The 141414-nt window shown below is 52.1% G+C and overlaps 1 protein-coding gene and 7 non-coding genes across 9 annotated transcripts; 7 read left to right on the top strand and 1 right to left on the bottom strand.

Moving 5' to 3' along the window:
- Nucleotides 1-15188: 15188 nt before the first annotated feature.
- On the bottom strand, nucleotides 15189-15273 carry TRNAR-UCU (transfer RNA arginine (anticodon UCU)). The gene is given in 2 exon segments: nucleotides 15189-15224; nucleotides 15237-15273. It is a non-coding gene; the product is annotated as a tRNA-Arg (tRNA).
- A 10527-nt stretch (nucleotides 15274-25800) lies between these two features.
- TRNAL-UAG (transfer RNA leucine (anticodon UAG)) lies at nucleotides 25801-25882 on the top strand. Its single transcript has one exon. It is a non-coding gene; the product is annotated as a tRNA-Leu (tRNA).
- A 2428-nt stretch (nucleotides 25883-28310) lies between these two features.
- TRNAL-UAG (transfer RNA leucine (anticodon UAG)) lies at nucleotides 28311-28392 on the top strand. Its single transcript has one exon. It is a non-coding gene; the product is annotated as a tRNA-Leu (tRNA).
- A 2382-nt stretch (nucleotides 28393-30774) lies between these two features.
- On the top strand, nucleotides 30775-30856 carry TRNAL-UAG (transfer RNA leucine (anticodon UAG)). The gene has a single exon. It is a non-coding gene; the product is annotated as a tRNA-Leu (tRNA).
- Nucleotides 30857-36134: 5278 nt separating this feature from the next.
- Nucleotides 36135-36216, top strand: TRNAL-UAG (transfer RNA leucine (anticodon UAG)). The gene has a single exon. It is a non-coding gene; the product is annotated as a tRNA-Leu (tRNA).
- A 46-nt stretch (nucleotides 36217-36262) lies between these two features.
- Nucleotides 36263-120779, top strand: TMEM107 (transmembrane protein 107). Of its 2 annotated transcripts, none has more exons than XM_073650995.1 (6): nucleotides 36263-36548; nucleotides 37623-37714; nucleotides 95585-95652; nucleotides 111586-111686; nucleotides 112268-112364; nucleotides 119436-120779. In XM_073650995.1, the coding sequence occupies exons 2-6, from the start codon at nucleotides 37628-37630 to the stop codon at nucleotides 119503-119505; spliced, it is 423 nt and encodes a 140-aa protein (XP_073507096.1). In that variant the 5' UTR covers nucleotides 36263-36548; nucleotides 37623-37627; the 3' UTR covers nucleotides 119506-120779. The 2 variants fall into 2 exon arrangements, with proteins under 2 accessions (XP_073507096.1, XP_073507097.1); XM_073650996.1 differs by lacking the exon at nucleotides 112268-112364 and adding an exon at nucleotides 112083-112179.
- Nucleotides 120780-126364: 5585 nt separating this feature from the next.
- On the top strand, nucleotides 126365-126438 carry TRNAT-AGU (transfer RNA threonine (anticodon AGU)). The gene has a single exon. It is a non-coding gene; the product is annotated as a tRNA-Thr (tRNA).
- A 4166-nt stretch (nucleotides 126439-130604) lies between these two features.
- Nucleotides 130605-130739, top strand: LOC141168034 (U8 small nucleolar RNA). Its single transcript, XR_012251790.1, has one exon. It is a non-coding gene; the product is annotated as a U8 small nucleolar RNA (small nucleolar RNA).
- The last annotated feature ends 10675 nt before the right edge of the window (nucleotides 130740-141414 follow it).

Raw genomic sequence — 141414 nt, 5'->3', positions numbered from 1 at the left:
TAGCTGTAGGTTATGTACCGTGTGTAGTATATTACTAGCTGTAGGTTATGTACAGTGTGTAGTATATTACTAGCTGTAGGTTATGTACCGTGTGTAGTATATTACTAGCTGTAGGTTATGTACCGTGTGTAGTATATTACTAGCTGTAGGTTATGTACAGTGTGTAGTATATTACTAGCTGCAGGTTATGTACTGTGTGTAGTATATTACTAGCTGTAGGTTATGTACCGTGTGTAGTATATTACTAGCTGTAGGTTATGTACCGTGTGTAGTATATTACTAGCTGTAGGTTATGTACAGTGTGTAGTATATTACTAGCTGTAGGTTATATACCGTGTGTAGTATATTACTAGCTGTAGGTTATATACAGTGTGTAGTATATTACTAGCTGTAGGTTATATACCGTGTGTAGTATATTACTAGCTGTAGGTTATGTACAGTGTGTAGTATATTACTAGCTGTATGTTATGTACAATGTGTAGTATATTACTATCTGTAGGTTATACACCGTGTGTAGTATATTACTAGCTGTAGGTTATGTACAGTGTGTAGCATATTACTAGCTGTAGGTTATATACCGTGTGTAGTATATTACTAGCTGTAGGTTATATACCGTGTGTAGTATATTACTAGCTGTAGGTTATGTACCGTGTGTAGTATATTACTAGCTGTAGGTTATGTACCGTGTGTAGTATATTACTAGCTGTAGGTTATATACCGTGTGTAGTATATTACTAGCTGTAGGTTATGTACAGTGTGTAGTATATTACTAGCTGTATGTTATGTACAATGTGTAGTATATTACTATCTGTAGGTTATACACCGTGTGTAGTATATTACTAGCTGTAGGTTATGTACAGTGTGTAGCATATTACTAGCTGTAGGTTATATACCGTGTGTAGTATATTACCAGCTGTAGGTTATGTACAGTGTGTAGTATATTACTAGCTGTAGGTTATGTACCGTGTGTAGTATATTACTAGCTGTAGGTTATGTAAAGTGTGTAGTATATTACTAGCTGTAGGTTATGTACAGTGTGTAGTATATTACTAGCTGTAGGTTATATACCGTGTGTAGTATATTACTAGCTGTAGGTTATATACCGTGTGTAGTATATTACTAGCTGTAGGTTATGAACCGTGTGTAGTATATTACTAGCTGTATGTTATGTACAGTGTGTAGTATATTACTAGCTGTAGGTTATATACCGTGTGTAGTATATTACTAGCTGTAGGTTATATACCGTGTGTAGTATATGAATAGCTGTAGGTTATATACCGTGTGTAGTATATTACTAGCTGTAGGTTATGTACCGTGTGTAGTATATTACCAGCTGTAGGTTATGTACCGTGTGTAGTATATTACTAGCTGTAGGTTATGTACATTGTGTAGTATATTACTAGCTGTAGGTTATGTACATTGTGTAGTATATTACTAGCTGTAGGTTATATACCGTGTGTAGTATATTACTAGCTGTAGGTTATATACCGTGTGTAGTATATTACTAGCTGTAGGTTATATACCGTGTGTAGTATATTACTAGCTGTAGGTTATGTACCGTGTGTAGTATATTACCAGCTGTAGGTTATGTACCGTGTGTAGTATATTACTAGCTGCAGGTTATGTACATTGTGTAGTATATTACTAGCTGTAGGTTATGTACCGTGTTTAGTATATTACCAGCTGTAGGTTATATACCGTGTGTAGTATATTACAAGCTGTAGGTTATACACAGTGTGCAGTATATTACTAGCTGTAGGTTATACACAGTGTGTAGTATATTACTAGCTGTAGGTTATGTACAGTGTGTAGTATATTACTAGCTGTAGGTTATGTACAGTGTGTAGTATATTACTAGCTGTAGGTTATGTACAGTGTGTAGTATATTACTAGCTGTAGGTTATGTACAGTGTGTAGTATGTTACTAGCTGTAGGTTATGTGCAGTGTGTAGTATATTACTAGCTGTAGGTTATATACCGTGTGTAGTATATTACTAGCTGTAGGTTATGTACAGTGTGTAGTATATTACTAGCTGTAGGTTATATACCGTGTGTAGTATATTACTAGCTGTAGGTTATGTACATTGTGTAGTATATTACTAGCTGTAGGTTATGTACCGTGTGTAGTATATTACCAGCTGTAGGTTATATACCGTGTGTAGTATATTACAAGCTGTAGGTTATACACAGTGTGTAGTATATTACTAGCTGTAGGTTATACACTGTGTGTAGTATATTACTAGCTGTAGGTTATATACCGTGTGTAGTATATTACCAGCTGTAGGTTATGTACCGTGTGTAGTATATTACTAGCTGTAGGTTATGTACATTGTGTAGTATATTACTAGCTGTAGGTTATGTACCGTGTGTAGTATATTACCAGCTGTAGGTTATATACCGTGTGTAGTATACTACAAGCTGTAGGTTATACACAGTGTGTAGTATATTACTAGCTGTAGGTTATACAACGTGTGTAGTATATTACTAGCTGTAGGTTATGTGCAGTGTGTAGTATATTACTAGCTGTAGGTTATGTGCAGTGTGTAGTATATTACTAGCTGTAGGTTATATACCGTGTGTAGTATATTACCAGCTGTAGGTTATGTACCGTGTGTAGTATATTGCAAGCTGTAGGTTATACACAGTGTGTAGTATATTACTAGCTGTAGGTTACACACAGTGTGTAGTATATTACTAGCTGTAGGTTATGTGCAGTGTGTAGTATATTACTAGCTGTAGGTTATGTGCAGTGTGTAGTATATTACTAGCTGTAGGTTATGTACAATGTGTAGTATACTACTAGCTGTAGGTTATATACCGTGTGTAGTATATTACTAGCTGTAGGTTATGTACAGTGTGTAGTATATTACTAGCTGTAGGTTATGTACCGTGTGTAGTATATTACTAGCTGTAGGTTATGTACAGTGTGTAGTATATTACTAGCTGTAGGTTATGTACAGTGTGTAGTATATTACTAGCTGTAGGTTATGTACCGTGTGTAGTATATTACTAGCTGTAGGTTATGTACAGTGTGTAGTATATTACTAGCTGTAGGTTATGTGCAGTGTGTAGTATATTACTAGCTGTAGGTTATGTGCAGTGTGTAGTATATTACTAGCTGTAGGTTATGTACCGTGTGTAGTATATTACCAGCTGTAGGTTATGTACCGTGTGTAGTATATTACTAGCTGCAGGTTATGTACATTGTGTACTATATTACTAGCTGTAGGTTATGTACAGTGTGTAGTATATTACTAGCTGTAGGTTATGTACCGTGTGTAGTATATTACTAGCTGTAGGTTTTGTACAGTGTGTAGTATATTACTAGCTGTAGGTTATGTGCAGTGTGTAGTATATTACTAGCTGTAGATTATGTACAATGTGTAGTATATTACTAGCTGTAGGTTATGTACAGTGTGTAGTATATTACTAGCTGTAGGTTATACACAGTGTGTAGTATATTACTAGCTGTAGGTTATATACCGTGTGTAGTATATTACTAGCTGTAGGTTATGTACAGTGTGTAGTATATTACTAGCTGTAGGTTATATACCGTGTGTAGTATATTACTAGCTGTAGGTTATGTACAGTGTGTAGTATATTACTAGCTGTATGTTATGTACAATGTGTAGTATATTACTAGCTGTAGGTTATGTGCAGTGTGTAGTATATTACTAGCTGTAGGTTATGTACAGTGTGTAGTATATTACTAGCTGTATGTTATGTACAATGTTTAGTATATTACTAGCTGTAGGTTATGTACCGTGTGTAGTATATTACTAGCTGTAGGTTATGTACCGTGTGTAGTATATTACTAGCTGTAGGTTATGTACAATGTGTAGTATATTACTAGCTGTAGGTTATGTACCGTGTGTAGTATATTACTAGCTGTAGGTTATGTACAGTGTGTAGTATATTACTAGCTGTATGTTATGTACAATGTGTAGTATATTACTAGCTGTAGGTTATGTACCGTGTGTAGTATATTACTAGCTGTAGGTTATGTACAGTGTGTAGTATATTACTAGCTGTAGGTTATGTACATTGTGTAGTATATTACTAGCTGTAGGTTATATACCGTGTGTAGTATATTACTAGCTGTAGGTTATGTACAGTGTGTAGTATATTACTAGCTGTAGGTTATGTACCGTGTGTAGTATATTACTAGCTGTAGGTTATGTACAGTGTGTAGTATATTACTAGCTGTAGGTTATGTACCGTGTGTAGTATATTACTAGCTGTAGGTTATGTACAGTGTGTAGTGTATTACTAGCTGTATGTTATGTACAATGTGTATTACTAGCTGTAGGTTATGTACCGTGTGTAGTATATTACTAGCTGTAGGTTATGTACCGTGTGTAGTATATTACTAGCTGTATGTTATGTACAATGTGTAGTATATTACTAGCTGTAGGTTATGTACTGAGTGTAGTATATTACTAGCTGTAGGTTATGTACATTGTGTAGTATATTACTAGCTGTAGGTTATGTACCGTGTGTAGTATATTACTAGCTGTAGGTTATGTACAGTGTGTAGTATATTACTAGCTGTAGGTTATGTACAATGTGTAGTACATTTCTAGCTGTAGGTTATTTACCGTGTGTAGTATATTACTAGCTGTAGGTTATGTACTGTGTGTAGTATATTACTAGCTGTAGGTTATGTGCAGTGTGTAGTATATTACTAGATGTAGGTTATGTACAGTGTGTAGTATATTACTAGCTGTAGGTTATGAACCGTGTGTAGTATATTACTAGCTGTAGGTTATGTACAGTGTGTAGTATATTACTAGCTGTAGGTTATGTACCGTGTGTAGTATATTACTAGCTGTAGGTTATGTACAGTGTGTAGTATATTACTAGCTGTAGGTTATGTACCGTGTGTAGTATATTACTAGCTGTAGGTTATGTACCGTGTGTAGTATATTACTAGCTGTAGGTTATGTACCGTGTGTAGTATATTACTAGCTGTAGGTTATGTACCGTGTGTAGTATATTACTAGCTGTAGGTTATGTAAAGTGTGTAGTATATTACTAGCTGTAGGTTATGTGCAGTGTGTAGTATATTACTAGCTGTAGGTTATGTACCGTGTGTAGTATATTACTAGCTGTAGGTTATGTACAGTGTGTAGTATATTACTAGCTGTAGGTTATGTACCGTGTGTAGTATGTTACTAGCTGTATGTTATGTACCGTGTGTAGTATATTACTAGCTGTAGGTTATGTACCGTGTGTAGTATATTACTAGCTGTAGGTTATGTACAGTGTGTAGTATATTACTAGCTGTAGGTTATATACCGTGTGTAGTATATTACTAGCTGTAGGTTATGTACAGTGTGTAGTATATTACTAGCTGTCGGTTATGTACCGTGTGTAGTATATTACTAGCTGTATGTTATGTACCGTGTGTAGTATATTACTAGCTGTAGGTTTTGTACCGTGTGTAGTATATTACTAGCTGTAGGTTATGTACCGTGTGCAGTATATTACTAGCTGTAGGTTATGTACCGTGTGTAGTATATTACTAGCTGTAGGTTATGTACCGTGTGTAGTATATTACTAGCTGTAGGTTATGTACAGTGTGTAGTATATTACTAGCTGTAGGTTATGTACCGTGTGTAGTATATTACTAGCTGTAGGTTATGTACCGTGTGTAGTATATTACTAGCTGTAGGTTATGTACAATGTGTAGTATATTACTAGCTGTAGGTTATGTACCGTGTGTAGTATATTACTAGCTGTAGGTTATATACCGTGTCTAGTATATTACTAGCTGTAGGTTATGTACAGTGTGTAGTATATTACTAGCTGTATGTTATGTACAATGTGTAGTATATTACTAGCTGTAGGTTATACACCGTGTGTAGTATATTACTAGCTGTAGGTTATGTACCGTGTGTAGTATATTACTAGCTGTAGGTTATACACCGTGTGTAGTATATTACTAGCTGTAGGTTATGTACCGTGTGTAGTATATTGCTAGCTGTAGGTTATGTACCGTGTGTAGTATATTACTAGCTGTAGGTTATATACAGTGTGTAGTATATTACTAGCTGCAGGTTATGTACCGTGTGTAGTATATTACTAGCTGTAGGTTATGTACCGTGTGTAGTATATTACTAGCTGTAGGTTATGTACAGTGTGTAGTATATTACTAGCTGTAGGTTATGTACCGTGTGTAGTATATTACTAGCTGTAGGTTATGTACCGTGTGTAGTATATTACTAGCTGTAGGTTATGTACCGTGTGTAGTATATTACTAGCTGTAGGTTATGTACAGTGTGTAGTATATTACTAGCTGTAGGTTATATACCGTGTGTAGTATATTACTAGCTGTAGGTTATGTACCGTGTGTAGTATATTGCTAGCTGTAGGTTATGTACCGTGTGTAGTATATTACTAGCTGCAGGTTATGTACCGTGTGTAGTATATTACTAGCTGCAGGTTATGTACCGTGTGTAGTATATTACTAGCTGTAGGTTATGTACCGTGTGTAGTATATTTCTAGCTGCAGGTTATGTACCGTGTGTAGTATATTACTAGCTGTAGTTTATGTACAGTGTGTAGTATATTACTAGCTGTAGGTTATACACCGTGTGTAGTATATTACTAGCTGTAGGTTATGTACCGTGTGTAGTATATTACTAGCTGCAGGTTATGTACCGTGTGTAGTATATTACTAGCTGTAGGTTATGTACAGTGTGTAGTATATTACTAGCTGTAGGTTATGTACCGTGTGTAGTATATTACTAGCTGTAGGTTATGTACCGTGTGTAGTATATTACTAGCTGTAGGTTATGTACAGTGTGTAGTATATTACTAGCTGTAGGTTATATACCGTGTGTAGTATATTACTAGCTGTAGGTTATGTACAGTGTGTAGTATATTACTAGCTGTAGGTTATATACCGTGTGTAGTATATTACTAGCTGTAGGTTATGTACAGTGTGTAGTATATTACTAGCTGTATGTTATGTACAATGTGTAGTATATTACTAGCTGTAGGTTATATACCGTGTGTAGTATATTACTAGCTGTAGGTTATGTACAGTGTGTAGTATATTACTAGCTGTATGTTATGTACAGTGTGTAGTATATTACTAGCTGTAGGTTATGTACCGTGTGTAGCATATTACTAGCTGTAGGTTATGTACAGTGTGTAGTATATTACTAGCTGTAGGTTATGTACCGTGTGTATTATATTACTAGCTGTAGGTTATATACCGTGTGTAGTATATTACTAGCTGTAGGTTATGTACAGTGTGTAGTATATTACTAGCTGTAGGTTATATACCGTGTGTAGTATATTACTAGCTGTAGGTTATGTACAGTGTGTAGTATATTACTAGCTGTAGGTTATATACCGTGTGTAGTATATTACTAGCTGTAGGTTATGTACAGTGTGTAGTATATTACTAGCTGTAGGTTATGTGCAGTGTGTAGTATATTACTAGCTGTAGGTTATGTACAATGTGTAGTATATTACTAGCTGTAGGTTATGTACAGTGTGTAGTATATTACTAGCTGCAGGTTATATACAGTGTGTAGTATATTACCAGCTGCAGGTTATGTACAGTGTGTAGTATATTACCAGCTGCAGGTTATGTACAGTGTGTAGTATATTACTAGCTGTAGGTTATATACCGTGTGTAGTATATTACTAGCTGTAGGTTATGTACAGTGTGTAGTATATTACTAGCTGTAGGTTATATACCGTGTGTAGTATATTACTAGCTGTAGGTTATGTACAGTGTGTAGTATATTACTAGCTGCAGGTTATGTACCGTGTGTAGTATATTACTAGCTGTAGGTTATGTACAGTGTGTAGTATATTACTAGCTGTAGGTTATGTACCGTGTGTAGTATATTATTAGCTGTAGGTTATGTACAGTGTGTAGTATATTACTAGCTGTAGGTTTTGTACAGTGTGTAGTATATTACTAGCTGTAGGTTATGTACCGTGTGTAGTATATTACTAGCTGTAGGTTATGTACCGTGTGTAGTATATTACTAGCTGTAGGTTATGTACAGTGTGTAGTATATTACTAGCTGTAGGTTATGTACAGTGTGTAGTATATTACTAGCTGTAGGTTATGTACAATGTGTAGTATATTACTAGCTGTAGGTTATGTACCGTGTGTAGTATATTACTAGCTGTAGGTTATGTACAGTGTGTAGTATATTACTAGCTGTAGGTTATGTACAGTGTGTAGTATATTACTAGCTGTAGGTTATGTACAATGTGTAGTATATTACTAGCTGTAGGTTATGTGCAGTGTGTAGTATATTACTAGCTGTAGGTTATGTACAGTGTGTAGTATATTACTAGCTGTAGGTTATGTACCGTGTGTAGTATATTACTAGCTGTAGGTTATGTACCGTGTGTAGTATATTACTAGCTGTAGGTTATGTACAGTGTGTAGTATATTACTAGCTGAAGGTTATGTGCAGTGTGTAGTATATTACTAGCTGTAGGTTATGTGCAGTGTGTAGCATATTACTAGCTGTAGGTTATATACAGTGTGTAGTATATTACTAGCTGTAGGTTATGTACAATGTGTAGTATATTACTAGCTGTAGGTTATGTGCAGTGTGTAGTATATTACTAGCTGTAGGTTATGTACAGTGTGTAGTATATTACTAGCTGTAGGTTATGTACCGTGTGTAGTATATTACTAGCTGAAGGTTATGTACCGTGTGTAGTATATTACTAGCTGTAGGTTATGTACAGTGTGTAGTATATTACTAGCTGTAGGTTATATACCGTGTGTAGTATATTACTAGCTGTAGGTTATGTACAGTGTGTAGTATATTACTAGCTGTAGGTTATGTACCGTGTGTAGTATATTACTAGCTGTATGTTATGTACCGTGTGTAGTATATTACTAGCTGTAGCTTATGTACCGTGTGTAGTATATTACTAGCTGTAGGTTATGTACAGTGTGTAGTATATTACTAGCTGTAGGTTATATACCGTGTGTAGTATATTACTAGCTGTAGGTTATGTACAGTGTGTAGTATATTACTAGCTGTCGGTTATGTACCGTGTGTAGTATATTACTAGCTGTATGTTATGTACCGTGTGTAGTATATTACTAGCTGTAGGTTATGTACCATGTGTAGTATATTACTAGCTGTAGGTTATGTACCGTGTGCAGTATATTACTAGCTGTAGGTTATGTACCGTGTGTAGTATATTACTAGCTGTAGGTTATGTACCGTGTGTAGTATATTACTAGCTGTAGGTTATGTACAGTGTGTAGTATATTACTAGCTGTAGGTTATGTACCTTGTGTAGTATATTACTAGCTGTAGGTTATGTACCGTGTGTAGTATATTACTAGCTGTAGGTTATGTACAATGTGTAGTATATTACTAGCTGTAGGTTATGTACCGTGTGTAGTATATTACTAGCTGTAGGTTATATACCGTGTCTAGTATATTACTAGCTGTAGGTTATGTACAGTGTGTAGTATATTACTAGCTGTATGTTATTTACAATGTGTAGTATATTACTAGCTGTAGGTTATACACCGTGTGTAGTATATTACTAGCTGTAGGTTATGTACCGTGTGTAGTATATTACTAGCTGTAGGTTATACACCGTGTGTAGTATATTACTAGCTGTAGGTTATGTACCGTGTGTAGTATATTGCTAGCTGTAGGTTATGTACCGTGTGTAGTATATTACTAGCTGTAGGTTATATACAGTGTGTAGTATATTACTAGCTGCAGGTTATGTACCGTGTGTAGTATATTACTAGCTGTAGGTTATGTACCGTGTGTAGTATATTACTAGCTGTAGGTTATGTACAGTGTGTAGTATATTACTAGCTGTAGGTTATGTACCGTGTGTAGTATATTACTAGCTGTAGGTTATGTACCGTGTGTAGTATATTACTAGCTGTAGGTTATGTACCGTGTGTAGTATATTACTAGCTGTAGGTTATGTACAGTGTGTAGTATATTACTAGCTGTAGGTTATATACCGTGTGTAGTATATTACTAGCTGTAGGTTATGTACCGTGTGTAGTATATTGCTAGCTTTAGGTTATGTACCGTGTGTAGTATATTACTAGCTGCAGGTTATGTACCGTGTGTGGTATATTACTAGCTGCAGGTTATGTACCGTGTGTAGTATATTACTAGCTGTAGGTTATGTACCGTGTGTAGTATATTACTAGCTGCAGGTTATGTACCGTGTGTAGTATATTACTAGCTGTAGTTTATGTACAGTGTGTAGTATATTACTAGCTGTAGGTTATACACCGTGTGTAGTATATTACTAGCTGTAGGTTATGTACCGTGTGTAGTATATTACTAGCTGCAGGTTATGTACCGTGTGTAGTATATTACTAGCTGTAGGTTATGTACAGTGTGTAGTATATTACTAGCTGTAGGTTATGTACCGTGTGTAGTATATTACTAGCTGTAGGTTATGTACCGTGTGTAGTATATTACTAGCTGTAGGTTATGTACAGTGTGTAGTATATTACTAGCTGTAGGTTATATACCGTGTGTAGTATATTACTAGCTGTAGGTTATGTACAGTGTGTAGTATATTACTAGCTGTAGGTTATATACCGTGTGTAGTATATTACTAGCTGTAGGTTATGTACAGTGTGTAGTATATTACTAGCTGTATGTTATGTACAATGTGTAGTATATTACTAGCTGTAGGTTATATACCGTGTGTAGTATATTACTAGCTGTAGGTTATGTACAGTGTGTAGTATATTACTAGCTGTATGTTATGTACAGTGTGTAGTATATTACTAGCTGTAGGTTATGTACCGTGTGTAGCATATTACTAGCTGTAGGTTATGTACAGTGTGTAGTATATTACTAGCTGTAGGTTATGTACCGTGTGTATTATATTACTAGCTGTAGGTTATATACCGTGTGTAGTATATTACTAGCTGTAGGTTATGTACAGTGTGTAGTATATTACTAGCTGTAGGTTATATACCGTGTGTAGTATATTACTAGCTGTAGGTTATGTACAGTGTGTAGTATATTACTAGCTGTAGGTTATATACCGTGTGTAGTATATTACTAGCTGTAGGTTATGTACAGTGTGTAGTATATTACTAGCTGTAGGTTATGTGCAGTGTGTAGTATATTACTAGCTGTAGGTTATGTACAATGTGTAGTATATTACTAGCTGTAGGTTATGTACAGTGTGTAGTATATTACTAGCTGTAGGTTATGTACAGTGTGTAGTATATTACCAGCTGCAGGTTATGTACAGTGTGTAGTATATTACTAGCTGTAGGTTATGTACAGTGTGTAGTATATTACCAGCTGCAGGTTATGTACAGTGTGTAGTATATTACTAGCTGTAGGTTATATACCGTGTGTAGTATATTACTAGCTGTAGGTTATGTACAGTGTGTAGTATATTACTAGCTGTAGGTTATATACCGTGTGTAGTATATTACTAGCTGTAGGTTATGTACAATGTGTAGTATACTACTAGCTGTAGGTTATATACCGTGTGTAGTATATTACTAGCTGTAGGTTATGTACCGTGTGTAGTATATTACTAGCTGTAGGTTATGTACCGTGTGTAGTATATTACTAGCTGTAGGTTATGTACAGTGTGTAGTATATTACTAGCTGTAGGTTATGTACAGTGTGTAGTATATTACTAGCTGTAGGTTATGTACAATGTGTAGTATATTACTAGCTGTAGGTTATGTACCGTGTGTAGTATATTACTAGCTGTAGGTTATGTACAGTGTGTAGTATATTACTAGCTGTAGGTTATGTACAGTGTGTAGTATATTACTAGCTGTAGGTTATGTACAATGTGTAGTATATTACTAGCTGTAGGTTATGTGCAGTGTGTAGTATATTACTAGCTGTAGGTTATGTACAGAGTGTAGTATATTACTAGCTGTAGGTTATGTACCGTGTGTAGTATATTACTAGCAGTAGGTTATGTACCGTGTGTAGTATATTACTAGCTGTAGGTTATGTACAGTGTGTAGTATATTACTAGCTGTAGGTTATGTACAATGTGTAGTATATTACTAGCTGTAGGTTATGTGCAGTGTGTAGTATATTACTAGCTGTAGGTTATGTACAGTGTGTAGTATATTACTAGCTGTAGGTTATGTGCAGTGTGTAGTATATTACTAGCTGTAGGTTATGTACAGTGTGTAGTATATTACTAGCTGTAGGTTATGTACAGTGTGTAGTATATTACTAGCTGTAGGTTATGTACAATGTGTAGTATATTACTAGCTGTAGGTTATGTGCAGTGTGTAGTATATTACTAGCTGTAGGTTATGTACAATGTGTAGTATATTACTAGCTGTAGGTTATGTGCAGTGTGTAGTATATTACTAGCTGTAGGTTATGTACAGTGTGTAGTATATTACTAGCTGTAGGTTATGTACCGTGTGTAGTATATTACTAGCTGCAGGTTATGTACCGTGTGTAGTATATTACTAGCTGTAGGTTATGTACAGTGTGTAGTATATTACTAGCTGTAGGTTATGTACCGTGTGTAGTATATTACTAGCTGTAGGTTATGTACCGTGTGTAGTATATTACTAGCTGTAGGTTATGTACAGTGTGTAGTATATTACTAGCTGTAGGTTATATACCGTGTGTAGTATATTACTAGCTGTAGGTTATGTACAGTGTGTAGTATATTACTAGCTGTAGGTTATATACCGTGTGTAGTATATTACTAGCTGTAGGTTATGTACAGTGTGTAGTATATTACTAGCTGTATGTTATGTACAATGTGTAGTATATTACTAGCTGTAGGTTATATACCGTGTGTAGTATATTACTAGCTGTAGGTTATGTACAGTGTGTAGTATATTACTAGCTGTATGTTATGTACAGTGTGTAGTATATTACTAGCTGTAGGTTATGTACCGTGTGTAGCATATTACTAGCTGTAGGTTATGTACAGTGTGTAGTATATTACTAGCTGTAGGTTATGTACCGTGTGTATTATATTACTAGCTGTAGGTTATATACCGTGTGTAGTATATTACTAGCTGTAGGTTATGTACAGTGTGTAGTATATTACTAGCTGTAGGTTATATACCGTGTGTAGTATATTACTAGCTGTAGGTTATGTACAGTGTGTAGTATATTACTAGCTGTAGGTTATATACCGTGTGTAGTATATTACTAGCTGTAGGTTATGTACAGTGTGTAGTATATTACTAGCTGTAGGTTATGTGCAGTGTGTAGTATATTACTAGCTGTAGGTTATGTACAATGTGTAGTATATTACTAGCTGTAGGTTATGTACAGTGTGTAGTATATTACTAGCTGTAGGTTATGTACAGTGTGTAGTATATTACCAGCTGCAGGTTATGTACAGTGTGTAGTATATTACTAGCTGTAGGTTATGTACAGTGTGTAGTATATTACCAGCTGTAGGTTATATACCGTGTGTAGTATATTACTAGCTGTAGGTTATGTACCGTGTGTAGTATATTACTAGCTGTAGGTTATGTACCGTGTGTAGTATATTACTAGCTGTAGGTTATGTACAGTGTGTAGTATATTACTAGCTGTAGGTTATATACCGTGTGTAGTATATTACTAGCTGTAGGTTATGTAAAATGTGTAGTATACTACTAGCTGTAGGTTATATACCGTGTGTAGTATATTACTAGCTGTAGGTTATGTACCGTGTGTAGTATATTACTAGCTGTAGGTTATGTGCAGTGTGTAGTATATTACTAGCTGTAGGTTATGTACAGTGTGTAGTATATTACTAGCTGTAGGTTATGTACAATGTGTAGTATATTACTAGCTGTAGGTTATGTACCGTGTGTAGTATATTACTAGCTGTAGGTTATGTACAGTGTGTAGTATATTACTAGCTGTAGGTTATGTACAGTGTGTAGTATATTACTAGCTGTAGGTTATGTACAATGTGTAGTATATTACTAGCTGTAGGTTATGTGCAGTGTGTAGTATATTACTAGCTGTAGGTTATGTACAGTGTGTAGTATATTACTAGCTGTAGGTTATGTACCGTGTGTAGTATATTACTAGCTGTAGGTTATGTACCGTGTGTAGTATATTACTAGCTGTAGGTTATGTACAGTGTGTAGTATATTACTAGCTGTAGGTTATGTACAATGTGTAGTATATTACTAGCTGTAGGTTATGTACCGTGTGTAGTATATTACTAGCTGTAGGTTATGTACAATGTGTAGTATATTACTAGCTGTAGGTTATATACCGTGTGTAGTATATTACTAGCTGTAGGTTATGTGCAGTGTGTAGTATATTACTAGCTGTAGGTTATGTACAGTGTGTAGTATATTACTAGCTGTAGGTTATGTGCAGTGTGTAGTATATTACTAGCTGTAGGTTATGTACAGTGTGTAGTATATTACTAGCTGTAGGTTATGTACAATGTGTAGTATATTACTAGCTGTAGGTTATGTGCAGTGTGTAGTATATTATTAGCTGTAGGTTATGTACAGTGTGTAGTATATTACTAGCTGTAGGTTATGTACCGTGTGTAGTATATTACTAGCTGTAGGTTATGTACAGTGTGTAGTATATTACTAGCTGTAGGTTATGTACAGTGTGTAGTATATTACTAGCTGTAGGTTATGTACAGTGTGTAGTATATTACTAGCTGTAGGTTATGTACAATGTGTAGTATATTACTAGCTGTAGGTTATGTACCGTGTGTAGTATATTACTAGCTGTAGGTTATGTGCAGTGTGTAGTATATTACTAGCTGTAGGTTATGTACAGTGTGTAGTATATTACTAGCTGTAGGTTATATACCGTGTGTAGTATATTACTAGCTGTAGGTTATGTACAGTGTGTAGTATATTACTAGCTGTAGGTTATATACCGTGTGTAGTATATTATTAGCTGTAGGTTATGTACAGTGTGTAGTATATTACTAGCTGTAGGTTATGTACAATGTGTAGTATATTACTAGCTGTAGGTTATGTACCGTGTGTAGTATATTACTAGCTATAGGTTATGTACCGTGTGTAGTATATTATTAGCTGTAGGTTATACACCGTGTGTAGTATAATATTAGCTGTAGACTATATGAGATGTTACTAGCTGTAGGATACGTACTGTATTATATAGTTTTATTTCTGTAGTTTGTAGCATATTACTTGTTGCATGGATTTCTACTGTGTATATTACTATGTCTACAAAAAGAGTAACAAAAAGCGACTCTGGTGGGACTCGAACCCACAACCTTTGAATGACTGCACCAGCTAGAAGTCCAATGCGCTATCCATTGCGCCACAGAGCCTGTTACATGAGCTTCCACTCAGCCAGATCTTCAAGAACTGAGCTGGACCTGCCCAAGGGTGGAGCATGGGTGGAGTAAGGGTGGAGGAGTTTCCTGCTCTCCTCTCCCTCCTCCTCTTGTCTATCATGTATAGAGTTTCTCAGTGCCCTGAACCCTCCTCCCAGAGTCCTGTTCATGCTCTCTATAGTGAGGCTCCAGCTACTTGTTGCTCAGAACCCAGTGGAAATTGTTAGAGAAGTTCTTCTCTGGAGACCCTGGATGCGTACGGGGAGGGGGACGTGGCCAGAGCACAAACTTGTCCCATAGAGCAGAGCTTCTCCAACTTTTGCTACTAGATCTCCCCAGACCAAGAAGATACGTGGACGTCACCATCCATCTGTAGTAGAAGTCCGCAGTAAAATTAAAAATATCTCTAAATTATCCTTTTTTGTTTCGCAAACATAACATTACAACAAGCACAAAATGAGACGATAATGCCAACTACATAATTCTGCAGCCGTAAAAGAAAAATGTTCAGTATATGATCACTTTTATGAAAACGCCCCCCCCCCCATTACCTATGGGGCGCCTCACAGTTTGAGAACCCCTGTTATAGAGAGTGCAGGGGGTCATCGAGGGGACTATAGTCTTGTCCCTATGTGTCCTAGCGAGAGTGCTGAGGGTATACCGGGAACATGGCTGGAGTATGAGAAAGGAGTAGACCCTTCCATTACTTCCTTCAACTCCCCATGTGACTTACAGGGGTTGTCTAGTCAAAAAGAAAAGTTCCCTGTAACCAGTTGCTGGCTGCAGCGGTCAGGTGACTTTAGCAGTACGTCATAGCAAAATCCAAAACGTGCTACTCAAGTCACCTGACCATTGCTGTCAATCACAGGCCGCAGTGGTTTGCTGCTGGTGTGCAGTGTCAGCTCAGGCCACGGGGCGGCCTTCCCGGAATCCAGGTGGGTGCCGGTAGGGGAGTACCAATTGTCTTGTTACTTTTTACAGATTCAAGCACCTGGGAAACTTTTCTTTTTTCCCAGAAAATCCCTTTAATAAACACTGTTAACTGCTCCACAGTTTACCAAGTTTTTCAAGTCAGCTGCCTCAGTGTCACCTTGGACTCTGCCCTGTCCTTCAAAGCTCACACCCAAACCCTCCACCTCCTGCCGTCTCCAACTCAAAACCATTTCTGAAATCTGCTCTTTTCTCAACAGGTCCACGAGTATATACAGGCCTACACCTGATGGTCACGAGTATATATACTCCTACTCCCAAGGGCCATGAGAATATACAGGTCTATACGTGATGGTCACGAGTATATATAGACCTACTCCTAAGGGCCATGAGAATATACAGGCCTACACCTGATGGTCACGAGTATATATAGTCCTACTCCCAAGGGCCATGAGAATATACAGGCCTACACCTGATGGTCACGAGTATATATAGTCCTACTCCCAAGGGCCATGAGAATATACACGCCTACACCTGATGGTCACGAGTATATATAGTCCTACTCCCAAGGGCCATGAGAATATACAGGCCTACACCTGATGGTCACGAGTATATATAGTCCTACTCCCAAGGGCTATGAGAATATACAGGCCTACACCTGATGGTCACGAGTATATATAGTCCTACTCCCAAGGGCTATGAGAATATACAGGCCTACACCTGATGGTCACGAGTATATATAGTCCTACTCCCCAGGGCCATGAGTATATACAGGCCTACACCTGATGGTCACGAGTATATATAGTCCTACTCCCAAGGGCCACAAGTATATACAGGCCTACACCTGATGGTCACGAGTATATATAGTCCTACTCCCAAGGGCCATGAGAATATACAGGCCTACACCAGATGGTCACGAGTATATATAGTCCTACTCCCAAGGGCCATGAGAATATACAGGCCTACACCTGATGGTCACGAGTATATATAGTCCTACTCCCCAGGGCCACGAGTATATACAGGCCTACACCTGATGGTCACGAGTATATATAGTCCTACTCCCAAGGGCCATGAGAATATGTAGGCCTACACCTGAGGGCCACGAGTATATGCATGTCTACACCCAAGGATGATGAATATAAATAGGCCTACACCTGAGGGTCACTATTATATATAGGCCTACACTGAGGGCGACGAATACATACAGGCCTACACCCAAGGGCAATGAATATAAATAGACCTACACCTGAGGATTACGAGTATAAATAAGCCTACATCCAAAGGCCAACAGTATATATAGGCCTACACCCAAGAACGAAGAGTATAAATATGCCTACACCTGAGGGCCACAAATATAAATAGGCCTACACCTGAGAGCCACGAGTAATATCCAGGCTTACACCCAAGGACGACGAATATAAATAGGTCTACACCTGAGGACCACTAGTATACAGTATAAAGTATTTGATACTCTGCCGATTTTCCCCACCTACAAAGAATGGAGAGGTCTGTATTTTTTATCATAGCTACACTCCTCCAATGAGAGACAGAATCTAAAAAAAATCCGGAAAATCTCATTTTATGGTTTTTACATAAATAATTTGCATTTTATTGCATGAAATAAGTATTTGATACAATAGAAAAACAGAACTTAATATTTGGTACAGAAACCTTTGTTTGCAATTACAGAGGTCAGACGTTTCCTGTAGTTTTGGACCAGGTTCTCACACACTGCAGCAGGGATTTTGGCCCCCTCCTCTATACAGATCTTCTCCAGATCTTTCAGGTTTCGGGGCTGTCTCTGGGCAACATTGAGTTTCAGCTCCCTCCAAAGATTTTCTATTAGGTTCAGGTCTGGAGACTGGCTAGGCCACTCCAGGACCTTGAAATGCTTCTTTCAGAGCCGCTCCTTAGTTGCCCTGGCTGTGTCTTTCGGGTCATTGTCATGCTGGAAGACCCAGCTAGGACCCATCTTCAATGCTCTTACTGAGGGAAGGAGGTTGGTTAAAATCTTAAGATACACTACCCCATCCATCCTCCCTTCAATATGGTGCAGTCGTCCTGTCCCCTTTTGCAAAAAAGCACCCCCATAGTATGAGGTTTCCTCCACCAAGTTTCACGGTTGGGACGGTGTTCTTGGGGTTGTATTCATCCTTCTTCTTCCGCCAGACACGGCGAGTGGAGTTGATAACAAAAAGTTCTATTTTGGTCTCATCTGACCCCATGACCTTCTCACATGCCTCCTCTGGATCATCCAGATGGTCATTGGCGAACTTCAAACAGGCCTGGACATTTGCTGGTGTGAGCAGGGGGACCTGGCGTGCCCTGCAGGATTTTAATCCATGACAGTGTAGTGTTTTACTTACGGTAATGTTTGAGACTGTGGTTCCAGCTCTCTTGAGATCATTGACTAGGTCCTCCTGTGTAGTTCTGGGCTGATTCCTGACCTTTCTCAGAATCATCTTTACCCCACGAGGCGAGATCCTGCATGGAGCCCCAGACCGAGGAAGATTGATGGTCATCTTGTGTTTCTTCCATTTTCTAATAATTGTGCCAACAGTTGTTGCTTTCTCACCAAGCTGCTTGCCTATTGTCCTGTAGCCTATCCCAGCCTTGTGCAGATCTACAATTTTGTCCCTGGTGTTCTTAGACAGCTCTTTGGTCTTAGCCATGGTGGAGAGGTTGGAATGTGATTGAGTGTGTGGACAGTTGTCTTTTATACAGGTAACGAGTTTAAACAGATGCAATTAATACAGGTAATGAGTGCAGAGTAGGATGGCTTCTTCAAGAAACACTAACAGGTCTGTGAGAGCCAGAATTCTTGCTGGTTGGTAGGTGATCAAATACTTATTTCATGCAATAAAATGCAATTTAATTATGTAAAGATCATACAATGTGATTTTCTGTTTTTTTTTTTAGATTTTGTCTCTCACAGGTGAAGTGTACCTATGATAAACAGTACAGTCCTCTCCATTCTTTGTAGGTGGGAAAACTTGCAAAATCGGCAGTGTATCAAATACTTATTTTCCCCACTGTATTAAGGCCTACATCTGAGGGTAATGAGTACATAGAGGCCTTAAAAACTGAGGCACAGAGCTTGGATGTTACAGTAAATAGGAACAGTCTCAATATATTACTAGGAAGTGATGGAGGAGCACCAAGGAGGCATCATTACTGTGTGGGGGCACTGAGGAGGCATCATTACTGTGTGGGGGCACTGAGGAGGCATCATTACTGTGTGGGGGCACTGAGGAGGCATCATTACTGTGTGGGGGCACTGAGGAGGCATCATTACTGTGTGGGGGCACTGAGGAGGCATCATTACTGTGTGGGGACATCGAGGAGGCATCATTACTGTGTGGGGGCACTGAGGAGGCATCATTACTGTGTGGGGGCACTGAGGAGGCATCATTACTGTGTAAGGGCACTGAGGAGGCATCATTACTGTGTGGGGGCACTGAGGAGGCATCATTACTGTGTGGGGGCACTGAGGAGGCATCATTACTGTGTGTGAGCACTGAGGAGGCATCATTACTGTGTGGGGACCACTAAGGGGGATCATTACCCTGTGCGGAGCACTAAGGGGGGATTATTTCCTTGTTGGGAGCAGTATGAGGGGATTATTACTGTGTGGGCAGCACTCAGGGGAGATCATTACTGTGCGGGGGCACTGAGGAGACATCATTACTGTGTGGGGAGCACTAAGGGGGATCATTACCGTGTGGGGAGCAGTAAGGGGGGATTATTACCGTGTTGGGAGCAGTAAGGGGGGATTATACTGTGTGGGCAGCACTAAGGGGGGGGATCATTATCTTGTGGGGAGCAAAAGGGGGATCATTACAGTGTGGGGGCACTGAGGAAGCATCATTACTGTGTGGGGGTGTAGCACCCCGAGGACTCGGCTGCTACAGGGGTATTACACCTCAAACCAGAGGTGTGGTATTCCACTCCCGGGTAAGGATGGAGTGTGGGACTGAGCTCAGTAAGCTGCATGCACTACATTCACCCCATTTCCGGGGGACAGATCAATGGTACTAGGTGAATGTGCAGGTACGACAGTGTCTGTCCCTGGCTGGAGTGGGGAGGGGGGAGGAACATCCCAGTAGTGTAGGGGCAGATAGGGGAGGGGCTCTGGGCATAGAGGTAGGAGCCCATTGGGTGCTAGTCACCTGGGCTCACACATAGAGGGAGTATATATGGTGGGCACCATCTAGGACAGGGAGAGTCAGAGAGTTCAGTGAGTTCAGAGAGAGAGCTGACAGGGAGCTGTAGCTCCGGCTGGGGCCAGCTCCAGGGCCAGGCCTGTAGTGGAGAGGAGGAGGAAGAAAGGCCCGGAGACGCAGGACAAGAGGGAACCCTGAGATCCCAGAAGAGACCAAAAAGGGTGAAGGGTTGGCAGTAAAGGGTACCGGATCCCAAGCTGGTGGAGGCAAACCATCCTTAGCCAGGAACCGGAGGTCATGGACAAGTTTTGGCGCGACCCCTCGCCATATCCACCGGGAAGGCACGCCACATAGGGTCAGGAAAACCGGAGAGAGGTTTTGCCCCATAAGGCCCGAGGAAGCTGGACATAGGTGGGTCCCTGGTGAGGACGGCCTGTAGGAAGGACGAGAAGGGAGCTCAGGACCACGCTCTGGACTTGCCTGGGGGTTGGCCGAGTCCCGCACCTGGTGGACGCAGCACGACTCGGGTGGTCACTCAAGGCCGGAGTGACCGGAGCAACACCTGTGAGTAAAAACCCTGAAACTGCATCCCACGTCTCTGTGCCTCCTTACCGCACCATCACTGCCACCATCATCTCTACACTATCTGCCCTGAGGCCGTACCCCTCCCGTTGGGGGTTATACCATCTACCCTGCACAACTATAACACCGGCCTCAGCGGACTGTCCTGCAGCAGCGGCCCTAAAGCTGCATTCAACGGGTGGCGTAGTCGTCCAACATCTACTGCTACTACTCAGCCACTCAGTTTGACTCCCTGGGCACGGACCGGGTCACCGCCACGAGACTACTACCCCCATCTGATCCGGATCCGGGTAAGCTCCCCCGTGCGCGCGATGCCGCGCGAAGCAGCAGGCCCAGGGGCGCGTCAACTTTGGCGTAGTCGGCAGGATTTCGTGCCCGCAACTACCGGGTACTGCGTGCCTGAAGAAAAGTTCATATTTACCGTAAGAAGAAGTCTCCCGCCAGTTCCGGAGGGTCCCCGCCATCGGACGCCATCTCGGGTCGTTTCCCGCCGGTTGCCCGCCATCTGCAGCCTTTTCCCGCCATCCACGGAGTTTCCCGCCATTGGGAGGCGATTCCCGCCATCTGAGACGATTTCCCGCCCTGGCAGAGCGGACGCCATTATGGGCGTGCCAGAGGGTGGCAAGAGACCACCTCCCATCGTGGGCCTGGTCCCAGAAGAGCGCCAAAAGCGGAGACCGCCCCCACCAGCAGAGACTGCAATGATAGAGATGTCCATCAGAGCGAGGGGTCTGCCCCTGGAACTGACAATCACTAAGTTGCCCCGGGACCACCCTCAGTATGGGCGGATCCAGAACAAAAGAGAGAGGATGGGGGCAGCCTGGAGAAGTCTGGAGAGATCGCACCCGGAGATGGAGGGAGAGTCAGGCAGCACTGACCCTGTGGTCAGGAGCCTGTTGCAGGCCGCCACCCCAGAAGGCCTGGTGGAGATCCTGGCACAGCTTCCCAAAGATCGGGAGCATGCACAGATCGCATTGGAGGGCTTGGCTCGGAAGATGGCCCGAGTGCAGCAAGAAGTGCTGGCCGAATGGAGCAGAGAAATGGCCCTGCAGGCTGGAACCCGCCAGCAAAGAACGCCACCCGGGACGAGGAGCCTGTCTGCCTCTGAGGATAGAGCAGGAGGGACGAAGGCCGGAGACGACGCCGTGGAAGGAGCTGAAGAGACGGAAGCAGGTAAAGGGGACGTCACCACCCCAAGCCTAGTAGCAGTAAGCCTGCCCCAGCTCCCCGTCGCAGAGCCCGAAATCCCACCGACCGTGCCCGTTACTGCACCGCCACCGCTCCAAACTAGGCCTCAAGCGGCAGGAGCTGCGGCCGCGGCCCCTGTGACGTCACGCGCCTCAATCCAGAGCGCGGCCAAGCAGGAAACGCCACCGGCCTGGTCGCAAGGTCGAGTACCCCCGGGCGCCGCAGTTCCAACAGCGCCCTCTACCTCCAATAAGCCATCGGCCTGGTCGCCAGATCGAGTACCCCCGGGCGCCGCAGTCTCCACAGCGCCCTTCACCTTCAGGGTGCCGCCGGCCTGGTCGCAAGGCCTGGTGAATCCGGGCGCCGCTGCCACCACCGCGCCCTCGACCTCCGAAGTGCTACCCTTAGGTGAAGACTTGTTCGCCCAGCATACTTGCCCGGATGGGCAGCCCTTTGTGTGGCCTCCGGAGTACACCACTCCCCGACTCCAGAAGGAATGGCCTCTGTGTGAGCCCGATTCCGGCTCCGGCGCCCGCCAAGATCACCCCACTCCCGTTGGAGGAGGCGCAGTTCGCATGGGACCCCACTGGAGAAAACCTCATCGGGTTCACCCAAGAGACCCGGGCGGCCGCAGCCCAGCGTGCGGAGTGCTGCCGGCAACAACTGGAGGTCTTCGACAGGGAACGGCGAGAGAGGCGGGTCCGCGAGGAGCGGCTGCAAGTCCAGAGTGCGGAGCAGAAGCGCCGGACCCGGCGAAACCCCCGTACAGCCCACGGTCCCCGCGCCATCGGGACCGTAATCAAGTTCCAACTGGAGCACGGTTGGGGCTTTATCAGGGATCACAGAACCCCCGGCGACGTCTTTGTTACCCGCAGGGATGTCGAGTCCCATCTGCCAGAGGGACACCGAGGACGTGACCTTTACCCGGGTGACGAGGTCACCTTCACCCGGCATCAGTGTGCTAAGGGACCATATGCTCTTCATGTGCACCGGTTGACCGAGGAAGAGCTACGGTATGAAGAAGAACAAGAGGACCCGGACGGGTCTGAAGACTACCCGCGAGAAGGAGCAGGAGGACGCCGTTACTGAAGTACGGTAAAGTGGAACTGTAAATAGTTACCCGTTAGGGTACAAGGGCTGCTGCTAATTAAAATATGGTCCCCGTTGGGACTAGTGAACTGTTACCCGTGTGTGTCCCCATCCCTAACCAGGCTGAGGACTGTGAGCAGCCATTCCCCTATTCCCCACTGGCCGAGGACTGAGAGCGGCCATACCCTGTAAATAGTTGCGCTTCCTAAAGCGCCCCCTTCTGGTTTTATAAAGAACTGTTTTTCTTTTCTACCAGTGACTGTTGCACTTTACCCGGTCACAAGTTGCACCGTGGCCGGAGGAACAAGAACATTTTATATGGAAAAGTTTTATATCCAAAAATTTATATCTGCTGATAATGTTTATGATGTTTTACATGTTAGTGTATATTTTAAAAGTTTGTATGTTTTGGTATGTTTTATTCTTTTCCAGCCCGAGGACGTGCTGTGATTTACCAGGGGGGAATGTAGCACCCCGAGGACTCGGCTGCTACAGGGGTATTACACCTCAAACCAGAGGTGTGGTATTCCACTCCCGGGTAAGGATGGAGTGTGGGACTGAGCTCAGTAAGCTGCATGCACTACATTCACCCCATTTCCGGGGGACAGATCAATGGTACTGCCACTAGGTGAATGTGCAGGTACGACAGTGTCTGTCCCTGGCTGGAGTGGGGAGGGGGAAGGAACAACCCAGTAGTGTAGGGGCAGATAGGGGAGGGGCTCTGGGCATAGAGGTAGGAGCCCATTGGGTGCTAGTCACCTGGGCTCACACATAGAGGGAGTATATATGGTGGGCACCATCTAGGACAGGGAGAGTCAGAGAGTTCAGTGAGTTCAGAGAGAGAGCTGACAGGGAGCTGTAGCTCCGGCTGGGCCCAGCTCCAGGGCCAGGCCTGTAGTGGAGAGGAGGAGGAAGAAAGGCCCGGAGACGCAGGACAAGAGGGAACCCTGAGATCCCAGAAGAGACCAAAAAGGGTGAAGGGTTGGCAGTAAAGGGTACCGGATCCCAAGCTGGTGGAGGCAAACCATCCTTAGCCAGGAACCGGAGGTCGTGGACAAGTTTTGGCGCGACCCCTCGCCATATCCACCGGGAAGGCACGCCACATAGGGTCAGGAAAACCGGAGAGAGGTTTTGCCCCATAAGGCCCGAGGAAGCTGGACATAGGTGGGTCCCTGGTGAGGACGGCCTGTAGGAAGGACGAGAAGGGAGCTCAGGACCACGCTCTGGACTTGCCTGGGGGTTGGCCGAGTCCCGCACCTGGTGGACGCAGCACGACTCGGGTGGTCACTCAAGGCCGGAGTGACCGGAGCAACACCTGTGAGTAAAAACCCTGAAACTGCATCCCACGTCTCTGTGCCTCCTTACCGCACCATCACTACCACTATCATCTCTACACTATCTGCCCTGAGGCCGTACCCCTCCCGTTGGGGGTTATACCATCTACCCTGCACAACTATAACACCGGCCTCAGCGGACTGTCCTGCAGCAGCGGCCCTAAAGCTGCATTCAACGGGTGGCGTAGTCGTCCAACATCTACTGCTACTACTCAGCCACTCAGTTTGACTCCCTGGGCACGGACCGGGTCACCGCCACGAGACTACTACCCCCATCTGATCCGGATCCGGGTAAGCTCCCCCGTGCGCGCGATGCCGCGCGAAGCAGCAGGCCCAGGGGCGCGTCAGGGGCACCGAGGAGGCATCATTACTGTGTGGGGAGCACTAAGGGGGGATCATTACTGTGTGGGGAGCAAAAGGGGGATCATTACAGTGTGAGGGCACTGAGGAGGCATCATTACTGCGTGGGGAGCACTAAGGGGGATCATTACTGTGTGGGTTAGCACTAAGGGGAGATCATTACCATGTGGGGAGCACTAAGGGGGGATTATTACCATGTGGGGTCAGTGAGGAGTCATCATTACTGTGTGAGGGCACTGAGGAGGCATCATTACTGTGTGGGGGCACTGAGGAGGCATCATTACTGTGTGGGGGCACTGAGGAGGCATCATTACTGTGTGGGGGCACTGAGGAGGCATCATTACTGTGTGGGGGCACTGAAGAGGCATCATTACTGTGTGGGGGCACTGAGGAGGCATCATTACTGTGTGGGGGCACTGAGGAGGCATCATTACTGTGTGAGGGCACAGAGGAGGCATCATTACTGTGTGAGGGCACTGAGGAGGCATCAGTACTGATTGACTGCAGCGCTCATGTACAGTATAGTTTTTAAGAAGTGGTTGTCCAAGTAGTTGAGACATCACTAGTACTGTGTGTGGACACTAAGGGGTCGCCATTGGGCGCAAAATGGCACTATTACTTTGTTGGGGCAGTAAGGTGGCATGGTTACGGTGTGCGGCAGAGAGGAGGCCACTATTAGAGCGTGTTCACATGGGGAACTTTTCCTGTGGCTCACTACCCTGTACAGATACGGAGTCACAGGTGTATGAGCCGGGGGTCAGTTGGGTATGTCTCTTTGTCAACTGCCCCTTTAACTACCCTCCAGTCTCCTGACACTGCATGATGTCACCCAGAGCCACTGATGATCCCATGGAGCCCTAGTACACAATCAGTAAGGTAGCGTGGCCGAGCGGTCTAAGGCGCTGGATTTAGGCTCCAGTCTCTCTGGAGGCGTGGGTTCGAATCCCACCGCTGCCAACTTTTTTTTTTTTGCACCCCTTCTATTGCGCTCAGCAGCCATACTCCGGACTAAACCTGAGGGTAATGAGTACATAAAGGCCTTAAAAACTGAGGCACAGAGCTTGGATGTTACAGTAAATAGGAACAGTCTCAATATATTACTAGGAAGTGATGGAGGGGCACCAAGGAGGCATCATTACTGTGTGGAGGCACCAAGGAGGCATCATTACTGTGTGGGGGCACTTAGGAGGCATCATTACTGTGTGGGGGCACTGAGGAGGCATCATTACTGTGTGGGGGCACTGAGGAGGCATCATTACTGTGTGGGGAGCACTAAGGGGGATCATTACCGTTTGGTGAGCACTAAGGAGGGATTATTTCCATGTTGGGAGCAGTAAGGGGGGATTATTACTGTGTGGGCAGCACTAAGGGGACATCATTACTGTGTGGGGGCACTGAGGAGGCATCATTACTGTGTGGGGAGCACTGAGGAGGCATCATTACTGTGTGGGGAGCACTGAGGAGGCATCATTACTGTGTGGGGAGCACTGAGGAGGCATCATTACTGTGTGGGGAGCACTGAGGAGGCATCAGTACTGTGTGAGGGCACTGAGGAGGCATCATTACTGTGTGGGGGCACTTAGGAGGCATCATTACTGTGTGGGGGCACTGAGGAGGCATCATTACTGTGTGGGGGCAATTGGGAGGCATCATGACTGTGTGGGGGCACTGAGGAGGCATCATTACTGTGTGGGGGCACTGAGGAGGCATCATTACTGTGTGGGGGCACCGAGGAGGCATCAGTACTGTGTGAGGGCACTGAGGAGGCATCATTACTGTGTGGGGGCACTTAGGAGGCACCATTACTGTGTGGGGGCACTGAGGAGGCATAATTACTGTGTGTGAGCACTGAGGAGGCATCATTACTGTGTGGGGAGCATTAAGGGGGATCATTACCCTGTGCGGAGCACTAAGGGGGGATTATTTCCTTGTTGGGAGCAGTAAGAGGGGATTATTACTGTGTGGGCAGCACTCAGGGGAGATTATTACTGTGCGGGGGCACTGAGGAGACATCATTACTGTGTGGGGAGCACTAAGGGGGATCATTACCGTGTGGGGAGCAGTAAGGGGGGATTATTACCGTGTTGGGAGCAGTAAGGGGGGATTATACTGTGTGGGCAGCACTAAGGGGGGGGATCATTACCTTGTGGGGAGCAAAAGGGGGATCATTACAGTGTGGGGGCACTGAGGAAGCATCATTACTGTGTGGGGGCACCGAGGAGGCATCATTACTGTATGGGGAGCACTAAGGGGGGATCATTACTGTGTGGGGAGCACTAAGGGCGGATCATTACTGTGTGGGGAGCACTAAGGGGGGATCATTACTGTGTGGGGAGCAAAAGGGGGATCATTACAGTGTGAGGGCACTGAGGAGGCATCATTACTGCGTGGGGAGCACTAAGGGGGATCATTACTGTGTGGGTTAGCACTAAGGGGAGATCATTACCATGTGGGGAGCACAAAGAGGGGATTATTACCATGTGGGGTCAGTGAGGAGTCATCATTACTGTGTGAGGGCACTGAAGAGGCATCATTACTGTGTGGGGGCACTGAGGAGGCATCATTACTGTGTGGGGGCACTGAGGAGGCATCATTACTGTGTGAGGGCACAGAGGAGGCATCATTACTGTGTGAGGGCACTGAGGAGGCATCAGTACTGATTGACTGCAGCGCTCATGTACAGTATAGTTTTTAAGAAGTGGTTGTCCATGTAGTTGAGACATCACTAGTACTGTGTGTGGACACTAAGGAGGCATCATTACTGTGTGGGGAGCACTGAGGAGGCATCATTACTGTGTGGGGGCACTGAGGAGGCATCATTACTGTGTGGGGGCACCGAGGAGGCATCATTACTGTGTGAGGGTACGGAGGAGGCATCATTACTGTGTGGGGAACACTGAGGAGGCATCATTACTGTGTGGGGGCACTGAGGAGGCATCATTACTGTGTGGGGGCACCGAGGAGGCATCATTACTGTGTGAGGGTACTGAGGAGGCATCAGTACTGATTGACTGCAGCGCTCATGTACAGTATAGTTTTTAAGAAGTGGTTGTCCAAGTAGTTGAGACATCACTAGTACTGTGTGTGGACACTAAGGGGTCGCCATTGGGCGCAAAATGGCACTATTACTTTGTGGGGGCAGTAAGGTGGCATGGTTACGGTGTGCGGCAGAGAGGAGGCCACTATTAGAGCGTGTTCACATGGGGAACTTTTCCTGTGGCTCACTACCCTGTACAGATACGGAGTCACAGGTGTATGAGCCGGGGGTCAGTTGGGTATGTCTCTTTGTCGACTGCCCCTTTAACTACCCTCCAGTCTCCTGACACTGCATGATGTCACCCAGAGCCACTGATGATCCCATGGAGCCCTAGTACACAATCAGTAAGGTAGCGTGGCCGAGCGGTCTAAGGTGCTGGATTTAGGCTCCAGTCTCTCTGGAGGCGTGGGTTCGAATCCCACCGCTGCCAACTTTTTTTTTTTTGCACCCCTTCTATTGCGCTCAGCAGCCATACTCCGGACTAAACCTGAGGGTAATGAGTACATAAAGGCCTTAAAAACTGAGGCACAGAGCTTGGATGTTACAGTAAATAGGAACAGTCTCAATATATTACTAGGAAGTGATGGAGGAGCACCAAGGAGGCATCATTACTGTGTGGAGGCACCAAGGAGGCATCATTACTGTGTGGAGGCACCAAGGAGGCATCATTACTGTGTGGGGGCACTGAGGAGGCATCATTACTGTGTGGGGGCACTGAGGAGGCATCATTACTGTGTGGGGAGCACTAAGGGGGATCATTACCGTTTGGGGAGCACTAAGGGGGGATTATTTCCATGTTGGGAGCAGTAAGGGGGGATTATTACTGTGTGGGGAGCACTAAGGGGAATCATTACCGTGTGGAGAGCACTATGAGGAGATCATTACTGTGTGGGGGCACTGAGGAGGCATCATTACTGTGTGGGGAGCACTAAGGGGGATCATTACCGTTTGGGGAGCACTAAGGAGGGATTATTTCCATGTTGGGAGCAGTAAGGGGGGATTATTACTGTGTGGGCAGCACTAAGGGGAGATCATTACTGTGTGGGGGCACTGAGGAGGCATCATTACTGTGTGGGGAGCACTGAGGAGGCATCATTACTGTGTGGGGAGCACTGAGGAGGCATCAGTACTGTGTGAGGGCACTGAGGAGGCATCATTACTGTGTGGGGGCACTTAGGAGGCATCATTACTGTGTGGGGGCACTGAGGAGGCATCATTACTGTGTGGGGAGCACTGAGGAGGCATCATTACTGTGTGGGGAGCACTTAGGAGGCATCATTACTGTGTGGGGAGCACTGAGGAGGCATCAGTACTGTGTGAGGGCACTGAGGAGGCATCATTACTGTGTGGGGGCACTTAGGAGGCATCATTACTGTGTGGGGGCACTGAGGAGGCATCATTACTGTGTGGGGGCAATGAGGAGGCATCATGACTGTGTGGGGGCACTGAGGAGGCATCATTACTGTGTGGGGGCACTGAGGAGGCATCATTACTGTGTGGGGGCACCGAGGAGGCATCAGTACTGTGTGAGGGCACTGAGGAGGCATCATTACTGTGTGGGGGCACTGAGGAGGCATCATTACTGTGTGGGGGCACTTAGGAGGCATCATTACTGTGTGGGGGCACTGAGGAGGCATCATTACTGTGTGGGGGCACTGAGGAGGCATCATTACTGTGTGGGGGCACTGAGGAGGCATAATTACTGTGTGTGAGCACTGAGGAGGCATCATTACTGTGTGGGGAGCACTAAGGGGGATCATTACCCTGTGCGGAGCACTAAGGGGGGATTATTTCCTTGTTGGGAGCAGTAAGAGGGGATTATTACTGTGTGGGCAGCACTCAGGGGGGATCATTACTGTGCGGGGGCACTGAGGAGACATCATTACTATGTGGGGAGCACTAAGGGGGATCATTACCGTGTGGGGAGCAGTAAGGGGGGATTATTACCGTGTTGGGAGCAGTAAGGGGGGATTATACTGTGTGGGCAGCACTAAGGGGGGGGATCATTACCTTGTGGGGAGCAAAAGGGGGATCATTACAGTGTGGGGGCACTGAGGAAGCATCATTACTGTGTGGGGGCACCGAGGAGGCATCATTACTGTGTGGGGAGCACTAAGGGGGGATCATTACTGTGTGGGGAGCAAAAGGGGGATCATTACAGTGTGAGGGCACTGAGGAGGCATCATTACTGCGTGGGGAGCACTAAGGGGGATCATTACTGTGTGGGTTAGCACTAAGGGGGGATTATTACCATGTGGGGTCAGTGAGGAGTCATCATTACTGTGTGAGGGCACTGAAGAGGCATCATTACTGTGTGGGGGCACTGAGGAGGCATCATTACTGTGTGGGGGCACTGAGGAGGCATCATTACTGTGTGAGGGCACAGAGGAGGCATCATTACTGTGTGAGGGCACTGAGGAGGCATCAGTACTGATTGACTGCAGCGCTCATGTACAGTATAGTTTTTAAGAAGTGGTTGTCCAAGTAGTTGAGACATCACTAGTACTGTGTGTGGACACTAAGGGGTCGCCATTGGGCGCAAAATGGCACTATTACTTTGTGGGGGCAGTAAGGTGGCATGGTTACGGTGTGCGGCAGAGAGGAGGCCACTATTAGAGCGTGTTCACATGGGGAACTTTTCCTGTGGCTCACTACCCTGTACAGATACGGAGTCACAGGTGTATGAGCCGGGGGTCAGTTGGGTATGTCTCTTTGTCGACTGCCCCTTTAACTACCCTCCAGTCTCCTGACACTGCATGATGTCACCCAGAGCCACTGATGATCCCATGGAGCCCTAGTACACAATCAGTAAGGTAGCGTGGCCGAGCGGTCTAAGGCGCTGGATTTAGGCTCCAGTCTCTCTGGAGGCGTGGGTTCGAATCCCACCGCTGCCAACTTTTTTTTTTTGCACCCCTTCTATTGCGCTCAGCAGCCATACTCCGGACTAAACCTGAGGGTAATGAGTACATAAAGGCCTTAAAAACTGAGGCACAGAGCTTGGATGTTACAGTAAATAGGAACAGTCTCAATATATTACTAGGAAGTGATGGAGGAGCACCAAGGAGGCATCATTACTGTGTGGAGGCACCAAGGAGGCATCATTACTGTGTGGAGGCACCAAGGAGGCATCATTACTGTGTGGGGGCACTTAGGAGGCATCATTACTGTGTGGGGGCACTGAGGAGGCATCATTACTGTGTGGGGGCACTGAGGAGGCATCATTACTGTGTGGGGAGCACTAAGGGGGATCATTACCGTTTGGGGAGCACTAAGGGGGGATTATTTCCATGTTGGGAGCAGTAAGGGGGGATTATTACTGTGTGGGGAGCACTAAGGGGAATCATTACCGTGTGGAGAGCACTATGAGGAGATCATTACTGTGTGGGGGCACTGAGGAGGCATCATTACTGTGTGGGGAGCACTAAGGGGGATCATTACCGTTTGGGGAGCACTAAGGATGGATTATTTCCATGTTGGGAGCAGTAAGGGGGGATTATTACTGTGTGGGCAGCACTAAGGGGAGATCATTACTGTGTGGGGGCACTGAGGAGGCATCATTACTGTGTGGGGAGCACTGAGGAGGCATCATTACTGTGTGGGGAGCACTGAGGAGGCATCAGTACTGTGTGGGGAGCACTGAGGAGGCATCATTACTGTGTGGGGAGCACTGAGGAGGCATCAGTACTGTGTGAGGGCACTGAGGAGGCATCATTACTGTGTGGGGGCACTTAGGAGGCATCATTACTGTGTGGGGGCACTGAGGAGGCATCATTACTGTGTGGGGGCAATGAGGAGGCATCATGACTGTGTGGGGGCACTGAGGAGGCATCATTACTGTGTGGGGGCACTGAGGAGGCATCATTACTGTGTGGGGGCACCGAGGAGGCATCAGTACTGTGTGTGGGCACTGAGGAGGCATCAGTACTGTGTGAGGGCACTGAGGAGGCATCATTACTGTGTGGGGGCACTTAGGAGGCATCATTACTGTGTGGGGGCACTGAGGAGGCATCATTACTGTGTGGGGGCACTTAGGAGGCATCATTACTGTGTGGGGGCACTTACGAGGCATCATTACTGTGTGGGGGCACTGAGGAGGCATCATTACTGTGTGGGGGCACTGAGGAGGCATCATGACTGTGTGGGGGCACTGAGGAGGCATCATTACTGTGTGGGGGCACTGAGGAGGCATCATTACTGTGTGGGGGCACCGAGGAGGCATCAGTACTGTGTGAGGGCACCGAGAGGCATCATTACTGTGTGGGGGCACTGAGTAGGCATCATTACTGTGTGGTGGCACTTAGGAGGCATCATCACTGTGTGGGGGCACTGAGGAGGCATCATTACTGTGTGGGGGCACTGAGGAGGCATCATTACTGTGTAGGGGCACTGAGGAGGCATCATTACTGTGTGGGGGCACCGAGGAGGCATCAGTACTGTGTGAGGGCACTGAGGAGGCATCATTACTGTGTGGGGGCACTGAGGAGGCATCATTACTGTGTGGGGGTACCGAGGAGGCATCATTACTGTGTGCGGGCACCGAGGAGGCATCAGTACTGTGTGAGGGCACTGAGGAGGCATCATTACTGTGTGAGGGCACTGAGGAGGCATCATTACTGTGTGGGGGCACTGAGGAGGCATCATTACTGTGTGGGGGCACTGAGGAGGCATCATTACTGTGTGGGGACATCGAGGAGGCATCATTACTGTGTGGGGACATCGAGGAGGCATCATTACTGTGTGGAGGCACTGAGGAGGCATCATTACTATGTGGGGGCACTGAGGAGGCATCATTACTGTGTGGGGGCACCGAGGAGGCATCAGTACTGTGTGAGGGCACTGAGGAGGCATCATTACTGTGTGGGGGCACTGAGGAGGCATCATTACTGTGTGGGGGCACTGAGGAGGCATCATTACTGTGTGGGGGCACTGAGGAGGCATCATTACTGTGTGGGGACATCGAGGAGGCATCATTACTGTGTGGGGACATCGAGGAGGCATCATTACTGTGTGGAGGCACTGAGGAGGCATCATTACTATGTGGGGGCACTGAGGAGGCATCATTACTGTGTGGGGGCACCGAGGAGGCATCAGTACTGTGTGAGGGCACTGAGGAGGCATCATTACTGTGTGGGGGCACTTAGGAGGCATCATTACTGTGTGGGGGCACTGAGGAGGCATCATTACTGTGTGGGGGCACTGAGGAGGCATCATTAATGTGTGGGGACATCGAGAAGGCATCATTACTGTGTGGGGACATCGAGGAGGCATCATTACTGTGTGGAGGCACTGAGGAGGCATCATTACTGTGTGGGGGCACTAAGGAGGCATCATTACTGTGTGGGGACATCGAGGAGGCATCATTACTGTGTGGGGGCACTGAGGAGGCATCATTACTGTGTGAGGGCACTGAGGAGGCATCATTACTGTGTGGGGACTTCGAGGAGGCATCATTACTGTGTGAGGGCACTGAGGAGGCATCATTACTGTGTGGGGACACCGAGGAGGCATCATTACTGTGTGGGGGCACTGAGGAGGCATCATTACTGTGTGGGGGCACTGAGGAGGCATCATTACTGTGTGGGGGCACTGAGGAGGCATCACTACTGTGTGAGGGCACTGAGGAGGCATCATTACTGTGTGGGGGCACTGAGGAGGCATCAGTACTGTGTGGAGGCACTGAGGAGGCATCATTACTGTGTGGGGGCACTTAGGCATCATTACTGTGTGGGGGCACTGAGGAGGCATCATTACTGTGTGGGGGCACTGAGGAGGCATCATTACTGTGTGGGGACATCGAGGAGGCATCATTACTGTGTGGGGACATCGAGGAGGCATCATTACTGTGTGGAGGCACTGAGGAGGCATAATTACTGTGTGGGGGCACTGAGGAGGCATCATTACTGTGTGGGGACATCGAGGAGGCATCATTACTGTGTGGGGACATCGAGGAGGCATCAGTACTGTGTGGAGGCACTGAGGAGGCATCAGTACTGTGTGGGGGCACTGAGGAGGCATCATTACTGTGTGGGGGCACTGAGGAGGCATCATTACTGTGTGGAGGCACTGAGGAGGCATCATTACTGTGTGGGGGCACTGAGGAGGCATCATTACTGTGTGGGGGCACTGAGGAGGCATCATTACTGTGTGGGGGCACTGAGGAGGCATCATTACTGTGTGGAGGCACTGAGGAGGCATCATTACTGTGTGGGGGCACTGAGGAGGCATCATTACTGTGTGGGGGCACCGAGGAGGCATCAGTACTGTGTGGAGGCACCGAGGAGGCATCATTACTGTGTGGAGGCACTGAGGAGGCATCATTACTGTGTGGAGGCACTGAGGAGGCATCATTACTGTGTGGGAGCACTGAGGAGGCATCATTACTGTGTGGGGGCACTGAGGAGGCATCATTACTGTGTGGGGGCACTGAGGAGGCATCATTACTGTGTGGGGGCACTGAGGAGGCATCATTACTGTGTGGGGGCACTTAGGAGGCATCATTACTGTGTGGGGGCACCGAGGAGGCATCATTACTGTGTGGGGGCACTGAGGAGGCATCAGTACTGTGTGGAGGCACCGAGGAGGCATATTTACTGTGTGGGGGCACCGAGGAGGCATCATTACTGTGTGGGGGCACTGAGGAGGCATCATTACTGTGTGGGGGCACTGAGGAGGCATCAGTACTGTGTGGAGGCACCGAGGAGGCATATTTACTGTGTGGGGGCACCGAGGAGGCATCATTACTGTGTGGGGGCACTGAGGAGGCATCATTACTGTGTGGAGGCACCGAGGAGGCATCATTACTGTGTGGGGGCACTGAGGAGGCATCATTACTGTGTGGGGGCACTGAGGAGGCATCATTACTGTGTGGAGGCACCGAGGAGGCATCATTACTGTGTGGAGGCACCGAGGAGGCATCATTACTGTGTGGGGGCACTGAGGAGGCATCATTACTGTGTGGGGGCACTGAGGAGGCATCATTACTGTGTGGAGGCACCGAGGAGGCATCATTACTGTGTGCGGGCACTGAGGAGGCATCATTACTGTGTGGGGGCACTGAGGAGGCATCATTACTGTGTGGAGGCACCGAGGAGGCATCATTACTGTGTGGAGGCACCGAGAAGACATCATTACTGTGTGGGGGCACTGAGGAGGCATCATTACTGTGTGGAGGCACTGAGGAGGCATCATTACTGTGTGGAGGCACCGAGGAGGCATCATTACTGTGTGGGGGCACTGAGGAGGCATCATTACTGTGTGGGGGCACTGAGGAGGCATCATTACTGTGTGGAGGCACCGAGGAGGCATCATTACTGTGTGGGGGCACTGAGGAGGCATCATTACTGTGTGGGGGCACTGAGGAGGCATCATTACTGTGTGGGGACACTGAGGAGGCATCATTACTGTGTCGGGGCACCGAGGAGGCATCATTACTGTGTGAGTGTACTGAGGAGGCATCATTACTGTGTGGGGGCACCGAGGAGGCATCAGTACTGTGTGAGGGCACTGAGGAGGCATCATTACTGTGTGGGGGCACTGAGGAGGCATCATTACTGTGTGGGGGCACCGAGGAGGCATCAGTACTGTGTGGAGGCACTGAGGAGGCATCATTACTGTGTGGGGGCACTTAGGAGGCATCATTACTGTGTGGGGGCACTGAGGAGGCATCATTACTGTGTGGGGGCACTGAGGAGGCATCATTACTGTGTGAGGGCACTGAGGAGGCATCATTACTGTGTGGGGGCACTGAGGAGGCATCATTACTGTGTGAGGGCACTGAGGAGGCATCAGTACTGATTGACTGCAGCGCTCATGTACAGTATAGTTTTTAAGAAGTGGTTGTCCAAGTAGTTGAGACATCACTAGTACTGTGTGTGGACACTAAGGGGTCGCCATTGGGCGCAAAATGGCACTATTACTTTGTGGAGGCAGTAAGGTGGCATGGTTACGGTGTGTGGCAGAGAGGAGGCCACAATTAGAGCGTGTTCACATGGGGAACTTTTCCTGTGGCTCACTACCCTGTACAGATACGGAGTCACAGGTGTATGAGCCGGGGGTCAGTTGGGAATCTCTTTTTGTGGACTGCCCCTTTAACTACCCTCCAGTCTCCTGACACTGCATGACGTCACCCAGAGGCACTGATGATCCCATGAAGCCCTAGCACACAACCAGTAAGGTAGCGTGGCCGAGCGGTCTAAGGCGCTGGATTTAGGCTCCAGTCTCTCTGGAGGCGTGGGTTCGAATCCCACCGCTGCCAGCCTTTTTTTTTTGTTCCCCTTCTATTGCGCTCAGCAGCCATACTCCGGACTAAACGTATTTCCATATAGTCCTTAATTAGGCGCCGATTTCATCCCCGGCCTCAGACGCTTTGTGTCTTTCTGCTCCTATATATACAGCGGCGGCGGACATTTTGTTGTAGCCTGAGCAGTAACCAATCTCTTTGTCTCCGGCGGCGCCTGAATGACGTCACGTGAGATTCTCTGCAATCCTATTGGTTGTTAGGCGGAAATCACGGTCTCGCGCCCTTACAGGCCCCCGGCAACGGCTGCAGGTTGCTTAGCAACGCGGAAAGATCGGGCCTGAGAGCAGGTAATGGTGGAGGTTATAATGTGTGAATGACGGGGGATAATGTGGGGTGTAATGGGCGGACATGGCTGCAGGGGCAGCAATACTTCACTATAGAGGATTATACATGGTGGGGAAAGCCTATAAAAGCCAAAACAACACTGCTGCAAAACTACAACCCCCAGCATGCCCGGATAGTAGTTGTGCGTCAGGGCATGCTGGGAGTTGTAGTTCTGCGGCTGTTGATCAGAGACCCCCCATCTATAATGTAGAATTCAGGTAAGAGCTGTTGTCACCTGAAGCGGCTGCCGCGACCCCATACTGGTCCTGCTCACACAGCTGCGGCTTTCCCAATGTGTCCCGACCCTCCGTTAGGGCTCAGTCGCCTCTCGGGCGTATATGTCACCGTCAGGATAGACCGGGACTTGTAACCATAATACGTTTGAGAAAAGCCCCTAAAACCGCATTAAAGACCCCGATTTCCAGGTGACAGGCCGATATAATTGTTGTCGATGCTTAAAAAACGGATAAAATATGTGTAAAAAAATACTGGGGGGCTGCAGTGTTCGGAAAGTGTGATTGTCGTGAGCTTTATAGAGGTCTCCAGGTCCGGAAAACCATTGAAATAAAAACTAAACTTTCTTTACTCACCCTCCCCAGGTCCAACGCGGAGTCTCCCGGTGACTATTATTGTCTGCAGCTCTTACGTCACGTGGTCAGCGCTGCAACCAATCACTGATCTTAACAGCACCACCTTCCTTTTGAGCTCATCGTTTGGCTGCAGCGCTGTCCAGATGACGGCAATTGGAGCAGCTGACCGTAACAGACACCAGGAGTAGAGGTGGAGACTCGGAGATGGACCAGGGGAGGGGGAGTGAGGCTCAGTTTTTTTAAACAAACCACAGCCAGGTGAGAGAAGGAAACGGGAAACCCCTGTAATTGGTGGCGTTACAAATGGTTCAGGGCGACCGCGAGCGATCATTATCCCCGATAACAAGTGGCGTGACGCCAGGTCCGGGACATCCTCGGGTCTGTGCACCAGACGCCACCGTTTTGTCTGCGATGGTAAATGATCAGCGTCCTGTCCTCTGGTTGCAGGTGTCATGGCAGTTGTCAGCAGCCTGGTGCCCGCCCGCTTCCTCACACTCACCGCCCACCTGGTCATCGTCATCACCATCTTTTGGTCACGGGTAAGTTCTTCCAACGCCGTGAGACGAGCGGCTTCGACCTTCGATCACCTCTTCATGCTGATTTCACCATTTTCCAGGTCTCCGCTTGCTGTCAGTGAATGGGGAAGAGTAATGGCTTCTGGTCTCATCCTCAGAGATTCGGAGCTTCGCTTCCAGTCACTGGCAGTACGCCGGAGGGAAGAGTAACAGCTTCTGGTCTCATCCTCAGAGATTCGGAGCTTCGCTTCCAGTCACTGGCAGTACGCTGGAGGGAAGAGTAACGGCTTCTGGTCTCATCCTCAGAGATTCGGAGCTTCGCTTCCAGTCACTGGCAGTACGCCGGAGGGAAGAGTAACAGCTTCTGGTCTCGTCCTCAGAGATTCAGAGCTTCGCTTCCAGTCACTGGCAGTACGCTGGAGGGAAGAGTAACGGCTTCTGGTCTCGTCCTCAGAGATTCAGAGCTTCGCTTCCAGTCACTGGCAGTACGCTGGAGGGAAGAGTAACGGCTTCTGGTCTCGTCCTTAGAGATTCGGAGCTTCGCTTCCAGTCACTGGCAGTACACCGGAGGGAAGAGTAACGGCTTCTGGTCTCGTCCTCAGAGATTCGGAGCTTCGCTTCCAGTCACTGGCAGTACGCCGGAGGGAAGAGTAACGGCTTCTGGTCTCGTCCTCAGAGATTCGGAGCTTCGCTTCCAGTCACTGGCAGTACGCCGGAGGGAAGAGTAACGACTTCTGGTCTCGTCCTCATAGATTCGGAGCTTCGCTTCCAGTCACTGGCAGTACGCCGGAGGGAAGAGTAACGGCTTCTGGTCTCGTCCTCAGAGATTCGGAGCTTCGCTTCCAGTCACTGGCAGTACGCCGGAGGGAAGAGTAACGGCTTCTGGTCTCGTCCTCAGAGATTCAGAGCTTCGCTTCCAGTCACTGGCAGTACGCCGGAGGGAAGAGTAACGGCTTCTGGTCTCATCCTCAGAGATTCGGAGCTTCGCTTCCAGTCACTGGCAGTACGCCGGAGGGAAGAGTAACGGCTTCTGGTCTCATCCTCAGAGATTCGGAGCTTCGCTTCCAGTCACTGGCAGTACGCCGGAGGGAAGAGTAACGGCTTCTGGTCTCATCCTCAGAGATTCGGAGCTTCGCTTCCAGTCACTGGCAGTACGCCGGATGGAAGAGTAACGGCTTCTGGTCTCATCCTCAGAGATTCGGAGCTTTGCTTCCAGTCACCGGCAGTACGCCGGGGGGAAGAGTAATGGTTCTGGTCTCGACCTCAGAGATTTGGAGCTTCGCTTCCAGTCACCGGCAGTACGGCGGAGGGAAGAGTTAACGGCTTCTGGTCTCATCCTCAGAGATTCAGAGCTTTTCTTCCAGTCACTGGCAGTACGCCGGAGGGAAGAGTAATGGTTCTGGTCTCGTCCTCAGAGATTCGGAGCTTCGCTTCCAGTCACTGGCAGTACGCCGGAGGGAAGAGTAACGGCTTCTGGTCTCGTCCTCAGAGATTCGGAGCTTCGCTTCCAGTCACTGGCAGTACGCCGGAGGGAAGAGTAACGACTTCTGGTCTCGTCCTCATAGATTCGGAGCTTCGCTTCCAGTCACTGGCAGTACGCCGGAGGGAAGAGTAACGGCTTCTGGTCTCGTCCTCAGAGATTCGGAGCTTCGCTTCCAGTCACTGGCAGTACGCCGGAGGGAAGAGTAACGGCTTCTGGTCTCGTCCTCAGAGATTCAGAGCTTCGCTTCCAGTCACTGGCAGTACGCCGGAGGGAAGAGTAACGGCTTCTGGTCTCATCCTCAGAGATTCGGAGCTTCGCTTCCAGTCACTGGCAGTACGCCGGAGGGAAGAGTAACGGCTTCTGGTCTCATCCTCAGAGATTTGGAGCTTCGCTTCCAGTCACCGGCAGTACGGCGGAGGGAAGAGTTAACGGCTTCTGGTCTCATCCTCAGAGATTCAGAGCTTTTCTTCCAGTCACTGGCAGTACGCCGGAGGGAAGAGTAATGGTTCTGGTCTCGTCCTCAGAAATTCGGAGCTTTGCTTCCAGTCACTGGCAGTACGCCGGAGGGAAGAGTAACTGCTTCTGGTCTCGTCCTCAGAGATTCGGAGCTTCGCTTCCAGTCACTGGCAGTACGCTGGAGGGAAGAGTAACGGCTTCTGGTCTCATCCTCAGAGATTCGGAGCTTCGCTTCCAGTCACTGGCAGTACGCTGGAGGGAAGAGTAATGGCTTCTGGTCTCATCCTCAGAGATTCGGAGCTTCGCTTCCAGTCACTGGCAGTACGCTGGAGGGAAGAGTAATGGCTTCTGGTCTCATCCTCAGAGATTCGGAGCGTCGCTTCCAGTCACTGGCAGTACGCCGGAGGGAAGAGTAATGGCTTCTGGTCTCATCCTCAGAGATTCGGAGCTTCGCTTCCAGTCACTGGCAGAACGCCGGAGGGAAGAGTAACGGCTTCTGGTCTCGTCCTCAGAGATTCGGAGCTTCGCTTCCAGTCACTGGCAGTACGCCGGAGGGAAGAGTAACGGCTTCTGGTCTCGTCCTCAGAGATTCGGAGCTTCGCTTCCAGTCACTGGCAGTACACCGGATGGAAGAGTAACGGCTTCTGGTCTCATCCTCAGAGATTCGGAGCTTCTCTTCCAGTCACTGGCAGTACGCCGGAGGGAAGAGTAACGGCTTCTGGTCTCATCCTCAGAGATTCGGAGCTTCGCTTCCAGTCACTGGCAGTACGCCGGAGGGAAGAGCAACGGCTCCTGGTCTCGTCCTCAGAGATTTGGAGCTTCGCTTCCAGTCACTGGCAGTACGCCGGAGGGAAGAGTAACAGCTTCTGGTCTCATCCTCAGAGATTCGGAGCTTCGCTTCCAGTCACTGGCAGTACGCCGGAGGGAAGAGTAACAGCTTCTGGTCTCGTCGTCAGGGATTCGGAGCTTCGCTTCCAGTCACTGGCAGTACGCCGGAGGGAAGAGTAATGGCTTCTGGTCTCATCCTCAGAGATTCGGAGCTTCGCTTTCAGTCACTGGCAGTACGCCGGAGGGAAGAGTTTCGGCTTCTGGTCTCATCCTCAGAGATTTGGAGCTTCGCTTCCAGTCACTGGCAGTACGCCGGAGGGAAGAGTAACAGCTTCTGGTCTCGTTGTCAGAGATTCGGAGCTTCGCTTCCAGTCACTGGCAGTACGCCGGAGGGAAGAGTAACAGCTTCTGGTCTCATCCTCAGAGATTCGGAGCTTTGCTTCCAGTCACCGGCAGTACGCCGGAGGGAAGAGTAACGGCTTCTGGTCTCGTCCTCAGAGATTCGGAGCTTCTCTTCCAGTCACTGGCAGTACGCCGGAGGGAAGAGTAACAGCTTCTGGTCTCGTCGTCAGGGATTCGGAGCTTCGCTTCCAGTCAGTGGCAGTACGCCGGAGGGAAGAGTAATGGCTTCTGGTCTCATCCTCAGAGATTCGGAGCTTCGCTTTCAGTCACTGGCAGTACGCCGGATGGAAGAGTAATGGCTTCTGGTCTCATCCTCAGAGATGCGGAGCTTCGCTTCCAGTCACTGGCAGTACGCCGGAGGGAAGAGTAACAGCTTTTGGTCTCGTCGTCAGAGATTCGGAGCTTCGCTTCCAGTCACTGGCAGTACGCCGGAGGGAAGAGTAACAGCTTCTGGTCTCGTCCTCAGAGATTCGGAGCTTCTTTTCCAGTCACCGGCAGTACGCTGGAGGGAAGAGTAACGGCTTCTGGTCTCATCCTCAGAGATTCGGAGCTTCGCTTCCAGTCACTGGCAGTACGCCGGAGGAAAGAGTAACGGCTTCTGGTCTCGTCCTCAGAGATTCGGAGCTTCGCTTCCAGTCGCTGGCAGTACTCCGGAGGGAAGAGTAACGACTTCTGGTCTCGTCCTCAGAGATTCGGAGCTTCGCTTCCAGTCACTGGCAGTACGCCGGAGGGAAGAGTAACGGCTTCTGGTCTCGTCCTCAGAGATTTGGAGCTTCGCTTCCAGTCACTGGCAGTACACCGGAGGGAAGAGTAACAGCTTCTGGTCTCATCCTCAGAGATTCGGAGCTTCGCTTCCAGTCACTGGCAGTACGCCGGAGGGAAGAGTAACAGCTTCTGGTCTCGTCGTCAGGGATTCGGAGCTTCGCTTCCAGTCACTGGAAGTACGCCGGAGGGAAGAGTAATGGCTTCTGGTCTCATCCTCAGAGATTCGGAGCTTCGCTTTCAGTCACTGGCAGTACGCCGGATGGAAGAGTAATGGCTTCTGGTCTCATCCTCAGAGATTCGGAGCTTCGCTTCCAGTCACTGGCAGTACGCCGGAGGGAAGAGTAACAGCTTCTGGTCTCGTCGTCAGAGATTCGGAGCTTCGCTTCCAGTCACTGGCAGTACGCCGGAGGGAAGAGTAATGGCTTCTGGTCTCATCCTCAGAGATTCGGAGCTTCGCTTTCAGTCACTGGCAGTACGCCGGATGGAAGAGTAATGGCTTCTGGTCTCATCCTCAGAGATTCGGAGCTTCGCTTCCAGTCACTGGCAGTACGCCGGAGGGAAGAGTAACAGCTTCTGGTCTCGTCGTCAGAGATTCGGAGCTTCGCTTCCAGTCACTGGCAGTACGCCGGAGGGAAGAGTAACAGCTTCTGGTCTCGTCCTCAGAGATTCGGAGCTTCTCTTCCAGTCACCGGCAGTACGCTGGAGGGAAGAGTAACGGCTTCTGGTCTCGTCCTCAGAGATTCGGAGCTTCGCTTCCAGTCACTGGCAGTACGCCGGAGGAAAGAGTAACGGCTTCTGGTCTCGTCCTCAGAGATTTGGAGCTTCGCTTCCAGTCACTGGCAGTACGCCGGAGGGAAGAGTAACGACTTCTGGTCTCGTCCTCAGAGATTCGGAGCTTCGCTTCCAGTCACTGGCAGTACGCCGGAGGGAAGAGTAACGGCTTCTGGTCTCGTCCTCAGAGATTTGGAGCTTCGCTTCCAGTCACTGGCAGTACGCCGGAGGGAAGAGTAATGGCTTCTGGTCTCATCCTCAGAGATTCGGAGCTTCGCTTTCAGTCACTGGCAGTACGCCGGATGGAAGAGTAATGGCTTCTGGTCTCATCCTCAGAGATTCGGAGCTTCGCTTCCAGTCACTGGCAGTACGCCGGAGGGAAGAGTAACAGCTTCTGGTCTCGTCGTCAGAGATTCGGAGCTTCGCTTCCAGTCACTGGCAGTACGCCGGAGGGAAGAGTAACAGCTTCTGGTCTCGTCCTCAGAGATTCGGAGCTTCTCTTCCAGTCACCGGCAGTACGCCGGAGGGAAGATTAACAGCTTCTGGTCTCATCGTCAGAGATTCGGAGCTTCGCTTCCAGTCACTGGCAGTACGCTGGAGGGAAGAGTAACGGCTTCTGGTCTCATCCTCAGAGATTCGGAGCTTTGCTTCCAGTCACTGGCAGTACGCCGGAGGGAAGAGTAATGGTTCTGGTCTCGTCCTCAGAGATTCGGAGCTTCGCTTCCAGTCACTGGCAGTACGCCGGAGGGAAGAGTAACGGCTTATGGTCTCATCCTCAGAGATTCGGAGCTTCGCTTCCAGTCATTGGCAGTGCGCCGGAGGGAAGAGTAATGGCTTCTGGTTTCATCCTCAGAGATTCGGAGCTTCGCTTCCAGTCACTGGCAGTACGCCGGAGGGAAGAGTAACAGCTTCTGGTCTCGTCCTCAAAGATTCGGAGCTTCTCTTCCAGTCACTGGCAGTACGCCTGAGGGAAGAGTAATGGCTTCTGGTCTCATCCTCAGAGATTCGGAGCTTCGCTTCCAGTCACTGGCAGTACGCCGGAGGGAAGAGTAACAGCTTCTGGTCTCGTCCTCAGAGATTCGGAGCTTCGCTTACCGTCACTGGCAGTACGCCGGAGGGAAGAGTAATGGTTCTGGTCTCGTCCTCAGAGATTCGGAGCTTCGCTTCCAGTCACTGGCAGTACGGCGGAGGGAAGAGTAACGGCTTCTGGTCTTGTCCTCAGAGATTGGGAGCTTCGCTTCCAGTCACTGGCAGTACGCTGGAGGGAAGAGTAACAGCTTCTGGTCTCGTCGTCAGGGATTCGGAGCTTCGCTTCCAGTCACTGGCAGTACGCTGGAGGGAAGAGTAACGACTTCTGGTCTCGTCCTCATAGATTCGGAGCTTCGCTTCCAGTCACTGGCAGTACGCCGGAGGGAAGAGTAACGGCTTCTGGTCTCGTCCTCAGAGATTCGGAGCTTCGCTTCCAGTCACTGGCAGTACGCCGGAGGGAAGAGTAACGGCTTCTGGTCTCATCCTCAGAGATTCGGTGCTTCGCTTTCAGTCACTGGCAGTACGCCGGAGGGAAGAGTAACGGCTTCTGGTCTCATCCTCAGAGATTCAGAGCTTCGCTTCCAGTCACTGGCAGTACGCCGGAGGGAAGAGTAACAGCTTCTGGTCTCGTCCTCAGAGATTCGGAGCTTCGCTTCCAGTCACTGGCAGTACGCCGGAGGGAAGAGTAACGGCTTCTGGTCTCATCCTCAGAGATTCGGTGCTTCTCTTTCAGTCACTGGCAGTACGCTGGAGGGAAGAGTAGCGGCTTCTGGTCTCATCCTCAGAGATTCGGAGCTTCGCTTCCAGTCTCTGGCAGTACGCTGGAGGGAAGAGTAATGGTTCTGGTCTCGTCCTGAAAGATTTGGAGCTTAGCTTCCAGTCACCGGCAGTACGCCGGAGGGAAGAGTTAAGGGCTTCTGGTCTCATCCTCAGAGATTCGAAGCTTTGCTTCCAGTCACTGGCAGTACGCCGGAGGGAAGAGTAACGGCTTCTGGTCTCATCCTCAGAGATTTAGAGCTTCGCTTACAGTCACTGGCAGTACGCCGGAGGGAAGAGTAACAGCTTCTGGTCTCATCCTCAGAGATTTGGAGCTTCGCTTCCAGTCACTGGCAGTACGCCGGAGGGAAGAGTAACAGCTTCTGGTCTCGTCGTCAGGGATTCGGAGCTTCGCTTCCAGTCACTGGCAGTACGCCGGAGGGAAGAGTAATGGCTTCTGGTCTCATCCTCAGAGATTCGGAGCTTCGCTTCCAGTCACCGGCAGTACGCTGGAGGGAAGAGTAATGGCTTCTGGTCTCATCCTCAGAGATTCGGAGCTTTGCTTCCAGTCACCGGCAGTACGCCGGAGGGAAGAGTAACTGCTTCTGGTCTCATCCTCAGAGATTCGGAGCTTCGCTTCCAGTCACTGGCAGTACGCCGGAGGGAAGAGTAACGGCTTCTGGTCTCGTCCTCAGAGATTTGGAGCTTCGCTTCCAGTCACTGGCAGTACGCCGGAGGGAAGAGTAACAGCTTCTGGTCTCATCCTCAGAGATTCGGAGCTTCGCTTCCAGTCACTGGCAGTACGCCGGAGGGAAGAGTAACAGCTTCTGGTCTCGTCGTCAGGGATTCGGAGCTTCGCTTCCAGTCACTGGCAGTACGCTGGAGGGAAGAGTAACGACTTCTGGTCTCGTCCTCATAGATTCGGAGCTTCGCTTCCAGTCACTGGCAGTACGCCGGAGGGAAGAGTAACGGCTTCTGGTCTCGTCCTCAGAGATTCGGAGCTTCGCTTCCAGTCACTGGCAGTACGCCGTAGGGAAGAGTAACGGCTTCTGGTCTCGTCCTCAGAGATTCAGAGCTTCGCTTCCAGTCACTGGCAGTATGCCGGAGGGAAGAGTAACGGCTTCTGGTCTCATCCTCAGAGATTCGGAGCTTCGCTTCCAGTCACTGGCAGTACGCCGGAGGGAAGAGTAACGGCTTCTGGTCTCATCCTCAGAGATTCGGAGCTTCGCTTCCAGTCACTGGCAGTACGCCGGATGGAAGAGTAACGGCTTCTGGTCTCATCCTCAGAGATTCGGAGCTTTGCTTCCAGTCACCGGCAGTACGCCGGGGGGAAGAGTAATGGTTCTGGTCTCGACCTCAGAGATTTGGAGCTTCGCTTCCAGTCACCGGCAGTACGGCGGAGGGAAGAGTTAACGGCTTCTGGTCTCATCCTCAGAGATTCAGAGCTTTTCTTCCAGTCACTGGCAGTACGCCGGAGGGAAGAGTAATGGTTCTGGTCTCGTCCTCAGAAATTCGGAGCTTTGCTTCCAGTCACTGGCAGTACGCCGGAGGGAAGAGTAACTGCTTCTGGTCTCGTCCTCAGAGATTCGGAGCTTCGCTTCCAGTCACTGGCAGTACGCTGGAGGGAAGAGTAACGGCTTCTGGTCTCATCCTCAGAGATTCGGAGCTTCGCTTCCAGTCACTAGCAGTACGCTGGAGGGAAGAGTAATGGCTTCTGGTCTCATCCTCAGAGATTCGGAGCTTCGCTTCCAGTCACTGGCAGTACGCTGGAGGGAAGAGTAATGGCTTCTGGTCTCATCCTCAGAGATTCGGAGCGTCGCTTCCAGTCACTGGCAGTACGCCGGAGGGAAGAGTAATGGCTTCTGGTCTCATCCTCAGAGATTCGGAGCTTCGCTTCCAGTCACTGGCAGAACGCCGGAGGGAAGAGTAACGGCTTCTGGTCTCGTCCTCAGAGATTCGGAGCTTCGCTTCCAGTCACTGGCAGTACGCCGGAGGGAAGAGTAACGGCTTCTGGTCTCGTCCTCAGAGATTCGGAGCTTCGCTTCCAGTCACTGGCAGTACACCGGATGGAAGAGTAACGGCTTCTGGTCTCATCCTCAGAGATTCGGTGCTTCTCTTCCAGTCACTGGCAGTACGCCGGAGGGAAGAGTAACGGCTTCTGGTCTCATCCTCAGAGATTCGGAGCTTCGCTTCCAGTCACTGGCAGTACGCCGGAGGGAAGAGCAACGGCTTCTGGTCTCGTCCTCAGAGATTTGGAGCTTCGCTTCCAGTCACTGGCAGTACGCCGGAGGGAAGAGTAACAGCTTCTGGTCTCATCCTCAGAGATTCGGAGCTTCGCTTCCAGTCACTGGCAGTACGCCGGAGGGAAGAGTAACAGCTTCTGGTCTCGTCGTCAGGGATTCGGAGCTTCGCTTCCAGTCACTGGCAGTACGCCGGAGGGAAGAGTAATGGCTTCTGGTCTCATCCTCAGAGATTCGGAGCTTCGCTTTCAGTCACTGGCAGTACGCCGGAGGGAAGAGTTTCGGCTTCTGGTCTCATCCTCAGAGATTTGGAGCTTCGCTTCCAGTCACTGGCAGTACGCCGGAGGGAAGAGTAACAGCTTCTGGTCTCGTCGTCAGAGATTCGGAGCTTCGCTTCCAGTCACTGGCAGTACGCCGGAGGGAAGAGTAACAGCGTCTGGTCTCGTCCTCAGAGATTCGGAGCTTCTCTTCCAGTCACCGGCAGTACGCTGGAGGGAAGAGTAACGGCTTCTGGTCTCATCCTCAGAGATTCGGAGCTTTGCTTCCAGTCACCGGCAGTACGCCGGAGGGAAGAGTAACGGCTTCTGGTCTCGTCCTCAGAGATTCGGAGCTTGTCTTCCAGTCACTGGCAGTACGCCGGAGGGAAGAGTAACAGCTTCTGGTCTCGTCGTCAGGGATTCGGAGCTTCGCTTCCAGTCAGTGGCAGTACGCCGGAGGGAAGAGTAATGGCTTCTGGTCTCATCCTCAGAGATTCGGAGCTTCGCTTTCAGTCACTGGCAGTACGCCGGATGGAAGAGTAATGGCTTCTGGTCTCATCCTCAGAGATGCGGAGCTTCGCTTCCAGTCACTGGCGGTACGCCGGAGGGAAGAGTAACAGCTTTTGGTCTCGTCGTCAGAGATTCGGAGCTTCGCTTCCAGTCACTGGCAGTACGCCGGAGGGAAGAGTAACAGCTTCTGGTCTCGTCCTCAGAGATTCGGAGCTTCTTTTCCAGTCACCGGCAGTACGCTGGAGGGAAGAGTAACGGCTTCTGGTCTCATCCTCAGAGATTCGGAACTTCGCTTCCAGTCACTGGCAGTACGCCGGAGGAAAGAGTAACGGCTTCTGGTCTCGTCCTCAGAGATTCGGAGCTTCGCTTCCAGTCGCTGGCAGTACTCCGGAGGGAAGAGTAACGACTTCTGGTCTCGTCCTCAGAGATTCGGAGCTTCGCTTCCAGTCACTGGCAGTACGCCGGAGGGAAGAGTAACGGCTTCTGGTCTCGTCCTCAGAGATTTGGAGCTTCGCTTCCAGTCACTGGCAGTACGCCGGAGGGAAGATTAACAGCTTCTGGTCTCATCCTCAGAGATTCGGAGCTTCGCTTCCAGTCACTGGCAGTACGCCGGAGGGAAGAGTAACAGCTTCTGGTCTCGTCGTCAGGGATTCGGAGCTTCGCTTCCAGTCACTGGAAGTACGCCGGAGGGAAGAGTAATGGCTTCTGGTCTCATCCTCAGAGATTCGGAGCTTCGCTTTCAGTCACTGGCAGTACGCCGGATGGAAGAGTAATGGCTTCTGGTCTCATCCTCAGAGATTCGGAGCTTCGCTTCCAGTCACTGGCAGTACGCCGGAGGGAAGAGTAACAGCTTCTGGTCTCGTCGTCAGAGATTCGGAGCTTCGCTTCCAGTCACTGGCAGTACGCCGGAGGGAAGAGTAATGGCTTCTGGTCTCATCCTCAGAGATTCGGAGCTTCGCTTTCAGTCACTGGCAGTACGCCGGATGGAAGAGTAATGGCTTCTGGTCTCATCCTCAGAGATTCGGAGCTTCGCTTCCAGTCACTGGCAGTACGCCGGAGGGAAGAGTAACAGCTTCTGGTCTCGTCGTCAGAGATTCGGAGCTTCGCTTCCAGTCACTGGCAGTACGCCGGAGGGAAGAGTAACTGCTTGTGGTCTCGTCCTCAGAGATTCGGAGCTTCTCTTCCAGTCACCGGCAGTACGCTGGAGGGAAGAGTAACGGCTTCTGGTCTCGTCCTCAGAGATTCGGAGCTTCGCTTCCAGTCACTGGCAGTACGCTGGAGGAAAGAGTAACGGCTTCTGGTCTCGTCCTCAGAGATTCGGAGCTTCTCTTCCAGTCACCGGCAGTACGCTGGAGGGAAGAGTAACGGCTTCTGGTCTCGTCCTCAGAGATTCGGAGCTTCGCTTCCAGTCACTGGCAGTACGCCGGAGGAAAGAGTAACGGCTTCTGGTCTCGTCCTCAGAGATTTGGAGCTTCGCTTCCAGTCACTGGCAGTACGCCGGAGGGAAGAGTAACGACTTCTGGTCTCGTCCTCAGAGATTCGGAGCTTCGCTTCCAGTCACTGGCAGTACGCCGGAGGGAAGAGTAACGGCTTCTGGTCTCGTCCTCAGAGATTTGGAGCTTCGCTTCCAGTCACTGGCAGTACGCCGGAGGGAAGAGTAATAGCTTCTGGTGTCATCCTCAGAGATTCGGAGCTTCGCTTCCAGTCACTGGCAGTACGCCGGAGGGAAGAGTAATGGCTTCTGGTCTCATCCTCAGAGATTCGGAGCTTCGCTTTCAGTCACTGGAAGTACGCCGGGTGGAAGAGTAATGGCTTCTGGTCTCATCCTCAGAGATTCGAAGCTTCGCTTCCAGTCACTGGCAGTACGCCGGAGGGAAGAGTAACAGCTTCTGGTCTCGTCGTCAGAGATTCGGAGCTTCGCTTCCAGTCACTGGCAGTACGCCGGAGGGAAGAGTAACAGCTTCTGGTCTCGTCCTCAGAGATTCGGAGCTTCTCTTCCAGTCACCGGCAGTACGCCGGAGGGAAGAGTAACAGCTTCTGGTCTCATCGTCAGAGATTCGGAGCTTCGCTTCCAGTCACTGGCAGTACGCTGGAGGGAAGAGTAACGGCTTCTGGTCTCATCCTCAGAGATTCGGAGCTTCGCTTCCAGTCACTGGCAGTACGCCGGAGGGAAGAGTAACAGCTTCTGGTCTCGTCGTCAGAGATTCGGAGCTTCGCTTCCAGTCACTGGCAGTACGCCGGAGGGAAGAGTAATGGCTTCTGGTCTCATCCTCAGAGATTCGGAGCTTCGCTTTCAGTCACTGGCAGTACGCCGGATGGAAGAGTAATGGCTTCTGGTCTCATCCTCAGAGATTCGGAGCTTCGCTTCCAGTCACTGGCAGTACGCCGGAGGGAAGAGTAACAGCTTCTGGTCTCGTCGTCAGAGATTCGGAGCTTCGCTTCCAGTCACTGGCAGTACGCCGGAGGGAAGAGTAACAGCTTCTGGTCTCGTCCTCAGAGATTCGGAGCTTCTCTTCCAGTCACCGGCAGTACGCTGGAGGGAAGAGTAACGGCTTCTGGTCTCGTCCTCAGAGATTCGGAGCTTCGCTTCCAGTCACTGGCAGTACGCCGGAGGAAAGAGTAACGGCTTCTGGTCTCGTCCTCAGAGATTTGGAGCTTCGCTTCCAGTCACTGGCAGTACGCCGGAGGGAAGAGTAACGACTTCTGGTCTCGTCCTCAGAGATTCGGAGCTTCGCTTCCAGTCACTGGCAGTACGCCGGAGGGAAGAGTAACGGCTTCTGGTCTCGTCCTCAGAGATTTGGAGCTTCGCTTCCAGTCACTGGCAGTACGCCGGAGGGAAGAGTAATAGCTTCTGGTGTCATCCTCAGAGATTCGGAGCTTCGCTTCCAGTCACTGGCAGTACGCCGGAGGGAAGAGTAATGGCTTCTGGTCTCATCCTCAGAGATTCGGAGCTTCGCTTTCAGTCACTGGCAGTACGCCGGATGGAAGAGTAATGGCTTCTGGTCTCATCCTCAGAGATTCGGAGCTTCGCTTCCAGTCACTGGCAGTACGCCGGAGGGAAGAGTAACAGCTTCTGGTCTCGTCGTCAGAGATTCGGAGCTTCGCTTCCAGTCACTGGCAGTACGCCGGAGGGAAGAGTAACAGCTTCTGGTCTCGTCCTCAGAGATTCGGAGCTTCTCTTCCAGTCACCGGCAGTACGCCGGAGGGAAGAGTAACAGCTTCTGGTCTCATCGTCAGAGATTCGGAGCTTCGCTTCCAGTCACTGGCAGTACGCTGGAGGGAAGAGTAACGGCTTCTGGTCTCATCCTCAGAGATTCGGAGCTTTGCTTCCAGTCACTGGCAGTACGCCGGAGGGAAGAGTAATGGTTCTGGTCTCGTCCTCAGAGATTCGGAGCTTCGCTTCCAGTCACTGGCAGTACGCCGGAGGGAAGAGTAACGGCTTATGGTCTCATCCTCAGAGATTCGGAGCTTCGCTTCCAGTCATTGGCAGTGCGCCGGAGGGAAGAGTAATGGCTTCTGGTTTCATCCTCAGAGATTCGGAGCTTCGCTTCCAGTCACTGGCAGTACGCCGGAGGGAAGAGTAACAGCTTCTGGTCTCGTCCTCAAAGATTCGGAGCTTCTCTTCCAGTCACTGGCAGTACGCCTGAGGGAAGAGTAATGGCTTCTGGTCTCATCCTCAGAGATTCGGAGCTTCGCTTCCAGTCACTGGCAGTACGCCGGAGGGAAGAGTAACAGCTTCTGGTCTCGTCCTCAGAGATTCGGAGCTTCGCTTACCGTCACTGGCAGTACGCCGGAGGGAAGAGTAATGGTTCTGGTCTCGTCCTCAGAGATTCGGAGCTTCGCTTCCAGTCACTGGCAGTACGGCGGAGGGAAGAGTAACAGCTTCTGGTCTCGTCGTCAGGGATTCGGAGCTTCGCTTCCAGTCACTGGCAGTACGCTGGAGGGAAGACTAACGACTTCTGGTCTCGTCCTCATAGATTCGGAGCTTCGCTTCCAGTCACTGGCAGTACGCCGGAGGGAAGAGTAACGGCTTCTGGTCTCGTCCTCAGAGATTCGGAGCTTCGCTTCCAGTCACTGGCAGTACGCCGGAGGGAAGAGTAACGGCTTCTGGTCTCGTCCTCAGAGATTCAGAGCTTCGCTTCCAGTCACTGGCAGTATGCCGGAGGGAAGAGTAACGGCTTCTGGTCTCATCCTCAGAGATTCGGAGCTTCGCTTCCAGTCACTGGCAGTACGCCGGAGGGAAGAGTAACGGCTTCTGGTCTCATCCTCAGAGATTCGGAGCTTCGCTTCCAGTCACTGGCAGTACGCCGGATGGAAGAGTAACGGCTTCTGGTCTCATCCTCAGAGATTCGGAGCTTTGCTTCCAGTCACCGGCAGTACGCCGGGGGGAAGAGTAATGGTTCTGGTCTCGACCTCAGAGATTTGGAGCTTCGCTTCCAGTCACCGGCAGTACGGCGGAGGAAAGAGTTAACGGCTTCTGGTCTCATCCTCAGAGATTCAGAGCTTTTCTTCCAGTCACTGGCAGTACGCCGGAGGGAAGAGTAATGGTTCTGGTCTCGTCCTCAGAAATTCGGAGCTTTGCTTCCAGTCACTGGCAGTACGCCGGAGGGAAGAGTAACTGCTTCTGGTCTCGTCCTCAGAGATTCGGAGCTTCGCTTCCAGTCACTGGCAGTACGCTGGAGGGAAGAGTAACGGCTTCTGGTCTCATCCTCAGAGATTCGGAGCTTCGCTTCCAGTCACTGGCAGTACGCTGGAGGGAAGAGTAATGGCTTCTGGTCTCATCCTCAGAGAATCGGAGCTTCGCTTCCAGTCACTGGCAGTACGCTGGAGGGAAGAGTAATGGCTTCTGGTCTCATCCTCAGAGATTCGGAGCGTCGCTTCCAGTCACTGGCAGTACGCCGGAGGGAAGAGTAATGGCTTCTGGTCTCATCCTCAGAGATTCGGAGCTTCGCTTCCAGTCACTGGCAGAACGCCGGAGGGAAGAGTAACGGCTTCTGGTCTCGTCCTCAGAGATTCGGAGCTTCGCTTCCAGTCACTGGCAGTACGCCGGAGGGAAGAGTAACGGCTTCTGGTCTCGTCCTCAGAGATTCGGAGCTTCGCTTCCAGTCACTGGCAGTACACCGGATGGAAGAGTAACGGCTTCTGGTCTCATCCTCAGAGATTCGGAGCTTCTCTTCCAGTCACTGGCAGTACGCCGGAGGGAAGAGTAACGGCTTCTGGTCTCATCCTCAGAGATTCGGAGCTTCGCTTCCAGTCACTGGCAGTACGCCGGAGGGAAGAGCAACGGCTTCTGGTCTCGTCCTCAGAGATTTGGAGCTTCGCTTCCAGTCACTGGCAGTACGCCGGAGGGAAGAGTAACAGCTTCTGGTCTCATCCTCAGAGATTCGGAGCTTCGCTTCCAGTCACTGGCAGTACGCCGGAGGGAAGAGTAACAGCTTCTGGTCTCGTCGTCAGGGATTCGGAGCTTCGCTTCCAGTCACTGGCAGTACGCCGGAGGGAAGAGTAATGGCTTCTGGTCTCATCCTCAGAGATTCGGAGCTTCGCTTTCAGTCACTGGCAGTACGCCGGAGGGAAGAGTTTCGGCTTCTGGTCTCATCCTCAGAGATTTGGAGCTTCGCTTCCAGTCACTGGCAGTACGCCGGAGGGAAGAGTAACAGCTTCTGGTCTCGTCGTCAGAGATTCGGAGCTTCGCTTCCAGTCACTGGCAGTACGCCGGAGGGAAGAGTAACAGCTTCTGGTCTCGTCCTCAGAGATTCGGAGCTTCTCTTCCAGTCACCGGCAGTACGCTGGAGGGAAGAGTAACGGCTTCTGGTCTCATCCTCAGAGATTCGGAGCTTTGCTTCCAGTCACCGGCAGTACGCCGGAGGGAAGAGTAACGGCTTCTGGTCTCGTCCTCAGAGATTCGGAGCTTCTCTTCCAGTCACTGGCAGTACGCCGGAGGGAAGAGTAACAGCTTCTGGTCTCGTCGTCAGGGATTCGGAGCTTCGCTTCCAGTCAGTGGCAGTACGCCGGAGGGAAGAGTAATGGCTTCTGGTCTCATCCTCAGAGATTCGGAGCTTCGCTTTCAGTCACTGGCAGTACGCCGGATGGAAGAGTAATGGCTTCTGGTCTCATCCTCAGAGATGCGGAGCTTCGCTTCCAGTCACTGGCAGTACGCCGGAGGGAAGAGTAACAGCTTTTGGTCTCGTCGTCAGAGATTCGGAGCTTCGCTTCCAGTCACTGGCAGTACGCCGGAGGGAAGAGTAACAGCTTCTGGTCTCGTCCTCAGAGATTCGGAGCTTCTTTTCCAGTCACCGGCAGTACGCTGGAGGGAAGAGTAACGGCTTCTGGTCTCATCCTCAGAGATTCGGAACTTCGCTTCCAGTCACTGGCAGTACGCCGGAGGAAAGAGTAACGGCTTCTGGTCTCGTCCTCAGAGATTCGGAGCTTCGCTTCCAGTCGCTGGCAGTACTCCGGAGGGAAGAGTAACGACTTCTGGTCTCGTCCTCAGAGATTCGGAGCTTCGCTTCCAGTCACTGGCAGTACGCCGGAGGGAAGAGTAACGGCTTCTGGTCTCGTCCTCAGAGATTTGGAGCTTCGCTTCCAGTCACTGGCAGTACGCCGGAGGGAAGATTAACAGCTTCTGGTCTCATCCTCAGAGATTCGGAGCTTCGCTTCCAGTCACTGGCAGTACGCCGGAGGGAAGAGTAACAGCTTCTGGTCTCGTCGTCAGGGATTCGGAGCTTCGCTTCCAGTCACTGGAAGTACGCCGGAGGGAAGAGTAATGGCTTCTGGTCTCATCCTCAGAGATTCGGAGCTTCGCTTTCAGTCACTGGCAGTACGCCGGATGGAAGAGTAATGGCTTCTGGTCTCATCCTCAGAGATTCGGAGCTTCGCTTCCAGTCACTGGCAGTACGCCGGAGGGAAGAGTAACAGCTTCTGGTCTCGTCGTTAGAGATTCGGAGCTTCGCTTCCAGTCACTGGCAGTACGCCGGAGGGAAGAGTAATGGCTTCTGGTCTCATCCTCAGAGATTCGGAGCTTCGCTTTCAGTCACTGGCAGTACGCCGGATGGAAGAGTAATGGCTTCTGGTCTCATCCTCAGAGATTCGGAGCTTCGCTTCCAGTCACTGGCAGTACGCCGGAGGGAAGAGTAACAGCTTCTGGTCTCGTCGTCAGAGATTCGGAGCTTCGCTTCCAGTCACTGGCAGTACGCCGGAGGGAAGAGTAACTGCTTGTGGTCTCGTCCTCAGAGATTCGGAGCTTCTCTTCCAGTCACCGGCAGTACGCTGGAGGGAAGAGTAACGGCTTCTGGTCTCGTCCTCAGAGATTCGGAGCTTCGCTTCCAGTCACTGGCAGTACGCTGGAGGAAAGAGTAACGGCTTCTGGTCTCGTCCTCAGAGATTCGGAGCTTCTCTTCCAGTCACCGGCAGTACGCTGGAGGGAAGAGTAACGGCTTCTGGTCTCGTCCTCAGAGATTCGGAGCTTCGCTTCCAGTCACTGGCAGTACGCCGGAGGGAAGAGTAACGGCTTCTGGTCTCGTCCTCAGAGATTTGGAGCTTCGCTTCCAGTCACTGGCAGTACGCCGGAGGGAAGAGTAATAGCTTCTGGTGTCATCCTCAGAGATTCGGAGCTTCGCTTCCAGTCACTGGCAGTACGCCGGAGGGAAGAGTAATGGCTTCTGGTCTCATCCTCAGAGATTCGGAGCTTCGCTTTCAGTCACTGGAAGTACGCCGGATGGAAGAGTAATGGCTTCTGGTCTCATCCTCAGAGATTCGGAGCTTCGCTTCCAGTCACTGGCAGTACGCCGGAGGGAAGAGTAACAGCTTCTGGTCTCGTCGTCAGAGATTCGGAGCTTCGCTTCCAGTCACTGGCAGTACGCCGGAGGGAAGAGTAACAGCTTCTGGTCTCGTCCTCAGAGATTCGGAGCTTCTCTTCCAGTCACCGGCAGTACGCCGGAGGGAAGAGTAACAGCTTCTGGTCTCATCGTCAGAGATTCGGAGCTTCGCTTCCAGTCACTGGCAGTACGCTGGAGGGAAGAGTAACGGCTTCTGGTCTCATCCTCAGAGATTCGGAGCTTTGCTTCCAGTCACTGGCAGTACGCCGGAGGGAAGAGTAATGGTTCTGGTCTCGTCCTCAGAGATTCGGAGCTTCGCTTCCAGTCACTGGCAGTACGCCGGAGGGAAGAGTAACGGCTTATGGTCTCATCCTCAGAGATTCGGAGCTTCGTTTCCAGTCATTGGCAGTGCGCCGGAGGGAAGAGTAATGGCTTCTGGTTTCATCCTCAGAGATTCGGAGCTTCGCTTCCAGTCACTGGCAGTACGCCGGAGGGAAGAGTAACAGCTTCTGGTCTCGTCCTCAAAGATTCGGAGCTTCTCTTCCAGTCACTGGCAGTACGCCTGAGGGAAGAGTAATGGCTTCTGGTCTCATCCTCAGAGATTCGGAGCTTCGCTTTCAGTCACTGGCAGTACGCCGGAGGGAAGAGTAACAGCTTCTGGTCTCGTCCTCAGAGATTCGGAGCTTCGCTTACCGTCACTGGCAGTACGCCGGAGGGAAGAGTAATGGTTCTGGTCTCGTCCTCAGAGATTCGGAGCTTCGCTTCCAGTCACTGGCAGTACGGCGGAGGGAAGAGTAACGGCTTCTGGTCTTGTCCTCAGAGATTGGGAGCTTCGCTTCCAGTCACTGGCAGTACGCTGGAGTGAAGAGTAACGGCTTCTGGTCTCGTCCTCAGAGATTCGGAGCTTCGCTTCCAGTCACTGGCAGTACGCCGGAGGGAAGAGTAACGGCTTCTGGTCTTGTCCTCAGAGATTCGGAGCTTCGCTTCCAGTCACTGGCAGTACGCTGGAGGGAAGAGTAACGGCTTCTGGTCTCATCCTCAGAGATTCGGAGCTTCGCTTCCAGTCACTGGCAGTACGCCGGAGGGAAGAGTAACGGCTTCTGGTCTCGTCCTCAGAGATTCGGAGCTTCGCTTCCAGTCACTGGCAGTACGCCGGAGGGAAGAGTAACGGCTTCTGGTCTCATCCTCAGAGATTCGGTGCTTCGCTTTCAGTCACTGGCAGTACGCCGGAGGGAAGAGTAACGGCTTCTGGTCTCATCCTCAGAGATTCAGAGCTTCGCTTCCAGTCACTGGCAGTACGCCGGAGGGAAGAATAACAGCTTCTGGTCTCGTCCTCAGAGATTCGGAGCTTCGCTTCCAGTCACTGGCAGTACGCCGGAGGGAAGAGTAACGGCTTCTGGTCTCATCCTCAGAGATTCGGTGCTTCTCTTTCAGTCACTGGCAGTACGCTGGAGGGAAGAGTAACGGCTTCTGGTCTCATCCTCAGAGATTCGGAGCTTCGCTTCCAGTCTCTGGCAGTACGCTGGAGGGAAGAGTAATGGTTCTGGTCTCGTCCTCAAAGATTTGGAGCTTAGCTTCCAGTCACCGGCAGTACGCCGGAGGGAAGAGTTAAGGGCTTCTGGTCTCATCCTCAGAGATTCGAAGCTTTGCTTCCAGTCACTGGCAGTACGCCGGAGGGAAGAGTAACGGCTTCTGGTCTCATCCTCAGAGATTTAGAGCTTCGCTTACAGTCACTGGCAGTACGCCGGAGGGAAGAGTAACAGCTTCTGGTCTCATCCTCAGAGATTTGGAGCTTCGCTTCCAGTCACTGGCAGTACGCCGGAGGGAAGAGTAACAGCTTCTGGTCTCGTCGTCAGGGATTCGGAGCTTCGCTTCCAGTCACTGGCAGTACGCCGGAGGGAAGAGTAATGGCTTCTGGTCTCATCCTCAGAGATTCGGAGCTTCGCTTCCAGTCACCGGCAGTACGCTGGAGGGAAGAGTAATGGCTTCTGGTCTCATCCTCAGAGATTCGGAGCTTTGCTTCCAGTCACCGGCAGTACGCCGGAGGGAAGAGTAACAGCTTCTGGTCTCATCCTCAGAGATTCGGAGCTTCGCTTCCAGTCACTGGCAGTACGCCGGAGGGAAGAGTAACGGCTTCTGGTCTCGTCCTCAGAGATTTGGAGCTTCGCTTCCAGTCACTGGCAGTACGCCGGAGGGAAGAGTAACAGCTTCTGGTCTCATCCTCAGAGATTCGGAGCTTCGCTTCCAGTCACTGGCAGTACGCCGGAGGGAAGAGTAACAGCTTCTGGTCTCGTCGTCAGGGATTCGGAGCTTCGCTTCCAGTCACTGGCAGTACGCCGGAGGGAAGAGTAATGGCTTCTGGTCTCATCCTCAGAGATTCGGAGCTTCGCTTCCAGTCACTGGCAGTACGCCGTAGGGAAGAGTAACAGCTTCTGGTCTCGTCCTCAGAGATTTGGAGCTTCGCTTCCAGTCACTGGCAGTACGCCGGAGGGAAGAGTAACAGCTTCTGGTCTCATCCTCAGAGATTCGGAGCTTCGCTTCCAGTCACTGGCAGTACGCCGGAGGGAAGAGTAACAGCTTCTGGTCTCGTCGTCAGGGATTCGGAGCTTCGCTTCCAGTCACTGGCAGCACGCCGGAGGGAAGAATAATGGCTTCTGGTCTCATCCTCAGAGATTCGGAGCTTCGCTTCCAGTCACTGGCAGTACGCCGGAGGGAAGAGTAACAGCTTCTGGTCTCATCCTCAGAGATTCGGAGCTTCGCTTCCAGTCACTGGCAGTACGCTGGAGGGAAGAGTAATGGCTTCTGGTCTCATCCTCAGAGATTCAGAGCTTCGCTTCCAGTCACTGGCAGTACGCCGGATGGAAGAGTAATGGCTTCTGGTCTCATCCTCAGAGATTCGGAGCTTCGTTTCCAGTCACTGGCAGTACGCCGGAGGGAAGAGTAACAGCTTCTGGTCTCGTCCTCAGAGATTCGGAGCTTTGCTTCCAGTCACCGGCAGTACGCCGGAGGGAAGAGTAACGGCTTCTGGTCTCATCCTCAGAGATTCGGAGTTTCGCTTCCAGTCACTGGCAGTACGCTGGAGGGAAGAGTAACGGCTTCTGGTCTCATCCTCAGAGATTCGGAGCTTTGCTTCCAGTCACCGGCAGTACGCCGGAGGGAAGAGTATCGGCTTCTGGTCTCGTTCTCAGAGATTCGTAGCTTCTCTTCCAGTCACTGGCAGTACGCTGGAGGGAAGAGTAATGGTTCTGGTCTCGTCCTCAGAGATTCGGAGCTTCGCTTCCAGTCACTGGCAGTACGCGGAGGGATGAGTAACAGCTTATGGTCTCGTCCTCAGAGATTCGGAGCTTTGCTTCCAGTCACCGGCAGTACGCCGGAGGGAAGAGTAACGGCTTCTGGTCTCATCCTCAGAGATTCGGAGTTTCGCTTCCAGTCACTGGCAGTACGCTGGAGGGAAGAGTAACGGCTTCTGGTCTCATCCTCAGAGATTCGGAGCTTTGCTTCCAGTCACCGGCAGTACGCCGGAGGGAAGAGTATCGGCTTCTGGTCTCGTTCTCAGAGATTCGTAGCTTCTCTTCCAGTCACTGGCAGTACGCTGGAGGGAAGAGTAATGGTTCTGGTCTCGTCCTCAGAGATTCGGAGCTTCGCTTCCAGTCACTGGCAGTACGCGGAGGGATGAGTAACAGCTTATGGTCTCATCCTCAGAGATTCGGAGCTTCGCTTCCAGTCACTGGCAGTACGCCGGAGGGAAGAGTAACGGCTTCTGGTCTCATCCTCAGAGATTCGGAGCTTCGCTTCCAGTCACTGGCAGTACGCCGGAGGGAAGAGTAATGGCTTCTGGTCTCATCCTCAGAGATTCGGAGCTTCGCTTCCAGTCACTGGCAGTACGCCGGAGGGAAGAGTAACGGCTTCTGGTCTCGTCCTCAGAGATTCGGAGCTTCTCTTCCAGTCACTGGCAGTACGCCGGAGGGAAGAGTAACAGCTTCTGGTCTCGTCCTCAGAGATTCGGAGCCTCTCTTCCAGTCACTGGCAGTACGCCGGAGGGAAGAGTAATGGTTCTGGTCTCGTCCTCAGAGATTCGGAGCTTCGCTTCCAGTCACTGGCAGTACGCCGGAGGGAAGAGTAATGGCTTCTGGTCTCGTCCTCAGAGATTCGGAGCTTCGCTTCCAGTCACTGGCAGTACGCCGGAGGGAAGAGTAATGGCTTCTGGTCTCGTCCTCAGAGATTCGGAGCTTCGCTTCCAGTTACTGGCAGTACGCCAGAGGGAAGAGTAACAGCTTCTGGTCTCGTCCTCAGAGATTCGGAGCCTCTCTTCCAGTCACTGGCAGTACGCCGGAGGGAAGAGTAATGGTTCTGGTCTCGTCCTCAGAGATTCGGAGCTTCGCTTCCAGTCACTGGCAGTACGCCGGAGGGAAGAGTAATGGTTCTGGTCTCGTCCTCAGAGATTCGGAGCTTCGCTTCCAGTCACTGGCAGTACGCTGGAGGGAAGAGTAATGGCTTCTGGTCTCATCCTCAGAGATTCGGAGCTTCGCTTCCAGTCACTGGCAGTACGCCGGAGGGAAGAGTAACGGCTTCTGGTCTCATCCTCAGAGATTCGGAGCTTCGCTTCCAGTCACTGGCAGTACGCTGGAGGGAAGAGTAACGGCTTCTGGTCTCATCCTCAGAGATTCGGAGCTTCGCTTCCAGTCACTGGCAGTACGCTGGAGGGAAGAGTAACGGCTTCTGGTCTCATCCTCAGAGATTCGGAGCTTCGCTTCCAGTCACTGGCAGTACGCTGGAGGGAAGAGTAACAGCTTCTGGTCTCGTCCTCAGAGATTCGGAGCTTCGCTTCCAGTCACTGGCAGTACGCCGGAGGGAAGAGTAATGCTTCTGGTCTCATCCTCAGAGATTCGGAGCTTCGCTTCCAGTCACTGGCAGTACGCCGGAGGGAAGAGTAACAGCTTCTGGTCTCGTCTTCAGAGATTCGGAGCTTCGCTTCCAGTCACTGGCAGTACGCTGGAGGGAAGAGTAATGGTTCTGGTCTCGTCTTCAGGGATTCGGAGCTTCGCTTCCAGTCACTGGCAGTACGCTGGAGGGAAGAGTAACGGCTTCTGGTCTCATCCTCAGAGATTCGAAGCTTCTCTTCCAGTCACTGGCAGTACACCGGAGGGTAGAGTAATGGCTTCTGGTCTCATCCTCAGAGATTCGGAGCTTCGCTTCCAGTCACTGGCAGTACGCCGGAGGGAAGAGTAACGGCTTCTGGTCTCATCCTCAGAGATTCGGAGCTTCGCTTCCAGTCACTGGCAGTACGCCAGAGGGAAGAGTAACGGCTTCTGGTCTCATCCTCAGAGATTCAGAGCTTCGCTTCCAGTCACTGGCAGTACGCCGGAGGGAAGAGTAACAGCTTCTGGTCTCATCCTCAGAGATTCGGAGCTTCGCTTTCAGTCACTGGCAGTACGCCGGAGGGAAGAGTAACGGCTTCTGGTCTCATCCTCAGAGATTCGGTGCTTCGCTTTCAGTCACTGGCAGTACGCCGGAGGGAAGAGTAACGGCTTCTGGTCTCATCCTCAGAGATTCGGAGCTTCTCTTCCAGTCACTGGCAGTACGCCGGAGGGAAGAGTAACGGCTTCTGGTTTCATCCTCAGAGATTCGGAGCTTCGCTTCCAGTCACTGGCAGTACGCTGGAGGGAAGAGTAACGGCTTCTGGTCTCATCCTCAGAGATTCGGTGCTTCGCTTTCAGTCACTGGCAGTGCGCCGGAGGGAAGAGTAACGGCTTCTGGTCTCATCCTCAGAGATTCGGAGCTTCTCTTCCAGTCACTGGCAGTACGCCGGATGGAAGAGTAACGGCTTCTGGTCTCGTCTTCAGAGATTCGGAGCTTCGCTTCCAGTCACTGGCAGTACGCTGGAGGGAAGAGTAACAGCTTCTGGTCTCGTCCTCAGAGATACGGAGCTTCGCTTCCAGTCACTGGCAGTACGCCGGAGGGAAGAGTAACGGCTTCTGGTCTCGTCCTCAGAGATACGGAGCTTCGCTTCCAGTCACTGGCAGTACGCCGGAGGGAAGAGTAACAGCTTCTGGTCTCGTCCTCAGAGATACGGAGCTTCGCTTCCAGTCACTGGCAGTACGCCGGAGGGAAGAGTAATGGTTCTGGTCTCATCCTCAGAGATTCGGAGCTTCGCTTCCAGTCACTGGCAGTACGCTGGAGGGAAGAGTAACAGCTTCTGGTCTCGTCCTCAGAGATTCGGAGCTTCGCTTCCAGTCACTGGCAGTACGCCGGAGGGAAGAGTAACGGCTTCTGGTCTCGTCCTCAGAGATTCGGAGCTTCGCTTCCAGTCACTGGCAGTACGCCGGAGGGAAGAGTAACGGCTTCTGGTCTCATCCTCAGAGATTCGGAGCTTCGCTTCCAGTCACTGGCAGTACGCCGGAGGGAAGAGTAACGGCTTCTGGTCTCATCCTCAGAGATTCGAAGCTTCTCTTCCAGTCACTGGCAGTACGCTGGAGGGAAGAGTAACGGCTTCTGGTCTCATCCTCAGAGATTCGAAGCTTCTCTTCCTGTCACTGGCAGTACTCTGGAGGGAAGAGTAACAGCTTCTGGTCTCGTCCTCAGAGATACGGAGCTTCGCTTCCAGTCACTGGCAGTACGCCGGAGGGAAGAGTAACGGCTTCTGGTCTCATCCTCAGAGATTCGGAGCTTCTTTTCCAGTCACTGGCAGTACGCCGGAGGGAAGAGTAACGGCTTCTGGTCTCATCCTCAGAGATTCGGAGCTTCTCTTCCAGTCACTGGCAGTACGCTGGAGGGAAGAGTAACGGCTTTTGGTCTCATCCTCAGAGATTCGGAGCTTCGCTTCCAGTCACTGGCAGTATGCTGGAGGGAAGAGTAACAGCTTCTGGTCTCGTCCTCAGAGATACGGAGCTTCGCTTCCAGTCACTGGCAGTACGCCGGAGGGAAGAGTAACGGCTTCTGGTCTCATCCTCAGAGATTCGGAGCTTCTCTTCCAGTCACTGGCAGTACGCCGGAGGGAAGAGTAACGGCTTCTGGTCTCATCCTCAGAGATTCGGAGCTTCTCTTCCAGTCACTGGCAGTACGCTGGAGGGAAGAGTAACGGCTTCTGGTCTCATCCTCAGAGATTCGGAGCTTCGCTTCCAGTCACTGGCAGTACGCTGGAGGGAAGAGTAACGGCTTCTGGTCTCATCCTCAGAGATTCGGAGCTTCGCTTCCAGTCACTGGCAGTACGCTGGAGGGAAGAGTAACAGCTTCTGGTCTCATCCTCAGAGATTCGGAGCTTCGCTTCCAGTCACTGGCAGTACGCTGGAGGGAAGAGTAACGGCTTCTGGTCTCATCCTCAGAGATTCGTAGCTTCTCTTCCAGTCACTGGCAGTACGCTGGAGGGAAGAGTAACGGCTTCTGGTCTCATCCTCAGAGATTCGGAGCTTCGCTTCCAGTCACTGGCAGTACGCCGGAGGGAAGAGTAACGGCTTCTGGTCTCATCCTCAGAGATACGGAGCTTCGCTTCCAGTCACTGGCAGTACGCCGGAGGGAAGAGTAACGGCTTCTGGTCTCATCCTCAGAGATTCGGAGCTTCTCTTCCAGTCACTGGCAGTACGCCGGAGGGAAGAGTAACGGCTTCTGGTCTCATCCTCAGAGATTCGGAGCTTCTCTTCCAGTCACTGGCAGTACGCCGGAGGGAAGAGTAACGGCTTCTGGTCTCATCCTCAAAGATTCGGAGCTTCTCTTCCAGTCACTGGCAGTACGCTGGAGGGAAGAGTAACGGCTTCTGGTCTCATCCTCAGAGATTCGGAGCTTCGCTTCCAGTCACTGGCAGTACGCTGGAGGGAAGAGTTACGGCTTCTGGTCTCATCCTCAGAGATTCGGAGCTTCGCTTCCAGTCACTGGCAGTACGCTGGAGGGAAGAGTAACGGCTTCTGGTCTCATCCTCAGAGATTCGGAGCTTCGCTTCCAGTCACTGGCAGTACGCTGGAGGGAAGAGTAACGGCTTCTGGTCTCATCCTCAGAGATTCGGAGCTTCGCTTCCAGTCACTGGCAGTACGCTGGAGGGAAGAGTAACTGCTTCTGGTCTCATCCTCAGAGATTCGGAGCTTCGCTTCCAGTCACTGGCAGTACGCCGGAGGGAAGAGTAACGGCTTCTGGTCTCATCCTCAGAGATTCGGAGCTTCGCTTTCAGTCACTGGCAGTACGCTGGAGGGAAGAGTAACGGCTTCTGGTCTCATCCTCAGAGATTCGGAGCTTTGCTTCCAGTCATTGGCAGTACGCCGGAGGGAAGAGTAATGGCTTCTGGTCTCGTCCTCAGAGATTCGGAGCTTCTCTTCCAGTCACTGGCAGTACGCTGGAGGGAAGAGTAACGGCTTCTGGTCTCATCCTCAGAGATTCGGAGCTTCGCTTCCAGTCACTGGCAGTACGCCGGAGGGAAGAGTAACAGCTTCTGGTCTCGTCTTCAGAGATTCGGAGCTTCGCTTCCAGTCACTGGCAGTACTCTGGAGGGAAGAGTAATGGTTCTGGTCTCGTCTTCAGGGATTCGGAGCTTCGCTTCCAGTCACTGGCAGTACGCTGGAGGGAAGAGTAACGGCTTCTGGTCTCATCCTCAGAGATTCGAAGCTTCTCTTCCAGTCACTGGCAGTACACCGGAGGGTAGAGTAATGGCTTCTGGTCTCATCCTCAGAGATTCGGAGCTTCGCTTCCAGTCACTGGCAGTACGCCGGAGGGAAGAGTAACGGCTTCTGGTCTCATCCTCAGAGATTCGGAGCTTCGCTTCCAGTCACTGGCAGTACGCCAGAAGGAAGAGTAACGGCTTCTGGTCTCATCCTCAGAGATTCAGAGCTTCGCTTCCAGTCACTGGCAGTACGCCGGAGGGAAGAGTAACAGCTTCTGGTCTCATCCTCAGAGATTCGGAGCTTCGCTTTCAGTCACTGGCAGTACGCCGGAGGGAAGAGTAACGGCTTCTGGTCTCATCCTCAGAGATTCGGTGCTTCGCTTTCAGTCACTGGCAGTACGCCGGAGGGAAGAGTAACGGCTTCTGGTCTCATCCTCAGAGATTCGGAGCTTCTCTTCCAGTCACTGGCAGTACGCCGGAGGGAAGAGTAACGGCTTCTGGTTTCATCCTCAGAGATTCGGAGCTTCGCTTCCAGTCACTGGCAGTACGCTGGAGGGAAGAGTAACGGCTTCTGGTCTCATCCTCAGAGATTCGGTGCTTCGCTTTCAGTCACTGGCAGTGCGCCGGAGGGAAGAGTAACGGCTTCTGGTCTCATCCTCAGAGATTCGGAGCTTCTCTTCCAGTCACTGGCAGTACGCCGGATGGAAGAGTAACGGCTTCTGGTCTCGTCTTCAGAGATTCGGAGCTTCGCTTCCAGTCACTGGCAGTACGCTGGAGGGAAGAGTAACAGCTTCTGGTCTCGTCCTCAGAGATACGGAGCTTCGCTTCCAGTCACTGGCAGTACGCCGGAGGGAAGAGTAACGGCTTCTGGTCTCGTCCTCAGAGATACGGAGCTTCGCTTCCAGTCACTGGCAGTACGCCGGAGGGAAGAGTAACAGCTTCTGGTCTCGTCCTCAGAGATACGGAGCTTCGCTTCCAGTCACTGGCAGTACGCCGGAGGGAAGAGTAATGGTTCTGGTCTCATCCTCAGAGATTCGGAGCTTCGCTTCCAGTCACTGGCAGTACGCTGGAGGGAAGAGTAACAGCTTCTGGTCTCGTCCTCAGAGATTCGGAGCTTCGCTTCCAGTCACTGGCAGTACGCCGGAGGGAAGAGTAACGGCTTCTGGTCTCGTCCTCAGAGATTCGGAGCTTCGCTTCCAGTCACTGGCAGTACGCCGGAGGGAAGAGTAACGGCTTCTGGTCTCATCCTCAGAGATTCGGAGCTTCGCTTCCAGTCACTGGCAGTACGCCGGAGGGAAGAGTAACGGCTTCTGGTCTCATCCTCAGAGATTCGAAGCTTCTCTTCCAGTCACTGGCAGTACGCTGGAGGGAAGAGTAACGGCTTCTGGTCTCATCCTCAGAGATTCGAAGCTTCTCTTCCAGTCACTGGCAGTACTCTGGAGGGAAGAGTAACAGCTTCTGGTCTCGTCCTCAGAGATACGGAGCTTCGCTTCCAGTCACTGGCAGTACGCCGGAGGGAAGAGTAACGGCTTCTGGTCTCATCCTCAGAGATTCGGAGCTTCTCTTCCAGTCACTGGCAGTACGCCGGAGGGAAGAGTAACGGCTTCTGGTCTCATCCTCAGAGATTCGGAGCTTCTCTTCCAGTCACTGGCAGTACGCCGGAGGGAAGAGTAACGGCTTCTGGTTTCATCCTCAGAGATTCGGAGCTTCGCTTCCAGTCACTGGCAGTACGCTGGAGGGAAGAGTAACGGCTTCTGGTCTCATCCTCAGAGATTCGGTGCTTCGCTTTCAGTCACTGGCAGTGCGCCGGAGGGAAGAGTAACGGCTTCTGGTCTCATCCTCAGAGATTCGGAGCTTCTCTTCCAGTCACTGGCAGTACGCCGGATGGAAGAGTAACGGCTTCTGGTCTCGTCTTCAGAGATTCGGAGCTTCGCTTCCAGTCACTGGCAGTACGCTGGAGGGAAGAGTAACAGCTTCTGGTCTCGTCCTCAGAGATACGGAGCTTCGCTTCCAGTCACTGGCAGTACGCCGGAGGGAAGAGTAACGGCTTCTGGTCTCGTCCTCAGAGATACGGAGCTTCGCTTCCAGTCACTGGCAGTACGCCGGAGGGAAGAGTAACAGCTTCTGGTCTCGTCCTCAGAGATACGGAGCTTCGCTTCCAGTCACTGGCAGTACGCCGGAGGGAAGAGTAATGGTTCTGGTCTCATCCTCAGAGATTCGGAGCTTCGCTTCCAGTCACTGGCAGTACGCTGGAGGGAAGAGTAACAGCTTCTGGTCTCGTCCTCAGAGATTCGGAGCTTCGCTTCCAGTCACTGGCAGTACGCCGGAGGGAAGAGTAACGGCTTCTGGTCTCGTCCTCAGAGATTCGGAGCTTCGCTTCCAGTCACTGGCAGTACGCCGGAGGGAAGAGTAACGGCTTCTGGTCTCATCCTCAGAGATTCGGAGCTTCGCTTCCAGTCACTGGCAGTACGCCGGAGGGAAGAGTAACGGCTTCTGGTCTCATCCTCAGAGATTCGAAGCTTCTCTTCCAGTCACTGGCAGTACGCTGGAGGGAAGAGTAACGGCTTCTGGTCTCATCCTCAGAGATTCGAAGCTTCTCTTCCAGTCACTGGCAGTACTCTGGAGGGAAGAGTAACAGCTTCTGGTCTCGTCCTCAGAGATACGGAGCTTCGCTTCCAGTCACTGGCAGTACGCCGGAGGGAAGAGTAACGGCTTCTGGTCTCATCCTCAGAGATTCGGAGCTTCTCTTCCAGTCACTGGCAGTACGCCGGAGGGAAGAGTAACGGCTTCTGGTCTCATCCTCAGAGATTCGGAGCTTCTCTTCCAGTCACTGGCAGTACGCTGGAGGGAAGAGTAACGGCTTTTGGTCTCATCCTCAGAGATTCGGAGCTTCGCTTCCAGTCACTGGCAGTATGCTGGAGGGAAGAGTAACAGCTTCTGGTCTCGTCCTCAGAGATACGGAGCTTCGCTTCCAGTCACTGGCAGTACGCCGGAGGGAAGAGTAACGGCTTCTGGTCTCATCCTCAGAGATTCGGAGCTTCTCTTCAAGTCACTGGCAGTACGCCGGAGGGAAGAGTAACGGCTTCTGGTCTCATCCTCAGAGATTCGGAGCTTCTCTTCCAGTCACTGGCAGTACGCTGGAGGGAAGAGTAACGGCTTCTGGTCTCATCCTCAGAGATTCGGAGCTTCGCTTCCAGTCACTGGCAGTACGCTGGAGGGAAGAGTAACGGCTTCTGGTCTCATCCTCAGAGATTCGGAGCTTCGCTTCCAGTCACTGGCAGTACGCTGGAGGGAAGAGTAACAGCTTCTGGTCTCATCCTCAGAGATTCGGAGCTTCGCTTCCAGTCACTGGCAGTACGCTGGAGGGAAGAGTAACGGCTTCTGGTCTCATCCTCAGAGATTCGTAGCTTCTCTTCCAGTCACTGGCAGTACGCTGGAGGGAAGAGTAACGGCTTCTGGTCTCATCCTCAGAGATTCGGAGCTTCGCTTCCAGTCACTGGCAGTACGCCGGAGGGAAGAGTAACGGCTTCTGGTCTCATCCTCAGAGATACGGAGCTTCGCTTCCAGTCACTGGCAGTACGCCGGAGGGAAGAGTAACGGCTTCTGGTCTCATCCTCAGAGATTCGGAGCTTCTCTTCCAGTCACTGGCAGTACGCTGGAGGGAAGAGTAACGGCTTCTGGTCTCATCCTCAGAGATTCGGAGCTTCGCTTCCAGTCACTGGCAGTACGCCGGAGGGAAGAGTAATGGCTTCTGGTCTCGTCCTCAGAGATTCGGAGCTTCTCTTCCAGTCACTGGCAGTACGCTGGAGGGAAGAGTAACGGCTTCTGGTCTCATCCTCAGAGATACGGAGCTTCGCTTCCAGTCACTGGCAGTACGCCGGAGGGAAGAGTAACGGCTTCTGGTCTCATCCTCAGAGATTCGGAGCTTCTCTTCCAGTCACTGGCAGTACGCCGGAGGGAAGAGTAACGGCTTCTGGTCTCATCCTCAGAGATTCGGAGCTTCTCTTACAGTCACTGGCAGTACGCCGGAGGGAAGAGTAACGGCTTCTGGTCTCATCCTCAGAGATTCGGAGCTTCTCTTCCAGTCACTGGCAGTACGCTGGAGGGAAGAGTAACGGCTTCTGGTCTCATCCTCAGAGATTCGGAGCTTCGCTTCCAGTCACTGGCAGTACGCTGGAGGGAAGAGTAACGGCTTCTGGTCTCATCCTCAGAGATTCGGAGCTTCGCTTCCAGTCACTGGCAGTACGCTGGAGGGAAGAGTAACGGCTTCTGGTCTCATCCTCAGAGATTCGGAGCTTCGCTTCCAGTCACTGGCAGTACGCTGGAGGGAAGAGTAACTGCTTCTGGTCTCATCCTCAGAGATTCGGAGCTTCGCTTCCAGTCACTGGCAGTACGCCGGAGTGAAGAGTAACGGCTTCTGGTCTCATCCTCAGAGATTCGGAGCTTCGCTTTCAGTCACTGGCAGTACGCTGGAGGGAAGAGTAACGGCTTCTGGTCTCATCCTCAGAGATTCGGAGCTTCGCTTCCAGTCACTGGCAGTACGCTGGAGGGAAGAGTAACAGCTTCTGGTCTCGTCCTCAGAGATTCGGAGCTTCGCTTCCAGTCACTGGCAGTACGCTGGAGGGAAGAGTAACGGCTTCTGGTCTCATCCTCAGAGATTCGGAGCTTTGCTTCCAGTCATTGGCAGTACGCCGGAGGGAAGAGTAATGGCTTCTGGTCTCGTCCTCAGAGATTCGGAGCTTCTCTTCCAGTCACTGGCAGTACGCTGGAGGGAAGAGTAACGGCTTCTGGTCTCATCCTCAGAGATTCGGAGCTTCGCTTCCAGTCACTGGCAGTACGCTGGAGGGAAGAGTAACGGCTTCTGGTCTCATCCTCAGAGATTCGGAGCTTCGCTTCCAGTCACTGGCAGTACGCTGGAGGGAAGAGTAACAGCTTCTGGTCTCGTCCTCAGAGATTCGGAGCTTCGCTTCCAGTCACTGGCAGTACGCTGGAGGGAAGAGTAACGGCTTCTGGTCTCATCCTCAGAGATTCGGAGCTTTGCTTCCAGTCATTGGCAGTACGCCGGAGGGAAGAGTAATGGCTTCTGGTCTCGTCCTCAGAGATTCGGAGCTTCGCTTCCAGTCACTGGCAGTACGCTGGAGGGAAGAGTAACGGCTTCTGGTCTCATCCTCAGAGATTCGGAGCTTTGCTTCCAGTCATTGGCAGTACGCCGGAGGGAAGAGTAATGGCTTCTGGTCTCGTCCTCAGAGATTCGGAGCTTCTCTTCCAGTCACTGGCAGTACGCCGGAGGGAAGAGTAATGGTTCTGGTCTCGTCCTCAGAAATTCGGAGCTTTGCTTCCAGTCACTGGCAGTACGCCGGAGGGAAGAGTAACTGCTTCTGGTCTCGTCCTCAGAGATTCGGAGCTTCTCTTCCAGTCACTGGCAGTACGCCGGAGGGAAGAGTAATGGTTCTGGTCTCGTCCTCAGAAATTCGGAGCTTTGCTTCCAGTCACTGGCAGTACGCCGGAGGGAAGAGTAACGGCTTCTGGTCTCGTCCTCAGAGATTCGGAGCTTCTCTTCCAGTCACTGGCAGTACGCCGGATGGAAGAGTAACGGCTTCTGGTCTCGTCTTCAGAGATTCGGAGCTTCGCTTCCAGTCACTGGCAGTACGCTGGAGGGAAGAGTAACAGCTTCTGGTCTCGTCCTCAGAGATACGGAGCTTCGCTTCCAGTCACTGGCAGTACGCCGGAGGGAAGAGTAACGGCTTCTGGTCTCGTCCTCAGAGATACGGAGCTTCGCTTCCAGTCACTGGCAGTACGCCGGAGGGAAGAGTAACAGCTTCTGGTCTCGTCCTCAGAGATACGGAGCTTCGCTTCCAGTCACTGGCAGTACGCCGGAGGGAAGAGTAATGGTTCTGGTCTCATCCTCAGAGATTCGGAGCTTCGCTTCCAGTCACTGGCAGTACGCTGGAGGGAAGAGTAACAGCTTCTGGTCTCGTCCTCAGAGATTCGGAGCTTCGCTTCCAGTCACTGGCAGTACGCCGGAGGGAAGAGTAACGGCTTCTGGTCTCGTCCTCAGAGATTCGGAGCTTCGCTTCCAGTCACTGGCAGTACGCCGGAGGGAAGAGAAACGGCTTCTGGTCTCATCCTCAGAGATTCGGAGCTTCGCTTCCAGTCACTGGCAGTACGCCGGAGGGAAGAGTAACGGCTTCTGGTCTCATCCTCAGAGATTCGAAGCTTCTCTTCCAGTCACTGGCAGTACGCTGGAGGGAAGAGTAACGGCTTCTGGTCTCATCCTCAGAGATTCGAAGCTTCTCTTCCAGTCACTGGCAGTACTCTGGAGGGAAGAGTAACAGCTTCTGGTCTCGTCCTCAGAGATACGGAGCTTCGCTTCCAGTCACTGGCAGTACGCCGGAGGGAAGAGTAACGGCTTCTGGTCTCATCCTCAGAGATTCGGAGCTTCTCTTCCAGTCACTGGCAGTACGCCGGAGGGAAGAGTAACGGCTTCTGGTCTCATCCTCAGAGATTCGGAGCTTCTCTTCCAGTCACTGGCAGTACGCTGGAGGGAAGAGTAACGGCTTTTGGTCTCATCTTCAGAGATTCGGAGCTTCGCTTCCAGTCACTGGCAGTATGCTGGAGGGAAGAGTAACAGCTTCTGGTCTCGTCCTCAGAGATACGGAGCTTCGCTTCCAGTCACTGGCAGTACGCCGGAGGGAAGAGTAACGGCTTCTGGTCTCATCCTCAGAGATTCGGAGCTTCTCTTCCAGTCACTGGCAGTACGCCGGAGGGAAGAGTAACGGCTTCTGGTCTCATCCTCAGAGATTCGGAGCTTCTCTTCCAGTCACTGGCAGTACGCTGGAGGGAAGAGTAACGGCTTCTGGTCTCATCCTCAGAGATTCGGAGCTTCGCTTCCAGTCACTGGCAGTACGCTGGACGGAAGAGTAACGGCTTCTGGTCTCATCCTCAGAGATTCGGAGCTTCGCTTCCAGTCACTGGCAGTACGCTGGAGGGAAGAGTAACAGCTTCTGGTCTCATCCTCAGAGATTCGGAGCTTCGCTTCCAGTCACTGGCAGTACGCTGGAGGGAAGAGTAACGGCTTCTGGTCTCATCCTCAGAGATTCGTAGCTTCTCTTCCAGTCACTGGCAGTACGCTGGAGGGAAGAGTAACGGCTTCTGGTCTCATCCTCAGAGATTCGGAGCTTCGCTTCCAGTCACTGGCAGTACGCCGGAGGGAAGATTAACGGCTTCTGGTCTCATCCTCAGAGATACGGAGCTTCGCTTCCAGTCACTGGCAGTACGCCGGAGGGAAGAGTAACGGCTTCTGGTCTCATCCTCAGAGATTCGGAGCTTCTCTTCCAGTCACTGGCAGTACGCCGGAGGGAAGAGTAATGGTTCTGGTCTCATCCTCAGAGATTCGGAGCTTCGCTTCCAGTCACTGGCAGTACGCTGGAGGGAAGAGTAACAGCTTCTGGTCTCGTCCTCAGAGATTCGGAGCTTCGCTTCCAGTCACTGGCAGTACGCCGGAGGGAAGAGTAACGGCTTCTGGTCTCGTCCTCAGAGATTCGGAGCTTCGCTTCCAGTCACTGGCAGTACGCCGGAGGGAAGAGTAACGGCTTCTGGTCTCATCCTCAGAGATTCGGAGCTTCGCTTCCAGTCACTGGCAGTACGCCGGAGGGAAGAGTAACGGCTTCTGGTCTCATCCTCAGAGATTCGAAGCTTCTCTTCCAGTCACTGGCAGTACGCTGGAGGGAAGAGTAACGGCTTCTGGTCTCATCCTCAGAGATTCGAAGCTTCTCTTCCAGTCACTGGCAGTACTCTGGAGGGAAGAGTAACAGCTTCTGGTCTCGTCCTCAGAGATACGGAGCTTCGCTTCCAGTCACTGGCAGTACGCCGGAGGGAAGAGTAACGGCTTCTGGTCTCATCCTCAGAGATTCGGAGCTTCTCTTCCAGTCACTGGCAGTACGCCGGAGGGAAGAGTAACGGCTTCTGGTCTCATCCTCAGAGATTCGGAGCTTCTCTTCCAGTCACTGGCAGTACGCTGGAGGGAAGAGTAACGGCTTTTGGTCTCATCCTCAGAGATTCGGAGCTTCGCTTCCAGTCACTGGCAGTATGCTGGAGGGAAGAGTAACAGCTTCTGGTCTCGTCCTCAGAGATACGGAGCTTCGCTTCCAGTCACTGGCAGTACGCCGGAGGGAAGAGTAACGGCTTCTGGTCTCATCCTCAGAGATTCGGAGCTTCTCTTCCAGTCACTGGCAGTACGCCGGAGGGAAGAGTAACGGCTTCTGGTCTCATCCTCAGAGATTCGGAGCTTCTCTTCCAGTCACTGGCAGTACGCTGGAGGGAAGAGTAACGGCTTCTGGTCTCATCCTCAGAGATTCGGAGCTTCGCTTCCAGTCACTGGCAGTACGCTGGAGGGAAGAGTAACGGCTTCTGGTCTCATCCTCAGAGATTCGGAGCTTCGCTTCCAGTCACTGGCAGTACGCTGGAGGGAAGAGTAACAGCTTCTGGTCTCATCCTCAGAGATTCGGAGCTTCGCTTCCAGTCACTGGCAGTACGCTGGAGGGAAGAGTAACGGCTTCTGGTCTCATCCTCAGAGATTCGTAGCTTCTCTTCCAGTCACTGGCAGTACGCTGGAGGGAAGAGTAACGGCTTCTGGTCTCATCCTCAGAGATTCGGAGCTTCGCTTCCAGTCACTGGCAGTACGCCGGAGGGAAGAGTAACGGCTTCTGGTCTCATCCTCAGAGATACGGAGCTTCGCTTCCAGTCACTGGCAGTACGCCGGAGGGAAGAGTAACGGCTTCTGGTCTCATCCTCAGAGATTCGGAGCTTCTCTTCCAGTCACTGGCAGTACGCCGGAGGGAAGAGTAACGGCTTCTGGTCTCATCCTCAGAGATTCGGAGCTTCTCTTACAGTCACTGGCAGTACGCCGGAGGGAAGAGTAACGGCTTCTGGTCTCATCCTCAGAGATTCGGAGCTTCTCTTCCAGTCACTGGCAGTACGCTGGAGGGAAGAGTAACGGCTTCTGGTCTCATCCTCAGAGATTCGGAGCTTCGCTTCCAGTCACTGGCAGTACGCTGGAGGGAAGAGTAACGGCTTCTGGTCTCATCCTCAGAGATTCGGAGCTTCGCTTCCAGTCACTGGCAGTACGCTGGAGGGAAGAGTAACGGCTTCTGGTCTCATCCTCAGAGATTCGGAGCTTCGCTTCCAGTCACTGGCAGTACGCTGGAGGGAAGAGTAACTGCTTCTGGTCTCATCCTCAGAGATTCGGAGCTTCGCTTCCAGTCACTGGCAGTACGCCGGAGGGAAGAGTAACGGCTTCTGGTCTCATCCTCAGAGATTCGGAGCTTCGCTTTCAGTCACTGGCAGTACGCTGGAGGGAAGAGTAACGGCTTCTGGTCTCATCCTCAGAGATTCGGAGCTTCGCTTCCAGTCACTGGCAGTACGCTGGAGGGAAGAGTAACAGCTTCTGGTCTCGTCCTCAGAGATTCGGAGCTTCGCTTCCAGTCACTGGCAGTACGCTGGAGGGAAGAGTAACGGCTTCTGGTCTCATCCTCAGAGATTCGGAGCTTTGCTTCCAGTCATTGGCAGTACGCCGGAGGGAAGAGTAATGGCTTCTGGTCTCGTCCTCAGAGATTCGGAGCTTCTCTTCCAGTCACTGGCAGTACGCTGGAGGGAAGAGTAACGGCTTCTGGTCTCATCCTCAGAGATTCGGAGCTTCGCTTCCAGTCACTGGCAGTACGCTGGAGGGAAGAGTAACGGCTTCTGGTCTCATCCTCAGAGATTCGGAGCTTCGCTTCCAGTCACTGGCAGTACGCTGGAGGGAAGAGTAACAGCTTCTGGTCTCGTCCTCAGAGATTCGGAGCTTCGCTTCCAGTCACTGGCAGTACGCTGGAGGGAAGAGTAACGGCTTCTGGTCTCATCCTCAGAGATTCGGAGCTTTGCTTCCAGTCATTGGCAGTACGCCGGAGGGAAGAGTAATGGCTTCTGGTCTCGTCCTCAGAGATTCGGAGCTTCGCTTCCAGTCACTGGCAGTACGCTGGAGGGAAGAGTAACGGCTTCTGGTCTCATCCTCAGAGATTCGGAGCTTTGCTTCCAGTCATTGGCAGTACGCCGGAGGGAAGAGTAATGGCTTCTGGTCTCGTCCTCAGAGATTCGGAGCTTCTCTTCCAGTCACTGGCAGTACGCTGGAGGGAAGAGTAACGGCTTCTGGTCTCATCCTCAGAGATTCGGAGCTTCGCTTCCAGTCACTGGCAGTACGCTGGAGGGAAGAGTAACGGCTTCTGGTCTCATCCTCAGAGATTCGGAGCTTCGCTTCCAGTCACTGGCAGTACGCTGGAGGGAAGAGTAACAGCTTCTGGTCTCGTCCTCAGAGATTCGGAGCTTCGCTTCCAGTCACTGGCAGTACGCTGGAGGGAAGAGTAATGGCTTCTGGTCTCATCCTCAGAGATTCGGAGCTTTGCTTCCAGTCATTGGCAGTACGCTGGAGGGAAGAGAAATGGCTTCTGGTCTCATCCTCAGAGATTCGGAGCGTCGCTTCCAGTCACTGGCAGTACGCCGGAGGGAAGAGTAATGGCTTCTGGTCTCATCCTCAGAGATTCGGAGCTTCGCTTCCAGTCACTGGCAGAACGCCGGAGGGAAGAGTAACGGCTTCTGGTCTCGTCCTCAGAGATTCGGAGCTTCGCTTCCAGTCACTGGCAGTACGCCGGAGGGAAGAGTAACGGCTTCTGGTCTCGTCCTCAGAGATTCGGAGCTTCGCTTCCAGTCACTGGCAGTCCACCGGATGGAAGAGTAACGGCTTCTGGTCTCATCCTCAGAGATTCGGAGCTTCTCTTCCAGTCACTGGCAGTACGCCGGAGGGAAGAGTAACGGCTTCTGGTCTCATCCTCAGAGATTCGGAGCTTCGCTTCCAGTCACTGGCAGTACGCCGGAGGGAAGAGCAACAGCTTCTGGTCTCGTCCTCAGAGATTTGGAGCTTCGCTTCCAGTCACTGGCAGTACGCCGGAGGGAAGAGTAACAGCTTCTGGTCTCATCCTCAGAGATTCGGAGCTTCGCTTCCAGTCACTGGCAGTATGCCGGAGGGAAGAGTAACAGCTTCTGGTCTCGTCGTCAGGGATTCGGAGCTTCGCTTCCAGTCACTGGCAGTACGCCGGAGGGAAGAGTAATGGCTTCTGGTCTCATCCTCAGAGATTCGGAGCTTCGCTTTCAGTCACTGGCAGTACGCCGGAGGGAAGAGTTTCGGCTTCTGGTCTCATCCTCAGAGATTTGGAGCTTCGCTTCCAGTCACTGGCAGTACGCCGGAGGGAAGAGTAACAGCTTCTGGTCTCGTCGTCAGAGATTCGGAGCTTCGCTTCCAGTCACTGGCAGTACGCCGGAGGGAAGAGTAACAGCTTCTGGTCTCGTCCTCAGAGATTCGGAGCTTCTCTTCCAGTCACCGGCAGTACGCTGGAGGGAAGAGTAACGGCTTCTGGTCTCATCCTCAGAGATTCGGAGCTTTGCTTCCAGTCACCGGCAGTACGCCGGAGGGAAGAGTAACGGCTTCTGGTCTCGTCCTCAGAGATTCGGAGCTTCTCTTCCAGTCACTGGCAGTACGCCGGAGGGAAGAGTAACAGCTTCTGGTCTCGTCGTCAGGGATTCGGAGCTTCGCTTCCAGTCACTGGCAGTACGCCGGAGGGAAGAGTAATGGCTTCTGGTCTCATCCTCAGAGATTCGGAGCTTCGCTTTCAGTCACTGGCAGTACGCCGGATGGAAGAGTAATGGCTTCTGGTCTCATCCTCAGAGATGCGGAGCTTCGCTTCCAGTCACTGGCAGTACGCCGGAGGGAAGAGTAACAGCTTTTGGTCTCGTCGTCAGAGATTCGGAGCTTCGCTTCCAGTCACTGGCAGTACGCCGGAGGGAAGAGTAACAGCTTCTGGTCTCGTCCTCAGAGATTCGGAGCTTCTCTTCCAGTCACCGGCAGTACGCTGGAGGGAAGAGTAACGGCTTCTGGTCTCATCCTCAGAGATTCGGAGCTTCACTTCCAGTCACTGGCAGTACGCCGGAGGAAAGAGTAACGGCTTCTGGTCTCGTCCTCAGAGATTCGGAGCTTCGCTTCCAGTCACTGGCAGTACTCCGGAGGGAAGAGTAACGACTTCTGGTCTCGTCCTCAGAGATTCGGAGCTTCGCTTCCAGTCACTGGCAGTACGCCGGAGGGAAGAGTAACGGCTTCTGGTCTCGTCCTCAGAGATTTGGAGCTTCGCTTCCAGTCACTGGCAGTACGCCGGAGGGAAGAGTAACAGCTTCTGGTCTCATCCTCAGAGATTCGGAGCTTTGCTTCCAGTCACTGGCAGTACGCCGGAGGGAAGAGTAACAGCTTCTGGTCTCGTCGTCAGGGATTCGGAGCTTCGCTTCCAGTCACTGGAAGTACGCCGGAGGGAAGAGTAATGGCTTCTGGTCTCATCCTCAGAGATTCGGAGCTTCGCTTTCAGTCACCGGCAGTACGCCGGATGGAAGAGTAATGGCTTCTGGTCTCATCCTCAGAGATTCGGAGCTTCGCTTCCAGTCACTGGCAGTACGCCGGAGGGAAGAGTAACAGCTTCTGGTCTCGTCGTCAGAGATTCGGAGCTTCGCTTCCAGTCACTGGCAGTACGCCGGAGGGAAGAGTAATGGCTTCTGGTCTCATCCTCAGAGATTCGGAGCTTCGCTTTCAGTCACTGGCAGTACGCCGGATGGAAGAGTAATGGCTTCTGGTCTCATCCTCAGAGATTCGGAGCTTCGCTTCCAGTCACTGGCAGTACGCCGGAGGGAAGAGTAACAGCTTCTGGTCTCGTCGTCAGAGATTCGGAGCTTCGCTTCCAGTCACTGGCAGTACGCCGGAGGGAAGAGTAACAGCTTCTGGTCTCGTCCTCAGAGATTCGGAGCTTCTCTTCCAGTCACCGGCAGTACGCTGGAGGGAAGAGTAACGGCTTCTGGTCTCGTCCTCAGAGATTCGGAGCTTCGCTTCCAGTCACTGGCAGTACGCCGGAGGAAAGAGTAACGGCTTCTGGTCTCGTCCTCAGAGATTTGGAGCTTCGCTTCCAGTCACTGGCAGTACGCCGGAGGGAAGAGTAACGACTTCTGGTCTCGTCCTCAGAGATTCGGAGCTTCGCTTCCAGTCACTGGCAGTACGCCGGAGGGAAGAGTAACGGCTTCTGGTCTCGTCCTCAGAGATTTGGAGCTTCGCTTCCAGTCACTGGCAGTACGCCGGAGGGAAGAGTAATAGCTTCTGTTGTCATCCTCAGAGATTCGGAGCTTCGCTTCCAGTCACTGGCAGTACGCCGGAGGGAAGAGTAATGGCTTCTGGTCTCATCCTCAGAGATTCGGAGCTTCGCTTTCAGTCACTGGCAGTACGCCGGATGGAAGAGTAATGGCTTCTGGTCTCATCCTCAGAGATTCGGAGCTTCGCTTCCAGTCACTGGCAGTACGCCGGAGGGAAGAGTAACAGCTTCTGGTCTCGTCGTCAGAGATTCGGAGCTTCGCTTCCAGTCACTGGCAGTACGCCGGAGGGAAGAGTAACAGCTTCTGGTCTCGTCCTCAGAGATTCGGAGCTTCTCTTCCAGTCACCGGCAGTACGCCGGAGGGAAGAGTAACAGCTTCTGGTCTCATCGTCAGAGATTCGGAGCTTCGCTTCCAGTCACTGGCAGTACGCTGGAGGGAAGAGTAACGGCTTCTGGTCTCATCCTCAGAGATTCGGAGCTTTGCTTCCAGTCACTGGCAGTACGCCGGAGGGAAGAGTAATGGTTCTGGTCTCGTCCTCAGAGATTCGGAGCTTCGCTTCCAGTCACTGGCAGTACGCCGGAGGGAAGAGTAACGGCTTATGGTCTCATCCTCAGAGATTCGGAGCTTCGCTTCCAGTCATTGGCAGTGCGCCGGAGGGAAGAGTAATGGCTTCTGGTTTCATCCTCAGAGATTCGGAGCTTCGCTTCCAGTCACTGGCAGTACGCCGGAGGGAAGAGTAACAGCTTCTGGTCTCGTCCTCAAAGATTCGGAGCTTCTCTTCCAGTCACTGGCAGTACGCCTGAGGGAAGAGTAATGGCTTCTGGTCTCATCCTCAGAGATTCGGAGCTTCGCTTCCAGTCACTGGCAGTACGCCGGAGGGAAGAGTAACAGCTTCTGGTCTCGTCCTCAGAGATTCGGAGCTTCGCTTACCGTCACTGGCAGTACGCCGGAGGGAAGAGTAATGGTTCTGGTCTCGTCCTCAGAGATTCGGAGCTTCGCTTCCAGTCACTGGCAGTACGGCGGAGGGAAGAGTAACGGCTTCTGGTCTTGTCCTCAGAGATTGGGAGCTTCGCTTCCAGTCACTGGCAGTACGCTGGAGGGAAGAGTAACGGCTTCTGGTCTCGTCCTCAGAGATTCGGAGCTTCGCTTCCAGTCACTGGCAGTACGCCGGAGGGAAGAGTAACGGCTTCTGGTCTTGTCCTCAGAGATTCGGAGCTTCGCTTCCAGTCACTGGCAGTACGCTGGAGGGAAGAGTAACGGCTTCTGGTCTCATCCTCAGAGATTCGGAGCTTCGCTTCCAGTCACTGGCAGTACGCCGGAGGGAAGAGTAACGGCTTCTGGTCTCGTCCTCAGAGATTCGGAGCTTCGCTTCCAGTCACTGGCAGTACGCCGGAGGGAAGAGTAACGGCTTCTGGTCTCATCCTCAGAGATTCGGTGCTTCGCTTTCAGTCACTGGCAGTACGCCGGAGGGAAGAGTAACGGCTTCTGGTCTCATCCTCAGAGATTCAGAGCTTCGCTTCCAGTCACTGGCAGTACGCTGGAGGGAAGAGTAACAGCTTCTGGTCTCGTCCTCAGAGATTCGGAGCTTCGCTTCCAGTCACTGGCAGTACGCCGGAGGGAAGAGTAACGGCTTCTGGTCTCATCCTCAGAGATTCGGTGCTTCTCTTTCAGTCACTGGCAGTACGCTGGAGGGAAGAGTAACGGCTTCTGGTCTCATCCTCAGAGATTCGGAGCTTCGCTTCCAGTCTCTGGCAGTACGCTGGAGGGAAGAGTAATGGTTCTGGTCTCGTCCTCAAAGATTTGGAGCTTAGCTTCCAGTCACCGGCAGTACGCCGGAGGGAAGAGTTAAGGGCTTCTGGTCTCATCCTCAGAGATTCGAAGCTTTGCTTCCAGTCACTGGCAGTACGCCGGAGGGAAGAGTAACGGCTTCTGGTCTCATCCTCAGAGATTTAGAGCTTCGCTTACAGTCACTGGCAGTACGCTGGAGGGAAGAGTAACAGCTTCTGGTCTCATCCTCAGAGATTTGGAGCTTCGCTTCCAGTCACTGGCAGTACGCCGGAGGGAAGAGTAACAGCTTCTGGTCTCGTCGTCAGGGATTCGGAGCTTCGCTTCCAGTCACTGGCAGTACGCCGGAGGGAAGAGTAATGGCTTCTGGTCTCATCCTCAGAGATTCGGAGCTTCGCTTCCAGTCACTGGCAGTACGCCGGAGGGAAGAGTAACAGCTTCTGGTCTCGTCCTCAGAGATTCGGAGCTTTGCTTCCAGTCATCGGCAGTACGCTGGAGGGAAGAGTAATGGCTTCTGGTCTCATCCTCAGAGATTCGGAGCTTTGCTTCCAGTCACCGGCAGTACGCCGGAGGGAAGAGTAACTGCTTCTGGTCTCATCCTCAGAGATTCGGAGCTTCGCTTCCAGTCACTGGCAGTACGCCGGAGGGAAGAGTAACGGCTTCTGGTCTCGTCCTCAGAGATTTGGAGCTTCGCTTCCAGTCACTGGCAGTACGCCGGAGGGAAGAGTAACAGCTTCTGGTCTCATCCTCAGAGATTCGGAGCTTCGCTTCCAGTCACTGGCAGTACGCCGGAGGGAAGAGTAACAGCTTCTGGTCTCGTCGTCAGGGATTCGGAGCTTCGCTTCCAGTCACTGGCAGTACGCCGGAGGGAAGAGTAATGGCTTCTGGTCTCATCCTCAGAGATTCGGAGCTTCGCTTCCAGTCACTGGCAGTACGCCGGAGGGAAGAGTAACAGCTTCTGGTCTCGTCCTCAGAGATTTGGAGCTTCGCTTCCAGTCACTGGCAGTACGCCGGAGGGAAGAGTAACAGCTTCTGGTCTCATCCTCAGAGATTCGGAGCTTCGCTTCCAGTCACTGGCAGTACGCCGGAGGGAAGAGTAACAGCTTCTGGTCTCGTCGTCAGGGATTCGGAGCTTCGCTTCCAGTCACTGGCAGCACGCCGGAGGGAAGAGTAATGGCTTCTGGTCTCATCCTCAGAGATTCGGAGCTTCGCTTCCAGTCACTGGCAGTACGCCGGAGGGAAGAGTAACAGCTTCTGGTCTCATCCTCAGAGATTCGGAGCTTCGCTTCCAGTCACTGGCAGTACGCTGGAGGGAAGAGTAATGGCTTCTGGTCTCATCCTCAGAGATTCAGAGCTTCGCTTCCAGTCACTGGCAGTACGCCGGATGGAAGAGTAATGGCTTCTGGTCTCATCCTCAGAGATTCGGAGCTTCGCTTCCAGTCACTGGCAGTACGCTGGAGGGAAGAGTAACGGCTTCTGGTCTCATCCTCAGAGATTCGGAGCTTTGCTTCCAGTCACCGGCAGTACGCCGGAGGGAAGAGTATCGGCTTCTGGTCTCGTCCTCAGAGATTCGTAGCTTCTCTTCCAGTCACTGGCAGTACGCTGGAGGGAAGAGTAATGGTTCTGGTCTCGTCCTCAGAGATTCGGAGCTTCGCTTCCAGTCACTGGCAGTACGCGGAGGGATGAGTAACAGCGTATGGTCTCATCCTCAGAGATTCGGAGCTTCGCTTCCAGTCACTGGCAGTACGCCGGAGGGAAGAGTAACGGCTTCTGGTCTCATCCTCAGAGATTCGGAGCTTCGCTTCCAGTCACTGGCAGTACGCCGGAGGGAAGAGTAATGGCTTCTGGTCTCATCCTCAGAGATTCGGAGCTTCGCTTCCAGTCACTGGCAGTATGCCGGAGGGAAGAGTAACGGCTTCTGGTCTCGTCCTCAGAGATTCGGAGCTTCTCTTCCAGTCACTGGCAGTACGCCGGAGGGAAGAGTAATGGTTCTGGTCTCGTCCTCAGAGATTCGGAGCTTCGCTTCCAGTCACTGGCAGTACGCCGGAGGGAAGAGTAATGGCTTCTGGTCTCGTCCTCAGAGATTCGGAGCTTCGCTTCCAGTCACTGGCAGTACGCCGGAGGGAAGAGTAATGGCTTCTGGTCTCGTCCTCAGAGATTCGGAGCTTCGCTTCCAGTTACTGGCAGTACGCCAGAGGGAAGAGTAACAGCTTCTGGTCTCGTCCTCAGAGATTCGGAGCCTCTCTTCCAGTCACTGGCAGTACGCCGGAGGGAAGAGTAATGGTTCTGGTCTCGTCCTCAGAGATTCGGAGCTTCGCTTCCAGTCACTGGCAGTACGCCGGAGGGAAGAGTAATGGTTCTGGTCTCGTCCTCAGAGATTCGGAGCTTCGCTTCCAGTCACTGGCAGTACGCTGGAGGGAAGAGTAACGGCTTCTGGTCTCATCCTCAGAGATTCGGAGCTTCGCTTCCAGTCACTGGCAGTACGCCGGAGGGAAGAGTAACGGCTTCTGGTCTCATCCTCAGAGATTCGGAGCTTCGCTTCCAGTCACTGGCAGTACGCTGGAGGGAAGAGTAACGGCTTCTGGTCTCATCCTCAGAGATTCGGAGCTTCTCTTCCAGTCACTGGCAGTACGCTGGAGGGAAGAGTAACGGCTTCTGGTCTCATCCTCAGAGATTCGGAGCTTCGCTTCCAGTCACTGGCAGTACGCTGGAGGGAAGAGTAACAGCTTCTGGTCTCGTCCTCAGAGATTCGGAGCTTCGCTTCCAGTCACTGGCAGTACGCCGGAGGGAAGAGTAATGCTTCTGGTCTCATCCTCAGAGATTCGGAGCTTCGCTTCCAGTCACTGGCAGTACGCCGGAGGGAAGAGTAACAGCTTCTGGTCTCGTCTTCAGAGATTCGGAGCTTCGCTTCCAGTCACTGGCAGTACGCTGGAGGGAAGAGTAACGGCTTCTGGTCTCATCCTCAGAGATTCGAAGCTTCTCTTCCAGTCACTGGCAGTACACCGGAGGGTAGAGTAATGGCTTCTGGTCTCATCCTCAGAGATTCGGAGCTTCGCTTCCAGTCACTGGCAGTACGCCGGAGGGAAGAGTAACGGCTTCTGGTCTCATCCTCAGAGATTCGGAGCTTCGCTTCCAGTCACTGGCAGTATGCCAGAGGGAAGAGTAACGGCTTCTGGTCTCATCCTCAGAGATTCAGAGCTTCGCTTCCAGTCACTGGCAGTACGCCGGAGGGAAGAGTAACAGCTTCTGGTCTCATCCTCAGAGATTCGGAGCTTCGCTTTCAGTCACTGGCAGTACGCCGGAGGGAAGAGTAACGGCTTCTGGTCTCATCCTCAGAGATTCGGTGCTTCGCTTTCAGTCACTGGCAGTACGCCGGAGGGAAGAGTAACGGCTTCTGGTCTCGTCCTCAGAGATTCGGAGCTTCGCTTCCAGTCACTGGCAGTACTCCGGAGGGAAGAGTAACGACTTCTGGTCTCGTCCTCAGAGATTCGGAGCTTCGCTTCCAGTCACTGGCAGTACGCCGGAGGGAAGAGTAACGGCTTCTGGTCTCGTCCTCAGAGATTTGGAGCTTCGCTTCCAGTCACTGGCAGTACGCCGGAGGGAAGAGTAACAGCTTCTGGTCTCATCCTCAGAGATTCGGAGCTTTGCTTCCAGTCACTGGCAGTACGCCGGAGGGAAGAGTAACAGCTTCTGGTCTCGTCGTCAGGGATTCGGAGCTTCGCTTCCAGTCACTGGAAGTACGCCGGAGGGAAGAGTAATGGCTTCTGGTCTCATCCTCAGAGATTCGGAGCTTCGCTTTCAGTCACTGGCAGTACGCCGGATGGAAGAGTAATGGCTTCTGGTCTCATCCTCAGAGATTCGGAGCTTCGCTTCCAGTCACTGGCAGTACGCCGGAGGGAAGAGTAACAGCTTCTGGTCTCGTCGTCAGAGATTCGGAGCTTCGCTTCCAGTCACTGGCAGTACGCCGGAGGGAAGAGTAATGGCTTCTGGTCTCATCCTCAGAGATTCGGAGCTTCGCTTTCAGTCACTGGCAGTACGCCGGATGGAAGAGTAATGGCTTCTGGTCTCATCCTCAGAGATTCGGAGCTTCGCTTCCAGTCACTGGCAGTACGCCGGAGGGAAGAGTAACAGCTTCTGGTCTCGTCGTCAGAGATTCGGAGCTTCGCTTCCAGTCACTGGCAGTACGCCGGAGGGAAGAGTAACAGCTTCTGGTCTCGTCCTCAGAGATTCGGAGCTTCTCTTCCAGTCACCGGCAGTACGCTGGAGGGAAGAGTAACGGCTTCTGGTCTCGTCCTCAGAGATTCGGAGCTTCGCTTCCAGTCACTGGCAGTACGCCGGAGGAAAGAGTAACGGCTTCTGGTCTCGTCCTCAGAGATCTGGAGCTTCGCTTCCAGTCACTGGCAGTACGCCGGAGGGAAGAGTAACGACTTCTGGTCTCGTCCTCAGAGATTCGGAGCTTCGCTTCCAGTCACTGGCAGTACGCCGGAGGGAAGAGTAACGGCTTCTGGTCTCGTCCTCAGAGATTTGGAGCTTCGCTTCCAGTCACTGGCAGTACGCCGGAGGGAAGAGTAATAGCTTCTGGTGTCATCCTCAGAGATTCGGAGCTTCGCTTCCAGTCACTGGCAGTACGCCGGAGGGAAGAGTAATGGCTTCTGGTCTCATCCTCAGAGATTCGGAGCTTCGCTTTCAGTCACTGGCAGTACGCCGGATGGAAGAGTAATGGCTTCTGGTCTCATCCTCAGAGATTCGGAGCTTCGCTTCCAGTCACTGGCAGTACGCCGGAGGGAAGAGTAACAGCTTCTGGTCTCGTCGTCAGAGATTCGGAGCTTCGCTTCCAGTCACTGGCAGTACGCCGGAGGGAAGAGTAACAGCTTCTGGTCTCGTCCTCAGAGATTCGGAGCTTCTCTTCCAGTCACCGGCAGTACGCCGGAGGGAAGAGTAACAGCTTCTGGTCTCATCGTCAGAGATTCGGAGCTTCGCTTCCAGTCACTGGCAGTACGCTGGAGGGAAGAGTAACGGCTTCTGGTCTCATCCTCAGAGATTCGGAGCTTTGCTTCCAGTCACTGGCAGTACGCCGGAGGGAAGAGTAATGGTTCTGGTCTCGTCCTCAGAGATTCGGAGCTTCGCTTCCAGTCACTGGCAGTACGCCGGAGGGAAGAGTAACGGCTTATGGTCTCATCCTCAGAGATTCGGAGCTTCGCTTCCAGTCATTGGCAGTGCGCCGGAGGGAAGAGTAATGGCTTCTGGTTTCATCCTCAGAGATTCGGAGCTTCGCTTCCAGTCACTGGCAGTACGCCGGAGGGAAGAGTAACAGCTTCTGGTCTCGTCCTCAAAGATTCGGAGCTTCTCTTCCAGTCACTGGCAGTACGCCTGAGGGAAGAGTAATGGCTTCTGGTCTCATCCTCAGAGATTCGGAGCTTCGCTTCCAGTCACTGGCAGTACGCCGGAGGGAAGAGTAACAGCTTCTGGTCTCGTCCTCAGAGATTCGGAGCTTCGCTTACCGTCACTGGCAGTACGCCGGAGGGAAGAGTAATGGTTCTGGTCTCGTCCTCAGAGATTCGGAGCTTCGCTTCCAGTCACTGGCAGTACGGCGGAGGGAAGAGTAACGGCTTCTGGTCTTGTCCTCAGAGATTGGGAGCTTCGCTTCCAGTCACTGGCAGTACGCTGGAGGGAAGAGTAACGGCTTCTGGTCTCGTCCTCAGAGATTCGGAGCTTCGCTTCCAGTCACTGGCAGTACGCCGGAGGGAAGAGTAACGGCTTCTGGTCTTGTCCTCAGAGATTCGGAGCTTCGCTTCCAGTCACTGGCAGTACGCTGGAGGGAAGAGTAACGGCTTCTGGTCTCATCCTCAGAGATTCGGAGCTTCGCTTCCAGTCACTGGCAGTACGCCGGAGGGAAGAGTAACGGCTTCTGGTCTCGTCCTCAGAGATTCGGAGCTTCGCTTCCAGTCACTGGCAGTACGCCGGAGGGAAGAGTAACGGCTTCTGGTCTCATCCTCAGAGATTCGGTGCTTCGCTTTCAGTCACTGGCAGTACGCCGGAGGGAAGAGTAACGGCTTCTGGTCTCATCCTCAGAGATTCAGAGCTTCGCTTCCAGTCACTGGCAGTACGCCGGAGGGAAGAGTAACAGCTTCTGGTCTCGTCCTCAGAGATTCGGAGCTTCGCTTCCAGTCACTGGCAGTACGCCGGAGGGAAGAGTAACGGCTTCTGGTCTCATCCTCAGAGATTCGGTGCTTCTCTTTCAGTCACTGGCAGTACGCTGGAGGGAAGAGTAACGGCTTCTGGTCTCATCCTCAGAGATTCGGAGCTTCGCTTCCAGTCTCTGGCAGTACGCTGGAGGGAAGAGTAATGGTTCTGGTCTCGTCCTCAAAGATTTGGAGCTTAGCTTCCAGTCACCGGCAATACGCCGGAGGGAAGAGTTAAGGGCTTCTGGTCTCATCCTCAGAGATTCGAAGCTTTGCTTCCAGTCACTGGCAGTACGCCGGAGGGAAGAGTAACGGCTTCTGGTCTCATCCTCAGAGATTTAGAGCTTCGCTTACAGTCACTGGCAGTACGCCGGAGGGAAGAGTAACAGCTTCTGGTCTCATCCTCAGAGATTTGGAGCTTCGCTTCCAGTCACTGGCAGTACGCCGGAGGGAAGAGTAACAGCTTCTGGTCTCGTCGTCAGGGATTCGGAGCTTCGCTTCCAGTCACTGGCAGTACGCCGGAGGGAAGAGTAATGGCTTCTGGTCTCATCCTCAGAGATTCGGAGCTTCGCTTCCAGTCACTGGCAGTACGCCGGAGGGAAGAGTAACAGCTTCTGGTCTCGTCCTCAGAGATTCGGAGCTTTGCTTCCAGTCACCGGCAGTACGCTGGAGGGAAGAGTAATGGCTTCTGGTCTCATCCTCAGAGATTCGGAGCTTTGCTTCCAGTCACCGGCAGTACGCCGGAGGGAAGAGTAACTGCTTCTGGTCTCATCCTCAGAGATTCGGAGCTTCGCTTCCAGTCACTGGCAGTACGCCGGAGGGAAGAGTAACGGCTTCTGGTCTCGTCTTCAGAGATTTGGAGCTTCGCTTCCAGTCACTGGCAGTACGCCGGAGGGAAGAGTAACAGCTTCTGGTCTCATCCTCAGAGATTCGGAGCTTCGCTTCCAGTCACTGGCAGTACGCCGGAGGGAAGAGTAACAGCTTCTGGTCTCGTCGTCAGGGATTCGGAGCTTCGCTTCCAGTCACTGGCAGTACGCCGGAGGGAAGAGTAATGGCTTCTGGTCTCATCCTCAGAGATTCGGAGCTTCGCTTCCAGTCACTGGCAGTACGCCGGAGGGAAGAGTAACAGCTTCTGGTCTCGTCCTCAGAGATTTGGAGCTTCGCTTCCAGTCACTGGCAGTACGCCGGAGGGAAGAGTAACAGCTTCTGGTCTCATCCTCAGAGATTCGGAGCTTCGCTTCCAGTCACTGGCAGTACGCCGGAGGGAAGAGTAACAGCTTCTGGTCTCGTCGTCAGGGATTCGGAGCTTCGCTTCCAGTCACTGGCAGCACGCCGGAGGGAAGAGTAATGGCTTCTGGTCTCATCCTCAGAGATTCGGAGCTTCGCTTCCAGTCACTGGCAGTACGCCGGAGGGAAGAGTAACAGCTTCTGGTCTCATCCTCAGAGATTCGGAGCTTCGCTTCCAGTCACTGGCAGTACGCTGGAGGGAAGAGTAATGGCTTCTGGTCTCATCCTCAGAGATTCAGAGCTTCGCTTCCAGTCACTGGCAGTACGCCGGATGGAAGAGTAATGGCTTCTGGTCTCATCCTCAGAGATTCGGAGCTTCGTTTCCAGTCACTGGCAGTACGCCGGAGGGAAGAGTAACAGCTTCTGGTCTCGTCCTCAGAGATTCGGAGCTTTGCTTCCAGTCACCGGCAGTACGCCGGAGGGAAGAGTAACGGCTTCTGGTCTCATCCTCAGAGATTCGGAGTTTCGCTTCCAGTCACTGGCAGTACGCTGGAGGGAAGAGTAACGGCTTCTGGTCTCATCCTCAGAGATTCGGAGCTTTGCTTCCAGTCACCGGCAGTACGCCGGAGGGAAGAGTATCGGCTTCTGGTCTCGTCCTCAGAGATTCGTAGCTTCTCTTCCAGTCACTGGCAGTACGCTGGAGGGAAGAGTAATGGTTCTGGTCTCGTCCTCAGAGATTCGGAGCTTCGCTTCCAGTCACTGGCAGTACGCGGAGGGATGAGTAACAGCGTATGGTCTCATCCTCAGAGATTCGGAGCTTCGCTTCCAGTCACTGGCAGTACGCCGGAGGGAAGAGTAACGGCTTCTGGTCTCATCCTCAGAGATTCGGAGCTTCGCTTCCAGTCACTGGCAGTACGCCGGAGGGAAGAGTAATGGCTTCTGGTCTCATCCTCAGAGATTCGGAGCTTCGCTTCCAGTCACTGGCAGTACGCCGGAGGGAAGAGTAACGGCTTCTGGTCTCGTCCTCAGAGATTCGGAGCTTCTCTTCCAGTCACTGGCAGTACGCCGGAGGGAAGAGTAATGGTTCTGGTCTCGTCCTCAGAGATTCGGAGCTTCGCTTCCAGTCACTGGCAGTACGCCGGAGGGAAGAGTAATGGCTTCTGGTCTCGTCCTCAGAGATTCGGAGCTTCGCTTCCAGTCACTGGCAGTACGCCGGAGGGAAGAGTAATGGCTTCTGGTCTCGTCCTCAGAGATTCGGAGCTTCGCTTCCAGTTACTGGCAGTACGCCAGAGGGAAGAGTAACAGCTTCTGGTCTCGTCCTCAGAGATTCGGAGCCTCTCTTCCAGTCACTGGCAGTACGCCGGAGGGAAGAGTAATGGTTCTGGTCTCGTCCTCAGAGATTCGGAGCTTCGCTTCCAGTCACTGGCAGTACGCCGGAGGGAAGAGTAATGGTTCTGGTCTCGTCCTCAGAGATTCGGAGCTTCGCTTCCAGTCACTGGCAGTACGCTGGAGGGAAGAGTAACGGCTTCTGGTCTCATCCTCAGAGATTCGGAGCTTCGCTTCCAGTCACTGGCAGTACGCCGGAGGGAAGAGTAACGGCTTCTGGTCTCATCCTCAGAGATTCGGAGCTTCGCTTCCAGTCACTGGCAGTACGCTGGAGGGAAGAGTAACGGCTTCTGGTCTCATCCTCAGAGATTCGGAGCTTCGCTTCCAGTCACTGGCAGTACGCTGGAGGGAAGAGTAACGGCTTCTGGTCTCATCCTCAGAGATTCGGAGCTTCGCTTCCAGTCACTGGCAGTACGCTGGAGGGAAGAGTAACAGCTTCTGGTCTCGTCCTCAGAGATTCGGAGCTTCGCTTCCAGTCACTGGCAGTACGCCGGAGGGAAGAGTAATGCTTCTGGTCTCATCCTCAGAGATTCGGAGCTTCGCTTCCAGTCACTGGCAGTACGCCGGAGGGAAGAGTAACAGCTTCTGGTCTCGTCTTCAGAGATTCGGAGCTTCGCTTCCAGTCACTGGCAGTACGCTGGAGGGAAGAGTAATGGTTCTGGTCTCGTCTTCAGGGATTCGGAGCTTCGCTTCCAGTCACTGGCAGTACGCTGGAGGGAAGAGTAACGGCTTCTGGTCTCATCCTCAGAGATTCGAAGCTTCTCTTCCAGTCACTGGCAGTACACCGGAGGGTAGAGTAATGGCTTCTGGTCTCATCCTCAGAGATTCGGAGTTTCGCTTCCAGTCACTGGCAGTACGCTGGAGGGAAGAGTAACGGCTTCTGGTCTCATCCTCAGAGATTCGGAGCTTTGCTTCCAGTCACCGGCAGTACGCCGGAGGGAAGAGTATCGGCTTCTGGTCTCGTCCTCAGAGATTCGTAGCTTCTCTTCCAGTCACTGGCAGTACGCTGGAGGGAAGAGTAATGGTTCTGGTCTCGTCCTCAGAGATTCGGAGCTTCGCTTCCAGTCACTGGCAGTACGCGGAGGGATGAGTAACAGCGTATGGTCTCATCCTCAGAGATTCGGAGCTTCGCTTCCAGTCACTGGCAGTACGCCGGAGGGAAGAGTAACGGCTTCTGGTCTCATCCTCAGAGATTCGGAGCTTCGCTTCCAGTCACTGGCAGTACGCCGGAGGGAAGAGTAATGGCTTCTGGTCTCATCCTCAGAGATTCGGAGCTTCGCTTCCAGTCACTGGCAGTACGCCGGAGGGAAGAGTAACGGCTTCTGGTCTCGTCCTCAGAGATTCGGAGCTTCTCTTCCAGTCACTGGCAGTACGCCGGAGGGAAGAGTAATGGTTCTGGTCTCGTCCTCAGAGATTCGGAGCTTCGCTTCCAGTCACTGGCAGTACGCCGGAGGGAAGAGTAATGGCTTCTGGTCTCGTCCTCAGAGATTCGGAGCTTCGCTTCCAGTCACTGGCAGTACGCCGGAGGGAAGAGTAATGGCTTCTGGTCTCGTCCTCAGAGATTCGGAGCTTCGCTTCCAGTTACTGGCAGTACGCCAGAGGGAAGAGTAACAGCTTCTGGTCTCGTCCTCAGAGATTCGGAGCCTCTCTTCCAGTCACTGGCAGTACGCCGGAGGGAAGAGTAATGGTTCTGGTCTCGTCCTCAGAGATTCGGAGCTTCGCTTCCAGTCACTGGCAGTACGCCGGAGGGAAGAGTAATGGTTCTGGTCTCGTCCTCAGAGATTCGGAGCTTCGCTTCCAGTCACTGGCAGTACGCTGGAGGGAAGAGTAACGGCTTCTGGTCTCATCCTCAGAGATTCGGAGCTTCGCTTCCAGTCACTGGCAGTACGCCGGAGGGAAGAGTAACGGCTTCTGGTCTCATCCTCAGAGATTCGGAGCTTCGCTTCCAGTCACTGGCAGTACGCTGGAGGGAAGAGTAACGGCTTCTGGTCTCATCCTCAGAGATTCGGAGCTTCGCTTCCAGTCACTGGCAGTACGCTGGAGGGAAGAGTAACGGCTTCTGGTCTCATCCTCAGAGATTCGGAGCTTCGCTTCCAGTCACTGGCAGTACGCTGGAGGGAAGAGTAACAGCTTCTGGTCTCGTCCTCAGAGATTCGGAGCTTCGCTTCCAGTCACTGGCAGTACGCCGGAGGGAAGAGTAATGCTTCTGGTCTCATCCTCAGAGATTCGGAGCTTCGCTTCCAGTCACTGGCAGTACGCCGGAGGGAAGAGTAACAGCTTCTGGTCTCGTCTTCAGAGATTCGGAGCTTCGCTTCCAGTCACTGGCAGTACGCTGGAGGGAAGAGTAATGGTTCTGGTCTCGTCTTCAGGGATTCGGAGCTTCGCTTCCAGTCACTGGCAGTACGCTGGAGGGAAGAGTAACGGCTTCTGGTCTCATCCTCAGAGATTCGAAGCTTCTCTTCCAGTCACTGGCAGTACACCGGAGGGTAGAGTAATGGCTTCTGGTCTCATCCTCAGAGATTCGGAGCTTCGCTTCCAGTCACTGGCAGTACGCCGGAGGGAAGAGTAACGGCTTCTGGTCTCATCCTCAGAGATTCGGAGCTTCACTTCCAGTCACTGGCAGTACGCCAGAGGGAAGAGTAACGGCTTCTGGTCTCATCCTCAGAGATTCAGAGCTTCGCTTCCAGTCACTGGCAGTACGCCGGAGGGAAGAGTAACAGCTTCTGGTCTCATCCTCAGAGATTCGGAGCTTCGCTTTCAGTCACTGGCAGTACGCCGGAGGGAAGAGTAACGGCTTCTGGTCTCATCCTCAGAGATTCGGTGCTTCGCTTTCAGTCACTGGCAGTACGCCGGAGGGAAGAGTAACGGCTTCTGGTCTCATCCTCAGAGATTCGGAGCTTCTCTTCCAGTCACTGGCAGTACGCCGGAGGGAAGAGTAACGGCTTCTGGTTTCATCCTCAGAGATTCGGTGCTTCGCTTTCAGTCACTGGCAGTGCGCCGGAGGGAAGAGTAACGGCTTCTGGTCTCATCCTCAGAGATTCGGAGCTTCTCTTCCAGTCACTGGCAGTACGCCGGATGGAAGAGTAACGGCTTCTGGTCTCGTCTTCAGAGATTCAGAGCTTCGCTTCCAGTCACTGGCAGTACGCTGGAGGGAAGAGTAACAGCTTCTGGTCTCGTCCTCAGAGATACGGAGCTTCGCTTCCAGTCACTGGCAGTACGCCGGAGGGAAGAGTAACGGCTTCTGGTCTCGTCCTCAGAGATACGGAGCTTCGCTTCCAGTCACTGGCAGTACGCCGGAGGGAAGAGTAACGGCTTCTGGTCTCATCCTCAGAGATTCGGTGCTTCGCTTTCAGTCACTGGCAGTACGCCGGAGGGAAGAGTAACGGCTTCTGGTCTCATCCTCAGAGATTCGGAGCTTCTCTTCCAGTCACTGGCAGTACGCCGGAGGGAAGAGTAACGGCTTCTGGTTTCATCCTCAGAGATTCGGTGCTTCGCTTTCAGTCACTGGCAGTGCGCCGGAGGGAAGAGTAACGGCTTCTGGTCTCATCCTCAGAGATTCGGAGCTTCTCTTCCAGTCACTGGCAGTACGCCGGATGGAAGAGTAACGGCTTCTGGTCTCGTCTTCAGAGATTCAGAGCTTCGCTTCCAGTCACTGGCAGTACGCTGGAGGGAAGAGTAACAGCTTCTGGTCTCGTCCTCAGAGATACGGAGCTTCGCTTCCAGTCACTGGCAGTACGCCGGAGGGAAGAGTAACGGCTTCTGGTCTCGTCCTCAGAGATACGGAGCTTCGCTTCCAGTCACTGGCAGTACGCCGGAGGGAAGAGTAACAGCTTCTGGTCTCGTCCTCAGAGATACGGAGCTTCGCTTCCAGTCACTGGCAGTACGCCGGAGGGAAGAGTAATGGTTCTGGTCTCATCCTCAGAGATTCGGAGCTTCGCTTCCAGTCACTGGCAGTACGCTGGAGGGAAGAGTAACAGCTTCTGGTCTCGTCCTCAGAGATTCGGAGCTTCGCTTCCAGTCACTGGCAGTACGCCGGAGGGAAGAGTAACGGCTTCTGGTCTCATCCTCAGAGATTCGGAGCTTCTCTTCCAGTCACTGGCAGTACGCCGGAGGGAAGAGTAACGGCTTCTGGTCTCATCCTCAGAGATTCGAAGCTTCTCTTCCAGTCACTGGCAGTACGCTGGAGGGAAGAGTAACGGCTTCTGGTCTCATCCTCAGAGATTCGAAGCTTCTCTTCCAGTCACTGGCAGTACTCTGGAGGGAAGAGTAACGGCTTCTGGTCTCGTCCTCAGAGATACGGAGCTTCGCTTCCAGTCACTGGCAGTACGCCGGAGGGAAGAGTAACGGCTTCTGGTCTCATCCTCAGAGATTCGGAGCTTCTCTTCCAGTCACTGGCAGTACGCCGGAGGGAAGAGTAACGGCTTCTGGTCTCATCCTCAGCGATTCGGAGCTTCTCTTCCAGTCACTGGCAGTACGCTGGAGGGAAGAGTAACGGCTTTTGGTCTCATCCTCAGAGATTCGGAGCTTCGCTTCCAGTCACTGGCAGTATGCTGGAGGGAAGAGTAACAGCTTCTGGTCTCGTCCTCAGAGATACGGAGCTTCGCTTCCAGTCACTGGCAGTACGCCGGAGGGAAGAGTAACGGCTTCTGGTCTCATCCTCAGAGATTCGGAGCTTCTCTTCCAGTCACTGGCAGTACGCCGGAGGGAAGAGTAACGGCTTCTGGTCTCATCCTCAGAGATTCGGAGCTTCTCTTCCAGTCACTGGCAGTACGCTGGAGGGAAGAGTAACGGCTTCTGGTCTCATCCTCAGAGATTCGGAGCTTCGCTTCCAGTCACTGGCAGTACGCTGGAGGGAAGAGTAACGGCTTCTGGTCTCATCCTCAGAGATTCGGAGCTTCGCTTCCAGTCACTGGCAGTACGCTGGAGGGAAGAGTAACAGCTTCTGGTCTCATCCTCAGAGATTCGGAGCTTCGCTTCCAGTCACTGGCAGTACGCTGGAGGGAAGAGTAACGGCTTCTGGTCTCATCCTCAGAGATTCGGAGCTTCGCTTCCAGTCACTGGCAGTACGCCGGAGGGAAGAGTAACGGCTTCTGGTCTCATCCTCAGAGATACGGAGCTTCGCTTCCAGTCACTGGCAGTACGCCGGAGGGAAGAGTAACGGCTTCTGGTCTCATCCTCAGAGATTCGGAGCTTCTCTTCCAGTCACTGGCAGTACGCCGGAGGGAAGAGTAACGGCTTCTGGTCTCATCCTCAGAGATTCGGAGCTTCTCTTCCAGTCACTGGCAGTACGCCGGAGGGAAGAGTAACGGCTTCTGGTCTCATCCTCAGAGATTCGGAGCTTCTCTTCCAGTCACTGGCAGTACGCTGGAGGGAAGAGTAACGGCTTCTGGTCTCATCCTCAGAGATTCGGAGCTTCGCTTCCAGTCACTGGCAGTACGCTGGAGGGAAGAGTAACGGCTTCTGGTCTCATCCTCAGAGATTCGGAGCTTCGCTTCCAGTCACTGGCAGTACGCTGGAGGGAAGAGTAACGGCTTCTGGTCTCATCCTCAGAGATTCGGAGCTTCGCTTCCAGTCACTGGCAGTACGCTGGAGGGAAGAGTAACGGCTTCTGGTCTCATCCTCAGAGATTCGGAGCTTCGCTTCCAGTCACTGGCAGTACGCTGGAGGGAAGAGTAACTGCTTCTGGTCTCATCCTCAGAGATTCGGAGCTTCGCTTCCAGTCACTGGCAGTACGCCGGAGGGAAGAGTAACGGCTTCTGGTCTCATCCTCAGAGATTCGGAGCTTCGCTTTCAGTCACTGGCAGTACGCTGGAGGGAAGAGTAACGGCTTCTGGTCTCATCCTCAGAGATTCGGAGCTTCGCTTCCAGTCACTGGCAGTACGCTGGAGGGAAGAGTAACAGCTTCTGGTCTCGTCCTCAGAGATTCGGAGCTTCGCTTCCAGTCACTGGCAGTACGCTGGAGGGAAGAGTAACGGCTTCTGGTCTCATCCTCAGAGATTCGGAGCTTTGCTTCCAGTCATTGGCAGTACGCCGGAGGGAAGAGTAATGGCTTCTGGTCTCGTCCTCAGAGATTCGGAGCTTCTCTTCCAGTCACTGGCAGTATGCTGGAGGGAAGAGTAACGGCTTCTGGTCTCATCCTCAGAGATTCGGAGCTTCGCTTCCAGTCACTGGCAGTACGCTGGAGGGAAGAGTAACGGCTTCTGGTCTCATCCTCAGAGATTCGGAGCTTCGCTTCCAGTCACTGGCAGTACGCTGGAGGGAAGAGTAACAGCTTCTGGTCTCGTCCTCAGAGATTCGGAGCTTCGCTTCCAGTCACTGGCAGTACGCTGGAGGGAAGAGTAACGGCTTCTGGTCTCATCCTCAGAGATTCGGAGCTTTGCTTCCAGTCATTGGCAGTACGCCGGAGGGAAGAGTAATGGCTTCTGGTCTCGTCCTCAGAGATTCGGAGCCTCTCTTCCAGTCACTGGCAGTACGCCGGAGGGAAGAGTAATGGCTTCTGGTCTCGTCCTCAGAGATTCGGAGCCTCTCTTCCAGTCACTGGCAGTACGCCGGAGGGAAGAGTAATGGTTCTGGTCTCGTCCTCAGAAATTCGGAGCTTTGCTTCCAGTCACTGGCAGTACGCCGGAGGGAAGAGTAATGGCTTCTGGTCTCGTCCTCAGAGATTCGGAGCTTCTCTTCCAGTCACTGGCAGTACGCCGGAGGGAAGAGTAATGGTTCTGGTCTCGTCCTCAGAAATTCGGAGCTTTGCTTCCAGTCACTGGCAGTACGCCGGAGGGAAGAGTAACTGCTTCTGGTCTCGTCCTCAGAGATTCGGAGCTTCTCTTCCAGTCACTGGCAGTACGCCGGAGGGAAGAGTAATGGTTCTGGTCTCGTCCTCAGAAATTCGGAGCTTTGCTTCCAGTCACTGGCAGTACGCCGGAGGGAAGAGTAACGGCTTCTGGTCTCGTCCTCAGAGATTCGGAGCTTTGCTTCCAGTCATTGGCAGTACGCCGGAGGGAAGAGTAATGGCTTCTGGTCTCGTCCTCAGAGATTCGGAGCCTCTCTTCCAGTCACTGGCAGTACGCCGGAGGGAAGAGTAATGGCTTCTGGTCTCGTCCTCAGAGATTCGGAGCCTCTCTTCCAGTCACTGGCAGTACGCCGGAGGGAAGAGTAATGGTTCTGGTCTCGTCCTCAGAAATTCGGAGCTTTGCTTCCAGTCACTGGCAGTACGCCGGAGGGAAGAGTAATGGCTTCTGGTCTCGTCCTCAGAGATTCGGAGCTTCTCTTCCAGTCACTGGCAGTACGCCGGAGGGAAGAGTAATGGTTCTGGTCTCGTCCTCAGAAATTCGGAGCTTTGCTTCCAGTCACTGGCAGTACGCCGGAGGGAAGAGTAACTGCTTCTGGTCTCGTCCTCAGAGATTCGGAGCTTCTCTTCCAGTCACTGGCAGTACGCCGGAGGGAAGAGTAATGGTTCTGGTCTCGTCCTCAGAAATTCGGAGCTTTGCTTCCAGTCACTGGCAGTACGCCGGAGGGAAGAGTAACGGCTTCTGGTCTCGTCCTCAGAGATTCGGAGCTTCTCTTCCAGTCACTGGCAGTACGCCGGAGGGAAGAGTAACGGCTTCTGGTCTCGTCCTCAGAGATTCGGAGCTTCTCTTCCAGTCACTGGCAGTACGCCGGATGGAAGAGTAACGGCTTCTGGTCTCGTCTTCAGAGATTCGGAGCTTCGCTTCCAATCACTGGCAGTACGCCGGATGGAAGAGTAACGGCTTCTGGTCTCGTCTTCAGAGATTCGGAGCTTCTCTTCCAGTCACTGGCAGTACGCCGGATGGAAGAGTAACGGCTTCTGGTCTCATCCTCAGAGATTCGGAGCTTCGCTTCCAGTCACTGGCAGTGCGCCGCTGGGATTCACTCACACAATAGTTCGCACAGTTGCAGATTTTACATAAAAAAAAAAAAAAAATATGATAATTCGGCATGACGGTGTGCTCTGGATTAGCTTCTGATTTACTGGATGCCGGATGAAAAGAATTGACTGTGCGATGTTTGCTCTTCTGACCTAACACGTAGGCACATTACACATCAGTGTCAGCCGCACACGTCATCGTTCGTTGTCATCCGAGACCAACTCCCCCATAGATGAGAAGCTAAAGACATCAGGCGGGTGGTGGGGGGTCACCAGACCGTCTGAGGGCGACATTATACATCACCGGTAATGTCTGTTGTCCTAGGAGAATAACGTCCTCGCCTGTCTTCCCCTGGAGTATACGCAAGACCAGTACAAGGCCGCCGACACTGAGTGAGTACCAAGATCAAGAGGGTGGAACAGATAGGAGGAGCTGGGAGTCTCCGGCCCCTGCAGGGTGATAGAGAGAGGGAGAGCTGAGTCTCTGCCTCCTGCAGGGTGATACAGAGAGGGAGAGCTGAGTCTCTGCCTCCTGCAGGGTGATAGAGAGAGGGAGAGCTGAGTCTCTGCCTCCTGCAGGGTGATAAAGAGAGGGAGAGCTGAGTCTCTGCCTCTTGCAGGGTGATAAAGAGAGGGAGAGCTGAGTCTCTGCCTCTTGCAGGGTGATAAAGAGAGGGAGAGCTGAGTCTCTGCCTCCTGCAGGGTGATAAAGAGAGGGAGAGCTGAGTCTCTGCCTCCTGCAGGGTGATAGAGAGAGGGAGAGCTGAGTCTCTGCCTCCTGCAGGGTCATAGAGAGAGGGAGAGCTGAGTCTCTGCCTCCTGCAGGGTGATACAGAGAGGGAGAGCTGAGTCTCTGCCTCCTGCAGGGTGATAGAGAGAGGGAGAGCTGAGTCTCTGCCTCCTGCAGGGTGATAGAGAGAGGGAGAGCTGAGTCTCTGCCTCCTGCAGGGTCATAGAGAGAGGGAGAGCTGAGTCTCTGCCTCCTGCAGGGTGATAGAGAGAGGGAGAGCTGAGTCTCTGCCTCCTGCAGGGTGATAAAGAGAGGGAGAGCTGAGTCTCTGCCTCCTGCAGGGTGATAAAGAGAGGGAGAGCTGAGTCTCTGCCTCCTGCAGGGTGATAAAGAGAGGGAGAGCTGAGTCTACACTCCCTGCAGGGTGATACAGAGAGGGAGAGCTGAGTCTCTGCCCCCTGCAGGGTGATAGAGAGAGGGAGAGCTGAGTCTCTGCCTCCTGCAGGGTGATACAGAGAGGGAGAGCTATGAGTCTACACTCCCTGCAGGTTGATAGAGAGAGGGAGAGCTGAGTCTCCGTCCCCTGCAGGGTGATAGAGAGAGGGAGAGCTGAGTCTCTGCCTCCTGCAGGGTGATACAGAGAGGGAGAGCTGAGTCTCTGCCTCCTGCAGGGTGATACAGAGAGGGAGAGCTGAGTCTCTGCCTCCTGCAGGGTGATAGAGAGAGGGAGAGCTGAGTCTCTGCCTCCTGCAGGGTCATAGAGAGAGGGAGAGCTGAGTCTCTGCCTCCTGCAGGGTCATAGAGAGAGGGAGAGCTGAGTCTCCGTCCCCTGCAGGGTGATAGAGAGAGGGAGAGCTGAGTCTCTGCCTCCTGCAGGGTGATAGAGAGAGGGAGAGCTGAGTCTCCGTCCCCTGAAGGGTGATAGAGAGAGGGAGAGCTGAGTCTCTGCCTCCTGCAGGGTGATAGAGTGAGGGAGAGCTGAATCTCTGCCTCCTGCAGGGTCATAGAGAGAGGGAGAGCTGAGTCTGCGTCCCCTGCAGGGTGATAGAGAGAGGGAGAGCTGAGTCTCTGCCCCCTGCAGGGTCATAGAGAGAGGGAGAGCTGAGTCTCTGCCCCCTGCAGGGTCATAGAAGAGGGAGAGCTGAGTCTCTGCCTCCTGCAGGGTGATAATGAGAGGGAGAGCTGAGTCTCTGCCTCCTGCAGGGTAATAGAGAGAGGGAGAGCTGAGTCTCTGCCGCCTGCAGGGTCATAGAGAGAGGGAGAGCTGAGTCTCTGCCTCCTGCAGGGTGATAGAGAGAGGGAGAGCTGAGTCTCTGCCCCCTGCAGGGTGATACAGAGAGGGAGAGCTATGAGTCTCCGCCCCCTGCAGGGTGATAGAGATAGGAGGAGCTATGAGTCTCCGCCCCCTGCAGGGTGATACAGATAGTAGGAACTGTGAGGCTCCTCCCCCTGCAGGGTGATACAGATAGGAGGAGCTATGAGGCTTCGCCCCTTTGGGGTGATACAGATAGGAGGAGCTATGAGTCTCCGCCCCCTGCAGGGTGATACAGATAGGAGGAGCTACGAGTCTCCGCCCCCTGCAGGGTGATACAGATAGGAGGAACTGTGAGGCTCCTCCCCCTGCAGGGTGATACAGATAGGAGGAGCTGCATCTCCTGCAGGGTGATACATATAGGAGGAGCTATGAGTCTCCTCCCCCTGCAGGGTGATACAGATAGGAGCTGTGAGTCTCCTCCCCCTGCAGGGTGATACAGATAGGAGGAGCTGTGAGTCTCCGCCCCCTGCAGGGTGATACAGATAGGAGGAACTGTGAGGCTCCTCCCCCTGCAGGGTGATACAGATAGGAGGAGCTGCGTCTCCTGCAGGGTGATACAGATAGGAGGGGCGATGAGGCTTTGCCCCTTTGGGGTGATACAGACAGGAGGAGCTGTGAGTCTCCGCCCCCTGCAGGGTGATACAGAGAGGAGGAGCTGGGAGTCTCCGCCCCCTGCAGGGTGATACAGATAGGAGGAACTGTGAGGCTCCTCCCCCTGCAGGGTGATACAGGAGCTGTGAGTCTCCGCCCCCTGCAGGGTGATACAGATAGGAGGAGCTGTGAGTCTCCGCCCCCTGCAGGGTGATACAGATAGGAGGAGCTGTGAGTCTCCGCCCCCTGCAGGGTGATACAGATAGGAGGAGCTGTGAGTCTCCGCCCCCTGCAGGGTGATACAGATAGGAGAAGCTGTGAGTCTCCACCCCCTGCAGGGTGATACAGATAGGAGCTGTGAGTCTCCGCCCCCTGCAGGGTGATACAGAGAGGAGGAGCTGTGAGTCTCCGCCCCCTGCAGGGTGATACAGATAGGAGGAGCTGTGAGTCTCCGCCCCCTGCAGGGTGATACAGATAGGAGGAGCTGTGAGTCTCCGCCCCCTGCAGGGTGATACAGATAGGAGGAGCTGTGAGTCTCCGCCCCCTGCAGGGTGATACAGATAGGAGCTGTGAGTCTCCGCCCCCTGCAGGGTGATACAGAGAGGAGGAGCTGTGAGTCTCCGCCCTCTGCAGGGTGATACAGAGAGGAGGAGCTGTGAGTCTCCGCCCCCTGCAGGGTGATACAGATAGGAGGAGCTGTGAGTCTCCGCCCCCCTGTAGGGTGATACAGATAGGAGCTGTGAGTCTCCGCCCCCTGCAGGGTGATACAGAGAGGAGGAGCTGTGAGTCTCCGCCCCCTGCAGGGTGATACAGATAGGAGGAGCTGTGAGTCTCCGCCCCCTGCAGGGTGATACAGATAGGAGGAACTGTGAGGCTCCTCCCCCTGCAGGGTGATACACATAGGAGGAGCTGCGTCTCCTGCAGGGTGATACAGATAGGAGGGGCGATGAGGCTTTGCCCCTTTCGGATGATACAGATAGGAGGAGCTGTGAGTCTCCGCCCCCTGCAGGGTGATACAGATAGGAGGAGCTGGGAGTCTCCGCCCCTTGCAGGGTGATACAGGAGCTGTGAGTCTCCGCCCCCTGCAGGGTGATACAGATAGGAGGAGCTGTGAGTCTCCGCCCCCTGCAGGGTGATACAGATAGGAGGAGCTGTGAGTCTCCGCCCCCTGCAGGGTGATACAGATAGGAGCTGTGAGTCTCCGCTCCCTGCAGGGTGATACAGAGAGGAGGAGCTGTGAGTCTCCGCCCCTTGCAGGGTGATACAGATAGGAGCTATGAGTCTCCTCCCCCTGCAGGGTGATACAGAGAGGAGGAGCTGTGAGTCTCCTCCCCCTGCAGGGTGATACAGAGAGGAGGAGCTGTGAGTCTCCTTCCCCTGCAGGGTGATACAGAGAGGAGGAGCTGGGAGTCTCCGCCCCCTGCAGGGTGATACAGAGAGGAGGAGCTGGGAGTCTCCGCCCCCTGCAGGGTGATACAGATAGGAGGAGCTGTGAGTCTCCGCCCCCTGCAGGGTGATACAGATAGGAGGAGCTGTGAGTCTCCGCCCCCTGCAGGGTGATACAGATAGGAGCTGTGAGTCTCCGCCCCCTGCAGGGTGATACAGAGAGGAGGAGCTGTGAGTCTCTGCCCCCTGCAGGGTGATACAGATAGGAGCTATGAGTCTCCTCCCCCTGCAGGGTGATACAGAGAAGAGGAGCTGTGAGTCTCCTCCCCCTGCAGGGTGATACAGAGAGGAGGAGCTGTGAGTCTCCTTCCCCTGCAGGGTGATACAGAGAGGAGGAGCTGGGAGTCTCCGCCCCCTGCAGGGTGATACAGAGAGGAGGAGCTGGGAGTCTCCGCCCCCTGCAGGGTGATACAGAGAGGAGGAGCTGGGAGTCTCCGCCCCCTGCAGGGTTATACAGAGAGGAGGAGCTGGGAGTCTCCGCCCCCTGCAGGGTGATACAGAGAGGAGGAGCTGGGAGTCTCCGCCCCCTGCAGGGTGATACAGAGAGGAGGAGCTGGGAGTCTCCGCCCCCTGCAGGGTGATACAGAGAGGAGGAGCTGGGAGTCTCCGCCCCCTGCAGGGTGATAGAGAGGAGGAGCTGTGAGTCTCCGCCCCCTGCAGGGTGATACAGATAGGAGGAGCTGTGAGTCTCCGCCCCCTGCAGGGTGATACAGATAGGAGGAGCTGTGAGTCTCCGCCCCCTGCAGGGTGATACAGAGAGGAGGAGCTGTGAGTCTCCGCCCCCTGCAGGGTGATACAGATAGGAGCTGTGAGTCTCCTCCCCCTGCAGGGTGATACAGAGAGGAGGAGCTGTGAGTCTCCTCCCCCTGCAGGGTGATACAGATAGGAGGAGCTGTGAGTCTCCTCCCCCTGCAGGGTGATACAGATAGGAGGAGCCGTGAGTCTCCGCCCCCTGCAGGGTGATACAGATAGGAGGAGCCGTGAGTCTCCGCCCCCTGCAGGGTGATACAGATAGGAGGAGCTGTGAGTCTCCGCCCCCTGCAGGGTGGTACAGAGAGGAGGAGCTGTGAGTCTCCTCCCCCTGCAGGGTGATACAGATAGGAGGAGCTATGAGTCTCCTCCCCCTGCAGGGTGATACAGATAGGAGGAGCTATGAGTCTCCTCCCCCTGCAGGGTGATACAGATAGGAGGAGCTGTGAGTCTCCGCCCCCTGCAGGGTGATACAGATAGGAGGAGCTATGAGTCTCCGCCCCCCTGCAGGGTGATACAGATAGGAGGAGCTATGAGTCTCCTCCCCCTGCAGGGTGATACAGAGAGGAGGAGCTGTGAGTCTCCTCCCCCTGCAGGGTGATACAGATAGGAGGAGCTGTGAGTCTCCTTCCCCTGCAGGGTGATACAGATAGGAGGAGCTGTGAGTCTCCTTCCCCTGCAGGGTGATACAGAGAGGAGGAGCTGTGAGTCTCCGCCCCCTGCAGGGTGATACAGATAGGAGGAGCTGTGAGTCTCCTCCCCCTGCAGGGTGATACAGATAGGAGGAGCTGTGAGTCTCCTCCCCCTGCAGGGTGATACAGATAGGAGGAGCTGTGAGTCTCCTCCCCCTGCAGGGTGATACAGATAGGAGGAGCTGTGAGTCTCCTTCCCTGCAGGGTGATACAGATAGGAGGAGCTGTGAGTCTCCTTCCCCTGCAGGGTGATACAGATAGGAGGAGCTGTGAGTCTCCTCCCCCTGCAGGGTGATACAGATAGGAGGAGCTGTGAGTCTCCTTCCCCTGCAGGGTGATACAGATAGGAGGAGCTGTGAGTCTCCGCCCCCTGCAGGGTGATACAGATAGGAGGAGCTGTGAGTCTCCTCCCCCTGCAGGGTGATACAGATAGGAGGAGCTGTGAGTCTCCTCCCCCTGCAGGGTGATACAGAGAGGAGGAGCTGTGAGTCTCCTCCCCCTGTAGGGTGATACAGATAGGAGGAGCTGTGAGTCTCCGCCCCCTGCAGGGTGATACAGAGAGGAGGAGCTGTGAGTCTCCTTCCCCTGCAGGGTGATACAGATAGGAGGAGCTGTGAGTCTCCTTCCCCTGCAGGGTGATACAGATAGGAGGAGCTGTGAGTCTCCTTCCCCTGCAGGGTGATACAGAGAGGAGGAGCTGTGAGTCTCCGCCCCCTGCAGGGTGATACAGACAGGAGGAGCTGTGAGTCTCCTCCCCCTGCAGGGTGATACAGATAGGAGGAGCTGTGAGTCTCCTCCCCCTGCAGGGTGATACAGATAGGAGGAGCTGTGAGTCTCCTCCCCCTGCAGGGTGATACAGATAGGAGGAGCTGTGAGTCTCCTTCCCTGCAGGGTGATACAGATAGGAGGAGCTGTGAGTCTCCTTCCCCTGCAGGGTGATACAGATAGGAGGAGCTGTGAGTCTCCTCCCCCTGCAGGGTGATACAGATAGGAGGAGCTGTGAGTCTCCTTCCCCTGCAGGGTGATACAGATAGGAGGAGCTGTGAGTCTCCGCCCCCTGCAGGGTGATACAGATAGGAGGAGCTGTGAGTCTCCTCCCCCTGCAGGGTGATACAGATAGGAGGAGCTGTGAGTCTCCTCCCCCTGCAGGGTGATACAGAGAGGAGGAGCTGTGAGTCTCCTCCCCCTGTAGGGTGATACAGATAGGAGCTGTGAGTCTCCGCCCCCTGCAGGGTGATACAGAGAGGAGGAGCTGTGAGTCTCCTTCCCCTGCAGGGTGATACAGATAGGAGGAGCTGTGAGTCTCCTTCCCCTGCAGGGTGATACAGATAGGAGGAGCTATGAGTCTCCGCCCCCTGCAGGGTGGTACAGAGAGGAGGAGCTGTGAGTCTCCTTCCCCTGCAGGGTGATACAGATAGGAGGAGCTGTGAGTCTCCGCCCCCTGCAGGGTGGTACAGAGAGGAGGAGCTGTGAGTCTCCTCCCCCTGCAGGGTGATACAGATAGGAGGAGCTATGAGTCTCCTCCCCCTGCAGGGTGATACAGATAGGAGGAGCTATGAGTCTCCTCCCCCTGCAGGGTGATACAGATAGGAGGAGCTGTGAGTCTCCGCCCCCTGCAGGGTGATACAGATAGGAGGAGCTGTGAGTCTCCGCCCCCTGCAGGGTGATACAGATAGGAGGAGCTATGAGTCTCCTCCCCCTGCAGGGTAATACAGAGAGGAGGAGCTGTGAGTCTCCTCCCCCTGCAGGGTGATACAGAGAGGAGGAGCTGTGAGTCTCCTCCCCTTGCAGGGTGATACAGAGAGGAGGAGCTGTGAGTCTCCTTCCCCTGCAGGGTGATACAGAGAGGAGGAGCTGTGAGTCTCCGCCCCCTGCAGGGTGATACAGATAGGAGGAGCTGTGAGTCTTCTCCCCCTGCAGGGTGATACAGATAGGAGGAGCTGGGAGTCTCCGCCCCCTGCAGGGTGATACAGATAGGAGGAGCTGTGAGTCTCCGCCCCCTGCAGGGTGATACAGATAGGAGGAGCTGTGAGTCTTCTCCCCCTGCAGGGTGATACAGATAGGAGGAGCTGTGAGTCTCCTTCCCCTGCAGGGTGATACAGATAGGAGGAGCTGTGAGTCTCCGCCCCCTGCAGGGTGATACAGATAGGAGGAGCTGTGAGTCTCCGCCCCCTGCTGGGTGATACAGATAGGAGGAGCTGTGAGTCTCCTCCCCCTGCAGGGTGATACAGATAGGAGGAGCTGTGAGTCTCCTTCCCCTGCAGGGTGATACAGATAGGAGGAGCTGTGAGTCTCCTCCCCCTGCAGGGTGATACAGATAGGAGGAGCTGTGAGTCTCCGCCCCCTGCAGGGTGATACAGATAGGAGGAGCTGTGAGTCTCCGCCCCCTGCAGGGTGATACAGATAGGAGGAGCTGTGAGTCTCCTCCCCCTGCAGGGTGATACAGATAGGAGGAGCTGTGAGTCTCCTCCCCCTGCAGGGTGATACAGATAGGAGGATCTGTGAGTCTCCTCCCCCTGCAGGGTGATACAGAGAGGAGGAGCTGTGAGTCTCCTCCCCCTGTAGGGTGATACAGATAGGAGGAGCTGTGAGTCTCCGCCCCCTGCAGGGTGATACAGAGAGGAGGAGCTGTGAGTCTCCTTCCCCTGCAGGGTGATACAGATAGGAGGAGCTGTGAGTCTCCTTCCCCTGCAGGGTGATACAGATAGGAGGAGCTGTGAGTCTCCGCCCCCTGCAGGGTGATACAGATAGGAGGAGCTGTGAGTCTCCGCCCCCTGCAGGGTGATACAGATAGGAGGAGCTGTGAGTCTCCTTCCCCTGCAGGGTGATACAGAGAGGAGGAGCTGTGAGTCTCCTTCCCCTGCAGGGTGATACAGAGAGGAGGAGCTGTGAGTCTCTGCCCCCTGCAGGGTGATACAGAGAGGAGGAGCTGTGAGTCTCCTCCCCCTGCAGGGTGATACAGAGAGGAGGAGCTGGGAGTCTCCTTCCCCTGCAGGGTGATAGAGAGAGGAGGAGCTGGGAGTCTCCGCCCCCTGCAGGGTGATAGAGAGAGGAGGAGCTGGGAGTCTCCGCCCCCTGCAGGGTGATACAGATAGGAGGAGCTGGGAGTCTCCTCCCCCTGCAGGGTGATACAGAGAGGAGGAGCTGTGAGTCTCCTCCCCCTGCAGGGTGATACAGATAGGAGGAGCTGTGAGTCTCCTTCCCCTGCAGGGTGATAGAGAGAGGAGGAGCTGGGAGTCTCCTTCCCCTGCAGGGTGATAGAGAGAGGAGGAGCTGGGAGTCTCCGCCCCCTGCAGGGTGATAGAGAGAGGAGGAGCTGGGAGTCTCCGCCCCCTGCAGGGTGATACAAGGAGGAGGAGCTGTGAGTCTCCTCCCCCTGTAGGGAGATACAGAGAGGAGGAGCTGTGAGTCTCCGCCCCCTGCAGGGTGATACAGAGAGGAGGAGCTGTGAGTCTCCTTCCCCTGCAGGGTGATACAGATAGGAGGAGCTGTGAGTCTCCGCCCCCTGCAGGGTGATACAGAGAGGAGGAGCTGTGAGTCTCCTTCCCCTGCAGGGTGATACAGAGAGGAGGAGCTGTGAGTCTCCTTCCCCTGCAGGGTGATACAGAGAGGAGGAGCTGTGAGTCTCCGCCCCCTGCAGGGTGATACAGAAGAGGAGCTGTGAGTCTCCTCCCCCTGCAGGGTGATACAGATAGGAGGAGCTGTGAATCTCCTTCCCCTGCAGGGTGATAGAGAGAGGAGGAGCTGTGAGTCTCCTTCCCCTGCAGGGTGATACAGATAGGAGGAGCTGTGAGTATCCGCCCCCTGCAGGGTGATACAGATAGGAGGAGCTGTGAGTCTCCGCTCCCTGCAGGGTGGTACAGAGGAGGAGGAGCTGTGAGTCTCCTCCCCCTGCAGGGTGATACAGATAGGAGGAGCTATGAGTCTCCTCCCCCTGCAGGGTGATACAGATAGGAGGAGCTATGAGTCTCCTCCCCCTGCAGGGTGATACAGAGAGGAGGAGCTGTGAGTCTCCGCCCCCTGCAGGGTGATACAGATAGGAGGAGCTATGAGTCTCCGCCCCCCTGCAGGGTGATACAGAGAGGAGGAGCTATGAGTCTCCTCCCCCTGCAGGGTGATACAGAGAGGAGGAGCTGTGAGTCTCCTCCCCCTGCAGGGTGATACAGATAGGAGGAGCTGTGAGTCTCCTTCTCCTGCAGGGTGATACAGAGAGGAGGAGCTGTGAGTCTCCGCCCCCTGCAGGGTGATACAGAGAGGAGGAGCTGTGAGTCTCCTCCCCCTGCAGGGTGATACAGATAGGAGGAGCTGTGAGTCTCCTCCCCCTGCAGGGTGATACAGATAGGAGGAACTGTGAGTCTCCTCCCCCTGCAGGGTGATACAGATAGGAGGAGCTGTGAGTCTCCGCCCCCTGCAGGGTGATACAGATAGGAGGAGCTGTGAGTCTCCGCCCCCTGCAGGGTGATACAGATAGGAGGAGCTGTGAGTCTCCGCCCCCTGCAGGGTGATACAGATAGGAGGAGCTGTGAGTCTCCTCCCCCTGCAGGGTGATACAGATAGGAGGAGCTGTGAGTCTCCTTCCCCTGCAGGGTGATACAGATAGGAGGAGCTGTGAGTCTCCGCCCCCTGCAGGGTGATACAGATAGGAGGAGCTGTGAGTCTCCTCCCCCTGCAGGGTGATACAGATAGGAGGAGCTGTGAGTCTCCTCCCCCTGCAGGGTGATACAGATAGGAGGAGCTGTGAGTCTCCTCCCCCTGCAGGGTGATACAGAGAGGAGGAGCTGTGAGTCTCCTCCCCCTGTAGGGTGATACAGATAGGAGGAGCTGTGAGTCTCCTCCCCCTGCAGGGTGATACAGAGAGGAGGAGCTGTGAGTCTCCTCCCCCTGTAGGGTGATACAGATAGGAGGAGCTGTGAGTCTCCGCCCCCTGCAGGGTGATACAGATAGGAGGAGCTGTGATTCTCCTCCCCCTGCAGGGTGATACAGAGAGGAGGAGCTGTGAGTCTCCTCCCCCTGTAGGGTGATACAGAGAGGAGGAGCTGTGAGTCTCCGCCCCCTGCAGGGTGATACAGAGAGGAGGAGCTATGAGTCTCCTTCCCCTGCAGGGTGATACAGATAGGAGGAGCTGTGAGTCTCCTTCCCCTGCAGGGTGATACAGATAGGAGGAGCTATAAGTCTCCGCCCCCTGCAGGGTGGTACAGAGAGGAGGAGCTGTGAGTCTCCTTCCCCTGCAGGGTGATACAGATAGGAGGAGCTGTGAGTCTCCGCCCCCTGCAGGGTGGTACAGAGAGGAGGAGCTGTGAGTCTCCGCCCCCTGCAGGGTGATACAGATAGGAGGAGCTGTGAGTCTCCTCCCCCTGCAGGGTGATACAGATAGGAGGAGCTGTGAGTCTCCTTCCCCTGCAGGGTGATACAGATAGGAGGAGCTGTGAGTCTCCGCCCCCTGCAGGGTGATACAGATAGGAGGAGCTGTGAGTCTCCTCCCCCTGCAGGGTGATACAGATAGGAGGAGCTGTGAGTCTCCTCCCCCTGCAGGGTGATACAGATAGGAGGAGCTGTGAGTCTCCTTCCCCTGCAGGGTGATACAGATAGGAGGAGCTGTGAGTCTCCTCCCCCTGCAGGGTGATACAGATAGGAGGAGCTGTGAGTCTCCTTCCCCTGCAGGGTGATACAGATAGGAGGAGCTGTGAGTCTCCGCCCCCTGCAGGGTGATACAGATAGGAGGAGCTGTGAGTCTCCGCCCCCTGCAGGGTGATACAGATAGGAGGAGCTGTGAGTCTCCGCCCCCTGCAGGGTGATACAGATAGGAGGAGCTGTGAGTCTCCTCCCCCTGCAGGGTGATACAGATAGGAGGAGCTGTGAGTCTCCTTCCCCTGCAGGGTGATACAGATAGGAGGAGCTGTGAGTCTCCGCCCCCTGCAGGGTGATACAGATAGGAGGAGCTGTGAGTCTCCTCCCCCTGCAGGGTGATACAGATAGGAGGAGCTGTGAGTCTCCTTCCCCTGCAGGGTGATACAGATAGGAGGAGCTGTGAGTCTCCTTCCCCTGCAGGGTGATACAGATAGGAGGAGCTGTGAGTCTCCTCCCCCTGCAGGGTGATACAGATAGGAGGAGCTGTGAGTCTCCTTCCCCTGCAGGGTGATACAGATAGGAGGAGCTGTGAGTCTCCGCCCCCTGCAGGGTGATACAGATAGGAGGAGCTGTGAGTCTCCTCCCCCTGCAGGGTGATACAGATAGGAGGAGCTGTGAGTCTCCTCCCCCTGCAGGGTGATACAGATAGGAGGAGCTGTGAGTCTCCTCCCCCTGTAGGGTGATACAGATAGGAGGAGCTGTGAGTCTCCGCCCCCTGCAGGGTGATACAGATAGGAGGAGCTGTGATTCTCCTCCCCCTGCAGGGTGATACAGAGAGGAGGAGCTGTGAGTCTCCTCCCCCTGTAGGGTGATACAGAGAGGAGGAGCTGTGAGTCTCCGCCCCCTGCAGGGTGATACAGAGAGGAGGAGCTATGAGTCTCCTTCCCCTGCAGGGTGATACAGATAGGAGGAGCTGTGAGTCTCCTTCCCCTGCAGGGTGATACAGATAGGAGGAGCTATAAGTCTCCGCCCCCTGCAGGGTGGTACAGAGAGGAGGAGCTGTGAGTCTCCTTCCCCTGCAGGGTGATACAGATAGGAGGAGCTGTGAGTCTCCGCCCCCTGCAGGGTGGTACAGAGAGGAGGAGCTGTGAGTCTCCTCCCCCTGCAGGGTGATACAGATAGGAGGAGCTATGAGTCTCCTCCCCCTGCAGGGTGATACAGATAGGAGGAGCTATGAGTCTCCTCCCCCTGCAGGGTGATACAGATAGGAGGAGCTATGAGTCTCCTCCCCCTGCAGGGTGATACAGATAGGAGGAGCTGTGAGTCTCCGCCCCCTGCAGGGTGATACAGATAGGAGGAGCTGTGAGTCTCCGCCCCCTGCAGGGTGATACAGAGAGGAGGAGCTGTGAGTCTCCGCCCCCTGCAGGGTGATACAGATAGGAGGAGCTGTGAGTCTTCTCCCCCTGCAGGGTGATACAGATAGGAGGAGCTGTGAGTCTCCGCCCCCTGCAGGGTGATACAGATAGGAGGAGCTGTGAGTCTCCGCCCCCTGCAGGGTGATACAGATAGGAGGAGCTGTGAGTCTCCGCCCCCTGCAGGGTGATACAGATAGGAGGAGCTGTGAGTCTCCTCCCCCTGCAGGGTGATACAGATAGGAGGAGCTGTGAGTCTCCTTCCCCTGCAGGGTGATACAGATAGGAGGAGCTGTGAGTCTCCGCCCCCTGCAGGGTGATACAGATAGGAGGAGCTGTGAGTCTCCTCCCCCTGCAGGGTGATACAGATAGGAGGAGCTGTGAGTCTCCTCCCCCTGCAGGGTGATACAGATAGGAGGAGCTGTGAGTCTCCTTCCCCTGCAGGGTGATACAGATAGGAGGAGCTGTGAGTCTCCGCCCCCTGCAGGGTGATACAGATAGGAGGAGCTGTGAGTCTCCGCCCCCTGCAGGGTGATACAGATAGGAGGAGCTGTGAGTCTCCTCCCCCTGCAGGGTGATACAGATAGGAGGAGCTGTGAGTCTCCTCCCCCTGCAGGGTGATACAGATAGGAGGAGCTGTGAGTCTCCTCCCCCTGCAGGGTGATACAGAGAGGAGGAGCTGTGAGTCTCCTCCCCCTGTAGGGTGATACAGATAGGAGGAGCTGTGAGTCTCCTTCCCCTGCAGGGTGATACAGATAGGAAGAGCTGTGAGTCTCCGCCCCCTGCAGGGTGATACAGATAGGAGGAGCTGTGAGTCTCCGCCCCCTGCAGGGTGATATAGATAGGAGGAGCTGTGAGTCTCCTCCCCCTGCAGGGTGATACAGAGAGGAGGAGCTGTGAGTCTCCTCCCCCTGCAGGGTGATACAGATAGGAGGAGCTGTGAGTCTCCTCCCCCTGCAGGGTGATACAGATAGGAGGAGCTGTGAGTCTCCTCCCCCTGCAGGGTGATACAGAGAGGAGGAGCTGTGAGTCTCCTCCCCCTGTAGGGTGATACAGATAGGAGGAGCTGTGAGTCTCCGCCCCCTGCAGGGTGATACAGATAGGAGGAGCTGTGAGTCTCCTTCCCCTGCAGGGTGATACAGATAGGAGAAGCTGTGAGTCTCCGCCCCCTGCAGGGTGATATAGATAGGAGGAGCTGTGAGTCTCCTTCCCCTGCAGGGTGATACAGAGAGGAGGAGCTGTGAGTCTCCTTCCCCTGCAGGGTGATACAGAGAGGAGGAGCTGTGAGTCTCTGCCCCCTGCAGGGTGATACAGAGAGGAGGAGCTGTGAGTCTCCTCCCCCTGCAGGGTGATACAGAGAGGAGGAGCTGTGAGTCTCCTTCCCCTGCAGGGTGATAGAGAGAGGAGGAGCTGGGAGTCTCCGCCCCCTGCAGGGTGATAGAGAGAGGAGGCGCTGGGAGTCTCCGCCCCCTGCAGGGTGATACAGATAGGAGGAGCTGTGAGTCTCCTCCCCCTGCAGGGTGATACAGAGAGGAGGAGCTGTGAGTCTCCTTCCCCTGCAGGGTGATACAGAGAGGAGGAGCTGTGAGTCTCCTTCCCCTGCAGGGTGATACAGAGAGGAGGAGCTGTGAGTCTCCTCCCCCTGCAGGGTGATACAGATAGGAGGAGCTGTAAGTCTCCTTCCCCTGCAGGGTGATAGAGAGAGGAGGAGCTGGGAGTCTCCTTCCCCTGCAGGGTGATAGAGAGAGGAGGAGCTGGGAGTCTCCGCCCCCTGCAGGGTGATAGAGAGAGGAGGAGCTGGGAGTCTCCGCCCCCTGCAGGGTGATAGAGAGGAGGAGCTGTGAGTCTCCTCCCCCTGCAGGGAGATACAGAGAGGAGGAGCTGTGAGTCTCCGCCCCCTGCAGGGTGATACAGAGAGGAGGAGCTGTGAGTCTCCTTCCCCTGCAGGGTGATACAGATAGGAGGAGCTGTGAGTCTCCGCCCCCTGCAGGGTGATACAGAGAGGAGGAGCTGTGAGTCTCCTTCCCCTGCAGGGTGGTACAGAGAGGAGGAGCTGTGAGTCTCCTTCCCCTGCAGGGTGGTACAGAGAGGAGGAGCTGTGAGTCTCCGCCCCCTGCAGGGTGATACAGAGAGGAGGAGCTGTGAGTCTCCTCCCCCTGCAGGGTGATACAGATAGGAGGAGCTATGAGTCTCCTTCCCCTGCAGGGTGATAGAGAGAGGAGGAGCTGTGAATCTCCTTCCCCTGCAGGGTGATAGAGAGAGGAGGAGCTGGGAGTCTCCGCCCCCTGCAGGGTGATAGAGAGGAGGAGCTGTGAGTCTCCGCCCCCTGCAGGGTGATACAGATAGGAGGAGCTGTGAGTCTCCGCCCCCTGCAGGGTGATACAGATAGGAGGAGCTATGAGTCTCCTCCCCCTGCAGGGTGATACAGATAGGAGGAGCTGTGAGTCTCCTTCCCCTGCAGGGTGATAGAGAGAGGAGGAGCTGGGAGTCTCCTTCCCCTGCAGGGTGATAGAGAGAGGAGGAGCTGTGAGTCTCCTTCCCCTGCAGGGTGGTACAGAGAGGAGGAGCTGTGAGTCTCCGCCCCCTGCAGGGTGATACAGATAGGAGGAGCTGTGAATCTCCTTCCCCTGCAGGGTGATAGAGAGAGGAGGAGCTGTGAGTCTCCTTCCCCTGCAGGGTGATACAGAGAGGAGGAGCTGTGAGTCTCCTCCCCCTGCAGGGTGATACAGATAGGAGGAGCTGTGAATCTCCTTCCCCTGCAGGGTGATAGAGAGAGGAGGAGCTGTGAGTCTCCGCCCCCTGCAGGGTGATAGAGAGAGGAGGAGCTGTGAGTCTCCGCCCCCTGCAGGGTGATAAGAGAGAGGAGGAGCTGTGAGTCTCCGCCCCCTGCAGGGTGATACAGATAGGAGGAGCTGTGAGTCTCCTCCCCCTGCAGGGTGATACAGAGAGGAGGAGCTGTGAGTCTCCTCCACCTGCAGGGTGATACAGAGAGGAGGAGCTGTGAGTCTCCGCCCCCTGCAGGGTGATACAGATAGGAGGAACTGTGAGTGTCCTCCCCCTGCAGGGTGATACAGAGAGGAGGAGCTGTGAGTCTCCTCCCCCTGCAGGGTGATACAGAGAGGAGGAGCTGTGAGTCTCCTTCCCCTGCAGGGTGATAGAGAGAGGAGGAGCTGGGAGTCTCCGCCCCCTGCAGGGTGATAGAGAGAGGAGGAGCTGGGAGTCTCCGCCCCCTGCAGGGTGATACAGATAGGAGGAGCTGTGAGTGTCCTCCCCCTGCAGGGTGATACAGAGAGGAGGAGCTGTGAGTCTCCGCCCCCTGCAGGGTGATAGAGAGAGGAGGAGCTGTGAGTCTCCTCCCCCTGCAGGGTGATACAGAGAGGAGGAGCTGTGAGTCTCCGCCCCCTGCAGGGTGATACAGAGGAGGAGCTGTGAGTCTCCGCCCCCTGCAGGGTGATACAGAGAGGAGGAGCTGTGAGTCTCCGCCCCCTGCAGGGTGATACAGAGAGGAGGAGCTGGGAGTCTCCGCCCCCTGCAGGGTGATACAGATAGGAGGAGCTGGGAGTCTCCTCCCCCTGCAGGGTGATAGATAGGAGGAGCTGGGAGTCTCCGCCCCCTGCAGGGTGATACAGAGAGGAGGAGCTGGGAGTCTCCGCCCCCTGCAGGGTGATAGAGAGGAGGAGCTGGGAGTCTCCGCCCCCTGCAGGGTGATAGAGAGGAGGAGCTGGGAGTCTCCTCCCCCTGCAGGGTGATACAGAGAGGAGGAGCTGGGAGTCTCCGCCCCCTGCAGGGTGACACATGTGTAATGCCGCCTCTCTCCTGCAGGCTGATCGTCGCTCTGTCGGTGACGTTGGGGATGTTCGTTATGGAGCTGGCTGGATTCTTCTCCGGGGTGTCCATGTTCAACAACACCCAGGGCGTCCTGTGTATCCTTCTGTGTTGCCCTAGTGCAGACATTAATGGTTCTCCCGCAGTATCATCAGACATGCTGCACGGCCTGCTGGCTATGTTTTCTATTATTGGTTCACCTGGGCGCAGTGACATCACCGGAATGTTCTGTGATGTCATTACCACTGTGATGTCATCGTATTCCTGGAAAGCTGCCCAGTACAGCCGTCACACAGCGCCATCTGCAGGCGTTGATCACGTTATGTCAACCGATCTCTCCTGTGATGTCTCCTTACCTCTCGCAGTGCCATCTGGTGGCTGATGTGGTAATCCCTTTTGCAGCATGCAGTGTGTGTCAGCAGGGGGCGCTTTACTGTCTTTCTTGCTGCGGGGAGTGGTCACCATCATTGTTTGTCCATAACCCCTTCCTGCAGCCATCGGGGCCCACGTCAGCGCCTCCGTGGCCCTACTGTTCTACCTCTTCGAGGCCTGGACGTGCGCCGTGTACTGGTGGATATTTGCTTTCTGCAGGTAAGTGCCGAGGACTCCTTTCTGCTTTATTACTTGTCCTCCTCACGCACAGACCCTGTCACTGCCTTCCTTGACTCTCTGGTATCAGCCCTGGCCGCCCACTGCTCCGCATCGGTCAGCCTGTCCTTGTTTGTCACCCAGAAGTGGGAGTGCGCCACCTATTGGTATATCTTTGGCTTCTGCAGGTACAGTGGGCTCTGGTGGGGTTAGAGAAAGGGGAGGAAAAGATGACGGAAGGACCCCTAAGAGGAGCGATGAGGAGGGACCAACAAATGTAGTAATGGCTGCACCAGCGTGGCTCCTCTCCATCCTCTCATTCTCTTCACTGGTGTGGTCGCCCTCTGTTGGACAATCATGATACTACGTCTAGCGATACTTAAATCTACTGCTGCAATATAAATGATTCACCCCCCCCCCCCCATTGTAAATATGGTTTATTAGCAACATGTCCAAATTTTCTGCAGTTTCCAATAAACCAGTGAAACAAGAACAATGAATATTGCTGAACATAACTAATTCAGCACAAAATGCAGAATTATTCAACTTGTCATGACAGCCGTGATTAGTAGAGCTCATCTGGCTGTTATGACCTGCTGCAGACGTGATGTACAAACATATAGAAACACTTTCTGTACTATAATGAAACACGGCAGGGGCTCTTGTGATGTCTACAGTGAAACACGGCAGGGGCTCGGTGATGTCTACAGTGAAGCATGGCGGGGGCTCTTGTGATGTCTACAGTGAAACACGGCAGGGGCTCGGTGATGCCTACAGTGGAGCATGGCAGGGGCTCGGTGATGCCTACAGTGGAGCATGGCGGGGGCTCGGTGATGTCTACAGTGAAGCACGGCGGGGGGCTCTGTGATGTCTACAGTGAAACACGGCAGGGGCTCGGTGATGTCTACAGTGAAGCACGGCGGGGGGCTCGGTGATGTCTACAGTGAAACACGGCAGGGGCTCGGTGATGCCTACAGTGAAGCACGGCGGGGGCTCTTGTGATGTCTACAGTGAAACACGGCAGGGGCTCGGTGATGTCTACAGTGAAGCATGGCGGGGGCTCTTGTGATGTCTACAGTGAAACACGGCAGGGGCTCGGTGATGCCTACAGTGGAGCATGGCAGGGGCTCGGTGATGCCTACAGTGGAGCATGGCGGGGGCTCGGTGATGTCTACAGTGAAGCACGGCGGGGGGCTCTGTGATGTCTACAGTGAAACACGGCAGGGGCTCGGTGATGTCTACAGTGAAGCACGGCGGGGGGCTCGGTGATGTCTACAGTGAAACACGGCAGGGGCTCGGTGATGCCTACAGTGAAGCACGGCGGGGGCTCGGTGATACCTACAGTGGAGCATGGCGGGGGCTCGGTGATGTCTACAGTGGAGCATGGCGGGGGCTCGGTGATGTCTACAGTGAAGCACGGCGGGGGGCTCTGTGATGTCTACAGTGAAGCATGGCGGGGGCTCTGTGATGTCTACAGTGAAACACGGCAGGGGCTCGGTGATGTCTACAGTGAAGCACGGCGGGGGCTCGGTGATGCCTACAGTGAAGCATGGCGGGGGCTCTGTGATGTCTACAGTGAAGCATGGCGGGGGCTCTGTGATGTCTACAGTGAAGCATGGCGGGGGCTCTGTGATGTCTACAGTGAAGCATGGCGGGGGCTCGGTGATGTCTACAGTGAAGCACGGCGGGGGCTCTGTGATGTCTACAGTGAAACACGGCAGGGGCTCGGTGATGTCTACAGTGAAGCACGGCGGGGGCTCGGTGATGTCTACAGTGAAGCACGGCGGGGGCTCGGTGATGTCTACAGTGAAGCACGGCGGGGGCTCGGTGATGCCTACAATGGAGCATGGCAGGGGCTCGGTGATGCCTACAGTGGAGAATGGCGGGGGCTCGTTGATGCCTACAGTGAAGCACGGCGGGGGCTCGGTGATGTCTACAGTGAAGCACGGCGGGGGCTCGGTGATGTCTACAGTGAAGCACGGCGGGGGCTCGGTGATGTCTACAGTGAAGCACGGCGGGGGCTCGGTGATGTCTACAGTGAAGCACGGCGGGGGCTCGGTGATGCCTACAGTGGAGCATGGCGGGGGCTCTGTGATGTCTACAGTGAAACACGGCAGGGGCTCGGTGATGCCTACAGTGGAGAATGGCGGGGGCTCGTTGATGCCTACAGTGAAGCACGGCGGGGGCTCGGTGATGTCTACAGTGAAGCACGGCGGGGGCTCGGTGATGTCTACAGTGAAGCACGGCGGGGGCTCGGTGATGCCTACAGTGAAGCACGGCGGGGGCTCGGTGATGTCTACAGTGAAGCACGGCGGGGGCTCGGTGATGCCTACAGTGAAGCACGGCGGGGGCTCGGTGATAAATACAGTGAAGCATGGCGGGGGGCTCTGTGATGTCTACAGTGAAGCACGGCGGGGGCTCTGTGATGTCTACAGTGAAGCACGGCGGGGGCTCGGTGATGTCTACAGTGAAGCACGGCGGGGGCTCGGTGATGTCTACAGTGAAGCACGGCGGGGGGGCTCTGTAATGTCTACAGTGAAGCACGGCGGGGGCTCGGTGATGTCTACAGTGAAGCACGGCGGGGGCTCGGTGATGTCTACAGTGAAGCACGGCGGGGGCTCGGTGATGTCTACAGTGAAGCACGGCGGGGGGGGGCTCTGTAATGTCTACAGTGAAGCACGGCGGGGGGGGCTCTGTGATGTCTACAGTGAAGCACGGCGGGGGCTCTGTGATGTCTACAGTGAAGCACGGCGGGGGCTCTGTGATGTCTACAGTGAAGCACGGCGGGGGCTCTGATGTCTACAGTGAAGCACGGCGGGGGCTCGGTGATGTCTACAGTGAAGCACGGCGGGGGGGAGCTCGGTGATGTCTACAGTGAAGCACGACATGCGTTTAGTGATAAATACAGTGAAGCACGGCGGGGGCTCTGTGATGTCTACAGTGAAGCACGGCGGGGTCTCTGTGATGTCTACAGTGGAGCATGGCGGGGGCTCTGTGATGTCTACAGTGAAGCACGGTGGGGGCTCGGTGATGCCTACAATGAAGCACAGCGGGGGCTCGGTGATGTCTACAGTGAAGCATGGCGTGGGCTCAGTGATGCCTACAGTGAAGCACGGCGGGGGCTCTGTGATGTCTACAATGAAACACAGCGGGGGCTCGGTGATGTCTACAGTGAAGCACGGCAGGGGCTCGGTGATGCCTACAGTGAAGCAAGGTGTGGGTTTAGTGATAAATACAGTAAAGCCCGGCGGGGGCTCTGTGATGTCTACAGTGAAGCACGGCGGGGGCTCTGTGATGTCTACAGTGAAGCACGGCGGGGGTTCGGTGATGTTTGCAGTGAAGCACGGCGGGGGGCTCGGTGATGCCTACAGTGAAGCACGGCGAGGGGGCTCGGTGATGCCTACAGTGATGCATGGCGGGGGGCTCGGTGATGTCTGCAGTGAAGCATGGCGGGGGGCTCTGTGATGCCTACAGTGAAGCACGGCGAGGGGGCTCGGTGATGTCTGCAGTGAAGCACGGCGGGGGGGCTCGGTGATGTCTACAGTGAAGCATGGCGGGGGCTCAGTGATGCCTACAGTGAAGCACGGCGGGGGCTCTGTGATGTCTACAATGAAGCACGGCGGGGGCTCAGTGATGCCTACAGTGAAGCACGGCGGGGGCTCGGTGATGTCTACAGTGAAGCACGGCGGGGGCTCGGTGATGTCTACAGTGAAGCACGGCGGGGGCTCGGTGATGTCTACAGTGAAGCACGGCGGGGGCTCTGTGATGTCTACAGTGAAGCACGGCGGGGGGGGGCTCGGTGATGCCTACAGTGAAGCACGACATGGGTTTAGTGATAAATACAGTGAAGCACGGCGGGGGCTCTGTGATGTCTACAGTGAAGCACGGCGGGTGCTCTGTGATGTCTACAGTGAAGCACGGCGGGGGCTCTGTGATGTCTACAGTGAAGCACGGCGGGGGCTCTGTGATGTCTACAGTGAAGCACGGTGGGGGCTCGGTGATGCCTACAATGAAGCACAGCGGGGGCTCGGTGATGTCTACAGTGAAGCATGGCGAGGGGGCTCGGTGATGCCTACAGTGATGCATGGCGGGGGGCTCGGTGATGTCTGCAGTGAAGCATGGCGGGGGGCTCTGTGATGCCTACAGTGAAGCACGGCGAGGGGGCTCGGTGATGTCTGCAGTGAAGCACGGCGGGGGGGCTCGGTGATGTCTACAGTGAAGCATGGCGGGGGCTCAGTGATGCCTACAGTGAAGCACGGCGGGGGCTCTGTGATGTCTACAATGAAGCACGGCGGGGGCTCAGTGATGCCTACAGTGAAGCACGGCGGGGGCTCGGTGATGTCTACAGTGAAGCACGGCGGGGGCTCGGTGATGTCTACAGTGAAGCACGGCGGGGGCTCGGTGATGTCTACAGTGAAGCACGGCGGGGGCTCGGTGATGTCTACAGTGAAGCACGGCGGGGGCTCTGTGATGTCTACAGTGAAGCACGGCGGGGGGGGGGCTCGGTGATGCCTACAGTGAAGCACGACATGGGTTTAGTGATAAATACAGTGAAGCACGGCGGGGGCTCTGTGATGTCTACAGTGAAGCACGGCGGGTGCTCTGTGATGTCTACAGTGAAGCACGGCGGGGGCTCTGTGATGTCTACAGTGAAGCACGGCGGGGGCTCTGTGATGTCTACAGTGAAGCACGGTGGGGGCTCGGTGATGCCTACAATGAAGCACAGCGGGGGCTCGGTGATGTCTACAGTGAAGCATGGCGGGGGCTCAGTGATGCCTACAGTGAAGCACGGCGGGGGCTCTGTGATGTCTACAATGAAATACAGCGGGGGCTCGGTGATGTCTACATTGAAGCACGGCAGGGGCTCGGTGATGCCTACAGTGAAGCATGGTGTGGGTTTAGTGATAAATACAGTAAAGCACGGCGGGGGCTCTGTGATGTCTACATTGAAGCACGGCGGGGGCTCGGTGATGTCTACAGTGAAGCACGGCGGGGGCGCTGTGATGTCTACAGTGAAGCACGGCGGGGCTCTGTGATGTCTACAGTGAAGCACGGCGGGGGCTCTGTGATGTCTACAGTGAAGCACGGCGGGGCTCTGATGTCTACAGTTAAGCCCGGCGGGGGCTCTGTGATGTCTACATTGAAGCCCGGCGGGGGCTCTGTGATGTCTACATTGAAGCACGGCGGGGGCTCTGTGATGTCTACAGTGAAGCACGGCGGGGTCTCTGTGATGTCTACAGTGAAGCACGGCGGGGGCTCTGTGATGTCTACAGTGAAGCACGGCGGGGGCTCTGTGATGCCTACAGTGAAGCACGGCGAGGGGGCTCGGTGATGTCTGCAGTGAAGCACGGCGGGGGGGCTCGGTGATGTCTACAGTGAAGCATGGCGGGGGCTCAGTGATGCCTACAGTGAAGCACGGCGGGGGCTCTGTGATGTCTACAATGAAACACAGCGGGGGCTCGGTGATGTCTACATTGAAGCACGGCAGGGGCTCGGTGATGCCTACAGTGAAGCATGGTGTGGGTTTAGTGATAAATACAGTAAAGCACGGTGGGGGCTCTGTGATGTCTACATTGAAGCACGGCGGGGGCGCTGTGATGTCTACAGTGAAGCACGGCGGGGCTCTGATGTCTACAGTTAAGCACGGCGGGGGCTATGTGATGTCTACAGTGAAGCACGGCGGGGGCTCGGTGATGTTTGCAGTGAAGCACGGTGGGGGGCTCGGTGATGCCTACAGTGAAGCACGGCGGGGGGGCTCGGTGATGCCTGCAGTGAAGCATGGCGGAGGGCTCGGTGATGCCTACAGTGAAGCATGGCGGGGCACTCGGTAATGCCTACAGTGAAGCACGGAGGGGGGCTCGGTGATGCCTACAGTGAAGCATGGCGTGGGTTTAGTGATAAATACAGTGAAGCACGGCAGGGGCTCTGTGATGTCTACAGTGAAGCACGGCGGGGGTTCGGTGATGTTTGCAGTGAAGCACGGCGGGGGGCTCGGTGATGCTTACAGTGAAGCACGGCGAGGGGGCTCGGTGATGCCTACAGTGATGCATGGCGGGGGGCTCGGTGATGTCTGCAGTGAAGCATGGTGGGGGGCTCGGTGATGCCTGCAGTGAAGCATGGCGGGGGCTCGGTAATGTCTACAATGAAGCACGGCGGGGGCTCGGTGATGTTTGCAGTGAAGCATGGCGGGGGGCTCGGTGATGCCTACAGTGAAGCATGGCGGGGGGCTCGGTGATGCCTTCAGTGAAGCACGGCGGGGGCTCGGTAATGTCTACAGTGAAGCACGGCGGGGGCTCGGTAATGTCTACAGTGAAGCACGGCGGGGGCTCGGTAATGTCTACAGTGAAGCACGGCGGGGGCTCGGTAATGTCTACAGTGAAGCACGGCGGGGGCTCGGTAATGTCTACAGTGAAGCACGGCGGGGGCTCGGTAATGTCTACAGTGAAGCACGGCGGGGGCTCGGTAATGTCTACAGTGAAGCACGGCGGGGGCTCGGTAATGTCTACAGTGAAGCACGGCGGGGGCTCGGTAATGTCTACAGTGAAGCACGGCGGGGGCTCGGTAATGTCTACAGTGAAGCACGGCGGGGGCTCGGTAATGTCTACAGTGAAGCACGGCGGGGGCTCGGTAATGTCTACAGTGAAGCACGGCGGGGGGCTCGGTGATGCCTACAGTGAAGCACGGCGAGGGGGCTCGGTGATGTCTGCAGTGAAGCATGGCGGGAGGGCTCGGTGATGCCTACAGTGAAGCACGGCGGGGGCTCTGTGATGTCTACAGTGAAGCATGGCGGGGGCTCGTTGCTTTGCTTTTTCTGTCATTATAAACCTGCAGCATGTGGAGGGCAAGATGATTAAATCAAGTATCGGGAAATCCTTGGAGAAAACGTCCTGTCTTCTGTGAGAAGTTGAAGGTGGGGCGTCATAAGACCTTGTTACAGGACAATGATCCCCAGCACCTCACAGTCCACCACTGCTCGGTTTACAATGGAGGGTTGAATGATTTTAGTTGCAGCTGTATATTGTGCTGCAGCCGTCACATAGGATCTGAAGCATGGAGAAGAGACAGGATGGGCTCCCGGCCTGTGGAGTAAATGTTCCCATTCATTGACAGCAGACAGAGATCCTTCAACCTCGGCACAAAGACCGTCTCGTTTACCCTGTGTGAATGTGACTGTATGAAATGTAGAACAAGGGCGGAGGAGGGTAAGATGGACGCTACACATGTCTTGATATCTGTTCTGATGTGTTTTCTTCCAACAGTGCCCTCCCAGCCTTCACAGAAATCATCGTATTCATCGCTGTGTTAGGAATGAAGCGGAAGCCCTTGTGATGTTATAACCAGCACTGTGATGTCAGCGCCGGCCTTCTGATGTCATCACCAATTCTCTGATGTCATCACCAGTCCTCTGATGTCAGCTCCGGCCTTCTGATGTCACCTGTCCTCTGATGTCAGCTCTGGCCTTCTGATGTCATCACCAGTCCTCTGATGTCAGCTCTGGCCGTCTGATGTCATCACCAGTCCTCTGATGTCAGCTCTGGCCGTCTGATGTTATCACCTGTCCTCTGATGTCATCGCCAGTCCTCTGATGTCAGCTCCAGGCCTTCTGATGTCATCACCAGTCCTCTGATGTCAGCTCCGGCCTTCTGATGTCATCACCAGTCCTCTAATGTCAGATCTGGCCTTCTGATGTCATCACCAGTCCTCTGATGTCAGCTCCGGCCTTCTGTTGTCATCACCAGTCCTCTAATGTCAGATCTGGCCTTCTGATGTTATCACCTGTCCTCTGATGTTATCACCTGTCCTCTGATGTCAGCTCCAGGCCTTCTGATGTCATCACCAGTCCTCTGATGTCAGCTCCGGCCTTCTGATGTCATCACCAGTCCTCTAATGTCAGATCTGGCCTTCTGATGTTATCACCTGTCCTCTGATGTTATCACCAGTCCTCTGATGTCATCACCAGTCCTCTGATGTCAGCTCCAGGCCTTCTGATGTCATCACCAGTCCTCTGATGTCAGCTCCGGCCTTCTGATGTCATCACCAGTCCTCTAATGTCAGATCTGGCCTTCTGATGTCATCACCAGTCCTCTGATGTCAGCTCCGGCCTTCTGTTGTCATCACCAGTCCTCTAATGTCAGATCTGGCCTTCTGATGTTATCACCTGTCCTCTGATGTTATCACCTGTCCTCTGATGTCAGCTCCAGGCCTTCTGATGTCATCACCAGTCCTCTGATGTCAGCTCCGGCCTTCTGATGTCATCACCAGTCCTCTAATGTCAGATCTGGCCTTCTGATGTTATCACCTGTCCTCTGATGTTATCACCAGTCCTCTGATGTTATCACCAGTCCTCTGATGTCAGCTCCAGGCATTCTGATGTCATCACCAGTCCTCTGATGTCAGCTCCGGCCTTCTGATGTCATCACCAGTCCTCTAATGTCAGATCTGGCCTTCTGATGTCATCACCAGTCCTCTGATGTCAGCTCCGGCCTTCTGATGTCATCACCAGTCCTCTAATGTCAGATCTGGCCTTCTGATGTTATCACCTGTCCTCTAATGTCAGATCTGGCCTTCTGATGTTATCACCTGTCCTCTGATGTCATCACCAGTCCTCTGATGTCATCACCAGTCCTCTGATGTCATCACCAGTCCTCTGATGTCAGTTCCGGCCTTCTGATGTCATCACCAGTCCTCTGATGTCATCACCAGTCCTCTGATGTCAGCTCCGGCCTTCTGATGTCATCACCAGTCCTCTGATGTCAGCTCCGGCCTTCTGATGTCATCACCAGTCCTCTGATGTCAGCTCTGGCCTTCTGATGTCATCACCAGTCCTCTGATGTCATCACCAGTCCTCTGATGTCAGTTCCGGCCTTCTGATGTCATCACCAGTCCTCTGATGTCAGCTCCGGCCTTCTGATGTCATCACCAGTCCTCTGATGTCAGCTCCGGCCTTCTGATGTCATCACCAGTCCTCTGATGTCAGCTCCGGCCTTCTGATGTCATCACCAGTCCTCTGATGTCAGCTCCGGCCTTCTGATGTCAGCTCCGGCCTTCTGATGTCATCACCAGTCCTCTGATGTCATCACCAGTCCTCTGATGTCAGCTCCGGCCTTCTGATGTCATCACCAGTCCTCTGATGTCGGCTCCGGCCTTCTGATGTCATCACCAGTCCTCTGATGTCAGCTCCAGGCCTTCTGATGTCATCACCAGTCCTCTGATGTCAGCTCCAGGCCTTCTGATGTCATCACCAGTCCTCTGATGTCAGCTCCGGCCTTCTGATGTCATCACCAGTCCTCTGATGTCAGCTCCGGCCTTCTGATGTCATCACCAGTCCTCTGATGTCAGCTCCGGCCTTCTGATGTCATCACCAGTCCTCTGATGTCATCACCAGTCCTCTGATGTCAGCTCCGGCCTTCTGATGTCATCACCAGTCCTCTGATGTCTGCTCCGGCCTTCTGATGTCATCACCAGTCCTCTGATGTCAGCTCCAGGCCTTCTGATGTCATCACCAGTCCTCTGATGTCAGCTCCGGCCTTCTGATGTCATCACCAGTCCTCTGATGTCAGCTCCGGCCTTCTGATGTCATCACCAGTCCTCTGATGTCAGCTCCGGCCTTCTGATGTCATCACCAGTCCTCTGATGTCGGCTCCGGCCTTCTGATGTCATCACCAGTCCTCTGATGTCGGCTCCGGCCTTCTGATGTCATCACTGGCCACACGATGTCAGAATCGTCTCCCTACACCACTAAAGAAAGTCAAACATGGTGTCATTCATAGACACGAGTCTCATCTGCTGCTTGCTCTTAGCCCAGACTAATGGCACCCTCCTCATGGAGACTGTGAGCAGCGACATCTAGTGGACAGGAGGCAATGTCACTATTTGCAATATTTGCTTAAAGGGGTATTCCTATCTCACACCTTTATGGCATATCCCAATCTAGACATGGGACTCTCATCTAGGAGACATTTCTGCAGTATCCTGTGGATTAGCCATCGATGTCCAAGATAGGAATAACCTCTGGATGCATTTCTGTTGTTTGATGAGGGTCGTTGAAGAAGGAGCCCAGCAGCGGAGTCCTCCTCATGGCGCCTCTCCACTGTGACTCCTGCTCCTGGGTGATAGACCGCTCAGCCAGGCAGCCGCTTATCTCCTGTCAGTAGGGTCAGCCTAACGTGGAGATTTGCGGGATCTTACAGTTACCTGTGCCTTAGGGTAAAACCACAGGCTGTCAGGACTTGCAGGGAGTTGTAGTTTCACCACAGCTGAAATGACATAAGATGAAGACCACCAGTACTGGTTACAGGAGTTGTCCCACAAACAAGAAATCTCGGAATAACAAGTTTTACAATTGTATGTGGAAAAATAATTTGTTGTGGTGAGATCATCTTATAAAAACTCTGCTGCGGTGTCCTGTTGACTAGCTGCCCTGTGTGACTAGCTGTGCCCTGTGTGACTAGCTGTGCCCGACCACATGGAGGCGCTGCAGCTCCTGGTGCGGAGAAGCAGAAGGGTTTGTGCACATGGTGTCTATTACCACTCGGGAACCCGCCTGAGAACGTTCCTAGGTCACTGACTGGCCTTACATGAGCTCACGGAGCAGCGAAGCCCCAGATAATGCGCCTCCGATAACTCATTACCCTGCTTGCTGGATCCAGCTGAGAGTCCCTGTACGCGGCCAGGAGCTGCGTATGTGCGGCCATCAGCTGCAGCGCCTCCACGTGGCCGGGCACAGATGTCACCGAGGACACCGCGGCGGAGCCGTTATAAGATGATCTCAGCGCAGCGACATATTTATTAAACATCCATTTGTGGAACTTCTTAATATTCCGGGATCTATCGATTACAATATAGTTTTCTGTACAGCCGGGACCTCGCTGGCTTCACTGCAGGGACCTCGCTGGCTTCACTGCAGGGACCTCGCTGGCTTCACTGCCGGGACCTCGCTGGCTTCACTGCAGGGACCTCGCTGGCTTCACTGCAGGGACCTCGCTGGCTTCACTGCAGGGACCTCGCTGGCTTCACTGCAGGGACCTCGCTGGCTTCACTGCAGGGACCTCGCTGGCTTCACTGCAGGGACCTCGCTGGCTTCACTGCAGGGATCTTGCTGGCTTCACTGCAGGGACCTCGCTGGCTTCACTGCAGGGACCTCGCTGGCTTCACTGCAGGGACCTCGCTGGCTTCACTGCAGGGACCTCGCTGGCTTCACTGCAGGGACCTCGCTGGCTTCACTGCAGGGACCTCGCTGGCTTCACTGCAGGGACCTCTCTGGCTTCACTGCAGGGACCTCTCTGGCTTCACTGCAGGGACCTCTCTGGCTTCACTGCAGGGACCTCGCTGGCTTCACTGCAGGGACCTCGCTGGCTTCACTGCAGGGACCTCTTTGGCTTCACTGCAGGGATCTCGCTAGCTTCACTGCAGGGATCTCTCTGGCTTCACTGCAGGGACCTTGCTGGCTTCACTGCAGGGACCTCTCTGGCTTCACTGCATGGACCTCTCTGGCTTCACTGCAGGGACCTCTCTGGCTTCACTGCAGGGACCTCGCTGGCTTCACTGCAGGGACCTCGCTGGCTTCACTGCAGGGACCTCGCTGGCTTCACTGCAGAGACCTCTCTGGCTTCACTGCAGGGATCTCCCTGGCTTCACTGCAGGGATCTCCCTGGCTTCACTGCAGGGACCTCGCTGGCTTCACTGCAGGGACCTCGCTGGCTTCACTGCAGGGACCTCTCTGGCTTCACTGCAGGGATCTCGCTGGCTTCACTGCAGGGACCTCTCTGGCTTCACTGCATGGACCTCTCTGGCTTCACTGCATGGACCTCTCTGGCTTCACTGCAGGGACCTCTCTGGCTTCACTGCAGGGACCTCTCTGGCTTCACTGCAGGGACCTCTCTGGCTTCACTGCAGGGACCTCTCTGGCTTCACTGCAGGGACCTCGCTGGCTTCACTGCAGGGATCTCCCTGGCTTCACTGCAGGGATCTCCCTGGCTTCACTGCAGGGACCTCGCTGGCTTCACTGCAGGGACCTCGCTGGCTTCACTGCAGGGACCTCGCTGGCTTCACTGCAGGGACCTCGCTGGCTTCACTGCAGGGACCTCTCTGGCTTCACTGCAGGGACCTCTCTGGCTTCACTGCAGGGACCTCTCTGGCTTCACTGCAGGGATCTCTCTGGCTTCACTGCAGGGACCTCGCTGGTTTCACTGCAGGGATCTCTCTGGCTTCACTGCAGGGACCTCGCTGGCTTCACTGCAGGGATCTCCCTGGCTTCACTGCAGGGACCTCGCTGGCTTCACTGCAGGGACCTCGCTGGCTTCACTGCATGGACCTCTCTGGCTTCACTGCAGGGACCTCGCTGGCTTCACTGCAGGGACCTCTCTGGCTTCACTGCAGGGACCTCTCTGGCTTCACTGCAGGGACCTCGCTGGCTTCACTGCAGGGATCTCTCTGGCTTCACTGCAGGGATCTCTCTGGCTTCACTGCAGGGACCTCTCTGGCTTCACTGCAGGGACCTCGCTGGCTTCACTGCACGGAGGGGACGTTGGCTTCACAGACCAGGTTTACACAACACTTTACATTTTCTATGACAGATTCTTCTTTATATTTTTCTAACCTTTTTTGTGTTTTTTTATGTATTTTGGCTACAGATGACGAAAAATTAATGATTGATTTTTCTACAATTTTTGTAATAATGATTTCATAAATATAATAAATATATTTATTACAAGATTTGTGTTTTCTGTGCATTGGTATTCTTATTGCATCGTTACCTTAAAGCTTAATTTTATTGTTTAAAAATAGATTTGACAAAATGTATTCTTCCAATATTATTCTCCAGAGCTGCACTCACTATTCTGCTGGTGCAGTCACTGTGTACATACATTATATTACATTACTGATCCTGAGTTACATCCTGTATTATACCCCAGAGCTGCACTCACTATTCTGCTGGTGCTGTCACTGTGTACATACATTACATTACTGATCCTGAGTTACATCCTGTATTATACTCCAGAGCTGCACTCACTATTCTGCTGGTGCAGTCACTGTGTACATACATTATATTACATTACTGATCCTGAGTTACATCCTGTATTGTACTCCAGAGCTGCGCTCACTATTCTGCTGGTGCAGTCACTGTGTACATACATTACATTACTGATCCTGAGTTACATCCTGTATTATACTCCAGAGCTGCACTCACTATTCTCCTAGTGCAGTCACTGTGTACATACATTACATTACTGATCCTGAGTTACATCCTGTATTATACTCCAGAGCTGCACTCACTATTCTGCTGGTGCAGTCACTGTGTACATACATTACATTACTGATCCTGAGTTACATCCTGTATTATACTCCAGAGCTGCGCTCACTATTCTGCTGGTGCAGTCACTGTGTACATACATTACATTACTGATCCTGAGCTACATCCTGTATTATACTCCAGAGCTGCACTCACTATTCTGCTGGTGCAGTCACTGTGTACATACATTATATTACATTACTGATCCTGAGTTACATCCTGTATTATACCCCAGAGCTGCACTCACTATTCTGCTGGTGCTGTCACTGTGTACATACATTACATTACTGATCCTGAGTTACATCCTGTATTATACTCCAGAGCTGCACTCACTATTCTGCTGGTGCAGTCACTGTGTACATACATTATATTACATTACTGATCCTGAGTTACATCCTGTATTATACTCCAGAGCTGCGCTCACTATTCTGCTGGTGCAGTCACTGTGTACATACATTACATTACTGATCCTGAGTTACATCCTGTATTATACTCCAGAGCTGCGCTCACTATTCTGCTGGTGCAGTCACTGTGTACATACATTACATTACTGATCCTGAGCTACATCCTGTATTATACTCCAGAGCTGCGCTCACTATTCTGCTGGTGCAGTCACTGTGTACATACATTACATTACTGATCCTGAGCTACATCCTGTATTATACTCCAGAGCTGCACTCACTATTCTGCTGGTGCAGTCACTGTGTACATACATTACATTACTGATCCTGAGCTACATCCTGTATTATACTCCAGAGCTGCGCTCACTATTCTGCTGGTGCAGTCACTGTGTACATACATTATATTACATTACTGATCCTGAGTATTTTCCTGTATTATACTCCAGAGCTGCGCTCACTATTCTAGTGTTGGATCAACAGCAGTGTGGCACCATTTGGCGCTGTGGCTTAGTTGGTTAAAGCGCCTGTCTAGTAAACAGGAGATCCTGAGTTCGAATCTCAGCAGTGCCTGATGTTTTTTTTGTGATGAGTTTTTTTATTTTTTCTAATCCATTTCATGATCATATTAGCTGTAAACTGTTAGAATCCTGAGTAAAGGAGGAACATGAACAGTGATTTCTTTTCCAGCAATACTCTGCATTCTTTCAGGTGGCACCATGTAATTGCACATTTCTGCTGATATTCGTTGATGCTCTATAGTATACAGTACACCCGCAGTGGTCGGCTGTCAGCAGGTCTAATATGGAGATGTTTTCGGCACCTAGGACAACCCCTTTAACACCAGGTTCGGAGGTAGGTTTGTGCACTTTACAGGGATTGACCCACAAATAGGCACCAATCCACAGGAAATAAATCTATAGTCTCTAGTGGTCCATCTGCTGCGGATCCCCCTCCAATCCTGACAATAGGGGCCCAAGGTGGAGCTGTGGTGAGCATGAGCGTCCACCAGTCATGTAGATTGGGGCAGTGGTCGCACATGCTCAGTACAGCTTCATTCATACCAGTATAACATGACCTTCTGAATGGGAACACCTTTCTAAGGCCTAAAGCAGGATGGGGTTAAAGGGGTTAAATACCAATGCTCTTATAGCAAGCAGTGAATTGATTTGTAATCAACCAAATTCATAAATACAATTTTTTTTTTTTTTTGATGAATTTGAAATTTTCCTGATTTGATTTGCCCAAATTCAGCCAGCCGCCACATTCCTGGATTCCTTTATAGAACAGGAAGCGGTTAAAATAATCACATTATACCCTCCTGTCCTTGGACCTCACCTGACTCCGCTTCCCTATTCTCCACATGGGTCTTTTTGGTTCTACTGTGCTCATGTGGTCAGTGACACACGTTAATGACGTGCGTTGCCCCCAAAAGTAACCGCGTGGACCTTAGCACCAGAATGACCGGGGAGTAGAGATGTCAATAACGTGCTTTGCCAAGTGACTGCGTGGACCTCAGAGCCAGGAGAACACCCGAGGAGCTGAGACGTTAATGACTTGCATCACCCCCCCCCCCCAAGTGACTGCGTGGACCTCAGCACCAGAACAACTGGGGAGCAGATACGTCAATGATGTGCATCTTCCACAAGTGACTGCTTGGACCTCGGTGCCAGAAGAACGACTGTGGAGAGAAGACGTCAGTGACGTGTGTCGCCCCCAAGTGACTTTGTTAAATTCAGCGCCAGAAGAATGACCTGAGAGCAGAGACATCAATGATGTCTGTCACCCTCAAGTGACTGTGTGGACCTCAGCGCAAGAAGATCTACCAGAGACGTTAATGATGTTCGTCGCCTCAAGTGACTGCGTGAGTATCAGACCCAGAAGAACAACTAAAGAGTGGAGACATCAAAGATGTTCGTCACTCCCAAGTGTCTGCATTGTCTTCAGAGCCAGAAGAACGACCACTGAGTGGAGATGTCAGTAACGTACATCACCCCAAATTGACTGCGTTGTCTTCAGAGCCAGAAGAACGACCACTGAGTGGAGACGTCAATGCTGTCCATTGCCCCCAAGTGTCTGCGTTGTCTTCACACCCAGAAGAATGACCGAAGAGCGGAGACGTCAGTGACGTACGTCACCCCCAAGTGACTGCATGGACCTCAGAGCCAGAAGAACGACCACTGAGTGGAGATGTCAATGCTGTCCATTGCCCCCAAGTGTCTGCGTTGTCTTCACACCCAGAAGAATGACCAAAGAGCGGAGACGTCAGTGACGTACGTCACCCCCAAGTGACTGCATGGACCTCAGAGCCAGAAGAACGACCACTGAGTGGAGACGTCAATGCTGTCCATTGCCCCCAAGTGTCTGCGTTGTCTTCACACCCAGAAGAATGACCGAAGAGCGGAGACGTCAGTGATGTACGTCACCCCCAAGTGACTGCATGGACCTCAGAGCCAGAAGAACGACCACTAAGTGGAGACATCAGTGCTGTTCACTGCCCCCAAGTGTCGGCGTTGTCTTCACACCCAGAAGAATGACCGAAGAGCGGAGACGTCAGTGATGTACGTCACCCCCAAATGACTGCATGGACCTCAGAGCCAGAAGAACGACCACTAAGTGGAGACATCAATGCTGTCCACTGCCCCCAAGTGTCGGCGTTGTCTTCACACCCAGAAGAATGACCAAAGAGCGGAGGCGTCAGTGACGTACATCACCCCCAAGTGACTGCATGGACCTCAGAGCCAGAAGAACGACCACTGAGTGGAGACGTCAATGCTGTCCACTGCCCCCAAGTGTCTGCGTTGTCTTCACACCCAGAAGAATGACCGAAGAGCGGAGACGTCAGTGACGTACGTCACCCCCAAGTGACTGCATGGACCTCAGAGCCAGAAGAACGACCACTGAGTGGAGACGTCAATGCTGTCCACTGCCCCCAAGTGTCTGCGTTGTCTTCACACCCAGAAGAATGACCGAAGAGCGGAGACGTCAGTGACGTATGCCACCCTCAAGTGACTGCATAGACCTCAGAGCCAGAAGAACGACCACTGAGTGGAGACGTCAATGCTGTCCATTGCCCCCAAGTGTCTGCGTTGTCTTCACACCCAGAAGAATGACCGAAGAGCGGAGACGTCAGTGATGTACGTCACCCCCAAGTGACTGCATGGACCTCAGAGCCAGAAGAACGACCACTAAGTGGAGACATCAATGCTGTCCACTGCCCCCAAGTGTCGGCGTTGTCTTCACACCCAGAAGAATGACCAAAGAGCGGAGGCGTCAGTGACGTACGTCACCCCCAAGTGACTGCATGGACCTAAGAGCCAGAAGAACGATGAGGAGTGTAGACATCAGTTATGTTCATCGCCCCCCATCTGACTGCGGTGACCTCAGCACCAGCAGACCGACCGTGGAGCGGAGGCAGCGTCAGGTGAGGGCCTAGAACAGGTGAATGTAGTGCGGATAGTTTACAAGTTTAACCCCTTCCGTCCTGTGTTGGGGTCTGGATTGACCGTTGGGAATACTAAATGTCTTCACACGACCATCGGGGTACTTTCAATCCGGACTGATTTGTATTAGTTTCCAATGAATCCACCGACTGACTAAAGCAAATTTGCCCAAAACCGTATCCTGGGAGATCCTCCCGTCCCCTATGCAGCCCTGCTATAGCCCTGTTACTCCTTTAGATTGATCGGGATTCTGACGGCAGAATACAGGCTGCCATATTGTCTACTGCAACACCTCAGCCCCCCCGGCCGGACCCCTCTAGCCATTTCTATCTGCTCCCACCGTTATAGGCAGGGACTGAGGGACACACTGGAAGAGAATGACCCAAAGTGACATCCAATCAGGGAGCTGCTTTCATTCTCCGAGGGGCCTCAGAGACACGAGAGCTGGAACCTGATTGGCTGCTGTGGACGAATCCATCTCCCGCGTCCTCCACGGATCAAGAAACATCTAAACCGCACAAATGTCTGTGACATGGCGGCCGCCAAACGCCCACAACCAGATGCCGCCATTATACTATCACATGACGGCCAACCGCCGGGCGCTAAGGGCGACCATCCCGAGACAACTGCGAAGATAGAGGGCGGTGTCGGTGTGGCATTTTATGTATGTGCCCATGTATAATGGCGACAATAATCCTCTCATTGTAGCTCAGTGGTCTCCGAGCTGTTACACTACAATTCCCAGCATGCCCTGATTTATTTATATATATGTATGTATATATATAGCTATGACATATACATACATACATATACATCAGTCACACATATATATTACTGTTTCAGTCGCAGATTTAAGCTGTTGACACTAGTGAGGAGTAATGCCCTTACTTAAGATGGCTGAATCCGGTACAGATAACGTAACAGGAGGATTCCTGCCCTTCTCCAGAATGGCCGCGGCAGCGGTACAGTACAGGCGTACACAGCTCTCCCCATACGCACACGGCCGCATGATCATTCTAGTGACGTCATGACGCTGACGTATTGCGTCGCCCTCACCGAGGCCGGCCGAATGTGTATGTAAATGACTTAGTCGCGATGCACTATGGGTAAAACGATGCGGACGATAAAACTTTACAATTACATCATTGTGAAGTCAGACAGTTATGACGTAACAGTCATGTGACCACACCCCGCGCTTATTAAATAACATTACAGACCTTGTACAGCCGCAGAGTCTCCACAATGTTGATGAATAGCGCGGGAAGAGCGGCCCCTGCCGGGCGCGGAGAGCAGGTATCGTCAGTGAGGTTAATCCTTACCTGTTCCTCCTCCGGGAGAAACAGACATGATGAATGGAGGAGGCTGAGTGTGTGATTACACTGAACTCCTACACCACCCTGACTGACAACTCAGGGGGCGTGACATTCTGAGACGATCGCACTATGGTAAATGGTATTATCAGATCTGTGGCTGTGTCACTGTACTCACTGAGCCAGTTACTATGCTGACTGAGCTGGTTACTATACTCACTGAGCCGGTTACTATACTTACTGAGCAGGTTATTATACTCACTGAGCCGGTTATTATACTTACTGAGACGGTTATTATACTCACTGAGCCGGTTACTATGCTGACTGAGCTGGTTATTATACTCACTGAGCCGGTTATTATGCTGACTGAGCAGGTTATTATACTCACTGAGCCGGTTACTATACTTACTGAGCAGGTTATTATACTCACTGAGCCGGTTATTATACTTACTGAGCAGGTTATTATACTCACTGAGCCGGTTACTATACTTACTGATCAGGTTATTATACTCACTGAGCCGGTTATTATACTTACTGAGCCGGTTATTATACTCACTGAGCCGGTTATTATACTCACTGAGCTGGTTATTATACTCACTGAGCCGGTTATTATGCTGACTGAGCAGGTTATTATACTCACTGAGCCGGTTACTATACTTACTGAGCCGGTTATTATACTCACTGAGCAGGTTATTATACTCACTGAGCCGGTTATTATACTTACTGAGCCAGTTATTATACTCACTGAGCCGGTTATTATACTCACTGAGCAGGTTATTATACTCACTGAGCAAGTTATTATACTCACTGAGCCGGTTACTATACTTACTGAGCCGCTTATTATACTCACTGAGCCGGTTACTATACTCACTAAGCCGGTTACTATACTCACTGAGCAGGTTATTATACTCATTGAGCCGGTTACTATACTCACTGAGCCGGTTATTATACTCACTGTGCCGGTTACTATTCTGACTGAGCCGGTTATTATAATCACTGTGCCGGTTACTATACTGACTGAGCCGGTTATTATACTCACTGAGCTGGTTATTATACTCACTGTGCCGGTTATTATACTCACTGAGCTGGTTATTATACTCACTGTGCCGGTTATTATACTCACTGAGCTGGTTATTATACTCACTGTGCCGGTTATTATACTCACTGAGCCGGTTATTATACTCACTGAGCCGGTCATTATACTCACTGTGCCGGTAACTATACTGACTGAGCTGGTTATTATACTCACTGTGCCGGTTACTATACTGACTGAGCCGGTTATTATACTCACCGAACCGGTTATTACACTCACTGAGCCGATTACTATACTTACTGAGGGGGTTATGATACTCACCGAGTCGGTTATTATATTCACTGAGCTGGTTATTATACTCACTGAGCCGATTACTATACTTACTGTGCCGGTTACTATACTGACTTAGCCGGTTATTATACTCACTGTGCCGGTTACTATACTCACTGAGCCGATTACTATACTTACTGTGCCGGTTACTATACTGACTGAGCTGGTTATTATACTCACTGTGCCGATTACTATACTGACTGAGCCGGTTATTATACTCACCGAACCGGTTATTACACTCACTGAGCCGATTACTATACCTACTGAGGGGGTTATTATACTCACCGTGCCGGTTATTATATTCACTGAGCTGGTTATTATACTCACTGAGCCGATTACTATACTTACTGAGCTGGTTATTATACTCACTGAGCCGATTACTATACTTACTGAGCCGGTTATTATACTCACTGAGCAGGTTATTATACTCACTGAGCCGGTTATTATACTCACCGAACCGGTTATTACACTCACTGAGCCGATTACTATACTTACTGAGGGGGTTATGATACTCACCGAGTCGGTTATTATATTCACTGAGCTGGTTATTATACTCACTGAGCCGATTACTATACTTACTGTGCCGGTTACTATACTGACTGAGCCGGTTATTATACTCACTGAGCCGATTACTATTCTGACTGAGCCGGTTATTATACTCACTGTGCCGGTTACTATACTCACTGAGCCGATTACTATACTTACTGTGCCGGTTACTATACTGACTGAGCTGGTTATTATACTCACTGAGCCGATTACTATACTGACTGAGCCAGTTATTATACTCACCGAACCGGTTATTACACTCACTGAGCCGATTACTATACCTACTGAGGGGGTTATTATACTCACCGAGCCGGTTATTATACTCACTGAGCCGATTACTATACTTACTGTGCCGGTTACTATACTGACTGAGCCGGTTATTATACTCACTGAGCCGATTACTATTCTGACTGAGCCGGTTATTATACTCACTGTGCCGGTTACTATACTCACTGAGCCGATTACTATACTTACTGTGCCGGTTACTATACTGACTGAGCTGGTTATTATACTCACTGAGCCGATTACTATACTGACTGAGCCAGTTATTATACTCACCGAACCGGTTATTACACTCACTGAGCCGATTACTATACCTACTGAGGGGGTTATTATACTCACCGAGCCGGTTATTATACTCACTGAGCCGGTTACTATGCTGACTGAGCTGGTTATTATATTCACTGAGCAGGTTATTATACTCACTGAGCCGGTTATTATACTCACTGAGCAGGTTATTATACTCACTGAGCCGGTTACTATACTTACTGAGCCGGTTATTATACTCACTGAGCCGGTTATTATACTCACTGAGCCGGTTACTATACTCACTGAGCAGGTTATTATACTCACTGAGCCGGTTACTATACTCACTGAGCCGGTTATTATACTCACTGTGCCGGTTACTATTCTGACTGAGCCGGTTATTATAATCACTGTGCCGGTTACTATACTGACTGAGCCGGTTATTATACTCACTGAGCTGGTTATTATACTCACTGTGCTGGTTATTATACTCACTGAGCTGGTTATTATACTCACTGTGCCGGTTATTATACTCACTGAGCCGGTTATTATACTCACTGAGCTGGTCATTATACTCACTGTGCCGGTTACTATACTGACTGAGCTGGTTATTATACTCACTGTGCCGGTTACTATACTAACTGAGCCGGTTATTATACTCACCGAACCGGTTATTACACTCACTGAGCCGATTACTATACTTACTGAGGGGGGTTATGATACTCACCGAGTCAGTTATATATTCACTGAGCTGGTTATTATACTCACTGAGCCGATTACTATACTTACTGTGCCGGTTACTATACTGACTGAGCCGGTTATTATACTCACTGAGCCGGTTACTATGCTCACTGAGCCGATTACTATACTTACTGTGCCGGTTACTATACTGACTGAGCTGGTTATTATACTCACTGAGCCGATTACTATACTGACTGAGCCGGTTATTATACTCACCGAACCGGTTATTACACTCATTGAGCCGATTACTATACCAACTGAGGGAGTTATTATACTCACCGAGCCGGTTATTATATTCACTGAGCTCTTTATTATACTCACTGAGCCGATTACTATACTTACTGAGCTGGTTATTATACTCACTGAGCCGATTACTATACTTACTGAGCCGGTTATTATACTCACTGAGCAGGTTATTATACTCACAGAGCCGGTTATTATACTCACCGAACCGGTTATTACACTCACTGAGCCGATTACTATACTTACTGAGGGGGTTATGATACTCACCGAGTCGGTTATTATATTCACTGAGCTCTTTATTATACTCACTGAGCCGATTACTATACTTACTGTGCCGGTTACTATACTGACTGAGCCGGTTATTATACTCACTGAGCCGATTACTATTCTGACTGAGCCGGTTATTATACTCACTGTGCCGGTTACTATACTCACTGAGCCGATTACTATACTTACTGTGCCGGTTACTATACTGACTGAGCTGGTTATTATACTCACTGAGCCGATTACTATACTGACTGAGCCAGTTATTATACTCACCGAACCGGTTATTACACTCACTGAGCCGATTACTATACCTACTGAGGGGGTTATTATACTCACCGAGCCGGTTATTATACTCACTGAGCCGGTTACTATGCTGACTGAGCTGGTTATTATATTCACTGAGCAGGTTATTATACTCACTGAGCCGGTTATTATACTCACTGAGCAGGTTATTATACTCACTGAGCCGGTTACTATACTTACTGAGCCGGTTATTATACTCACTGAGCCGGTTATTATACTCACTGAGCCGGTTACTATACTCACTGAGCAGGTTATTATACTCACTGAGCCGGTTACTATACTCACTGAGCCGGTTATTATACTCACTGTGCCGGTTACTATTCTGACTGAGCCGGTTATTATAATCACTGTGCCGGTTACTATACTGACTGAGCCGGTTATTATACTCACTGAGCTGGTTATTATACTCACTGTGCTGGTTATTATACTCACTGAGCTGGTTATTATACTCACTGTGCCGGTTATTATACTCACTGAGCCGGTTATTATACTCACTGAGCTGGTCATTATACTCACTGTGCCGGTTACTATACTGACTGAGCTGGTTATTATACTCACTGTGCCGGTTACTATACTAACTGAGCCGGTTATTATACTCACCGAACCGGTTATTACACTCACTGAGCCGATTACTATACTTACTGAGGGGGGTTATGATACTCACCGAGTCAGTTATATATTCACTGAGCTGGTTATTATACTCACTGAGCCGATTACTATACTTACTGTGCCGGTTACTATACTGACTGAGCCGGTTATTATACTCACTGAGCCGGTTACTATGCTCACTGAGCCGATTACTATACTTACTGTGCCGGTTACTATACTGACTGAGCTGGTTATTATACTCACTGAGCCGATTACTATACTGACTGAGCCGGTTATTATACTCACCGAACCGGTTATTACACTCATTGAGCCGATTACTATACCTACTGAGGGAGTTATTATACTCACCGAGCCGGTTATTATATTCACTGAGCTCTTTATTATACTCACTGAGCCGATTACTATACTTACTGAGCTGGTTATTATACTCACTGAGCCGATTACTATACTTACTGAGCCGGTTATTATACTCACTGAGCAGGTTATTATACTCACAGAGCCGGTTATTATACTCACCGAACCGGTTATTACACTCACTGAGCCGATTACTATACTTACTGAGGGGGTTATGATACTCACCGAGTCGGTTATTATATTCACTGAGCTGGTTATTATACTCACTGAGCCGATTACTATACTTACTGTGCCGGTTACTATACTGACTGAGCCGGTTATTATACTCACTGAGCCGATTACTGACTGAGCCGGTTATTATACTCACTGTGCCGGTTACTATACTCACTGAGCCGATTACTATACTTACTGTGCCGGTTACTATACTGACTGAGCTGGTTATTATACTCACTGAGCCGATTACTATACTGACTGAGCCGGTTATTATACTCACCGAACCGGTTGTTACACTCACTGAGCCGATTACTATACCTACTGAGGGGGTTATTATACTCACCGAGCCGGTTATTATATTCACTGAGCTGGTTATTATACTCACTGAGCCGATTACTATACTTACTGAGCTGGTTATTATACTCACTGAGCCGATTACTATACTTACTGAGCCGGTTATTATACTCACTGAGCAGGTTATTATACTCACTGAGCCGGTTATTATACTCACCGAACCGGTTATTACACTCACTGAGCCGATTACTATACTTACTGAGGGGGTTATTATACTCACTGAGCCGGTTATTATATTCACTGAGCTGGTTATTATACTCACTGAGCCGATTACTATACTTACTGAGCCGGTTATTATACTCACTGAGCAGGTTATTATACTCACTGAGACGGTTATTATACTCACTGAGAAGGTTATTATACTCACTGAGCCGGTTATTATACTCACCAAACTGGTTATTATACTCACTGAGCCGATTACTATGCTTACTGAGCCGGTTATTATACTCACCGAACCGGTTATTACACTCACTGAGCCATTACTATACTTACTGAGGGGGTTATTATACTCACCGAGCCGGTTATTATATTCACTGAGCCGGTTATTATACTCACTGAGCCGATTACTATACTGACTGAGCCGGTTATTATACTCACTGTGCCGGTTACTATACTCACTGAGCCGATTACTATACTTACTGTGCCGGTTACTATACTGACTGAGCTGGTTATTATACTCACTGAGCCGATTACTATACTGACTGAGCCGGTTATTATACTCACCGAACCTGTTATTACACTCACTGAGACGATTACTATACCTACTGAGGGGGTTATTATACTCACCCAGCCGGTTATTATACTCACTGAGCCGGTTACTATGCTGACTGAGCTGGTTATTATATTCACGGGGCAGGTTATTATGCTCACTGAGCCGGTTATTATTCTCACTGAGCAGGTTATTATACTCACTGAGCCGGTTACTATACTTACTGAGCCGGTTATTATACTCACTGAGCCGGTTACTATACTCACTGAGCCGGTTACTATACTCACTGAGCAGGTTATTATACTCACTGAGCCGGTTACTATACTCACTGAGCCGGTTATTATACTCACTGTGCCGGTTACTATTCTGACTGAGCCGGTTATTATAATCACTGTGCCGGTTACTATACTGACTGAGCCGGTTATTATACTCACTGAGCCGATTACTATACTGACTGAGCCGGTTATTATACTCACTGAGCTGGTTATTATACTCACTGTGCCGGTTATTATACTCACTGAGCTGGTTATTATACTCACTGTGCCGGTTATTATACTCACTGAGCCGGTTATTATACTCACTGAGCTGGTCATTATACTCACTGTGCCGGTTACTATACTGACTGAGCTGGTTATTATACTCACTGTGCCGGTTACTATACTGACTGAGCCGGTTATTATACTCACCGAACCGGTTATTACACTCACTGAGCCGATTACTATACTTACTGAGGGGGTTATGATACTCACCGAGTCAGTTATTATATTCACTGAGCTGGTTATTATACTCACTGAGCCGATTACTATACTTACTGTGCCGGTTACTATACTGACTGAGCCGGGTATTATACTCACTGAGCCGAGTGCTATACTGACTGAGCCGGTTATTATTCTCACTGTGCCGGTTACTATACTCACTGAGCTGATTACTATACTTACTGTGCCGGTTACTATACTGACTGAGCTGGTTATTATACTCACTGAGCCGATTACTATACTGACTGAGCCGGTTATTATACTCACCGAACCGGTTATTACACTCACTGAGCCGATTACTATACCTACTGAGGGGGTTATTATACTCACCGAGCCGGTCATTATATTCACTGAGCTGGTTATTATACTCTCTGAGCCGATTACTATAGTTACTGAGCTGGTTATTATACTCACTGAGCCGATTACTATACTTACTGAGCCGGTTATTATACTCACTGAGCAGGTTATTATACTCACTGAGCCGGTTATTATACTCACCGAACCGGTTATTACACTCACTGAGCCGATTACTATACTTACTGAGGGGGTTATGATACTCACCGAGTCGGTTATTATATTCACTGAGCTGGTTATTATACTCACTGAGCCGATTACTATACTTACTGTGCCGGTTACTATACTGACTGAGCCGGTTATTATACTCACTGAGCCGATTACTATACTGACTGAGCCGGTTATTATACTCACTGTGCCGGTTACTATACTCACTGAGCCGATTACTATACTTACTGTGCCGGTTACTATACTGACTGAGCTGGTTATTATACTCACTGAGCCGATTACTATACTGACTGAGCCGGTTTTTATACTCACCGAACCGGTTATTACACTCACTGAGCCGATTACTATACCTACTGAGGGGGTTATTATACTCACCGAGCCGGTTATTATATTCACTGAGCTGGTTATTATACTCACTGAGCCAATTACTATACTTACTGAGCCGGTTATTATACTCACTGAGCAGGTTATTATACTCACTGAGCCGGTTATTATACTCACAGAACCGGTTATTACACTCACTGAGCCGATTACTATACTTACTGAGGGGGTTATTATACTCACCGAGCCGGTTATTATATTCACTGAGCTGGTTATTATACTCACTGAGCCGATTACTATACTTACTGAGACGGTTATTATACTCAATGAGCAGGTTATTATACTCACTGAGACGGTTATTATACTCACTGAGCAGGTTATTATACTCACTGAGCCCGTTATTATACTCACCGAACTGGTTATTATACTCACTGAGCCGATTACTATACTTACTGAGCCGGTTATTATACTCACCGAACCGGTTATTACACTCACTGAGCCGATTACTATACTTACTGAGGGGGTTATTATACTCACCGAGCCGGTTATTATATTCACTGAGCTGGTTATTATACTCACTGAGCCGATTACTATACTTACTGAGCCGGTTATTATTATACTCACTGAGCAGGTTATTATACTCACTGAGCCGGTTATTATACTCACTGAGCAGGTTATTATACTCACTGAGCCGGTTATTATACTCACCGAACCGGTTATTATACTCACTGAGCCGATTAGTATACTTACTGAGGGGGTTATTATACTCAACGAGCTGGTTATTATATTCACTGAGCTGGTTATTATACTCACTGAGCCGATTACTATACATACTGAGCCGGTTATTATACTCACCGAGCTGGTTATTATACTCACCAAGTTGGTTATCATCACATGCTTTTCATTAGTAACCCCTGTTATTCCACTTTGGCCGTTTTCTCACGGTTTGACCTCATGTTTTCCTTTAGTAACCCGTGTTATTCCACTTTGGGTGTTTTCTCACATTTTGACCTCATGTTTTCCTTTAGTAGCCCGTGTTATTCCACTTTGGGCATTTTCTCACGTTTTGACCTCATGTTTTCCTTTAGTAGCCCGTGTTATTCCACTTTGGGCGTTTTCTTTCATTTTGACCTCATGTTTTCCTTTAGTAGCCCGTGTTATTCCACTTTGGGCGTTTTCTCACGTTTTGACCTCATGTTTTCCTTTAGTAGCCCATGTTATTCCACTTTGGGCGTTTTCTCACGTTTTTGCCTCATGTTTTCCTTTAGTAGCCCGTGTTATTTCACATTGGGTGCTTTCTCATATTTGGACCTCATGTTTTCCTTTAGTAGCCCTTGTTATTCCACTTTGGGTGTTTTCTCACGTTTTGACCTCATGTTTTCCTTTAGTAGCCCGTGTTATTCCACTTTGGGTGTTTTCTCACGTTTTTGCCTCATGTTTTCCTTTAGTAGCCCGTGTTATTTCACTTTGGGTGTTTTCTCACGTTTTTACCTCATGTTTTCCTTTAGTAGCCCGTGTTATTCCACTTTGGGCATTTTCTCACGTTTTGACCTCATGGTTTCCTTTAGTAGCCCCTGTTATTCCACTGTGGGCGTTTTCTCACGTTTTGACCTCATGTTTTCCTTTAGTAGCCCTTGTTATTCCACTTTGGGTGTTTTCTCACGTTTTGACCTGTTTTCCTTTAGTAGCCCGTGTTATTCCACTTTGGGCGTTTTCTCACGTTTTGACCTCATGTTTTCCTTTAGTAGCCCGTGTTATTCCACTTTGGGTTTTTTCTCACGTTTTTGCCTCATGTTTTCCTTTAGTAGCCCGTGTTATTTCACTTTGGGTGTTTTCTCACGTTTTTACTTCATGTTTTCCTTTAGTAGCCCGTGTTATTCCACTTTGGGCATTTTCTCACGTTTTGACCTCATGTTTTCCTTTAGTAGCCCCTGTTATTCCACTGTGGGCGTTTTCTCATGTTTTGACCTCATGTTTTCCTTTAGTAGCCCTTGTTATTCCACTTTGGGTGTTTTCTCACGTTTTGACCTGTTTTCCTTTAGTAGCCCGTGTTATTCCACTTTGGGCGTTTTCTCACCTTTTGACCTCATGTTTTCCTTTAGTAGCCCGTGTTATTCCACTTTGGGCGTTTTCTCACGTTTTGACCTGTTTTCCTTTAGTAGCCCGTGTTATTCCACTTTGGGCGTTTTCTTACGTTTTGACCTGTTTTCCTTTAGTAGCCCGTGTTATTCCACTTTGGGCGTTTTCTCACGTTTTGACCTGTTTTCCTTTAGTAGCCCATGTTATTCCACTTTGGGCATTTTCTCACGTTTTGACTGCATATTTTCCTTTAGTAGCCAATATCATTTCACATTGGGTGTTTTCTCACGTTTTTACCTCTTGTTTTCCTTTAGTAGCCCATGTTATTCCACTTTGGGTGTTTTCTCACGTTTTGATCTCATGTTTTCCTTTAGTAGCCCTTGTTATTCCACTTTGGGCGTTTTCTCATGTTTTGACCTCATGTTTTCCCTTAGTAGCCCATGTTATTCCACTTTGGATGTTTTCTCACATTTTGACCTCATGTTTTCCTTTAGTAGCCCGTGTTATTCCACTTTGGGCATTTTCTCATGTTTTGATCTCATGTTTTCCTTTAGTAGCCCATGTTATTCCACTTTGTGTGTTCTCTCACATTTTGACCTCATGTTTTCCTTTAGTAGCCCTTGTTATTCCACTTTGGGCGTTTTCTCACGTTTTGACCTCATGTTTTCCTTTAGTAGCCCATGTTATTCCACTTTGGGTGTTTTCTCACATTTTGAGCTCATGTTTTCCTTTAGTAGCCCTTGTTATTCCACTTTGGGCGTTTTCTCACGTTTTGACCTCATGTTTTACTTTAGTAGCCCGTGTTATTCCACTTTGGGCGTTTTCTCACGTTTTGACCTCATGTTTTCCTTTAGTAGCCCATGTTATTCCACTTTGGGTGTTTTCTCCCATT

The sequence above is a fragment of the Phyllobates terribilis genome, unplaced genomic scaffold (assembly GCF_046119375.1).
Source record: "Phyllobates terribilis strain yellow unplaced genomic scaffold, ASM4611937v1 Scaffold_11__3_contigs__length_659146591, whole genome shotgun sequence".
In the NCBI taxonomy this organism is placed as follows: Eukaryota; Metazoa; Chordata; class Amphibia; order Anura; family Dendrobatidae; genus Phyllobates; species Phyllobates terribilis.
Note: the sequence above shows the minus strand (reverse complement) of the source record. Positions and strands in the feature narration are given on the sequence as shown.

Bases quoted from the DNA above. Each gene is read 5' to 3' on its own strand.
- TMEM107 (XM_073650995.1), top strand. From the start codon at position 37,628: ATGGCAGTTGTCAGCAGCCTGGTGCCCGCCCGCTTCCTCACACTCACC. The intron at 37,715-95,584 runs GTAAGTTCTTCC...CTGTTGTCCTAG, and splicing joins TCACCATCTTTTGGTCACGG to GAGAATAACGTCCTCGCCTG. The intron at 111,687-112,267 runs GTATCCTTCTGT...CTCTGGTATCAG, and splicing joins CAACACCCAGGGCGTCCTGT to CCCTGGCCGCCCACTGCTCC.